General features: G+C 42.9%; 4 protein-coding genes and 3 non-coding genes across 18 annotated transcripts; 6 read left to right on the top strand and 1 right to left on the bottom strand.

The window, feature by feature from the left end:
• The first annotated feature begins 12,932 nt into the window (after positions 1-12,932).
• ADCY6 (adenylate cyclase 6) lies at positions 12,933-34,462 on the top strand. 5 transcript variants are annotated; one of them, XM_047740591.1, is made up of 22 exons: positions 12,933-13,028; positions 18,785-19,643; positions 23,411-23,560; positions 23,922-24,043; positions 24,137-24,248; positions 24,379-24,506; positions 25,019-25,177; positions 25,255-25,396; positions 25,501-25,629; positions 25,905-25,930; positions 26,184-26,331; positions 26,573-26,670; positions 26,847-26,934; positions 27,109-27,225; positions 27,493-27,651; positions 27,941-28,119; positions 28,988-29,023; positions 29,105-29,234; positions 29,550-29,813; positions 30,614-30,818; positions 31,623-31,747; positions 31,962-34,462. In XM_047740591.1, the coding sequence occupies exons 2-22, from the start codon at positions 18,786-18,788 to the stop codon at positions 32,085-32,087; spliced, it is 3,501 nt and encodes a 1,166-aa protein (XP_047596547.1). In that variant the 5' UTR covers positions 12,933-13,028; position 18,785; the 3' UTR covers positions 32,088-34,462. The 5 variants fall into 5 exon arrangements, with proteins under 5 accessions (XP_047596547.1, XP_047596544.1, XP_047596542.1 ...); XM_047740588.1 differs by lacking the exon at positions 12,933-13,028 and adding an exon at positions 13,630-13,757; XM_047740586.1 differs by lacking the exon at positions 12,933-13,028 and adding an exon at positions 14,146-14,301 and having other exon boundaries at positions 18,782-19,643.
• On the bottom strand, positions 34,459-65,142 carry TEX49 (testis expressed 49). The gene is made up of 4 exons (XM_047740600.1): positions 64,746-65,142; positions 38,135-38,257; positions 35,478-35,622; positions 34,459-35,040 (listed from the first exon to the last, which is right to left on the bottom strand). Exons 1-4 carry the CDS (start codon positions 64,822-64,824, stop codon positions 34,992-34,994), a joined length of 396 nt encoding a protein of 131 aa, XP_047596556.1. The 5' UTR covers positions 64,825-65,142; the 3' UTR covers positions 34,459-34,991.
• A 6,456-nt stretch (positions 65,143-71,598) lies between these two features.
• CCNT1 (cyclin T1) lies at positions 71,599-107,815 on the top strand. 3 transcript variants are annotated; one of them, XM_047740593.1, is made up of 9 exons: positions 71,599-72,128; positions 73,841-73,922; positions 81,079-81,207; positions 84,792-84,852; positions 86,432-86,494; positions 87,784-87,829; positions 89,542-89,705; positions 89,868-89,938; positions 103,167-107,815. In XM_047740593.1, exons 1-9 carry the CDS (start codon positions 71,968-71,970, stop codon positions 104,568-104,570), a joined length of 2,181 nt encoding a protein of 726 aa, XP_047596549.1. In that variant the 5' UTR covers positions 71,599-71,967; the 3' UTR covers positions 104,571-107,815. The 3 variants fall into 3 exon arrangements, with proteins under 3 accessions (XP_047596549.1, XP_047596550.1, XP_047596551.1); XM_047740594.1 differs by lacking the exon at positions 81,079-81,207; XM_047740595.1 differs by lacking the exon at positions 89,542-89,705 and having other exon boundaries at positions 103,167-103,263.
• Positions 107,816-113,831: 6,016 nt separating this feature from the next.
• On the top strand, positions 113,832-132,575 carry KANSL2 (KAT8 regulatory NSL complex subunit 2). 6 transcript variants are annotated; one of them, XM_047741179.1, is made up of 10 exons: positions 113,832-113,991; positions 114,542-114,800; positions 115,600-115,778; positions 116,307-116,421; positions 120,584-120,747; positions 120,971-121,137; positions 121,657-121,753; positions 125,527-125,780; positions 131,026-131,176; positions 131,818-132,575. In XM_047741179.1, the coding sequence occupies exons 2-10, from the start codon at positions 114,550-114,552 to the stop codon at positions 131,871-131,873; spliced, it is 1,434 nt and encodes a 477-aa protein (XP_047597135.1). In that variant the 5' UTR covers positions 113,832-113,991; positions 114,542-114,549; the 3' UTR covers positions 131,874-132,575. The 6 variants fall into 6 exon arrangements, with proteins under 6 accessions (XP_047597135.1, XP_047597137.1, XP_047597136.1 ...); XM_047741181.1 differs by having other exon boundaries at positions 125,527-125,678; XM_047741180.1 differs by having other exon boundaries at positions 125,527-125,678; positions 131,026-131,145.
• LOC125108122 (small nucleolar RNA SNORA2/SNORA34 family) lies at positions 121,840-121,976 on the top strand. The gene has a single exon (XR_007129803.1). It is a non-coding gene; the product is annotated as a small nucleolar RNA SNORA2/SNORA34 family (small nucleolar RNA).
• Positions 129,758-129,890, top strand: LOC125108123 (small nucleolar RNA SNORA2/SNORA34 family). Its single transcript, XR_007129804.1, has one exon. It is a non-coding gene; the product is annotated as a small nucleolar RNA SNORA2/SNORA34 family (small nucleolar RNA).
• LOC125108124 (small nucleolar RNA SNORA2/SNORA34 family) lies at positions 131,483-131,618 on the top strand. The gene has a single exon (XR_007129805.1). It is a non-coding gene; the product is annotated as a small nucleolar RNA SNORA2/SNORA34 family (small nucleolar RNA).
• Positions 132,576-141,382: the final 8,807 nt, after the last annotated feature.

Raw genomic sequence — 141,382 nt, forward strand, 5'->3', positions numbered from 1 at the left:
CACGTTCTAATTCTGTCACTTAGTAGTTGTGGGCAAGCCGCTTAGTATCTCAGAAATGGAGTTGTTTTTTACCTTTACAAAGGGAAAAGGACAATGCTTGCTTAAGGAGAGGTTCTGTGAGAATTCGACGGGAACGATTGTATTTCATAAAATGGAAATCGCTACGGAAATGTTAGTTGTTATTCTTGGGTGAGCCTGTCTTGTGCAAGGAAGCAGCAGGCGGTGGACAGAACCCGCACTGTGACCAGCTCTTAGTCTTTCCACGTCTGGGGCCAAATGACTTTCGAAAGGCCACAGTCAGTCCATGGTTGATGGAGCGTCAGACCCAGATCTTTTAGATTCTACCTCCTGGGTTCTTTCCATTACCCTGTGTGGGCTGGATCCTCGGCTCCACGCTGACCTTCCATGTGCTCAGCCCTGGAGATTTCTCCTCAAAAGTCCCCCACACCCGGATGCCACAGTGATTAGTACTTCATTCCTCTGTAATTTGTGTGGCCACACCCCTCTCTCCTTTAGGAATAATTCAGCAAGTACATCTCTTGGCTGCCCCCGCCCCCCTCCCCCTCCGCAGCCCCCCCACCCTTCTGCCCTCCCCACCTCCTCTGCCTCCCACTCCCCCCCAACACCCCCCCACCAGACAGCATGAATAATATTATGGAGTATTTGGAATGCCCTTTAAAAAATAGCCTTTTATTATTACAGAAGGAGTACTTATGTATTGTAGAAAATAAAAAGTACAGATAAAGAAACGACAAAATAAATCCAAACAGCATTCCCAGCACCCAGAAAATAACACTACTAATACTTTTTGTGTGATCCTTTCAGATTTTTTCCTTAACTTTAAAAAAAAAAATTGACAGCTAACAATTGTATAAAAAGCAAAAGTATTAAATGTATAACTCAATGATTTTTTTTTTTTTTTTTTTTTGGCATCTGTATCTCTATATCTGTGTCAAGGTTTTTGACATTCCCCAGCCCAGGGGCTTTCCTCCCGCCCTATCAGTCCCCAGCCACAAAGGCTGTTCATTCTCTTATCAGGATTTGCCTGTTCCTGAATTTCAAAGAAAAAGGATCGTACAGTGTGTACTCTTGTATCTGGAGGCTTTTCCACAACATTATATTCTTGAGATTGTTGCACTTCTCAGCAGTTCACTCTCTTTTAATGCTGTGTGGTAGTCCATTGTTAGATTATATCATTATTTATTTATCCATTCTCCTCTTGGACATTTAGGATGACTCCGATTTTGTCTGCAATGAATAAAATTGCTATGGATGTTCTTGAACATGTATTTTTTGGTTGATATATGAATTTATTGCTTTGGACATATATACTTAGAGATGGAATTGCTGGGTTGTAGGGTAAGCTGTATCTTGCAGATGTTTAACTACTGAGCCACCCCGTGCCACTAGATAATTAAAATCTTAAAAAAAAAATCCTCCACCAGTGTAGTACATTTATTAAAATTGACAGAGTCTGATTTTGATGCATTACTAGCATTCCAAGTATACATCTCCGTAGGGTTCACTCTTGGTGTTGGATGTTCTATGGGTTTTGACAAATGTGTAATGACATCTATCATCATTATGTCATACAGACTAGTTTCACTGTCCTAAAATCCCTCTGTGTTTAGCCTCCCCCAACCTTTGGTGACCACTGAGCTGTTTTATAGTTTCCATAGTTCTCCTTCTTCCAGAATGTCATAGTTAATTCATATAAGACATAACTAGATTCTGCAACACACTTTTCATGATATATAATTGTCTTATTCATTTGTCTCACTATCTGTTTCCCAGAAGGAGAATGCAAATGGCCTGAGGGAAGGACACTTGTCTGTCCTCTTGGCTTACCCTGGTTCCTGGTCCCTATAACCATGCCTGCTACCTAGTAGGCGTTAATGAATATTTGTTGAAAGGAAGAATATGTCTTAAGATTTGTCCATGCCACATTCTAATTGATTGGAATGCAGGTCTCCTTGACTTCACAGCCCCAACTGATGAGTTCATTCTACCACACTGGGATGGAGAAAGGTGGTTGTGTGGTGAGAGAGAGAAGGGAAAGGGCAGGAGGAGTGAAGGCAAGAGAGAAGGAAGGTAGGGAAAAATAAATTTTCGACAAAACACATTGGCCAAGGGGCAGCTCAGAAAGGCTCTCTTTTCCCTCAAGGGGAGCATAATCCCTTTGTCCTGGTTCTTTTCAACATAGTTGAGAGGCTTACATTTGCTTGAAGCAAACAAACTTTACCTAATATTAAGGAAGAACAAAAAGAAAATAAACAATGACAATGCATGAACTGTAGAACAGTCCAGGATAGACTCAAGTATAAACTTTCCATTCCCACTGCAGCTAGCTTCACCCCTGGGCTCCCAGATCTGGACTCTCTGCATGTCTTTCTACCCAATTCCAAAGGGCTTTCTACAATTTTTCAGTCCCCTTGAATGCCTACCTTCCTGGTTTCCCTGCCTCCCGGCTCCCAGTCTGTTTGCCTTGGTGGGTGTGTGGGCACACTAAGATGCCCTAAGCATGAAAAAGATTATGACAATCCTTGTGCAGTGAAAAACAATTCAACAAACAATTCAACTGTAAAAAAATTTAAGTCTAACAAAATTCTGGAAATTTCCATGACAAATCTCATGTTTAGAGGAAAATGACAAGTATCAAATTCTTTCTTTTTTTTTTAAGATTTTATTTATTTATTTGAGAGAGAGAGAGAGAACACGAGCAGGGAGAGGGGCAGAAGGAGAGGGAGAAGCAGAATCCTTGATGAGCACGGAGCTTGACGCAGAGGCTCCATCCCAAGACCCTGAGATCATGACCTGAGCTAAAGTCAAGAACTGACTGCTTAACCAACTGAGCCAAGCCCGTGCCCCTCAAGTTATTTCTCAATAAATATTTTTCAGTGCGCCTGCTGGGCAGATACCTAGCGTTCAATGTGTGTATTGAGTAAATATTCACTGTTGCACACCCCCTAACACCCACCTGAAATTTAGAGGAACCACGGTACATTGTCACTTTCCTCAGGAATATTTTCCTGCTGGCATTAAAACTCTGAACTGGCATCTGTCGTTTCTCCAAAATTTTATTTTATTTTATTTTATTTTTATTTTTTTTATTTATTTGTCAGAGAGAGAGAGGAGAGCGAGCGAGCACAGGCAGACAGAATGGCAGGCAGAGGCAGAGGGAGAAGCAGGCTCCCCGCCAAGCAAGGAGCCCGATGTGGGACTCGATCCCAGGACGCTGGGATCATGACCTGAGCCGAAGGCAGCTGCTTAACCAACTGAGCCACCCAGGCGTCCCAATTTTATTTTTTTTTTAAGATTTTATTTATTTATTGACAGCGAGACATCGAGAGAATGAACACAAGCAGGGGGTGTGGGAGAGGGAGAAGCAGGCTTCCTGCTGAGCAGGGAGCCCGATGTGGGGCTGGATCCCAGGACCCTGGGATCATGACTTGAGCTGAAGGCAGATGCTTAATGACTGAACCACCCAGGCGCCTCCCCCTGCCCCACCACATTGTTATCTTGAAAAATTTTTAACCGTTCTGTAGGTTTAAAGTTACAAGAGTAATCCAGTTTCGCCTAGACTCACGGGTTGTTAGCACTTCCCCATATTTGTTAGGTGTTTTTCCTGAATGGTTTGAGAGCTGATCGCAGACATCAACTTCATTCCTAAATGCTACATCATGGGCTTACCAAGAACAGACATTTCTACATAACCACAAAATGTTATCATGCTCAGGAAATTGAACATTGTTACAATGTTATCTAATATGTAGTACTTTTCAAATTTTCCCATTTGTCCCAACAATGTCCTGACGACTTAAAAAAAAAAAAAAATCTGGGATCCAGATTAGTCATGTCTCTCTAGTTTCCCTAAAACTGTAGGGGCGCCTGGGTGGCTCAGTGGCTCAGTGGGTTAAGCTTCTGCCTTCAATTCAGGTGATGATCTCAGGGTCCTGGGACAGAGCCCCGCATGAGGCTCTCTGCTTAGCAGGGGGCCTGCTTCCCGCCCACCCACCCCCCCCCCGCCCCGCCCCGCCTGCTTGTGATCTCTCTCTCTCTGTCAAATAAATAAATAAAATCTTTAAAAACAAAACAAAACAAAAAAACTGCAACAGTTTCCCAGCTGGGTTTTTCTTCTCTAATATTGATATTTTTGAATAGAACAGGCCAACTGTTTTGGAAATATACCTCAATTTGATTCCTTGTGGTCAGGTTCAGTTTAAACATTTTTGGTAAGAGTACTACATTAGGTGACATTGTGTCCTTCTCAGTGCATCCCACTGGGGGCGTATGATGTCAGTTTGTCCCAATTTTGATGGTGTTAAATTTGATCACTTGGTTAAAGTGGTGTTCATGGCATTTTTCTTAATCACGGAGGATGTCCCCTTAGAGAGGAGGAAAGAAAGGAAGGGAACTGAAAAGAGGAAGAGGAGGAGACCTGAGAAGAGACCTAAAAGGGAAAGGCCACTGTTGTCCATCATTTTCCCAGGGCTGAGGCTACATGAAGTGACTAGGGGCTCCCATTCCCTGCTGCAGAGGCTATGAGCCACGGATCCAGCCTGAGCCAAGATGAGCATCTTCCTCACCTCCCTTCCCTTCCACTGAGACCATGTCCTGAGCTAAGGGCTGAGATCCACTGGGTCAAAACCAAATCAAAAGAGGATACTTGTCCCGAGTGTCTGCCTTCCACGTCTGTGTGACGGTCCTGGTAACAAGCAGGGTGATAACTGATTTCTGCCAGCTGGTTCTACACCCTGGGTTTTCTCCAGGATCCTTTTTCTTCCTGATCTGAAGGATCCAGGCACAATGCAGAAAGGGGTGTTCCATAGGCTAAATACCACCTTTTTATTGACGACAATATCTATTGACAATATCAGTGACAACTGTCTCCACTCCACATTCTTTCATTCAGGATTGATGGAAGAATTTTAGTGAGTTTGTATCTATCTGTGAGTGTATATTCACAGCCCTAACACAGGAGCCCTCTGGGGCTTGTGAGATGAGAATGTTTGATACTGGTTCAATAGTATTCCTTTAAAAAACTGCATTATTAAATATATTCTCACCTCTTACATACGTATATAAATCTGGCTTCCTGGACCATTTCTGGCACATGCCGAAGCAACTATTTCCATGGTAACTGCTTAGTCAGTGAGATTGGGAAACAAAGGGAGAATGACCTTCTGACTCTCTCCGTACTACTCTAAAACTTTTTTTTTTAAAGATTTTATTTATTTGACAGAGAGAGAGAGATCACAAGTAGGCAGAGAGGCAGGCAGAGAGAGAGAGGGGAGGAAGCAGGCTCCCTGCGGAGCAGAGAGCCCGACGTGGAGCTCAATCTCAGGACCCCGGGATCATGACCCGAGCCGAAGGCAGAGGTGTTAACCCACTGAGCCACCTAGGCGCCCCAACTCTAAAACTTTTTAAGGAAAAGAGTGGGCATTATGATATTCTATCTCCAAATACTTCAGGAGTCTTTCTCAAAAAGAACATTTTCTTACAGCACCAAAATAACATTATCTCCCCAACACAGTTAGAAATAATTTTGTCAAATATCTAGTACACCTCTAAGTTTCTCTGTTTGTAAAGGGGGAATTCAAATTAATTTTTTAAAAGATCTTATTTATTTATTTGACAGACAGAGGTCACAAGTAGGCAGAGAGGCAGGCAGAGATAGAGGAGGAACCAGGCTCCCTGCTGAGCAGAGAGCCCAATGCGGGGCTCGATCCCAGGACCCTGGGATCATGACCTGAGCTGAAGGCAGAGGCTTAACCCACTGAGCCACCCAGGTGTCCTTGAATTAATTTTTGATGGGTTTGAAAAGCCCTCGAGAAGGAAATAGGATTTTGAACATGTCTTAAATGATAACAGCTCCCTCATTGTGGTGGGACAACTCCAAGATGGCCCCCGAATGATCCTTCTCTTCTGGTATTCATGCCCTTGGGTAATCCCCCATCTTGTGTGTGGGTTGGCCTAGTGATTTGCTTCTAGTCTGTAGAACGTAGCAAAAGTGTTGGGATGACACTTTTGTGATTAGGTTATCAGAAATTATGGCTTCCATCTTGTTAGCAGACTCTCTCCTTTGCTGGCTTTGGTGAAGCAAGCTGTCACGTTGGAGCAGCCCAGGCCCCCCATCCAACGACCTGAAGGAACTGAGTCCTATCAGCAACCACGTGAACTGGAGTTGGATTCTTTCTCATTTGAGCCTCAGATGAGACTGTGGTCCCAGCTGATGCTTTGTGTCTTTGTGAGATCCCGAAATCAAAAGCTCCCAGCTAAGACGTGTCCCTACTCCTGATCTACAGAAACTATGAGATAGTAAGTGTGTGTTGTTTTAAGATGCCAAATTTATGGTAATGTGTTATGTAGCAATAAGTTAACTAATACACACATTTAATAAAACAGCCTTGCACGTGGAAGTCATTTTATCATCTCTTTGTACTGAGGAGGAAACCAAGGCCCCGAGAACGTCCAATGTACCAGTCATCTCCTTGGTTGCAAAAATAGAAACAGACTCCAACTAATGTTTGCAGAAATGACATTTATTAGAAGGGCAGGGAATCACTTGCTCACGGAATTGATGGAAAGGCCAGAGTACTAGCCAGGCTTTAAAAGCAGGCAGGAACAGAGGGATATTAGGCAGCAGGAACTGTGGAAGGGTCTGGTTTTGGATGCTCTTGCCACTGTCATTGGAGAAACAGTTGCTGAGAGCAGAATAAATTGTAAACTGCTCTAGCTTCTTCACGTCACCAGCTCCAGACTCAAAGTCCTTAGTGGAGTGCCTGATCGCCTGATCGTCTGAGCTTGGGTCAGCTTTGCATGTGTTGGTACTTGAGATCAGCTCCCAGTCAGTGCTCAAAAATAGTTCATTCAGGGGGCTGCCTGGGTGGCTCAGTGGGTTAAGCCTCTGCCTTCAGCTCAGATCATGATCCCAGGGTCCTGGGATGGAGCGCTCTGCTCAGCAGGGAACCTGGTACCCCCCGCCCCTTACCTCTCTGCCTACTTGTGATCCCTCTCTTTCCCTCTGTCAAATAAATAAATAAAATCTTAAAAAAAAAGTTTTGGGGTGCTTGGGTGGTTCAGTGGGTTGAGCCTCTGCCTTCGGCTTGGGTCATGATCTCCGGGTCCCGGGATTGAGCCCCGTGTTGGGCTCTCTGCTCAGTGGGGATTCTGCTTCCCTCTCTCTCTCTGCCTGTCTCTCTGCCTGCTTGTGATCTCTGTCTGTCAAATAAATAAAATCTTTTAAAAAAATAGTTTTTTCAGTTTATAAACAAAAAGACAAATCTGGCCCTAGGTGGAAGACTGGTTCATGCCCCTAAGGCTCAGAAACTGATATGACCCTTTGCTTTAATGCAATGACATTAGCAGGATTTCCCAGGATTTCTGAATTTCCCATACTGCCCTCCCCCGCGCCCCGCCACCGCAAAGCAGGAAGCCAGAGAAGATCAAGCAGTGAAAAACTGGGAGTAACTATGGTTTGCAATGTCAGAAATCTGCCACCAGAGGGCACACGAGACTCAGAAATCTACTAAGGGAGCATGAGGTTTTGGGGGCTGCCGAATTGTGTGGAAAGGTGGAGAAGGCTGAGGAAGTCCGCCTTGACTAGGGCTCTCTGCAGGCTGGGCTCTGAGGACCCAGAGAAGAAGGAGCAGTGGGGTGGGTGCCAACAGGTTTCTCTTGTTCTCGTGGCCCTGGCTGCACCCTCTCCTTACAGTTGGGGCTTTGGGCTCCCCTGGTCTTTGCTCTGAGATCTTGGAAGAACCTTTGGACTCATTTTTATGGCATCAATTCTCCAACTGTAAATACTCCCCCCGCCCCACGAGCCCCAGCTCAACAATGGAGTAGAGTGCAGGGGTGGGGTTGAGGGGTGTGCCTCTGGCCCTGAAAATGGGGCAGGGTTGAGATGGGCAGTGGCTTTCCCAACCTAGAGCTTTCTATGGCAATAGGGCAGGAGGAGGTAATTTGTCTTCTCCTCTGGACTATAACTTTCATTTCCTAGCACCATGCCTGGAATATGGTAGCTGCTCAATGAATATTTGTTGGTTGTTGATAATTATTTGGTATGAATAAACTGTGCAGAGGGAATAAAGGCAGGCTCAGAGGGTACTTCAACTCCAAAACATTTCCCGAGTCCTTCTCCTCAACAGCCCACAGTTGCCATCCTTATCCAAGCCACTTCTCTTTCTCCCTGTACCACTGTGATTGCATCTTAAGGAGGTTCCTTTCCATCTCTTGATCCCTCGATTTATTCTGTACCCATCAGCCAATGATCTTTTTTTTTTTTTTTTTTTTTTGACAGAGAGAGATCACAAGCAGGCCGAGAGGCAGGCAGAGAGAGAGGAGGAAGCAGGCTCCCCGCTGAGCAGAGAGCCCGATGCAGGGCTCGATCCCAGGACTCTGAGATTATGACCTGAGCCGAAGGCAGCGGCTTAACCCACTGAGCCACCCAGGCGCCCCGCCAATGCTGAGCCACCCAGGCGCCCCGCCAATGATCTTTTAAAACTATAAATTGGATCTTGCCACTTCCCACCTTAGCATCTTCCAAAGGCTTCTCATTACACTTTGAATGAAATCCAAACTCCTTACCCTGGCCTGTGAACTTCTATACTAGCTAGGGCATGCCTCCCTCTTTGACCTCATCTTGTACTCTCTTCTTCCAACACACTGGCCTTCAGCCTCACTGACTTTCTTCCTATTTCTTGGACACAGTGAGTTTGCTATTGCCTTAGGACTTTTGCATGAGTTTTCCCCTCTGCGTGGAATGCTCTTCACCCAGATTCTTCGCATGGCTGATTCCTTGTCATTCAGGTCTCTGGGTGAACGTCACTTCCTCAGAGAGGCCACTGACCATCCAGCTGAGGCTTCTCCCTCAGTCACTTCCTACCCATCCCCATTTCTTCCTAATTGTCATCTTGGCACTTATCCCCGTCAACAGCTTTTCATCTGTTCCTTTGTTTCTTGACTTCTCCCAGTAGAAGGCAACCCCATGAGGACTGAGAGCCAGTCTGCTTACTGTATCCGTAGAGCCTACTAATAGAACGGGACCTGGCCCGTAGTAGGCACTCGGTAAATATTTGTGCAAGGAATGTTTGAATGAATGAATGGTGGGGAGCTAGGGGATGGGCAAGGGAAGTCTGTATCTATCTGGAGTCTACAGGCAATCATTTCGTTCTTTTGGGTGGTCGTGGTTGTGGGACTCATGGTGACCAAGGCCTCCTCTGACCCTGAGACCTAGAGGAACCAGAGTCTTTGGGGTGCTGGTGGAAGCAGCAGTCAGGCTAGGGGTGGTGAAGAAGGCAGGGTGAATTGGCCGAATTGAATGAATGTGGGTGTTTTTTTTTTTTAATATTTTATTTATTTATTTACTTATTTGAGAGAGAGAGTGCCAGAGAGCAAGAGAGGAAACACAAGCAAGGGGAGTGGGAGAGGGAGAAGCAGGCTTCCCGCTGAGCAGGGAGCCCAGGACCCTGGGATCATGACCTGAGCTGAAGGCAGCTGCTTAACAACTGAGCCACCCAGGCGCCCTAATGTAGGTTTTCTTTACACATCTTTCTTACTTTCGGAAAAGGCAATGGGCGGAAATCTGATCTTTAAGACAGAGAAATCCTGGAATGGTTATTTGCACTGTAAAAGGAATCCAGGCTTTGTGAAAGGGAATAGCTCAGCTCTTTCCCAAATAGCTCTGGAAAGGCTCAGGGGACTCCAGCCGAGCCCATCCATTAGTTTGGTTACAGGGTGTTTTCAACACTGGATATTTATAGAATGTTGTTCAGATACACTTATGGCTATATGAAACTTGCATTTACATGTAATACACTCTCCTTGTAGGAATTTCTTCTTCCTGAAAATGAGAGGTTGTGACGACATCATGGTGACTGTGGTCTGTATTAGAAAAACCAAGGTCGGGGCGCCTGGGTGGCTCAGTTGGTTAAGCAACTGCCTTCGGCTCAGGTCATGATCCTGGAGTCCTCGGATCGAGTCCCACATCGGGCTCCCAGCTCCATGGGGAGTCTGCTTCTCCCTCTGACTTCCCCTCTCATGCTCTCTCTCTGTCTCTCAAATAAATAAATTAAAAAAAAAAAAGAAAAAAAAAAAGAAAAACCAAGGTCACTGAGACCAAGCTAGATGGGGAGAAATAGAAATAGTCCATGCCAGGTGCCCATCACCACAGGGTGGTCCTTTCTGAATATTTTACTTATTGTCATGGTTCTTAAACTAGGCTCAGCGAGGCTGGTGTTCCACAAGTTGGATCAAGGTGTTCTGTCCTGGAAATTCAGTAATAGCCATCTTGTCCTACTTCAAAGAAAAAAAAAATTGGTGGCATTTTCTCACTGTTAAGGTTTTTCCAATTTTTTTCTCCCTCAATCGCTGTTGCCTGGGATTCTAGATTCTGTCAGATCTAGCAGAGCACAAATTGCGTAGTTATTTTAATATGTTATTATTTCATCGTGTGTTGCTAAAAGTATCATTTCTTCCAGGGGCTTGGAGTAAGTCTGAGAACCACTGTCTCAAAGTCTCCATTATTGGACCCCACTGTGCCTTCATTTTTCCCATGTCTAAGGTGAGCGTGATAATAATAGCATTGGGCAGCTTTATGAGGATTGATGAGTTATTTCATGGCAAAGGCTTTGAAGAGAACTTGGCACCTAGTAAATGCTGTGGGTGCTTGCTGTTAAAATTACGAAAAGGATAGCAGCTGAATTAGATCATTTTTATGACCCCTTCCTGCTCTGATGTCTTGTAAGTTAAAGAATTCAATAATTGAGTGTTTCCCATATGCCTAGGACTAGCTCATGTTTCCTATCTATGGACTAAGAGCCTGGAATCATTTTTAAGGACCAGACAGTCTATCGCACTATAAGAGAGCCTATGTGTAAGGTGCTGATGTTGAGGAGCAAAAAAAAAGGGGGGGCGAGGCTGATGGTGGCTCTGTCCTCCAGCAACCGACAGTGGAATTCAGGAAGCCAGATGAACACACCAGCCACACACAGGATGGCGGGGGCCTGCAGGGTTGAATGGACCCAGAGATGGACCCAGATTAGCACATTTCTCCAGCTTCCTTGGTTGGTGTCCAAGTTTGTTTGCATTCCAAAATAAAACGAAGGACAAAGCCTTCCATTCCAAAATATAAAAATTTATAATGCACATAGATGCATACAAATTTCAGAATTTCTTTTTTTTTTCTTAAGATTTTATTTATTGGGGTGCCTGGGTGGCTCAGTGGGTTAAGCCGCTGCCTTCGGCTCAGGTCATATCTCAGGGTCCTGGGATCGAGCCCCACATCAGGCTCTCTGCTTGGCGGGGAGCCTGCTTCCGCCTCTCTCTCTGCCTGCCTCTCTGCCTGCTTGTGATCTCTCCCTGTCAAATAAATAAATAAAATAAAAAAAAAAGATTTTATTTATTTATTTGAGAGAGAGACAGAGAGATTGAGAGAACGAGTGGGAGGATGTTCAGAGGGAGAGGCAGACTCCCCAAGGAGCAGGACTGGATCTCAGGACCTGGGATCATGACCTGAGCGGAAGGCAGATGCTTAAGGGATGGAGCCACCCAGGTGCCCCCCCTTCCCTTTTTTTAAAGACAAATTTCAAAATTTCATAATTTATTTTTTCTCAATTGTTTTTTTGTATTTCAGTATGTGGCCCGTGAATATATTATTCTAAGAGGTAAATGGCAGATACTGGCTTCAGGTTGGAGAGGAAAATTTTTTCTAAAGATTTTATTTATTTATTTGGGAGACCAAGAGAGAGCTAGAGAGCGCAAGTGGTAGAGGAGAAGCAGGCTGCCCACAGAGCAGGGAGCCCAACGCGATCCATCCCAGGACCCTGGGATCATGACCAAAGATGAAGGCAGCTAATAAACCGACTTAACCACACAGGAGCCCCAGGAGAGGAAATGTGGATAGGGGTGAAAACACTGGCTACTTGAAGAGAGAAGTCAGTTGAAGAGGCCCCAAAGGCCAAATAATAGGTCAGGTTGGCATAACAGAGAATCATACATGGCAGAACAATCAGACCCTTTCTCATTTCCCATTTTCGAACATTTTTCTATCTGAGCCTTAAAATCTTGTGAGAAAGACAAGGCAGATAATTTTATCCCTATTTAATTTTTAAAAATATTTTATATTAATTTTATTTTAGTAGAGTCTTTTAAAATTCCCATTTTAGGAGCACCTGGCTGGCTCAGTGGGTAGGGAGTGCCACTCTTGATCTCAGGATTGTGGGATCAAGACCCACTTTGGGTGCAGAGATTACTTAAAAATAAAATTTTAAAGGGGCACCTTGGTGGCTCAGTCGTTGAGCAGCTGACCTGATTTCGGCTCAGGTCATGATCTCAGGGTCCTGGGATAGAGCCCAGCATGGGCTCCCCACGCTGGAGTTGGCTGGAGGTTTCTCTCTCTCTCTGCAAACTGCTCCCCTCATGCACATGTGCTCTCTCTCAATTAAACGTATCTTTTTAAAAAAGTTATTGTTTTCTAGATTTTATTTATTTATTTGAGAGAGTGAGAGAGAGAGAGACAGCGCGAGCACAAGTGGGGGTGGGGGTGTTAGGGGAGGAACAGGGAGAGAGGGAAAAGCAGATTCCCTCCTGAGGTGGGGGCGCAGGTCAGCTGGATCCAGGGCCTCCAGAATCATGCCCTGAGCTGAAGGCAGACCCTTAAAGGACTGAGCCACCCAGATGCCCCTTAAAAAAAATCTTTAAAGAACCCCAAATTGCCATTTTATAGGTGAGGCTCCAAGAGAGTAATGAATTACCCAAGTATATACTTTGTAATTATATATGTCTGATAAATGATGGAAACGGATTTTCCTAATTCCTCCCCTCTCTTCCTTGCCTCAAGCTCTGTCCTAGGTTTAGGAATCCAAGTGGAGATTTGGCATGGACAAGAGTTGGACTTCGAAGGACTAAGATGTAGATGGCGCCAAGGCGTGAGCTGAAGTGGGACCTCAGCGCGGAAGAGGCTGCCAAAGGAAGGGGGAGCTACAGGTGTGATTGAGGGAACCGCTGGCCAGGCCTCCAAGGGAAACCAGGCAGGCTGCCCTCTTCGCAGCTCTGGGGCAATTTCATTCATTCCAAAGTCAGGCTCACCTACATTCTGGGAATTAACCCTCTTCCCCTTTCTGGCTGTACCCTGTTTCAAACACTTAAGGGTTAAAGTCGTTCCCACGTGATTTTCCCATCGCCCAGGTAACTTGGGTTGCTGCTTTGTGCGAGAAAACATGGGAAATAAATAAAAGCCTCGAACAATTTTTCAGTATGTGCACCTAGCCATGCACCCCCTCATTTACCCCCACCCTCCACAGGGAAGCACAGGGTAAAAGGTGCCCGGGGGAGGGGCTCTGCGCAGCGGCAGGTGCGGGGGGGAGGGCTGCCCAGAGGGGCCAGTGGGGGGGGCGCGGAATGGGGGGCAGCGCCCCTTCCTTCAGTCCCCTTCTTGGGCTCCGGGTGCAGCAGGTTCGCGTCGGGCCCGTGCCCCAGAGGGTTGGGGGAGGAGGAAACAAGTGGCGTGTGGGGAAGCAGGCCGCACACACCTGGCGCCCGGTGGAATGAAATCTTAATTAATTATTAAACTGAGTTCCCGCGGGAGGGAGCGGGGCCGTGGCGGCTGGGCGGGAATGGCAGGGTGGGGGTGGGGGGAAGGGAAGAGGGGAGGAGGAGTGAGGAGTGGGCGCAGGGCGCCGCTTCGGCCCCGGGGGACCCTGGCCGGAAGGAAGCCGACCCTCCGTGCTGCGGGCGGGGTCTAGTCGCCGAGAGACAGAGCGCGTGGTCCCGCGCGCCGGAGGACCCCTGGGTGAGGGTGGGCGGAGAACGCCGCAGGAGGCAGCAGGCGGGTGGAGGGAAGGGGCAGCGGGCGGGACGGCCCCTTCCCTCCGGGTCTTGATCCCTAAACAGAAGCCGCCTGTTTTCCCAGGACGGGGGGAGGGAGCGGCGGGAGAGGAGGGGGCGCGCGGAGGGAGGGGCGCTGCTCGGGCTCCCAGACCCCAGCTCCGCTCGTCCTAAGCGGAGTGGGCCCCTGCGCGGGGCTCGGAGGCGGAGGGGGAGGGGGCTCCCAGACAATAGGAGCTTGTGCCTTTAAGGCGGGGAGTCCGGGAGCCGGCGGGGAGGGGACTTCTGGATCCGGGGTAGAGGGCGGCTGCGCTGGCCAGCTAGGAGGGGGCGCGGGCCCGGCGGACTGCGGACGGCGGGAGGGACGGCCGGGACGCGCGGGTACAGAGCAGGACCGCGGGACGGCCGGCGGGCCGGCCGGAGCCCGCGGGGGCTGCGGGGCTGGGGCCCGGGGGAGGCGCGGAGCCCGGCCGGCAGGTGAGCCCGCGCGGAGCAGGGGGCTGGGGTGGGGGGAAGAGCGGCGGCGATGGGGTGTTGGGGTCTCGGGGTGGGGGGGGCGTGAAGACTCTCGCGCGGCGCCCGAGAGTTTTTTTGTTGGGGTACGGAAGCGCGCGATGGGGAGGCTCGATAGTGTTTGCAGGGGAGCCTGAGGCCGTTGGGGCTGGAGAGAGAAATCAGGGAGGGGATGGGGGGTTCCAGTCTCCCACCCTTCACTCCCTTCTTCCGACCGAAGCGAGTGCCCAGCTGGCTGGGACCCGGAGGAAGGCTTGGGCTGGGGGAGGGGCTGGCTGAGGTTTTTGCAGCGGGGCTCTGGGGTGAGCCTCTGAGTTTGGGGTAGAGTGTGATTGTCTTTAGGGGAGGGGGGCAGTCTGGGAAGAGAGATGCCCTATGCCTGCAGGAGTTGTCTCCACTCCCCCAACCCCAGACCTTGAAATGAAAAGGGTGGTGTCAGGGCCTGCTGCAGGGGTCCCGGGGAGAGCCGACTTGATTCTTAGCAGGGCCTGACTGAAAACCTAGACGTGGAAGCAGGGGGTGGGAACTCTCTCCCCATACCAGAACACCCCTAGGAGGTGGAAAAACCTCAGGGGGTTGTGGAAGTGGGAGCCTTCTGCAGTCTTCAGGGAGACTAAGGATTGGGGAAGGGAGAAGGCAGTCCTGGACCTCCAGATACAGGCCCTGGGGGAGGCTCCTCTACATCTGGAAAGGCCTGGAATGGAGGCCCACTTCCCAGCATGGTGGGCGGTGCTGGCACTGAAGGGCCCTGCTTGGGCAGCGCCTTCTACCATGAACTTTCTGAAGTTGTTTTAAATCCCCAGGAGCCTCCTTCTGCCAAGGAGGGCAGGGGCAGGGGCAGGGACAGACTGAGGTGGCCAGGAAGAGGGTTTGGGAAAAGCAGTGGGCAGAGCTATCCTTGGGGCTGGGCCTTGGCCTGCCTCAGACTCTGGGTCTCAGGCTGGAGAATCAGGGTTGGGAGGGACTTGAGGTCTGGGAGGCACTGGGCCTCCAACTGCCAAGCTGAATGGATATGGCTCTGGCTGTGGGAGCCAGTAGTGTCTGGAGCAGCAGATCTGTGAGAGAGAGCAAGGGAGCAGGACCCCCGGCCGCGGGGGGGGGGGGGGGGGGGTCAGAGGCATAGGCTCAGGAGCCTGTCCCTAGGGAAGAGGGAGGTGGTCTGTGGTTTATAGTGATGCGTTGTTTCTGGACAGTGAGGGTTGGGGGACCATATAGGGAAGTTCTGTGGCTTTGAACAGTGCCCTCCCCCTGTTCCTTGTCATACCAACCTAGTCTGGTGTGCCAGGAGTGCTGGGAGCTTGGTGAGTTCTTCAGGGTGGGCAATGCCCGGAGTGGAGCCTCAGGTGGGATGGTTGCAGTTAGTTGGACAATTAGATGACTCTGAAGCTATCCTCTTGGGGGGTCAGAGTGTTCTGGGGACAGTCATGCATTCTCCTGGACATTGTCTGCCCCTTCCCCTGTGGGTAAGAGCCAGATGCTAGGATGTGCTTCCAGGAGGCTGGGAACACAGCCAGAAACAGGTCCTTTGGGAACAGAGGTCTGGGCCATTGCAGGGGGTGGGAGGGTTACTGTGTGTGGTAAATACAGGGCAGGGGACTGGTGAGCACGAGGAGGCTGAATTAAGTAAAATGTCATGGTGGGAAGCCTGCTCGCTCTGGGCTCTGTCTCCAGCAGCTCTGGGGACTGACAGCTGAGGACAACAGGGACCGATAGAACTAGGTGTCCAACTGGCTGGGGAGATGTGTAGATGATTTTTCTGTCTTTCTATTTTTTGGACAGTGGTAGAATTTGGGTTCAAAGTCATGGAGAGTGGGGGAAAAGAACTCATTTACAGAGCATGTACGATGTGACAAAATACTCTTGGTTTCTTTCCTCACAGACATTACTTTTCCCATTTTACAGATGACGAAATTGATGCAGGGAGGTAGTAACATGTTCAAGGCTGTGCAGCTAGCACATAATTACTCTCAGGTTTGAAGCCTGGTCTTGCTCCAAAGATCATGCTTCCAAAGAAGTATTTTGAAGAGCCAGGCCTCCTTGGTTATCCATTCCAAACGCCAACCTGACCCAAAGTCTTGCATTTCTGATCTGTCCCTCCAGAAGGTGCTATTGGTGGTATGTGGTGGGGTTGAAGGGCATGCTGCTCTGTGGGCTGTGGGAGAAGGGATGCTGAGAGAAGTTGGCTGAGGGTGAACTAGGGTTGGGGCTTTCCAGCGTGCAGAGAGGTCCCTAGTCTGCCTTGTCTTTTGTGGGCCTCTGGGTGTCTGCTTGAAGTGCCACTTGTCTGCGCCCCCACCCTGCCCCATGTCCCCTAGTGAGTACAAATGTCAAGGATGCTAGCTCTGAAGGTTTCAGTACAGGGAGCCCTAGGGTGCCCTGTGGGCATGGAGGAAGATGACTGTGCTCTCATCCTCTTTCTCTGAAGCTGGGTTTAGCTACGAGGCGCACTGAGGGTGTTGTCCTGGAATCTTCCCCATCGTGGTTAAAGGCGCTACCCTCCAGGAGACCTGCCTGAGACCTGGGGCTGATTCGGTGGCCCAGGATCTCTGTAACTTGGGCTAGCCACACAAAGCTGTTAGGCACCTTGTTTTCCTTTCCTGTCAAATCTGTGCCCCAGGTGGCCACCGATGTAGCTTCACGGGGTTTTGGTGAAGATCAGGTGGAATTAGGCATGTGAGAGGACCTTGAAAAGTTTAAAGAACAGAGAAAAGCATCGTCCAGCCAGCCGTTCTAGGAACACTTAATACAGACTCAACCAGGTGTGGCAGCTATGGCTGAGGGCAAAACGGGCCCAAATCCCTGCCTTCATGGAGCTGACATTCCAGTGAGGAGAGACAATGAGCAAATAAGGAAAATAAATGGAATGGCAGTTGCTGATAAGAGCTATGGAGAAAAATAAAGCATAAAGCTGGGAGGAGAGATAGGGAGCTCCAGGAAAGGGGGTTGCTATTTTAATAGCACGGTCACGGAAAGACCGATAAGGGGACATTTGAGCTATGACCTGGACGAGCTCTTGTATCGGGCAGAGGACGCGGTGCGCACAGTAGTCCCAGGCCGGCCATGCGTGGTGTATTGGGGAATAGCAAGCTGATCTGGGTTCGAATCTCAGTTCTGATACCTCTGTGGCTCATAGGACTGGAGTGCAGGGAGGAAGGTGGAGAGTCACAGGGTTACAACTCTGTATTTATTTCATATTAGTTGCTCAGTGCCAGTGCCCTTGAACTTGCTTTCTTCTCTTTATTTTAGAGAGAGAGAGAGTGTGTGCTGGGGTGGGGAGGGAGAGAGAGAGAGGGGAAGAGTGAGGAAAAGGGAGAGAATCCCAAGCAGACTCCCCATTGAGGCTGGAGCTGACTTGGGGCTCGATCTCACCACCCTGTGATCATGACCCGAGCTGAAACCAAGAATCAGATGCTTAACTGACGGAGCCACCCAGATGCCCCCCCTTAAGCTTTCTTTTTGTCTTTTTGACATATTTCTTGGGGCTTTAGCAGGAGTCGGGCTCAGTACTTGGTGCTGGGGATAAAGTGTGGAACGAAATAGTAGCGATCTGGATCCTCATGAAGTTTATAGTCAGAGGGGTAGGGACACTCGTTGAACAAGGGGCAATTTCATTATAATTGTGATAAGTACTATGGAGGGAACACAGAGGGTAAACGGGGCAAAACGCAGTCTGGGTGGGGGAGCCGGAACATCTTCCCTGAGGAGGTTCCTTCTAAGCCTTGAACAGAGGAAAAAGTAGAATTTGGCCTGATACAGTGTGCGTGGTGCGAGTGTGACGGGGAACGATGTGGAAAGAGATTCCCTTTTGTATAGAGGTCACCGGTTGGCAGCTCACAGGCTGAATTCATTCCATAGACGTGATTTATTTGGCTTGCAGCGTTGAAAAATGTGAATTACTTGCCAACCTTTTCAAAATCAGGAGCTGTCATGTTTAAATGTACACTTTTTTCCAGCTTCTGTTGAAAATGAGAAGCTCGGGCTCCACCGGGATGCTGGTGGCAGCTCTCTGCTAGTGTGGGGGTGCTGTGTGCCCCTGCCATGCGGGGTGGGGGGCACCCTGTAGTTCCTCTGGCATCTCCTGAACCGGGCGTGCCTTTGCTCATTGACACAGGCGTTTGAATTTGTCACCACCCACGAATCAGTGCTTTTTAGGGAAGAGGTGATTGTTTAAGTGTAGTGCTTGGGGGTTCAGGCAGATCTGGGTTCGAATCTCAGTTCTGACACCTCTGTGGCTCCTTGTTCTTGGGCCAGTTCCCTCCCTCCATCTGTGTCCAGTTTCCTGGCCTGTTGAAGGGGGCCACCATTGTCTTCCTCCTGGATTTTATGTGAGTGATGTGGCATCTGGAGGGCTTAGCTTGGCAGTGGAAGTGCTCGGTTTGTGATAGCTGCCGGCAGTGGTAGGGCGTGATGGTGGTGTTAACGCCAACTCCGTCCTTTCTCTCAGCAGCATGTCGTGGTTTAGTGGCCTCCTGGTCCCCAAAGTGGATGAACGGAAAACAGCCTGGGGTGAGCGCAATGGGCAGAAGCGTCCGCGCCGTGGGACCCGGACAGGTGGCTTCTGCACGCCCCGCTACATGAGCTGCCTCCGGGAGGCCCAGCCCCCCAGTCCCAGCCCCGCTGCTCCCCCACGGTGCCCCTGGCAGGACGAAGCCTTCATCCGGAGGGGTGGCCCGGGCAAGAGCAATGAGCTGGGGCTGCGGGCAGTGGCCCTGGGCTTTGAGGACACAGAGGCGACGGCAGCAGTGGGGGTGGCCGATGTGGTGCCCGACGGGAGCCCCAGGCGTTGGTGGTCGTGCTGGCGGCGTCTGGCCCAGGTGTTCCAGTCGAAGCAGTTCCGCTCGGCCAAGCTGGAGCGCCTGTACCAGCGGTACTTCTTCCAGATGAACCAGAGCAGCCTGACACTGCTGATGGCCGTGCTGGTGCTACTGACAGTGGTGCTGCTGGCCTTCCACGCAGCGCCTGCCCCCCCGCAGCCTGCCTATGTGACCCTGCTGGCCTGCGCCGCCACCCTCTTTGTGGCGCTTATGGTGGTGTGCAACCGGCACAGCTTCCGCCAGGACTCCATGTGGGTGGTGAGCTACGTGGTGCTGGGCATCCTGGCAGCTGTGCAGGTGGGGGGCGCCCTGGCGGCTGACCCCCGCAGCCCCTCGGTGGGCCTCTGGTGTCCCGTGTTTTTCGTCTACATCACCTACACGCTCCTGCCCATCCGCATGCGGGCGGCTGTCTTCAGTGGCCTGGGCCTCTCCACCCTGCATCTGATCTTGGCCTGGCAACTCAACCGCGGGGACGCCTTCCTCTGGAAGCAGGTGGGTGGTCCGGGAGGTGGGCCTTGGGGCACCAGGCCTGGGAATGCCAAGGGTCTAGTGATCCAGGGTGGGTGGGGTGTGGGTCACAGGTGTCCAAGGGGAGGGGTGCACGACAGGAGGCCAAGTTTCAGGGGCCAGCTCCATCTGGGATCTGGAGCAGAGGGAGGGCTCCCCAGACAGATGCAGGCCCCAGCGTGCAGCTCTTTAGCTGGAGGCCCTTGAAATAGGGGAGCCCGAAGATGGGAGGGAACACCTGATGCGGGAAGGTGACATTTGACGCCAGGGCCTGGGCCAGGCCCAGAGGGCAGTGTTGGCTACTTCAGGCCTTGGCATCTCTGGCCCCAAGTTGATTCCTGAGACTCAGGCCCCGGTGCTGTCCCTGAAAAACAGCTCTAGGTGGTGACCTAGAGGGATCAAGCAGGGTTCTGATGGAGTTGGCAAGGGAGGAGTTGCTTCTCTTCTGGACTGAGGCCATCTCTGAGAGGACAGGGAGGGTGATGAGTGGGATCAGTTTTCTCTGGGGCTGGGCATGGTTTAAGTGAAGGTGGACTGTAGAAAAAAGGGACATCAGGTTCAGGTCTCCGCGCACCCCCCCCCCCCCATCCCTCTGAGCACCAGGGCTCTGGCAGTCCTGTCTTGAGGTTCTCTGCCCATGCCAGCTACTGTATCCGGGTTCTCAGTAGTGCGTGGGGTGGGGCCTGCCAGCACGATGTTGAGAGAGAAATCAAGGCTTGGCTGCGGGCAGACCTGCTTTGTCCAATGGACTGACTTCTTCTCTGTGAGATCTTAGACAACGAGCCTCACTTCTCCCAGCCTTTATTTCCCAGTCTGTAAAACTGGGATAAAAATAGTAGTTACCTCATGATGGCGCTGTTAGTGCCCCACCCTCTCCCAGAGCAGAGTAGAACCCGCCAGAGCAGGGTTCTTACCTGGGATAGGGAAGTGTGGGAGTGCTGTAGGGGATGGTACCCAGGGAAGGGCCTTCCCAGAAATCCCTTTCAGAGAGACAAGAGCATGCGGAGTCTGCCATCTGGGGTCCTCCCTGTGACGAGGGAGCAGAGGCCAGGACGTGGTGCCTAGCTGATCCTTCAGGGCACAGCCCCAACCAACATACCTCATGACCCCTGATTTTGAGGGTGCTGTCCTCAGTCTTGCACAGGTTTTGAGGGAGTCCCACCTCTGCCTTGCCTAGGGCTTGTGGCCTATAGCCCACCCTAGCCCCACCCACAAAGAGGAAGTTGCCTTGGGACTCCCAGGGTGAGAAGCTGGGTGCTCTGGCATGAAGCCCTTCTCCGCCCAGCTTGTGCTCCAGAACAGAATGTACCTTTTTAAAAGTAACTTTATAGCCCATTTGTTTGTGGAGCATGCACCCACAGGGCAGTCTGACCTCTTAAAGGGCCAGGGTCTTTCTGCCTCTGCTAGCCCCCCGTTTGTTACCAGGGTAATTAGCACCTGGGCTTTGGAGTTGGACTACCCTGCTGGGGAAGGAGGAACTTGGAGGTGGTGCCTCCCTTCCCTCCCCACCTTCTCTCTGGCTGGCAGGGGGTGGGTGAGTGTCTCTTCTCTGCTCTTAGGTGGCACGGTGCCCAGGCCCAGGCACAAGGCCTGATCGGGTAGGCGTAGCCCCATGGGGACCAGGACTCTGTCAGCCTCCTGCCTCCCCAGGGGCTCCCAGTTGCAGCCTGACCCAGTAGGTCTTAGCAGGCACGTTCTTAGGGTGAGCAGGGAGAGTCAGCCTGCCCCTGTGCCTGTTCTTGGAGCCAGGGTAGCCCGTACACCTTCTCTGAACTGAGAAGGATTGATTCCCTGTGTCCAGCTGGCCTATGCATGTCTGGATGGCGTGGGGCCGTGGCCTCCTTTCTAGGCTCCTTGTGCAGCCCCTTTCCAGATCTAGCCCTGCTTACGCTCATGGGAAGGAACCTTCGTTCTCCTCTGACCCCTCGTTCAGACACATTGAGCAGTTTCACCCAGTGACCCTGGCCCCGCCTGGAGTCTCCCAGGGTGCCCTGGCATCGCTTTTTTCTCACAGTTGGATAGGGGTCTGCGTACAGATCTATTTCGGTTTCTGGTCCCCCTTCCCCTTCCCTTCCCTGTGACTCACTTTTTCCTCTTGGGCTCCTGGGGCCAGGAAGGGAAGTTGCCTGGTTAACCCCCCCTCCTTCTCCCCTACTGGGGGCTATTCTTAGAAACCCCTAAGGGAGATAGTGTGCCCCCCTCTTCACCCCTGCTGCTGGGAGGGGGACCTTGGGAGCTGGACTGCGAAGGAAAGCTAGGAGGCCAGTCCTAGAGGGTCAGAGCAAGAAATAGCTTAGAGGTTTGCTGAACTTACCCCTCCATTTTACCTAAGAAAAATGAAAGGTCCCAGAGATTAAGTGACCTGCCCAAGTTTGCAGGACTAGTTCTGGTTCTAGGCAAAGCCCAGAATTCCTGGCTTCCAGTTGGTGCTCTTTCCCTCCCTTCTCCCCAAACCAGAGCCCTGCCCCAGCCAACTCTGGGGTGGAGCCACAAGTGCTGGGTTAACCCATGAATTTCCAGAAACACTGAAGCCAGTTTTCCTTAGACTTGCTCTTTGGTGAGAGCTACTAATGCTGAGGAGGGCTGACCATCATGAGATTGGGCTCCTAAGGCATCAAGAATTGGGGGTGCCGGGGCACGGTGGCAACCCTTCCCAGATGGAAGGGAAGGTCCCATGTTAGTAGAACTGATGATTCCCAAGCCTGGGCTCTGAGGCTGGGCGGCAAGAGTTTGAGTGAGTGGAGTGAGTAGGAGTCTTGGAAATCTAGAATGTACCGTGCAGTAAGGTTTGGACACAGGCTTTGGAGTCTAACTGTCTTGGATTCAAGTCCCACACCAACTACTATTAGCTGTGTGATCTTGGACAAGTTACTTAGCTTCTCTGTGCTGGAATGCCTTACCTTCCAAAATGAGGTACTGTTGTATGTTTCATAGAGTTAGGAGAAATCCATTAGGTACTATATACGAGGCAGCTATGGAAGTCAGGATGACGGGTACCTGGGTGGCTCAGTCATTAAGTGTCTGCCTTCGCCTCAGGTCATGATCCCAACGTCCTGGGATCAAGCCCCGAATTGGGCTCGCTTCTCAGCAGGAAGCTTGCTTCTCCCTTTCCCACTCCTCCTGCTTGTGTTCCCTTTCTCACTGTGTCTCTTTCTGTCAAATAAATAAATAAAACCTAAAAAAAAAAGTAAAGAATATTAGACAGCCAACAGATTAGCTCCAATAATAGTAATAATAATAATAATTATATCAAGTTATGTCAGAGCATGGAGGGATCTTAGACATCTTCTTATTGTCCCATCTCCAGGTTCTAGATGAGGATACAGAGGCCCAGAGAGATGAGATGACTTGTCCTGGGCATTCATAGGGGGGTCAAGTCTCCTGGGTGTTGTCCTGTGAGGAGAACCACATGCAGAAGGAGCTGCGTTTGTTCTTTGTCGGGGCTGATTGTGGGGCAGGAAATTGTAGTGTGCTAGACACCGGCCCTGTGACCCCCCCTTTGCCCTGGCTGGTGCTTCTGCTGCCAGGAGTTATGCAAAGGTCCCATTTCTAGCTGTACAGTGATCCAGGAAGGGGGCCGGAATCCTGTGGGAGAAGGGGGAAATGTGTCACAGGGGTTGGGACGGGGCCAGACAGGGCATAGGATCCTGGTTTCCTCCCTGAGGGGACGCATCCCCAGAGAGCCTGGTAGGTTGCACCTGTGCATTGTGGGGGTGGGGAGGTCACCATGTGCCCCCGCCGCCCTCTTGCAGCTGGGCGCCAACATGCTGCTGTTCCTCTGTACCAACGTCATTGGCATCTGCACACACTACCCGGCGGAGGTGTCCCAGCGCCAGGCCTTTCAGGAGACCCGCGGTTATATCCAGGCCCGGCTGCACCTGCAGCACGAGAACCGGCAGCAGGTGGGGCTGCTCTCCCTGTCTGAGGCCTTTCTGTGCCCCACCCCCCACCCACGGAACCACAGACTGGGTCCACCGCCCCGCTCCGTGCCGTGGAACGAGTGTGGATGCTTCCCCTGATGGTGTGTCACACAGGCCCTGTGATGCTCCTGTCCTGCCTGAACGAGGGGTGTGGGGGCGGGTAGGTGGGGGCACCCGTGAGGGATGAGACATGTGTCTGCTGTAGGTTCTCCTGGTGGGGGGTGATCCAGAAGGGGATCTCAGGTCTCCAGAGGGCCTTTGGGAGGGTGGTGGAGGCATCAGGAGGGATCACACAGCATGAGGCCGGGAAGGTAGTGGTACCCTGTTGAAACCACTGGTCTAGGAACGGCTGCTGCTGTCCGTGTTGCCCCAGCATGTTGCCATGGAGATGAAAGAAGACATCAACACAAAGAAAGAAGACATGATGTTCCACAAGATCTACATCCAGAAGCATGACAATGTCAGGTAGGGTGGGGGTGGGAGGAGACTGAGAGGGATGGGGGTCCTGGGAGTCTTTGAGGGCCAGGTGGTCCTTCTATCTTCTCCCATTGTCCACAGCATCCTGTTTGCGGACATTGAAGGCTTCACCAGCCTGGCGTCCCAGTGCACCGCACAGGAGCTGGTCATGACCCTGAACGAGCTCTTTGCCCGGTTTGACAAGCTGGCTGCGGTGAGGGGGTGTGGGGTGTGGGGAGCCGAGCCTTACTGGGGCAGCCTGGTGCGGAGGGGACAGATGGTGACTCAGTGAGGGTGTTGGGTGGGCAAGAGAGTGAGCGACTCTCCCCAACTCTCCCCTTTAGGAAAATCACTGCCTGAGGATCAAGATCTTAGGGGACTGTTACTACTGTGTGTCGGGGCTGCCGGAGGCCCGGGCAGACCATGCCCACTGCTGTGTGGAGATGGGGGTGGACATGATCGAGGCCATCTCGTAAGCAGTGTTCCTCCCAGGCTTCCTGAGGCATCAAGGGTGCCTCAGCCAGCTCCTGCCGTCTGATGTGTCCTCAGGACTTTTTCTCAGTTGTGGCTATTTCTCTGGCTTGGAGCTCTATCCCCAGGGAGGGGACTGGATCCTCCTTCAGCCTGTGCAGCTTAGATCCCAGCCAGCCGGGCAGGCTCGGGAGCCAGCGTGAGGGGATCTGGGCTGTTGTGAATGCTGGCTGAGCAGGTCTGAGGGGAGAATGGTGACTCCTCCCTTCCTAGCTCAGTTCCATGGGATGCTGCAGGGCCACAGCTGGTGAACACAGTTCTCATTTGTCCCTGAGACCCAGGCAGCCTTGTGCCCACATTCAGCCAAAGGCTGTAGTCCTGTACCCTGTGTCTGTGTCTGTCCCTGTCTGGCTTTGAGGGGAGTAAAGGGCCTGAGCTCTGGAGCTGGGTGGTGGGGGAGTGGGGGGACACGACGGCTGTGCCAGGAGCTGAAGCGGAGCCGCCTCCTCCCAGGCTGGTGCGCGAGGTGACAGGTGTGAACGTGAACATGCGCGTGGGCATCCACAGCGGGCGTGTGCACTGTGGTGTCCTCGGCCTGCGGAAATGGCAGTTCGACGTGTGGTCCAACGACGTGACACTGGCCAACCACATGGAAGCGGGGGGCCGGGCCGGGTGAGTGTGGGAGCCCGGTGGTGAGTGGCGGGAGCAAGGTGGCCATGCCCCGGTCTCACCCCCCTGTCCCCTCCCAGCCGCATCCACATCACCCGGGCCACGCTGCAGTACCTGAATGGGGACTACGAGGTGGAGCCAGGCCGAGGCGGTGAGCGGAACGCCTACCTCAAGGAGCAGCACATCGAGACCTTCCTCATCCTGGGAGCCAGCCAGAAACGGGTCAGGCCTGGGGGTGGGCAGGCAGGGAGGAGGGCAGACGCTCGGAGCAGACAGACCTCTGCTCTGGGCCCCTTTTCCGATCACGCGCCCGGCTGCCTTCACAGAAAGAGGAGAAGGCCATGCTGGCCAAGCTGCAGCGGACGCGGGCCAACTCCATGGAAGGGCTGGGGCCACGCTGGGCACCCGACCGCGCCTTCTCCCGGACCAAGGACTCCAAGGCTTTCCGTCAGATGGTGAGCGGCTGCAGCACTAGGACTTGAGGCCTCATTTTCCTGACGCTCTGTGCCCCCCCCCTTCTGTTTTCCTTGTTGTGGTTCATACATCTCCACGTATGACATCTGGTATTGACGGTAGGAGGGATGACTTCATACCCGGATCCCAAGGCCCCTAAAGTACGGGGCGGGGGGGAGGGGATTCCCAGAGCACACTGCTGAGGATGGGGAAGGGATGATGAGGGCAAAGGTAGTCTGCTCTTCACCTCACTTGCACACTTTGTCCCTTTCTCCAGGGCATTGATGATTCCAGCAAGGACAAGTAAGTCAGGGTTATTGAGGAAGGAGGGAGGAAGCGAAGGGGAGAAGGCCCTTATACCCTGGGACGGGGCTGTGGGGAGCCGAGACCCCCTCTTACCTGGACCTTAGCTGTGTCGTGTGGGAGCAGGGGCCACACACCCGCTCACTCTATTCTTGGGTGCTGCCCATGCCCGTCCCTTCTCGCTGCCCCTCATGGGGCAATGCTCATGGGGCAATGCTCATGCGCCTGGTGAAGCTCTGTGGTCTGCCCTCAGCCGGGGTGCCCAAGATGCCCTGAATCCCGAGGATGAAGTAGATGAGTTCCTGGGCCGTGCCATCGACGCCCGCAGCATCGACCAGCTACGGAAGGACCATGTGCGCCGCTTCCTGCTCACCTTCCAGAGAGAGGATCTTGAAAAGAAGGTTTGGGGGATTTGAGGACAGAGGGACGAGGGCTGGGTGAGGAGGGGACGTCCAGGCAGGGAAGGCCGAGCACAACCGAGGGAAAGGAGAGTTGTTTTGGGAATGGGGCGGGGGACGCCACAGGGCACAGGAGGGATTCCTCTCAACTGGGCCCCACTGCTCCCTCTCCCTGAGGCCCCTGGTAGTGCCCTGCCGCCCCCGGGGCAGAGCCCAGCACCCAGCTCAGCCTCCTCTCCCTCAGTACTCGCGGAAGGTGGACCCCCGCTTCGGAGCCTACGTGGCCTGTGCCCTGTTGGTCTTCTGCTTCATCTGCTTCATCCAGCTTCTCGTCTTCCCACAGTGAGAGCCCTGCCCCTCCTCACTCGGCTTCTCCTCCCTCCACCACTTCCCAGAACTTTCCTAAACACCCATGCAAGCTCGCGGTCCCTGGAGCCCGCACCCTGCCCATCTGGGGAGTGGGACAGGACGCCCAGGTATTCCGCAGTAACGTTGCTCCTGGCCTCCTTCTGCCGCAGCTCCACCGTGATGCTTGGTATCTATGCCGGTACCTTCCTGCTGTTGCTGATCACTGTGCTGACCTGTGCCGTGTCCTCGTGTGGCTCTGTACATCAGGGGTTCTTCCAGGGCCGGTCGGGGAGGGCTGGCTGGGCTGGGGTGGTGAGGAGTCCCGCGGGAAGTGGGAGGAGGAGGCCAGGCCTGCCCCTGGGCCCCATCCCTGGTTGGCCTTACTCCTTGGCTGACACGGTCTCTAATTCTCCGCCCTTTGCCCATCTGCAGCTCTTCCCCAAGGCCCTGCGCCATCTTTCCCGCAGCATTGTCCGCTCTCGGGCACACAGCACTGTGGTTGGCATCTTTTCAGTCTTGCTTGTGTTCACCTCTGCCATCGCCAACATGGTAAAGGTCCAGTGGGTACTCTCCTACCCTGCGTCTGTGCCGAGCACTGCTCTGGGCCCTGGGGGTAGGCAGAGGGAGAAGACACACGTCCTGCCCTCTGAGAGCTAGTTATCCCAGAGGAGGGGATGAGGTTAACTCCAGTCCCTCTCTCCTTGTTTTCTGTACCTCCTATCACCCCTCCACGAGAACTTTGACCTCCAGGGTATAAAGCACTGGGACATGGCCCCTGTAACCGCTCCCCTCCGTGCTTCCCCCCAACTTTTGCAGTTCACCTGCAACCACACCCCCATACGGAACTGCGCAGCCCGGATGCTGAATGTGACACCCACCGACATCACCGCCTGTCACCTGCAGCAGCTCAATTACTCTCTGGGTCTGGACGCTCCCCTTTGTGAGGGCACCGCACCCACTTGCAGCTTCCCTGAGGTGTCCAAGCCGTGCTCGGGCGGGATGGGGCGGGGGGCGGGCCTCATCAGTGCTAGTGATTGACTCCTCTGCATCAGGCCTGGCAATGGGCACTGGGGGCCCAGATCTCACCAGAGTCTCTGCTGAGGTAGCAGCCAGGGACCCCAGTGCGGTGTGGGGTGGGGTGCGGAGGCCGAAGGAGCTCTGGGTGTGAGATTGTGGAGGGGAGCGCAGGGCTCTTTCTGCATGGGGTCGGGGTGCCGTGGCTTCTTACTTCATCCAACACCGCCTCTGCCATCGCCCCCGCCAGTACTTCGTTGGGAACATGCTGCTGAGTCTCTTGGCCAGCTCTGTCTTCCTGCACATCAGCAGCATCGGAAAGCTGGCCATGGTCTTTATCCTGGGGCTCATCTATTTGGTGCTGCTTCTGCTGGGCCCCCCAGCCACCATCTTTGACAACTACGACCTGCTGCTTAGTGTCCATGGCTTGTGAGTTTATTCTCAGCCCCTTCAGTCCCCTAGGAGCTTCCTGACCCTGCTGGTCGCTCTGGTGCCCAGGCCTCTTTGCCCTTGGAAGGCTGCCACTCACCCCCTCACCTATGGGGGAAAAGGAGGCCGTGGACGAGCTCCCAATGTATGACTCCACAGTCACCCCAAGGAAACTCCAGTCCTGGGAAGTCCCTGTATCTTTAGGCCAGACATTTGAAAAAAATTCCATCTCATTTGCATGGTTCCTTTGTACGCATTTTCTTAACCACCTGTAGGTCACACAGCTGCTTGATGGCAGAGCCCTGGCTGGAACCAGAACTTCTCTTACTTAGGGACACCACACAGGCTTTTTCTCTGCAAACCCCATCCCTTGTGATGTGGGGCCATAGCTTGGTGTGCTGGGAAAAGCCTCTGGAGTCACTTGGGTTTGAATCCCACTCTGCCGCTCATTAGCTGTGTGACCTTGGACGGGTGAGTTAACGTCTCTGAGCCTCAGTTTCCTCATCTATAAAATGGCAGTGGTGCCCGCATCATAGGTGATTGTAAAAGTGATGGCAGCTCACATTTGTTGAAGCCTTACTGCACGCCAGTGCCACACTGGGCCTTTTGTGCATGTTATTTAGATCTCGTCCCTCTTTTACTGATGAGAAAACAGGCCTAGACTTAAGCCAGTTGTTCGGGTCACAGGGCAGGGAAGTAGAGGAGCTAGGAGTGGAACCTTCTCTTAACCTCTGCTCTTAACGAGTTCCTGTAGGCCAAAGCCCTGACCCTGTGCCTGATTTCCTGCTCTGAGTCTCCCCTCCCCTCTGCCCTCCACCCAGCAGCCCAAGAGGAACCCATGACTTTGTTTCTTATATCTTCCCGCCAGGGCTTCTTCCAACGAGACTTTCGATGGGCCGGACTGGTGAGTGAGGGCTCTGGGGCGGGGAAGGGTAGGGCTGCCGGGCCTCTTTCACACACCGAGCTCGCCTCTGCTCCCCCTCAGCCCAGCTGCCGGGAGGGTGGCGCTCAAGTACATGACCCCCGTGATTCTGCTGGTGTTTGCACTGGCGCTGTATCTGCATGCCCAGCAGGTGGAATCGACTGCCCGGCTGGACTTCCTCTGGAAACTGCAGGTGGCCGAGGGGGCTTCTGGGGGACGGGGAGGGTCCTGAGGACAGAATCCGGGCTGAGCCAGAAATGCAGCTCGTTAGCTGGCTGAGGCTCCGGCTGCCCAAGCCTGCTCTGGCTCCAAGCCCTCCCCGCGCCCATCCCCTGACCCCAGCCTCATCCCGTCCCTGCCTCTTTCGCCCCTTCGCCTGTTCTTTAGGTCTCACCCGTCCATGCCTTCTTCTCCCCCCGATTCCCTCTGATGGCCGTCTCCAAGCCTTGGCCTCCATACCCACCCCTCATGAATGTTGGGCAGTAGGTGATGGGTGTGGTGTCCACAGGCAACAGGGGAGAAGGAGGAGATGGAGGAACTGCAGGCATACAACCGGAGGCTGCTGCATAACATTCTGCCCAAGGACGTGGCTGCCCACTTCCTGGCCCGGGAGCGTCGGAACGATGAGCTCTACTACCAGTCGTGTGAATGTGTGGCCGTCATGTTTGCCTCCATTGCCAACTTTTCTGAGTTCTATGTGGAGCTGGAGGCAAACAATGAGGGTGTCGAGTGCCTGCGGCTGCTCAATGAGATCATTGCTGACTTTGATGAGGTACTTGTCTAGTTGGCTGCTGCTTGTGGAGCAGCTGGGGGGACTAGGGGAGTGGGGAGAACTTTGGACGGGAAGGCCAGGATTGGAGGGGTGGCTGAGGGGGAAGGGAGTTTTGACAGGACCCAGAGATGTTGGGGTCAGAGTAAGGGTAGGTACAGTGGAGACAAGGCTGAAGACCCAGCAGGTGTCTGAGGCGGCAAGAAGGTCGGCCTCACTGGGGCAGGGTTGTCACTGCTGGGGAGCAAAGACCTGAGGATCTGTGGAGAGAACAGGCTAGGTACCAGGTGGATGTTACTGAAGGAGGAGGCATTAATCTATGGGCAGAACCCCATGAGCCCGAGGAAGCAAGATGGGCCCCCGAATAGAGAAAATGGAAGCAAGCCCGAGGGGGTGTCCTGAATATCCAGGTCAGGAAGGGGCCATTCCTGACTGTTCTGGGGCCAAGGCACTTCTTCACTCTAGCGCTCAGTTCCCCATAAAGTGACAGTCAGAGTGCCTGATGGCTAATAGCCCTTCTGGAGTTCTGGATTCTGTGAGGGAGCTTGTGCAGCTGAGCCAAGCTCTGAGCACCAGTCCTGGCCAGGGGTTCTACGGACTGCCTGGTGAAGAGGCCTACGCTCCTGGTGCCTCTGTCCTGCCTGAGAACAGCAGCTGGAAGGCGGGGGCTCCCTCCCTCAAAGGAGGGAAGCTGCTGAAACAGGGCAGGGAGAGGAGGCTAAGTCCGGGCAGGAGTGAGCGTGGGGCAGGGTGCGTGTGCTTGGCCGCTCTGCCACACAGTGTGGCCTCCCTGTGCCATGCAGATCATCAGCGAGGAGCGCTTCCGGCAGCTGGAGAAGATCAAGACGATCGGGAGCACCTACATGGCGGCCTCAGGACTGAACGCCAGCACCTACGATCAGGCCGGCCGCTCCCACATCACTGCCTTGGCAGACTATGCCATGCGGCTCATGGAGCAGATGAAACACATCAACGAGCACTCCTTCAACAATTTCCAGATGAAGATTGGTGAGATGGCCTGGTTGCCTGGCAGCTCGTCCCAGGGCTGTGTCTGGGGGAGGCCGAGGAAGCGGGCCAGGGACGCATGGCATCCTGGATGCCCCGTCAGGAATCCTCTGGGATGTCCTTTTCTCCCACCTCCTGTATCGTCTCATGTTTAGAATGGAGATCATTTGTTAAGGGCCTACTGTGTGCTAGGTACTGTCCTAGACATTTTAATCTTCATGTTATCATCCCCTTTGACAGACAGAGACTGACACTCAGATTAAATAACTTGGCCAAGGTCAAACAGCTGGGAGGGGACTACCCTGAGATTCAAAACCAGGTTTATTTAAGCTCCAGTACCTGTGCCCTTCCCTATGGCCAGTCTGATAAGAGGCACTTCCTCTCGCCTGAGCTGGGAGCTGGTGGGCGGGAGGAGCGGCTACCAGCATCACTCTGGTTTGAATTCTGGCTGTTCCACTTGCTGGCTTATTTAGCACATTGCGTCCTAAGGCTGGCTGTAAAATGGGGAGGATACGTACCATTTAGGGCTGTTGAGGGGATGAAATACTGGCATGCAAAATGCTTCCCAGAGGGGTTGGCGCAGAGCGAGCATTCAGTGGATTTTGCTACTGTTAACGGCAATAACTGTCTCAACTCGGGGGAGCTCTTGGGACATGCCCAGCTCTGCCATTCTTTATAACCGGGACACTTGTCGCTTTGTCACTTTTTTCTCTCAGTCCTTCTAAAAGTTCCAGGAGGTGGGAGGATTCCCCCGGCTGACCCTGGAATGTCCATTACTCTCTTTTTTTGCTGCTGTTCCCATCGCAGGGCTGAACATGGGCCCAGTTGTGGCAGGCGTCATTGGGGCTCGGAAGCCACAGTATGACATCTGGGGGAACACAGTGAATGTCTCTAGCCGTATGGACAGCACGGGTGTCCCTGACCGAATCCAGGTGAGGGGGATGTGAGCAGAGGCTAGGAAGGGTATGGGTCCAGAGGGCTTCTACAGGTCCCTCTCTAAGGTCATCGAGGACAGGGGTAGGGTGGTAGTGTTCTGTGGTTGGGGGTGGGGCTTGGGGGCGACTAGCATGATTAGAGAACCCCTGGACCCCTGCAAATGTAGCAGGAAGGATCCCAGGCTAAATGGGTTCCCTTCCCATTCCCCAGGTGACCACGGACTTGTACCAGGTTCTAGCTGCCAAAGGCTACCAGCTGGAGTGTCGAGGGGTGGTCAAGGTGAAGGGCAAGGGGGAGATGACCACCTACTTCCTCAATGGGGGCCCTCCCAGTTAGCAGGGTCCAGCTACTGATTCAGCTGTCAGGACCAAGGTGGGCATCTGAGTGGACTCTGTGCTCGCTGGGAGGAGCTGTGGCAGGGGGCACCGGGCCTCCAGACCCTGCTGACCACGAAAGGGAACACCCCAGCAGGCTGTGCTTGGACCACGCTCGCTTGTCTGCCCTCAGGCTGGTGAACAAGGGATACCAAGAGGATTATGCAAGTGACTTTACTTTTCTAATTGGGATAGGACTGTTGCCTCTTTCTTCCTTTCTTGGGAGCAGGGGAGGCAGCAGCTACAGAGGCAGCAGGAGCCCTCCTGCCTGAGGGATTAAAATGGCAGCTTGCCATGCCTGTCCTTCCCCTGTCTGTCTGGGCAACAGACTCAGGGCTGGGCCCTTCTTTTCCCTCTTTTTCCTGGGAATATTTTGTACAAAGACTGGGGCAGGCATGAGGAGTGCCTATTCCATGCTTGCCTCTGCTATGCCTGCATCCCCAGCACTGGCCTTGGGTACCCCACCCCAGTAAGGTCTCCCTCCTAGACACAGGGCGGAGGAGGGAGATGCTCTGGGGACCCAGCTCTGTCTGTATTTCAGGGGAATGTCTCCATTTGCCAAATCTTAGTCCCATGATCTGTCCCCAAAGGGGAACAAAGGGACTTTTGACAGCTCAGATTTATTCCCGGTTCCTGCACAGCTCCAGGGACAGGGGCATCTGGCCTCATTGGTACTGTGAAAATGCCCAGCCAGAGAGCAAGCATATGTGTGGGGATTCAGAAGATCAGGAGTTGAAAGTTCACCTGCAGGTGCCAAAGAGAGCAGGCCAGCCAGGGAGTGGGGTGGTACCAGACTCTTGATCTCAGGGCCCCCCTGGGGTCATGATCAGGTACCTCTGCCCCCGTGCTCTCTTGCAGTCTGCTGGCAAGGGGGCACAGAGCATCTCTACCCATTCTGTTGCCAAATAGAAAAGGGTCAGGGCATGGAGGAGGATGACCCTGATCGCAAACCTGTCCTCCCAAGTCTCTGGCCCTGGGGAGGACCTGTGTGTCTGTGTAATGTGTGTGCATGTCGGCCTTTGTGTGTGTATCTGTTTCCCAGGTCTGTGTGTGTCCTTGCGCTCCTCCTCAGCTCTCCACCTGGGGTTGCCTCTCTCCTGTGGGCCTCTGTCTTCTGGGAATAAGGCAGGGTTTCTGATTTCAAGGGATGAAGAGAGATGCCTAGGTTGCACAGGAGTGGCATGGGGTGTGGTAGCAAGAGGAAGGTGCCCCTGGGGAGAGCAGTCCTTTTTGTGCCAAATCCCTAAGTGCCATTTGGGGGCCGCATGTGCAGCACGACTGTCTCCCTGCCTCAGTCAGGGACCCAAGTGCCTGCTTGAGCCTCAATGCTCCATGCACTTGAACTGCCTGGGGTTTGGTGGGCAGAGGCTCAGGAATTTCCTGGGTTCCCCAGCTGATGGCATACTTTGGGACTGAGGTAGCATGGGGTCTCTCTGAGGACCCAGATACTGGTACTAGGGGGTGGGGCAAGGGAACCTGAAACTTGGCGTTCCACAGCCTTCCATCTCAGTCTAGCATGTTCCTGGCTTCCCAGTCCCCATGAAGCCTGTAAGGGCTAGGAGGAGGATTGGAAGGTCGGACTCTAGATTCCCTTCCTATATCTGCCTTCCTTTTACTCCTTTCCCTGCAACCTCCTTGCCTCAGGCCTGAATTAGTTGGTGCCTTGGTTTCTCTGTCTGTACCAATTTAAGCCAGAGCCATTAGCCTGCATTTGAAGATCATTTTGTCTGGGAGGTGGTGAGAGAGACAGAGGAGAGAGGGTCCCAGAGTTACTGGGTTTGGGGAATGGAAGGGGTAGGGAGTACTTTTGCCCTTCCTCGTGCCCTTTCAGACTTCTGCTCCTTGCAGAGACCTGGTTTCGGGTTATACTGCCTCCCTGCGGGATCTTCATGCATCTACCAAATGGGCCATCAGGCACTTCATTAGCCATGGCAGGAGGAGGGTGCAAGACTAGTTGGTCTGGACAGAAAATCAACTTCCTTTCCCTAGCCATATCCCTGGATAGGAAGGGAATGCTTGGAGCCCTGGGGTGGGGTGAGGATGTAAGGAGACCAGAGTGGGAAGACCTCAGTCTTTGGTGACTTGTCTTTGCTTCTTGCCAAGTGGGAGGGGCCTGTCCACACCCTGACTCCCCATACCACAGTGCCAGCCATGCCCTTCTCCTGGGCTACCATCGCCCCCTTTCTCACCAGATGTTGGGGAAGTCAGTGGATGGGAGGCCCATGGACTTTGGTTTTATAATGTAACCACTGTGGGGGGGGGGAGGGTGGTGTATCATGTATTTCCGTGAAATATTTAATATATTTAAATATCAATAAAATCAAATTCTTTGTAAAATTCTTAGCTCTCTGAAGATGTTCTGGGCCCTGGGTTGGGTCAGAAGTGGCAGAGCTGGGTACAGGAGGCAGCCTCCTGCCGGAGGGCTCTGTGGGCCTTTTCCCTCGGTGGATAGAGGGCTTCTTCTGGTTTTCTCGCTGCCAAGGTGAAGTTGCAGTCTTCAGAGAGCATGACTACTCTAGGCCCTTCAGCATCATGACCACCAGTGTGTGTCTTCCCAGGCTTGTTATTCTGACACCTGCCATTCATGAGGTCAAGACCCCCTTTGTGGTCTTTTCTGTATCCTGGCTCCTCCCAAACACCAGCTTTGGGCCCGCATACATCTGATCTCACAGGAATTTGGGCATGAGAATGACTTCCCTCTGCCTCACTCCCAGTGCACACAAGTGACTTCTAGTCCAGTTTGTTTACTCTGCTTTTGCGATCCCCTCCTCCCGTTAGTCAGTCAGTGGAACCAGGACATCTCCCACTTTCTCTTTCTTTGCTCTGCTTCCACAGTTCATCTTGCCCTTCTGTAAACACATCCTGCTCAATATAGACTGAAGTTTCTGTCACTAAGAACAGAGTGATCCATGAACCTGGAAAAGAGAGAAAGGGTCTCAGATCCGGCCAGGTCAGGCTGGTCTGTGTGGTGGTGTCCTTAAACATCTGCCCAAGACTGCCTCAGGGCAGAAAGGGTGGGGCAGTGATAAGGAAGTATGGCTACTGTCAATGACTGGTGGTTGGAGGGTGGGAGGCAGCCATGAAGGGAGCAGAGGCATCCCCGGACTTCCCTAGGAAAGCTATAGACACTTATCTTGTGCTTGCCCCAAAAGGCACATCCACAAGGTGAAACACAAAGATACAAACAGATCTTTAACTCCTTTGAACGCTGGATTCTGGGGCCAGCTATCCCTGGTAAGACCCAAACTTTGTCTTCTATTCCCTGAGAAGAGCTGAGACAGTCTCTAAGGATTTCAGTGAAGGGAGGGAGGACTTCCCTTAGTCTCCTCACCCTCGCCCATCCCAGCCTAACCTGGTCATTGGGCTTTTGATGAGGCAGTGGCGGGGGCTTCGGATCCATGGCATGGTTTCCTCTGGGCACACGCCTGCATCATGGGACCGCCAGAAGCTGAAATTCTGAGCATCAGTCAAGGGGACTCTGAAGACCTGATTGGGGACTAAATGGTTGGGGAAGGACAGGTTATCCAGTATCTTCAAGTTCTTTCTCCCTTTAGTGCCTCACGGCAGCACAAGCCCAACCAAGCAACTGGACTTGATCAGGTGCTGAGAAGTCCTGGGACTCTGGCCACCACACCCAGCTTCACTTCCGGATTCCAGCATCTCACACCCTTTGTGGTCAGTTGAATCAATCTTGGTTCTTCCTGCTTCTACTAAGCCTATCTGCAAGAGAGCTTCCCCAAGTGCTAGTAAGATGGTAGAAAAGCGGGTGGTCAGCTTGCTTGGGAAATGTGCAAGATGGGTCTACTCTACTGGCTTCCCCTACTCCCTACCCCCAGGCTTAATCATCCTCTTTCCCTTCCCCCTTCTCTGAAAAAATACCTTCCTTTGCTCATTCTGGTAATTCTCTGAAACCAAGCAATGATACCACCTCATCTGTAGATACTGCTAGTAGATTCATTTATCCAGTGCCTATCATGTTCTAAATGTATTTGGTGTTCTTAAGATTTTAAAATAGTATCAGACTTACGTAGATTTTTGGTGTTTTTATTCTTGATGTGGATAAATCTAATTATACCATTGTATAAAATATGTATATTCTTTTTTTTTTTTAAAGATTTTTATTATTTATTTATTTGAGAGAGAGAGATCACAAGTAGGCAGAGAGGCAGGCAGAGAGAGAGGAAGGGAAGCAGGCTCCCTGCTGAGCAGAGAGCCCGATGTGGGACTTGATCCCAGGACCCTGAGATCATGACCTGAGCTAAAGGCAGTGGCTTAACCCACTGAGCCACCCAGGCACCCTAAAATATGTATATTCTTTAAACTTAGAATTATAGCCTAATATCCTGGCTATATAGTCTTTATAATCATCATTTTAAAAAAATCTGTAATATACCATTGAGTAGGTAGCACATTTCTGACTTAGTTGTTTCCCTGTTGATTGATAAGCTCTTAAAAACAATTTGCTATTAGGAGTAACTCTTAGATACTCCACCCATATGTATTTTTAAATTTCTGAAAATATCTTAGTTTTTAAATTAAACCTTAATTTTGAGATAATTATGGATTCACACATAGTTGTGAGAAATGATACACATATCCGGTGTACGCCTTACCCAATTTCCCCCAACAAAGAAAGGGAGTTGGTCCCCGCATTTAAAGATTTTATTTATTTATTTGACAGAGCACAGGTAGGGAGAGCAGCAGGCAGAGGGAGAGGGAGGAGCAGGCTTCCCGTTGAGTGGGGAGCCCGATGCGGGGCTTGATCCCAGGACCCCGGGATAGGGACCTGAGTGGAAGGCAGACACTTAACCAACTGAGCCACCCAGGTGCCCCAGGAGTTGCCCTTTTATAGCCATGTCCTCCTAGCCCCTGTTTGGTATTCTTCATTTCTATAATTATGTCATTTTAAGAATGTTATATAAATTCTGGGGACGCCTGGGTGGCTCAGTCATTGAGCATCTGCCTTTGGCTCAGGTCATGATCTCAGGATCCTGGGACCGAGCCTCACATCGGGCTCCCTGCTCAGCAGGAAGCCTGCTTCTCCCTCTCCCATTCCCCCTGCTTGTGTTCCCTCTCTCGCTGTGTCTCTCTGTCAAATAAATAAATAAATAAATAATCTAAAAAAACCCCAACAATGTTATATAAATTCATATATTTATATTCTCTGCATAGCATAACTTCCTGAAGATTCCTAGAAGTTGTTGCATACATCAGTAGTCCTAGATGCTTTTTTAAATGTACATTTTCTCTAACTTTCACAACAATGCTGGAGTGTGATTCCCATTTTCAGGTGGTTCAGAGAAGTTAAGTGGTTAAAGGGACTTGCCCAAGGTCACACTATTTGGAGTTTAAACTCAGTTCAAATTCCAAAGCCAGTGCTTGGTCTACCACTCCTCACAGGCATAGCACATAATGTAAAAAGTACTGTCCTAAACTATCTCATTTTGTTGGGATCCTCACAACAATTCTTTAAGATTGGTAGAGGGGGCATTTTTTCTTTTTCTTAATGAATGAGAAAGCAGATTAACAGAAGGTATGTGGCTACCCAAAGTAAGACACTTAAAAGAGGCAGAACTAGGGACTCCAATACGGAGCTTCTGCTTCCAAATCTGATTCAATTTTTCTTTTATCTTCCTCACTCCACCATTGAAGTCTACTTTCACCCTCCTTTTCTCAGTCTCCCTTCTGGGCTGTTTTTCCCCCTCCCCTATAACCATGCCCCATCACTGCCCAGTTGTTCTTTACAAACCCAGGCATATCTATTCTGCCCCTAGCATGGTGCCCACTCTAAGATATTTTCATGTCTTTAATTTTTTAAGAGTTTATTTATTTGAGAGTGTGCGCGTGCATGCGTGAGAGAGAGAGAGAGAGAGAGAGAGAGAGAGAGAGAGAGAAGTGGGGGAGGGGCAGAGGCAGAACCAGGCTTTCCACCAAGCAGGGATCCCCAGATCATGACCTGAGCCAAAGGGAGAAGTTTAACTGATGGAGCTGCCCAGGCTCAATACTTACATGTCTTTAACAACACCTTCTTTACAGCTTCGTGGTACCTTGTGTGGCTATTCTGGTGCACAGAATAATTCCCATCTTCTGGGATAATAGGGGGAAGCCTAGTTGGCGCCAGTTCCTTCTGGTCTGAAACAAGAGCAGACTTGTTATAAGTAGTTAGCAAATGGGGCTATTTGATTTTCTGAGTCTCTAGTCTCCTTGCCAACCAGGCACAAGGCAGGGATCTCTCCTAGCCACTCAAATCTGATCTTAGGATCTCAGATGTAAAATTACAATGCCTGTGTCAGGAAGGAGTGGGGGAGGGAGAACCCAGTGATCATGAGACCTCCCTCACCATTCCCTTGCTCCTCTCCGACTCCTGGGTTTTGAGTGGCCTCCTACCGGAATCAGGATATTAACAGATACTTAGGGTTAGTGCCGGTAAAAAAGGTAATTTATCTGGATGGACACTCATTCCCTGGAATTGGCATATTTGCAGAACTTTAATTGGTCTAATAGGGGAAGTTATGTTTTAGCTAAGTCTTGGAGGATAAGGAGGAGTCCATGGGACATAGTGGTATCAGGAAGAGCATTTCAGGCAGCAGGATAGCAAGTGTGTAGAAGATAGAAGCTGTAGAGAGGTTTCAGCTTGCTATTGAGTTGGAGCCTGACTAGTGGGAGGCAAAGTGGAGAGGGGGCTTGAAAAGTTTAGTACAGAGTAGGGTAAGTTAAGCAAAGGTAGAGCAGGGCAGTGTAGACCTAGCATTCTTTTTTTTTTTTTTTTTTTTAAGATTTTATTTATTTGAGAGAGAGAATGAATGGGGGGAGGGGCAGAGGGAAAGGAAGCAGCAGACTCCCCACTGTGCAGGGAGCCCAATGCAGGACTTGGTTCCAGGACCCGGAGATCATGACCCGAGCCAGAGGCAGACACTTAACTGACTGAGCCATCCAGGTGCCCCTAGACCTACCATTCTTATGGGGATTTGGGTATCCCCGCCGAAGCAGAACTGGAATCTCACTATGGAGGCTGAAAAGACCAAGCTTCCTTACCCAGATTGGAATGTTTGTATTCTCCCTAAATTTGTATATTGAAAACCCAGTTCCCAAGGTGACAGTATTTGGAAGTAGGGCTTTTAGGGAGTGATTAGGTCACAGGGTAGAGCCCTTATGAATGAAATTAGTGTCCTTATAAAAGAGGTCTCAGAGAGCTCGGTCACTCTTCCCACCACATGAGGGCACAATGAGAAGTCTGCTACATGAAAGAGGGCGCTCACTGGACCACGCTGGCTCACCGATCTCAGACTCCCTGCCTCCAGAGCTGTGAGAAATAAACCTTTGTTGTTTACAAGCTACCCAGTCTATGACATTCTGTGACAACAGCCCAGATGGACTAAGACGCCAGGCTCCCTTGCAGCTCCCTTGGCATGGCCAAAGACTTTTGGCTAAGCCAAACCCGCCTGCTTCAGATTCTGAATCAAAGTGGAAGGTTGCAAAGAAGCAGGGGCTATATAGAGTCTTTTTCTACTAATGGGAAGTTGTAGCAGTGAGGCTGCATTTTATTTCTAGCAGCACATTCAGAGCCTGGGGTCCTTGGCAGCAACAGTGCCTGCCACGGTACTGAACACAGCAGTGTCTACGCCCAACCAGGTCTGCAGCAGGATTCTGGTTACTGTCCACCAAACTTGCTTCTCTGTTCCTCTTACAGCTTTTATGTACTTCCCAATATTCTTAAAAAAAAAAAAAAACAAACTAATTTATTGTAAGATTGACATACAAGTAGTTGTATTTAATACGTATAGCTTAATGAATTTGGAGGTAAGTATATACCTGTGAAACCATCACCACAATTTAGGTCATAAACATCTGTCCCCTCCAAAAATTTCCTCCCACCATCTTTATTATTATTAATTTTGTGATAAGGACATTTAACAGAAGATCTGTGCTCTTAGGAATTTTTAAGTATATAATGCAGTATTAACTATAGGTTCTCTAATATACAGCAGATCTCTAGGATTTATTCATCTTATGTAACTGAGACTTTGTACCCTTTGACTACTGCCCCTCCATGTTTTCCTCCCCATGAACATCTGGCAGCCACCATTCTATTCTCTGCTTCTACAAGTGTGATTACTTTAGATTCTTCATATAAAAGGTGACATAGTATTTGTCTGTCTTTGTCTTCCTTATTTCACCTAGCATGTCTTCCAGGTTCACCATGTTGATGCAAATAGCAGGACTTCTTTCTTAATTTTAAGGATGAATAATGTTCCATGGTGTGTGTGTGTGTGTGTGTGTGTGTGTGTGTGTATACCCCATTTCTTTATCCATGTGTGCACGGATGGACATTATGTTGCTTCCATGTCTTGGCTACTGTGAATAATGCTGCAATGAACATGGAAGTGCAGAGATCTCTTTGAGATCGTAATTTCAACTCCTTTGGATACATATCCAGAAATAGGATTTACTTTTACTTTTTTGAGGAACCTCCATACTGTTTTCCATAGTGGCTGCACCAGTGTACGTTCCCATCAATAGAGTACAAAGGTTCCCCATTTTCTCTACATCCTCACCAACATGTTATCTTTTTTTTTTTTTAAACAATAGCCACTTTTACAGGTGTGAGGTGGTATCTCACTGTGGTTCTAATTTCCCTGAAGGTTAGTGATGTTGAGTATCTTTTAATATGTCTGTTGGCAATACATGTGTCTTCTGTGAAGAAACGTCTACTCAGATCTTATGCCAATTTTTAACCAGTTTTTTGAGTTAGAGGAGTTTCTCATGTATTTTGGATATTAGTCCTTTATCAAATATGGTTTGCAACTCTTTTCTCCCATTTGGTAGGCTGCCTTTTCATTTTGTTTCCTTTGCCTCACAGAGTCGTTTACTTTGATGTTATCCCACCAATATTCTTTCAATAAATTCATGTTCTGCTTCAGCAGGCTAGATTTGACTTGCATCTCAGAATCCTGAGCTTGTCAGGAATTGGGCCAAGTTTGCTGTTCTCTGGAAATTGTTTCGATCACAGACTCACCTCTGGTGAACAGGGATGCCTCTCTTCTAGAGTATTTCCCCAGCTCCTGCTTTTCCCTTCATTCTGGCTTGACCCCACCTATTCTTTTCTGTCCCTCCTTCCCCACTTTTGCACCCCATTCTTTGAGAATGATCCTGCCAGAGTGGAGCACTGTTTGAAACCCCTCCTTTGACAGCTGAAGATTTGGACAGGTGCCAGAATATAGAGTTCTGGAAGCCTGAACTGAATCTGGGGGCTGATCTGTACTTCATCACAGGTTACAGCAATGAGGGGCCAGTTCCCAGAAGCAGTGTCATTTGACTTTGGGCAAGGTGGGGGGTGCCAGAATGAGTGTGGCCAAGTAGATATGTTCTGAGGAGAAAGAGTAAGAGCATATTCCTTGTGGGCAATGGGACCTTGACTGCGAGTAATTACTGGTCTGGGTGCAGATAATTGTACGAGCTCTTTATCTGGTCCTGAGGCCTCAGACTGTGAGGGTACAGCTGAGTGATGTTCTCTATTATCTCAGTTTCTAAGTGGTAGGCTCCCAGCTTTCCATATAAATGGTTACTATGTACTTGGAGGTGTGCTGGGCAGTATCACCCATTTGGATGCCTTCCTCCTGAATCAAGCACCAGTTGGGACACTTTGGGTTGATTTTTGGCAAGCTAGAAGATATTTTTGGTAACCCATAGTTTCTCCCAGCTGCCAAGTTTTGGAAGCCACTTGGGGTGAAGGGTGGTGAGCTGTAGGGAAGAATCATGCTACAGCTACTGTGAGTGAGCATGTTCTGGGTAGGGGGAGGCAATGAGTTCTTGATAAGCAAACTACACTGTGGCAAGGTAGATGAACTCATCATTTTGTGGGTAGTGTAAGAGAGATTCTCCATCCACCCAGCCAGTACCATGCTCCACGTAGTTTTCAGTGATAAGTAGATACTAAGGGCCCTGACAGTTTCTTCTAGAACTGGGCCATAAATTGGGAGTTGCCATAAGACCACATCTACTACTTTGGATGTACTATGAAGGACATTGGGGTGGTGCAGAAGTACTTGGGTGGATCTTCCACTCAAATTAACATCACAGATTTGTCAATACTACAGGCTTCCTAGGACCACTGGGGCAGTTGCAAAATCATCCTTATCCACTAATGGGCCTGTTCTCTGGTTAGTTGTAAGTGGGACTAACAGGCCTTGATGTTTTCAGGTTGAATTTTTGGAATGGGTCTACCTCAATGGCTCCCAGAATTCTGACTTCAATGTTAGAATACTTGCCTGGCTGTTTCAAATGCCTAGTACATAATGGTGATAATATCTAACACACATTACTTGCAAGGTGGTGTGGCTGCAAGCAGATTATTACCACCCTAACTAGAAATTCACACAAGATCAGTTTGAGAGAAAATGCAGTATTGTACATAAAAAATGACTCCTATCTAGGATTTCCTATTAGATGCTGGGCATCAATCCCTTGAAGTTGGCTGGAGCAATAATAGAGTGAAATTTGCTGAAATGTGTTTGGAAGCCTATCTTGCATTTATTGTCTTTCCAGACACAAGGAAATTGTCAGTGCATTGGGAGGAAGTGGACATGAGCATGAGCCCAGGGAACCAGGGCACATTTTATATATGGGGGCAGTTCCTTTACCTCCACGTCCAAAAATACCTTCCTCAAAGTGGTGTACTTGTTCGGGATTCTGAACACAGGAAGTAGATGGGGCATGGGATAACAGAGAATTTAGTGTTGGCTGCAGACTGTTGATGTACAAGGGGCTACCTGGATCTTCTAGAGATGGTAATGATAAACCAAGCTAACACTTAGTGAATGCATTCAGCACAGCTATAAAAGGTAGGTACTAGGGGCACCTGGGTGGCTCAGTGGGTTAAAGCCTCTGCCTTCTGCTCAGGTCATGATCCCAGGGTCCTGGGGTCGAGCTCCGCATTAGGGCACCAGGTGCCTCTGCTCCATGGGGAGCCTGCTTCCTCCTCTCTCTCTGCCTCCCTCTCTGGCTACTTGTGATCTCTGTCAAATAAATAAAATCTTTTTTTAAAAAAAGATAGGTTCTATTATTATCTTATTTTACAAATAGGGAAACAGAGTCCCAGAGTTTAGTGATTTGCCCAAGTTCACTAAACTAGCATATGACAGAGACATGAATTTAACTCAAGCAGTTTGGCTCCAGAACCCATGGTCTTAAACACCACCCTAACCTGTTCTTGAAATCATCTAATCAGGGCTTCCAGGCAAGACAAAGGACTATGGGAAAACATAAACTGATAGAACTTAGCCTCTTGCTAGAATCCCTTGTGTGCAACTCCTTGGAGGTCCTGTCAAAGGGGCCTGCTCACCCTAGAAGCAGCCTCGAATTGGATGGGGCACATGATACCCATTACCTTGTTCCAGAAGCAGATCCCTGCCTCCTCAAACTCCACTGAAATGTGGAGTGTCATTTCCAATGTCCAGCACTGGTGCAACAGAGAGGACTGAACCCGGTGGGCCACTCTGCAGTAGACTGGACCGCTCCCAGTAGGGAAAACCAGTGAGGAAAGTCTGAGCCTCCATGAAAAAGTGGCCTATTTGCTGCTATATAGACGTAGTCACCCATCTTAGAGGTGCCTACACCTTAGACTTTGGCAGATTGAAGCTATGAGTATCTTGAGTGTCTTCTCTAGTTTCAGGCAGATAGGGATGATGGGTCTGTAGCAGCTACAAGACATATGGGTTGTTCCCAAGATACAATTCCTTCTTTTTTTTTTTTTAAGATTTTATTTATTTATTTGACAGAGACAGAGAGCAAATACACACACAAGCAGGGGGAGTGGGTGTGGGAGAAGCAGACTCCCTGTCGAGCAAGGAACCGGGCACAGGAATTGCTCCCAGGACCCTGGGATCATGACCTGAACAAAAGGCAACTGTTTAAGTGACTGAGCCACCCAGGCGCTCCAGGGTCCATGTCTATAACTTCAGTAGGTTTACCCCCGTTTGGAAAATCAGAGGGGCTTAGGGGCTTTGGCCAGTTCATTCTGGGCTGAATTGTGCCTTTCCTGCTCATGTTTGAAAAGCCAGAACTACAGTGCCCTCTGCTGGAGCCTAAGAATGGCATCCTCAGCTGTTTCCTAACAGGTGGTCACCAAACAGGTCGTTGGGCGAGATCAGAAAACCTAGAAGACTGAGCAAAGAACATTCCAGTCATAGTGGGGAAAACCATCTATTATATCTTCTGAGAGGATCCAGAAAATGAGAACGCAAGTGAGACATGCTCAACTTTTACCACATTACCATATACTTGAGACTTAGTCTTTCTTTGAAGAGATTCATTTAGAACTTCAAGAGCAACTCCATGAGTTCCCGGGAAGAGGAATGACAAAAGCAGCAGTGGAGGAAGATGTGTGGAGCTTGGACATCATTGTGTCTGTGGCTAGAGGGCTTTTGCTAGAGTCTGGTAGGGAAATGTCATTTGTTTCAAGACAAAAACAAGCATAATCTTTTCCTATCACCACCACCAACTTGCCTCTGAGACACTTATCAGTGGGAAATGTCCCAAGTGTGTAGATTTGTGTTATGACGAGGTTTACCCTCACCTAGGGTTTTCATGTAACAGGGGAAGGGAATTGTCTCAGCAAAGGGCCAAATAAGAGTTAATTTGTCTGAAATCAAGACCACAAAAATGTGGACCAAGAGGACTGTCTAGGTATGAAGCTTAGACTGGAAAGCAGAGTTCAAAGCAGGTGGCGAGATAGAGTCTGCAAAGGAAAGGACAGATATAGGGCCAAGTTCCTCAGGGCAGGACAGAGAAGAGAACCTTAGACATTCAAGAGACCAAGGCATAAGGTGAACAAACTCTGGAAGCTGGACTGAACCTGTGGGGCTCATCAGTATTAACAATCAGGAAAGATAAGTCTGGGAGGGGAGGAATCTATGATTGGTGGACATGTGAGTTCTGGTCACTGGTCAGGGGTGCTCTTCTGTGGATAGCTATAACTGGATAAAAAATCCTTTGAAGTCAGCCAGTATTTGTTGCTTCTCAAGGAAATTTGTTAAAAATATTGCTCTCCAGGTATCCTATCCTGGCCAGTATGTCTTGAGAAGGGGACAAGACTATTTCTGTCATAGGAAAGGTATATATTCCACATGTATATAGTAACTTATACATTATGTTCTATAACTTTTCATGCAATTATCTATTGTACAGTTTTATGTGCTAAGTCTTAGGTGCATTACATACATGATTTCATTTAATCTCCACAACAAATCTATAAGGCATTATTATCCCCATTTACAGGCAAGGAAACTGAGGCAGTCTGAATTTGCTTAGTGTGGGTTAGCCCCCTGAATCTGAACAACTTTGGGTACCTGATAAACCTGAGTTTATGAAGTCAAGGATAGACCAAAGTATGCTCTCCACACTCTGTTTCCCTCTTTTTTTTTTTTTTCCTATTTTGGTTCTTTATCATAGAAGGGGGAAAAAAAAAAGGAAGGAGGCAGAGACTTGTAGAATATTTGGTTACATGTGTTGACTCACCTCCATGAGTTTTCATTATGATGATAATAAGAAAAGCTTGAGTGGGCCCCGTTGAGTAGAAAGTTAATATACTCACGCCTACTAGGAGGAAAAAAAAAACCCCTATCTTCCTTCAAAGAAAAATTGTGCATGATTTAAAATATCGTTATCGTGTTAAGAATGAAAAAGTGTTAATATTAATAAGTTCATTTTTATGGTTGCTGTTAAAGCCCTAGCTTGAAGGGTAAGGTTAAGATTGTGGCTAATCTGAGCATGGAGAACAGGCTCAAGTGCCTTGAAGCCAGTTGAGTGAATGTGTTGACAAGGTGAAATCAGCCAGAGAATCATTCTGAAGACAAGTGTGGATTACAAATCAGAGTCCTGCAAGGTCGTTTGGATTGTGGAACTAAGGGTGAGCAGAATTAGGAACTGTGAGTTCCTTGAATTAATGGATTTAGCCATTGGGATTAGGAAGACTGGGTCAAGCAAGGCGTATATGCTAGGAGCCGAACAGAATGCTGTATTTTACTGGTACTCTTCCTGCCCCCTCCTGGTTAATTTCACAAACCAGTTCTGAAACAGAAATGTATGAGGCAAGCTCCCCATAATAGTGGCCCACAGGCCCAAACCTCTCCTAGCTAACCATATACTGCAAGCAACCTCAGCAGTAGCAGGAGTCAGAACAATCTGAAATCTGTTGTACCTTTGTGTTGATCTGCTGAACAAGATGAGAGCTAAGAGCTTAGCAACCTGGTAAGTGAGTATGAGCACTGGTGACCAGATAGTAGTAGTTTCAGTGGAGTGACTGGGGCAACAGCCTGACAGGCATGAGTTCAAGAGACTGGGAGGAGACGAAATGGAGACAACAACTTTGTCTTTTGAGGGATTTTTCTGTATAGGGGGCAGGGAAATAGGAAATGTAGGGCTTTGTTTAAGATGAAAGAAATTGTAGCACGCATGTATGCAGATAAGAATGGTCAGAGATGGAAAAATTGATTGAAGAGTGTACAAATAATATTGGAGTAGTAGTGTCCTTGATTCGGCAAAAAGATGGGATCTGATGCAGAGGTGGAGCTGTTGGCTTCAATAGGTGTGTGGACTGTTCATTCATTTAATTAGACATGTGGGCACAGATACAGATAGATGGGTAGATATGGTTTGTAAGAGGATATAGAAATAATCTTCTAATTTCTTCTGTTTTCACAATGAAAACTATGAAGTAGAAAGCAAGTTGGGGCACCTTGGTGGCTCAGTTGGTGAAGTGTCCGCTTTGGGCTCAGGTCATGATTCAGGAGTCCTAGGATGGAGCCCCAGGTAGCCTTGTGCTCCCTGCTCAGTGAAGAGTAAGCTTCTCCCACTTCCTCTGCCCCTCCTGGTGGTGCTCTCTCTCTGGCTCAGTCTCTCAAACAAACAAACAAAATCTTTAAAAAAAAAAAAAAAAAAAGAGCATGTCATTACCTGGAAGTGAGGATTGAGGACACTGGAGGTCTGAGGAAAGAGAAGGTATGAGGAGACCTCCTGGAAAGTGAAAGAATGCATGGAACTAGGAAATGTCTGACTTCTGGGCAGCCATAAAGGCCCACCTGAGTTTAGTGATCATTAGTGAGGCTTGTCAGCATGGTTATTTTTCTCTACTTGATGAGTGCAAACTCCAACTTTCTAGAAGTTGTGGTATAATAAGGGTGGGAAGGGGGAGAGAATAGAGAAAGAAATGGGAAGAATAGTTTAAATGTCAAGGGGGGGGGGTCCTCCCTTTCTTCTTTTTTCTTCCCAGATAGAAAATGTTACAGCACATTTGTATACTGATGGAAATGATTTAGGAGGAGGAAAAACTGAGGGAGAAGGGCATAATTTCAGAAGCAAAATCCTTGAGTAGGTGAGAAGGGATCAGATCCAGTGCACAAATGGAGTCATTTTATTCACTGCGCCAGAGGAAAGTTATAGATGCAGTGGAATGTTAGATGGGATGATGGAAAGTCTCTTCTGATTGCTTCTATTTTCTCAGTGAAATAAGAAGCAAGGAAGTTATTAGCTCAGAGTGAGGACAGGAGAGGGGTTTTAGAGACTCAGGGAGATATGTGAAATAATTGCCTTGAGTAGAAGAGTGACCAGAGAACTATAATAGGATCGTCAGGCAGTCCTGAGTGCCCACCTGAGACTTGTGGTTATGGTACTAATTATTCTAAGATGACTAAATGTCTTAGGTAGAGAGCCAAATACATGAATCTTTGTCTTGACAGGTTTCCCTGGAGCTCAACACTCCAATTTCCTGAAGTTTCATAGCCTTATTCTGAGCTCCTAGAGTCAGTCTTTGTGCCCCAGATCTTGGCCGTGTGGGCCTAGACTCCAGCTCTGGGGCAGCACAAAAGTCTTCAAGGAAATAGAATATAATTACTATTGAATGGAATTTTAGGTAGAAATCTGAATGACATGTTGGAAGCCAAACTTGGCAGAGGGCAACCACATTGCCTGAATGTCTTTGTGGAAAGGGTAGTAGTACCAGAAATACTGTTCCAAGTTTCCTTTCGTTATGAGGTCAAGAACAATGGGCAGAATGCACAGATACTTCAGGATGTCCATGATTAAAATGGCTTTTCAGAAGTGGGAGATGGGTTTCAGGCTTCTGACTGGGATGCAGTGAAAGCAGTCTCTGATCAAAGTGGGGGTTGCAGGTGCTTTGCCACAGTTTTGGCATTGAGTTGCATCTAGATTTTAAAATTTGCTATGAAGATAAAGCTCTAGCCTCAGCTCTATGCATGGCTGGGTCATTCTCATTCTCCAGGGTGTAGCTCAAACATTACCTCCAGGATTACTCTGTTTTAAGTGGGGCTTACCTAGTTACTCTCCATTTTGGGATCTGCAAATTCACTTGCCTGTAAGAGCCAGGCAGATGATGTTTATGAGTAAAGCAAACTCAGTAAGAAACACCGTCTAAAGGGGAAGCTGCTATTTCGCTGTTTGTGGTTATGTAAGAATTTAGGGCCAGTGTGACCAGTTCTAATCTTTCTAAGGAGTCACACATGTGGGTTTTATATAAAATCTCCTAATATTTATTCATTCATGCATTTATTTATTTATTTATTTATTATTGATTTATTTGAGAGAGAGAGAGAGCACAAGAGGGGAGGGGTTAGAGGGAGAAGCAGACTCCCTGTTGAGCAGGGAGCCTGATGCCGGACTTAATCCAGGGATTCCAGGATCATGACCTGAGCCGAAGGCAGTTGCTTAACCAACTGAGCCATGCAGGTGCCCCCAAATCTCCTAATTTTTGAACACTGCAGGTTGAGTATGGCCCTTTGTTCAACATATAACTTCTGATCTATTGCATTGCCCTCCCCATATTTCCTTCCCAGTACTTGTTATAATCTGTGAATCCTGTTTGTTTACTGATTTACCGTCTGTTAGTCACTGTTGTATTTCCAGTGCTTAACACAGCACTTGACATAGTCAGTTCCTAATAAATAAATGTCCGATGTTGGATGAGAAGGGGAATCTGGATTGGTACCTTACTTCGGAGGTTTTTATATATTCTGAGTAGTATTATGTATATGAATTATATACATGAGGATATGTATATATATATATGTATTCATATATACACACACCCTTATATGGTTAATATTTTCTTTCAGTATCTTTTTTGCCTTTTAACTTTGTAATGTCTTTTGTTATACAATTTACAATTTTTTATTTAGTACAAATTGTCAATCTTTTTAGGCTTCCTGGTTTTATGTCCTATGAAGAAAGTTTTCCAAAACCACCCTAAGATTGTAAAAATATTGTTTTCCTCTAATATTTCTATAGTTTTGTTTTATATATTTACCCCTTTAATCCATCTGCAATTTATTTTTATGTATGATGTGAAGTGGGAGGTCCTTATGATTTTATTCTTAATTTACAAAGTTTTTTTTTTTTAAGATTTTATTTATTTATTTGTCAGAGGGAGAGAGAGAGCACAAGCAGGAGGAGTGCCAGGCAGAGGGAGAAGCAGGCTTTGCTGCTGAGCAAGGAGCCTGATATGGGACTGATCCCAGGATCTTGAGATCATGACCTGAGCTGAAGACAGACGCTCAACTGACTGAGCCACCCAGGTGTCCCTACAAAGTGTTTTTTTTTTTTTTTTCGTTTTTTTGTTTTGTTTTGTTTTGTTTTTAAATAGCATGTGCAAGGGAGCCTGGATGGCTCAGTCTGTTGAGTGTCTTGACTCTTGATTTTGGCTCAGGTCCCTCGTGCCCCCTCCACCCCACAGCTTGTGTGCTCTCTCTTAAAAAACCCAAAACACCCAAATGCCTTTCTAGTTTCTAGTGAGTTAATGTGACATAGATATTATGTATTATATTAATCTCTTCCAATATTAAGTCATCATATTCCTGGAATAAGTCCTACTTGATGGTAGATGATTATCTTTAATATATTCTTGAATTTGATCTGATAGTGGGATTTGTCCATTTATACTTACATTAGTTTATGGGTTCCTCTTTTGTAATATATTCTATAGTATGTTTTATGTTACTTTATCAGTTTTGTGTTAGTATGACAGAATTATTTTCATTGTTTTTTGTGCTTTTAAAAATGGAATAATGTTGGGGTGACTGGATGGCTCAGTCCTTAAGCATCTGCCTTGGGCTCAGGTCATGATCCCAGGGTCCTGGGATTGAACCCCGCATAGGGCTTCCTGCTCAGCGGGAAGCCTGCTTCTCTCTCTTCCACTCCCTCTGCTTGTGTTTCCTCTCTAGCTGTGTTTCTCTCTGTCAAATAAATAAAATATTAAAAAAAAAAAAAAGGAATGATGTATTAACATATGTCTCAAAATTTTGAAAAAATTCCCTATGAATATTGCACACAAAGCCTTTTCCCCAAGCATCTGTTTAGTAAATTTTTCTCTTGTGATAATTGATTTAACATGGGTTTACACTTTATTTTTTTAAAAGATCTATTTATTTTAGAGAGTAGGGGAGGAGAGAGAGAATCTCAAACAGATTCCCTGCTGAGTGCAGAGCCCAGCACGGGGCTTGAGGTGGGGGGCTTGATCTCATGACCCTTAGTTCATGACCTGAGACAAAATCAAGAGTCAGGAGCTTAAGTGACTGAGCCAACTAGGCGTCCCATACTTAATTATTTTAAATGTCTTATAATCCAAACATTTACCCCCCCCAAAAAAAAAGACCCCACAAACTTTTCATTTTGTTCATAGTGTTCTTTGAAGCACAAAGTCTGTAATTTTTATGAAATTCAATTTATCTATCTTTCTGTCACTTAGGCTTTTGGTGTCATATCTTACAAACCACTTCCTAATGTAAGGTCATGAAGATTTTCCTTGTAACAGTTTTAAACAGCTTTAGCTCTTACATTTATGTCTATGATCCATTTTAAGTTAACTTTTGTACATGGTGTGATGTGGGGTCAAATTTCATTCTTTTGCATGTCAATTTCCAGTTTTTGTAGCACCATTTGTTGAAAAAACAATTCTTTTCCTATTAGATTGTCTTGGCATTCTTTTTTAAAAATTTATTTATTTGTTGGACAGAGAGCACAAGCAGGGGGAGTGGCAGGCAGAGGCAGAGGGAGAAGCAGGCTCTCTGTCAAGCAAGGAGCCCTATGCAAGACTTGATCCCAGAATCCTGGGATTATGACCTGAGCCGAAGGCAGACACTTAACTGACTGAGCCCCCAAGGCATTCCTGTTTAAAGTCTATTGACCATAAGTGTAAGGGTTTATTTCTAGACTCTCAATTCTATTCCAATGACCTGTTTATATATGTCAATTTTTTTAAAAAGATTTTATTTATTTATGTGACAGAGAGAGACACAGCGAGAGATGGAACACAAGCAGGGGGAGAGGGAGGAGGGAGAAGTAGGCTTCCCACCGAGCAGGAAGCCTGATGCCGGGCTCGATCCCAGAACTCTGGGATCATGACCTGAGCCGAAGGCAGACGCTTAACCACTGAGCCACCCAGGCGCCCCTATATATGTCAATTCTTATGCTAGTACCACACTGTCTTGATTACTGTAGCTTTGTAGTAAATTTGAAATTGGGAAGTGTATCTTCCAACACTGTTATTTTTCAAGATTTTTTTTTTTTAACAGAATACAATTCTGAAAAAAAAAAGATTGGCTTTTTTTTTTTTTTTTTGAAGATTTTATTTACTTATTTGACAGCGAGAGAGAGCACAAGTAGGCAGAGGGAGAGGGAGAAGCAGGCTCTCTGCTAAGCAGGGAGCCAGATGCGGAGCTCCATCCCAGGACCCTGCCATCATGACCTGAGGTGAAGGCAGCTGCTTAACTGACTGAGCCACCCAGGCACTCCTTTTGTTTTGTTTTGTTTTGTTTTTAAAAGACTTTATTTATTTATTTTTTATTCTGGGTCCTGTGCATTTCCTGAAATTCAGGAAATCTTGTCAATTTTTGCCAGGAACCATTACATTTGGATGATAGGTCAGCACAAAGAATTCTAAGAATCTAAATTGCATCTGGAAAGGGTTCTCAAATTTATCCCTCTCCAAATCCTAACTCACACACTGAATTTGAAAACATTCAGGAATCTCCAACTTGGTCCAGGACAAGGTTATCTAAGTTTCTCTTAGTAATTAATTCTTTAAGATGCTTTAATTAAAAATAAATGCTTTAATTTCTTGACGGATTTTAGAACATTAAATGTGAACAGCTCAATATTATAAATAGTAGAAGCCCCACTGAATAAGCTTGCTAGGTTAATTAATGTTCATTTCCTCTGAAAAACATTAAAAGATTCCTGCAACATTTCAGCTGCAGCTGAGAGCTACTCTTCAGCATATCTGCATACTTCTGCTCTGACAAATTAAACTGCATGGTTACCAAGAGTCAGCAGAGTTCCCCCCCCCCCAAATTTATACTGGGTTACTCTGTAATTACAATTTTGCAATTTAAAGAAATATTAAACTAATAGATTAGTGTTAAAAAAGAGCAGTGAGGGGCGCCTGGGTGGCTCAGTCATTAAGCATCTGTCTTCCACTCAGGTCATGATCCCAGGGTCCCCGGATGGAGCCCACATTGGGCTGTCTGTTCAGCAGGGAGCCTGCTTCTCTTTCTGCCACTCCCCCTGCTTGTGTTCCCTCTCTTGCTGTGTCTCTCTCTGGCAAATCAATAAATAAATTGTTAAAAAAAAAAAAGAGCAGTGATTTGTATAAAAACTAAGTTGAATGTTTTAGAAAAACTCAAAATGTAACAAATTACTGTAAACCTTGAGTTAAAATAGATTTGAGTTAGAAAATTAGCATTTTGCAGCTGTCGAAGAAATAATATCACTCAGAACCATCAATAGATACTAAAACTAGTGGGTAAAAATATGATGAAAAATAGGGTATTTGCATTTTTTCAAGTATCTTCCTGGAAATGATTACAAATTACAAAACAAAAATAGTAACTTGACAAATTGCAACACAAAAATAACAACTTGACAGTGGAGAAAACTGGCAAACACCACCTTAATCCAAAGCCCCATGTTAATATCACCAGTAATGGACAAGTTGATATTATGAGCCTCCTGATGGGACCTACTGAAGACATAATGCTGCTTATTCCTGCCAAAAATATTTATACCAATCTGATTATGAACATCAGACAAACCCATATTACAGAAAATTCTATAAAATGTCTTGTATGTACTATTTTAAAATGTCAATGTCATGAAACACAAAGGAACACAGGAATTTTTCCAGATTAAAGCAGACTAAAGAGACATGCCAACTAAATGCAATGCAATACTGATCCTTAATCAGATCCTGAAAGGAAAAGTTTTGCTCTAAAGGACGTTAATGGGACACTGGCAAAATTGTAATGTAGACTATAGATAATTAGATAATAGTGTTGAATCACTATTAAAATTTGCTGAGTTTAATACCTATATTGTGGGTTGTTATCTAAGAAAATGTTCTTAAAAAATTTTTTTTTATTAACATATAATGTATTATTAGCCCCAGGGGTATAGGTCTGTGAATCGCCAGGTTTATACACTTCATAGCACATACCTTCCCCAATGTCCATAACCCCACCACCCTCTCCCTACCCCCTTCCCCCTGGCAACCCTCAGTTTGTTTTGTGAGATTAAGAGTCTCTTACAGTTTGTGTCCCTCCTGATCCCATCTTGTTTCATTTATTCTTTTCCTACCCCCCAAGCCCCCCACGTTGCCTCTCAACTTCCTCATATCAGGGAGATCATATGATAATTGTCTTTCTCCGATTGACTTATTTCGCTAAGCATAATACCCTCTAGTTCCATCCACGTTGTTACAAATGGCAAGATTTCATTTCTTTTGATGGCTGCATAGTATTCCATTGTATATATATACCACATCTTCATTATCCACTCATCTGTTGATGGACATCTAGGTTCTTTCCATAGTTTGGCTATTGTGGACATTGCTGCTATAAACATTCAGGTGCACGTGCCCCTTCGGATCACTACATTGGTATCTTTATGGTAAATACCCAGTAGTGCAATTACTGGGTCTTAGGGTAGCTCTATTTTCAACTTTTTGAGGAACCTCCATACTATTTTCCAGAGTGGTTGCACCAGCTTGCATTCCCACCAACAGTGTAGGAGGGTTCCCCTTTCTCCGCATCCTCGCCAGCATCTGTCATTTCCTGACTTGTTAATTTTAGCCATTCTGACTGGTGTGAGGTGGTATCTCATTGTGGTTTTGATTTGTATTTCCCTGATGCCAACTGATGTGGAGCACTTTTTCATGTATCTGTTGGCCATCTGGATGTCTTCTTTGCAGAAATGTTTGTTCATGTCCTCTGCCCATTTCTTGATTGGATTATTTGTTCTTTGGATGTTGATTTTGATAAGTTCTTTATAGATTTTGGATACTAGCACTTTATCTGATATGTCGTTTGCAAATATCTTTTCCCATTCTGTCAGTTGTCTTTTGGTTTTGTTAACTGTTTCCTTTGCTGTGCAGAAGCTTTCGATCTTGATGAAGTCCCAATAGTTCATTTTTGCCCTTGCTTCCCTTGCCTTTGGCGATGTTCCTAGAAATAAGTTACTGTGGCTGAGGTCGAAGAGGTTGCTTCCCGTGTTCTCCTCAAGGATTTTGATGGATTCCTTTCTCACATTGAGGTCCTTCATCCATTTTGAGTCTATTTTCATGTGTGGTATAAGGAAATGGCCCATAAGAAAATGTTCTTATTCTAAAGAAATACAAACTGAAATATTTGGGAGTAAAGGGATATAATATGAACAATTTATTCTCAACTAGATGAGAAATATATCTGTTGAAATATATCTGTTGATATGTTTTTATTATAATATATATATAAATTATATATTTGGAGAGAGAGAATGAGAGAGTGAGGGAAAGTAAATGTGGCTAAATACAATTGGCTAATTTAGATATACAGTGTAGGGAATTTCTTTGTACTAATCTTACATCTTTTCTATAATTTTGAAATTATATCACCAAATAAAGGTTTTAAAAAATGACAGACCATGGAAGTTTCCTTCTTCTCCCAAATTTGCTAAAATGACACCAAAATAACAACAATGGCATTAACCTTCAAGGGCAAAGAGAGGGAGAGCAAGGATACAAGAGCAGATGATGCATTTCAGGAGAAATATATTTTGGAAAACAGAAAGTGGACAGAGGGGTAGTAATTAACCTTTCAGAATAGAAAAAGTTCTAATTTAAGTTTCTGCAGTGGAGGATAGAACTAGAATTGGGCTAATTCATCTGAGAGGTCCAAACCTTATAAAGTAACAGGTACCAGAGAAGGCATGAGTAAAGAATAGGTCTGAGAACAGGAAGGTGAATATTGAAACTCTGTCTACAGAACATGTAGCACAAGTAGACAATTGCTGTCCAGCAATCCCATTTCTGGTTATATATCCAAAGGAAATGAAAACAAGATCTTGGAGCATTATCTTCACTCTCATTTTCATTCCAGCATTATTCATAATAGCCAAGATGTAGAAACTTAAGTGTCTGTTAGTGGATTAATGAATAAAGGAGACATGGTATATATACACAGTGAAACATTACTTAGCCAAAGAAAGAAGGAAATCCTGCCATTTGCAACAACAGGGATGGATCCTGAAGGCATTATGCTAAGTCAGGTAAGTTGGACAAAGACAGACAAATACTGTTTGATCTCATATGTGGAATCTAACAAAGCTGTGAACTCACAGAAACAGAGTAGAATGGTGGTTACTAAGGATTGTGGGATGGGGGAAATGAAGAAATGTTGGTCAAAAGGTACCAATTTCCAGTTTAAGATGAGTAAGTTCTGGGGATCTAATATACAGCACAATGATTATATATTTGAATATATATATATATATATATTTAATATATTTGATATATTTATATATTTTATATATTTGAAAGGTGCTAAAAGAGATCTTAAATGTTCTTAGCACAAAAAAGAAAAGGTTAAAAAAAAAGAGAAGCGTAATTATGTGATGAGATGGAGGTGTTAGCTAATACTATGGTGTTAATCATTTTGTAACATATAAGTATATGAAATCAACATGTTATACACCTTAAATTTACACGATGTTATCTGTCAATTACATCTCAATAAAACTGAAAAAAAGTATTTCTTTGGAGGCACTGAATCAAACAGGCACTGCACTCCTAGTTAGGATTCACTGTGAGGGATGGCATGTGGTGCAAGACTACAAATCTGATGATTAAGTGAAAACTGGGATCCTTAAAAGTGTGACTCTCAATACTACCTTCTCCTGTCCTGGTCATAGTATGCTAGCAGACAAGCATCTAACCAATCCCCAGAGAAACAATTATAGGATCCTTCCCCGGAAAAATTGTAGATATCCAGAGGAAAACTCCCAGTGATGCCCACAATGGACTCCCACACACACAGCTTTTAGTTCCTCACTCTTAAATTATAATGGAGAGCCGAGGATCACCAGTTGTTTGACAATAGTCATCATGAGGAGGAAACCAAAATAAATTCATAGGAAAAAGAGCACAAAGGAGACAGAGCTAATGCAGGGAACGGAACTTCAAATAAAGTACAATATTCATGAAGAAAAGAGAAAAGGTGTGGACAAGAAAAGAGAAAAGGTACGGACAAGAAAAGCCAGAGGACCAAAAATGGCCCTTGGAACTTAAAGTAACCAAAATAAAATGTTCTGATACAAAGGTGTGGTGTTTTTCACATATATCTACAACTTCTTAGATATTTCTTGAAGAAGGAGAGCTTATTTCCCCTTCGAGTGTGGGCTGCATTTAGTGACTCTCTTTAAACAAACAGAATAAGGTGGAAGTGATAGTCACTTCTGAGACTAGGTCATAAAAAGGCATTGTGGCTTCCTTCTCTCTTGGATCATCTGCTCTGAAGTTAGTTAACATGTGAGAACACTGAAGCAGCTTATGGAGAGGCCCATGTGGTATGAAACAGGTGTCTTGTCAACAGTCAGAGAGGAACGGAGGCCTCCAGCCATCAGATGACTGAAACTCCTGCTAACATCCTGTTTTCAACCACATAAGAAACCCTGAGCCAGAACTACCTAGCTAAGCTGTTCCTTGGATTCTTGATTCACAGAAACTGTGAGGTAATAAATGTTTTTTAAGCCTTTGTTTTAGGATACTTTGTTACATAGCAATAGATAATTAACCCAGAAAGTCTGAAGATACAGTTGGGCAATCTCCCAAAGAATTCCTTTTTTTTTTAACCCAAAGAAAATAAAGAGAAATATTAGTTAAGTTAGAGGATCATCTCAGGCTTTGTAGCTGACAAAACAAAAGTTTTTTTTTTTTTTTTTAAGATTTTATTATTTGCCAGAGAGAGAAAGAGACAGCAACAGAAAGAGCACAAGCAGAGGGGGCAGCAGGCAGAGGGAGAAGCAGGCTCCCTGCTGAGGAAGGAGACTGAGGTGGGACTTGATCCCAGGACCCTGACATCATGACCTGAGCAGAAGGCAGACGCTTAACCGACTGAGCCACACAGGTGTCCCTAGAAATTCCAAAAAGACAAGAGAGAGAAAATAGAGAATAAATAAATAAACATTAGAGGAAATTTCTCAGAAATGAAGAGCACAAATTTCCAGATTGAAAAACTTCATGTAGTACCTATTGCAATGTATGAAAAAAGACCTACAGCAAATTCCATCATTAAGAAATTTCAGAACATCAAGGAACAACAAAAAACTAGAAGCTTCCAGAGAGAAATAAGTCACATACAAAAGAACTCAACTGGAAGCTGGAGGACAATAAAGACATACCTTCAAAATTCTCAGAAAATGAGAATTTTCAACCTAGAATTTCACATCTGGAAAAACTGACAATCAAGTGTGAGGGTAGAATAAAACCATTTTGGCTTCAAAAATATACCTCCTATACATTCTTAGAAAGTTATTCAAGGATATATTCCAGGAAAGGGGGGGAGTAAACCAAGAAAGAAAACATGGTTCCAGGAAATAGGAAATAAAACCTTGGAGAGAGGCAAGCTCTATGGACAAGAGCTATTCCCCAGGCTTAGAGAGTGAACAGTCTAGATGGAGTAGGTGAGTGGCAGTTAGGAATAAAAATAGAATGAATTTATTGTTTTGAGGGATTGAAAAAAATATATTGGGCATTTGACAGAGCTGTTGAAATATTTGGGAAAAAAGTAATAATAAATATATCAAGGGGTAATTGGGTGGCTCATTTGGTTGAGCGACTGCCTTCTGCCTGGGGTTATGGTCCCGGAGTCCCAAGATCAAGACCCACATTAGGCTCCCAGCTCCCTCTGACCTTCTCCCCTCTCATGCCCTCTCTCACACATGCTTTCTCTCTCTCTCTCTCTCAAATAGTAAATATATCAAGAACCAAGCAAATGAAAAATGGTGGCAATTCCTAACTCTAGGGGTAAGCAAAAGGTTGAACAAAAGTTATCATAGTGACATTATTTGGCCTAACAGTGAAACATTTTTTAAAAAGATTTTATCTGGGGCGCCTGGGTGGCTCAGTGGGTTAAGCCGCTGCCTTCGGCTCAGGTCATGATCTCAGAGTCCTGGGATCGAGCCCTGCATCGGGCTCTCTGCTCGGCAGGGAGCCTGCTTCCTCCTCTCTCTCTGCCTGCCTCTCTGCCTACTTGTGATCTCTCTGTCAAATAAATAAATAAAATCTTTAAAAAAAAAGATTTTATCTATTTATTTTAGAGAGAGAGGCAGAGAATCTCAAGCAGAGTCCACATTGAATGTGGAGCCCGACACTGGGCTTGATTTCATGACCCTGAGATCATGACCTGAGCTAAAACCAAGAGTCAGAAACTTAACTGACTGAGCTACCCAGGTGCCCCATCAGTGAACAGTTTTTAGCACTACAAGACTTGATTTTAACTTTTATTCATGTTTTATTGATGCATCACAGACTTAGTGGCTTGAAACATTATTACCTCACAGTTTCGTTAAGTCAGAATTCTGGGCAGGTTTGATTGGGTCCTCTGCTCAGTCTCCTAATGCTGAAATTAAGGTGTTGGTTTGGGTTGGGGTCTTATGTGGAGGGTCTAAAGAAGAATCTATTTTCAGGCTTATTCAGGTTGTTGGCAGAATTCTGTTTCTTCCAGTTATAGGGCTGAGCCCTTGTTGGCTGTCAGCCAGGCCACTCTCAGCTCCTAAATGCCACCCACATTCTTTGGCATGTGGCCCCCTCCATCTTCAAAGCCAGCAATGATGTGTTAAATTTCACTCATGCTTCCAATCTCTGAATCCTTCTTTTGGGCTAGCTGGAGAAAATGCTGCTTTTAAAGGGCTTATGTGTTTAGATTAGGCCCACTCAGATAATCTCCCTTTCTCCATATAAAGTAACAATCAAGGAGCATGGTATCCATAATATTCAGAGGTTCCACATACATCCAAAGAGGAGGGGATCATATAGAGGCAAAGTTCACTGTGGGTCATTCTTAGAATTTTGCCTACCACAAACCTAAAACTGTGATATGACTATATCAGGGTACTATGATATGATATGACGAAAATCAGGGTGGGAGAGGAGAAGCACAGGGTATGGCATAAGAAAACTAAATTCTTTAGGGCACCTGGGTGGCTCAGTTGGTTAAGTGTCTGCCTTCGGCTCAGGTCATAATGGGATTGAGCTCAGGAAGGCAATATATAATGGTCAAAAATGGATAAATCAATACATATCATATGAGCATTTTGCTTAGAAGTAGGAAGGTTAAGTACCAAAGAAACAACTATAAAGTTGAAAATTTGTCTCTGTAGAGTGGAGGTGAAAGGACTGGGGTAGAAGACTCATTTTCATTATAAGCTCTTAAGCATTATTGCATTTAATATTGCTTTGAAAAGGAATTACAAAGATTACTCTTTTTTAAAGATTTATTTATTTTAGCGAGAGAGAAAAAGCGTGTATACATGTCCAGGAAAAGAGGCAGAGGGGGAGGGAAAGGGACAAGCGGATTCTGTTCTGAGCACAGAGCCTAATATGGGGCTTGATCCCATGACCCTGAGATCACCACCTGAGCCAAAACCAAGAGTCAGATGCTTAGCCAACTGAGCCACCCAGGTGCCCCAAGAATTACATAGAAAACTTTAAATGTTTTTGATTAGACATGAGGAAGATAACTAAAAGTTTTTAAAAATACAAAAATCATAAAATAAGTTTGCTTTGCAAATGCTTGACTCCACTTTAAACAGACCCAAATGGAAATTATACATGATGCACTATGGGGGCAAACAAGGCCATGGCACTCATCAACAGACACATTTTCAAAGATGTGGAATTGGCACCATATCAAAAAAATTGGTGAATCTACAGTCACATGCATTAAGTGAAACTAAAATGTATAAGGTATGTATCTTTTCTTGATTTCCCAATTTACAATGTAATCTTTGACCAGTTATTTGTCTAAGAGTCTACAGTCCAACTGACCCTTGAACAACATAGTTTTGAACTGCATGGGACACAGAAAATTTGAAGATACAGTTGGGCAATCTCCCAAAGAATGCCTTTTTGTTTTTAAAATAAAACCAAAATTTTAAAATAAAACAATACTTTTTTTTTTTTTTTTTTTTGTCAGAGAGAGAGAAAGGGAGAAGCAGGCTCCCCACTGAGCAAGGAGTCCGATGTGGGACTCGATCCCATGACCCTGGGATCCTGACCTGAGCAAAGGCAAACACTTAAATGACAGAGCCACTGAGGTGTCCCTACATGGATGTTTTTAATACACTAAACAAAAGGAAATTAAATATTATAAATGTAATTTCTCTTAGGATTTTCAAATTTTTTTGGAAAGATTTTATTTCAGAGAGGGAGGGAGAGAGAGCACAAATGTGGGGGAGAGGCAGAGGGAGAGGGAGAAGCAGAATTGCTGTTGAGTGGGGAGCCTGACACAGGGCTCAATCCCAGGATTTCCTGACTGAGCCACCTAGGTGCCTGCTCTAAAGATTTCCTTAATAACATTCTTTTCTCTACCTTTACTGTAAGAACACAATATATAATAAATATACAAAATAGGTATTAATTGGACAACCTATGTTCTCGGTAAAACTTCTGGTCAACAGGTTATTAGTAGTTAAGTTTTGGGAAGTCAAAAGTTATATGCAGATTTTTGACTTTGTTGGGGGGTGTCAGCGCCCCTAATCCCTATATTGTTCAAGGGTCAACTGTGATTATATTCAACTTACATTATATAGCACTTATTAATTGATCTGAACTTGCTAGCTTGTTATCTATTAGCAGGTTTATACCAGGGATCTGTAATTGGTAGTCTCAAGTTCATGGGTGTTGATTAGGTTATCCACACTCCAGGGTCAGATGGACCATATTTAGTTCAAGACGCCTCCTGGAAAAATGGAATCAGTGTACTAGTTGCCTTGTCAAACGGTGGTTTCACTAAATTCTTTTTTTTTTTTAAAGATTTTATTTATTTATTTGACAGAGAGAGATCACAAGTAGACAGAGAGGCAGGCAGAGAGAGAGAGGGAAGCAGGCTTCTTGCTGAGCAGAGAGCCCGATGCGGAACTCGATCCCAGGACCCTGAGATCATGACCTGAGCCGAAGGCAGCAGCTTAACCCACTGAGCCACCCAGGCGCCCCTCACTAAATTCTTGTCCCAGAAGTGAAACTTCCTAGTTTTCTATGGAGCAATAAGATGTGGATAAACTTCTACCCCTGGTTTCACCAACAACTCCAGCAAAGTTTGAGTTTTAAACAGAGAAAACACCAAACAATTGTTTTGATATCTGCATGCAATAGACCATGTAATAATGACTCTGTGATGTGTGTGCATATGTGTGTATGAGAGAGACTAAAAGAGAGGAGGAGGAACCCACCCAGTTCTTTCCCCCATGCTCGCAGAATACCACTCTAAGGCTAGAGAATTTTAACTTTCTACGGAAGTTGTCCAGGGGTATGAGAGAAGGTTACAAAGCACTGACTCCATGGAAGAGTTCCCAAGTCAACAACTCTGCTCATTAGCTGAGCAAAAAGTTACCACTCATTCAGCTCCAGTGAATGGTGGGCTCCTGGGAATCTTGAGACCACCTATTAGGGAATAGTGAACAACTTTACATAAAGCCCACCTGACATTCAAATTCAGGGTTTAGGAGTTAACAGATTTTCCAAGAAAGGCTGATCATCAATCACTTGTATAGTGGCCCATTCACAGCAAAAGATCTGTGTCATTTGTTCCCATTACTGTTTAAAAATGAGCGCAAGCAATATGTGTTTGAAAATTTAGAGTAAAATTCTGGCTCTATCACTGACCTTGTGTAAATAAGTTAACCTGTTTGAGCCTCAGTTTCCTTATTGGTAAAAAGGGACTAGTAATACCTACCTCACAGACATGTTGAGAGAATTAAATGGAATCATGCATGTGGAATGTTCAGCACAATGCCTGGCATGCAGTACATACTAAATAGATAGCTTCAGTGCTCGTTTCGGCAGCACGTATACTAAATAGATAGCTTCATATTACTAAGTTTTTTGAACCAACAAAATTTTGGATTTTTAAATAGAAGTTAGCAAGTGGACCTCCTCTGTCTAAATCTTATGGTAAGCAGAGAGTATAAAATTGACAGGGGAGGGGGAAAAATGTAGGGGTGACAAATTTGATGTCTAGTCTTCCTTTTAACCTTACATCTTAGGCCAACTGTTTGGCCAAACCTCCAGTCTCTGATAGTCTGCCAGTGGCATGAAAAAAATTGGGCAAGCAGATGATAACAGGATACTTTCCTATTACCCCCATAGTTTTATTTTTAAAAAATATGTGCATGCAAGTGAGTATACGGGGGGAGGGGCAGAGAATCTCAAGAAGACTCTTTGCTGAGCACAGAGCCCAATATAGGGCTTGATCTCAAGACCCTGAGATCATGACCTGAGCTGAAATCAGGAGTTGGGTGCTCAACCTACTAAGACACCCAGGTGTCCCTATTACCCCATAGTTTTGTAAAGCGAAGTCTTTCTCTCTGCCTAGCCTATGGCAAAATTAATTAGAAATGAAACTCAGACCTCTTTGGATTGGTATACGGTTTTGTTTACTAGTTTAGGTAGCAAACTGGGTAGGAAAAACCCATGCTTGGTGCTTAGTTCTCTCATAGTGAGAAGTCCCATCTAGTAGGGGCAGGCAGAGTTGGAGCAGCCAGGAGAGGCCTAATCTTAGAATAAGGAAGATTTATGGAATAGGCCAGATTTCTCTGAGAGAAGGTGAAGAGCTCCTTATTTGGAGACAATAGCAGCCCATGGCATAATGCTGGGATGGGTGGCGGCCAGCGGGGGAGGGCAGGTGTGGGGCTATTAAGGGATTTCTAGGGTCCACCAGTGGGACCCTTTGTACAAACCTTACCTGAAAGCTGCATATGTAAAACAGCTGCTTTGTTGTCATTAGAAAAAGGATATATTGTACCTAATAGAGTTCTATACTAGTCTCTCTCAATCTTTGTGTTTTATACTTACCAGTCACCCCGTACCTTCACCCCAATAAAACTTTGCTTTAGTACCTGCCAACACTTAATTTCCTTCACTTATGTTCTCCATTCTGTCCAAAATACCTTTCTCCTCCATTTCTGTGCTTTCAAACAATTTATCTTTTGTTTTACTTTATTTACTTGTCAGAGAGAGAGCACAAGCAGGGGGAGCGGCAGGCAGAGCAGGCAGAGGGAGAAGCAGGCTCCCCGCTGAGCAGGGAGCCCGATGTGGGACTCCATCCCTGGACCCCAGGATTATGACCTGAGCCGAAGGCAGACACTTAACCGACTGAGCCACCCAGGCGTCCCTCAGACAATTTATCTTTTAAGACCTTAACCAATCGTCACATCTCCAAAGCCTCCTCTAACTTCCTGTTTTAGTCATTCAAATATCATTTATTAATTTACTTACCTACAAGTATTTATTAAATCTCTATGTATTGGAACATTAGAGCATTATGTATTAGGTATTGCTAGGCATTGTGGGATAATATAATCAGATATTTACCATTGCCCATTAAAAATCCTTCAGTGGTTCCCTATAAAATTAAAATGCTTAGCATGGATAACAGCATCCTCAATTTCCTGGCCCCTGCCAAGTTTATAAGGCTTACTTCCCGGCACCTGTCTTACACTTTATCTGTACCCAAGGACTTAAAGAGTTCAGTGAATATGGCTCTCTCAACTCTCTGTTCCTTTGTCTGTGCAATATTCTCTTTTGGTCTACTTGGCAAATTCCCATCATCCTGGCAGCATTCTGTGCGAAGTCTTTCCTAAAGGATTCTCCTGTGCTCATTCAAATCCAATAGCATCAGGTATTTCCTCTTTTGTGGTCCCACAGTATTCCATATTTAATTTATTCATACATTATACTGCAAATTTTTTGTTTGCATATTTATCTTTAGGGCCACTTTATGGCAGAGACCTTATCCTATCTGTCCCCAGTCACCAACAGAAATCCGGCACAAAACTGTTTTTAGTAAATGTTAACTAAATGAGCAAATGGATAATAATGAACATTTATTCAGTTGAACAGGTTGAATGTCTTAATAAGGATATTAAATGACAGAAGAGGGAAACTCAATGGATAATCTCTGTACTCTGTAATTTTAGCTGGTGACTGGTGTAATTGTTAATTATGGGTGATAAAGCTCTAACACAAGGTAGAAAAAGAAACGGCCAAGAAGCAGCTCTTTTAAGCCTCTACCCAAATTCCCCTTACTTGTTTCTTCAGTTGTGTCCCTTTTCTTGTCCCGAAAGGAATTTTGATATCCCAATAGATATAAGTTGAAGAAGGCCATCTCAGCTCCTCCCTGTCGTCTTCTGGAATGTTTAGGCTGGAGCACTGGAGTCTGTTTGGTAACTATGGTAATGCCCTATGAATTACTATGACTAACACTCCCTTTACCTAAGGAGACACAGGATTTATGGGTTCACAGTAGAGCTGGAGTGGGACTGGGCTAAATAACTTCAGAAAAATGGAGGAATCAAGAGCCAGTTACCCTTTTTTTCTTGCACCAGTCTTTTTTATACTGTAAGTTTCAGAAGGCAGTGAATAGAAAGAGCACTGACTTGGGCTCACATATTACTTTTGCCATACTCTCAGTATCTGAGTTTGAATAGGTTAAGCCTCTGTTTATTTTAAAAAATGGCAATGGTATCTATCTCAGAGTTATGAGAATTAAATGATAATGTACGCAAATTTCTTAGCATAGTGTTCAGCATATAATGGAAACAAACAGTATTTAAATGTGAATATGGTATTTCCGATGAGTCTTTAAGTTATTTCAAGCAGTGGTGTGCTGAACCAGTTCATACTGATTTTTGAGCTGCCTCTTAAATTTTCGGGAGTTTTACAAGATGGTTGTTTAAAATTATCAAAACTTACAATTAAATAAATCATATGAAAAGTAAAGGTAGTAAATACTAAAAACTCATCTCTTCCTAATTATTTTACTATTATTTATGCTCATGAAGTTTTATCTATTGTATGTGTATATTCTGTTATTTTTATTCTTTTTTCTGTTTGCTTTTCAGTTTGGGAAGTTTCTGTTGACAAATCTTCAAACTCACTGTTTCTTTCCTTGGTTGTGTCCAGTGTATTGATAAGCCCATCAAAGGCATTCATTTCCTTTACAGTTTTTTTTTTTTTTTTTTTTAAAGTAAGCTCTAGGCCCAACATGGGGCTTGAACTCGTGAGATCAAGATCAAGAGTCACACATTCTAGTGACTGAGCCAGCCAGGCACCCCTGTAATAGGTTTTTTTTAATTCCCAACATTTCCTTTTGACTCTTAGTTTTCATTTCCATGCTTCATTACTCACCTATTCTTGCATGTTGTCCACTTTTTCCATTAGAGTCCTTAGCATATTAATCAGTTAAATTCCCATTTTGACAATTCAAAAATTTCCGCCATATATGACTCTGGTTCTGATACTTGCTTTGTCTTGAGACTGCATTTTTTGCCTTTTAGCATTCCATATATATATTTTTTTTTTTTTTTAAATTTAAAATTTTTTTTTTTTTTTTGTAGAAAGATACACATGATACATTAAGTAAAAGGAATGGATGTTTTACATTTATCTGTTTGGGAGTTCAGGTGCTATTTCCTGTTTATTATGGCTATAGGTATCACAGGCTAAAATTTCCTCTGATGTCTTTGTCTCCCCTGTTGTCTTTGGGTTTCCTTTCAGACTCCTATTTAAATAGGGTCTGAGGGCACCTGGGTGGCTCAGTGGGTTAAAGCCTCTGCCTTCGGCTCAGGTCATGATCTCAGGGTCCTGGGATTGAGCCCTGCATCGGGCTCTCTGCTCAGCAGGGAGCCTGCTTCCTCCTTCCTCTCTCTCTGCCTGCCTCTCTGACTACTTGTGATGTGAATAAATAAAATCTTTAAAAAAAAAATAGGGTCTGAGTCTGTAGTTCTTTTGTTATAATCACCTGTTATTATATAGGAGACCTACCGATGTGTTGGTAAGGGAGGGTGGGTGGAGAAAGTGCTTTATAATCCTATCAGGTCTCAGTTTTTTAGTGAGCTTGTGTCCCCTCCGGACTGCGACCTTCACAAATGCTAGAGTTGGTTATTTTGCTTTTCCTATATTGGCTAGGCTCTGTTAAATAGCTTCCATTGAGGACAGTCCTTTGTTAAGGACAACTGAATGCTCTGGGTCTATTCCCAAGTAGCTCTTTTTTCCCTTTCCCTTCCAGAAGGACAGGGGATTTTTCTCCAATCTTCACAGTAAGAACTATGGGGCTCCTGGAAGTAAAACTCATGAAAGTGCAGGGGCCCTCAAGAGGTTTTGTTTTGTTTTTAAAGATTTTATTTATTTATTTGACAGAGAGACAGAGTACAAGCAGGGGAAGCAGCAGGGAGAGGGAGAAGCAGGCTCCCCACAGAGCCCAATGTGGGTCTTAATCCCAGGACCCTGGGATCATGACCGGAAGGCAGATGCTTAACTGACTGAGTCCCCCAGGTGCACCTCTGCTGGTTGTTGTTTTTGTTGTTGTTGTTTTTTCCAAGTCTCTCAACCTAGGCCAAGTTTAGTCTCCACCAATTAGTCAACTGCCTTTCATGTATTCCTACCAGTTGCTGGTTTCAATAGTAGTTTTTGGTCTCAATAAGCCATGGGTCTCTGTTCTGCCTTTTCTGATTCTGCCTGTTTCTCCAGTTTTTGTGGTGGAGGTCTACCCTGTCCCCTTAATGCTCTGCTTAATCTAACAAGGGTTGTTGATTTTCAGTTTATGCAGGTTTTGTTGTTGTTGTTGCTGTTATAAAAATAGGAGCAATGACTTCCAAGCTCTTTACATATTGGACTGGAAACCAGAAGTCCCTGTCTATTGTATCTATATGGTGGAAATACTATGTGATGGTTCGTTCATCTCATCCCACGTCCATGCTCTGTGATGTCATGTTGGTAGCTTGAAATTGGCCATAATGGGAGAATTTAGACTACAGAAATGGTAAATGCTGCAAACAAAAGCTTGATTTATTTTGACTAGACTTAAGCGATAGTATGTAAATAATGTAGATTAAGTTTAAAAATATATCATGTCTATGCCCATTACATCGTCAAGAGCACAAAGAATTGAAAGGTTCTTCCAGTTTCAAAAACGATTATCCAATTCAGCAAAGATGTTGCTCAAGTCACTGACAAATAAGTGAAGTTCCAACATAAGTCTCATTGTCTCATTTTTTGGGGGGGAGCAGAGGGAGAGGGAGAGAGAATCTTGAGCAGGTTCCACGCTTGGCCCCTTATTTCACTTTTATCTTACTGATTAATGCAAATTAAAATGTCAAAAAAGAGTCAAAACTATTCTCATTTGCTGGGGTGCCTGGGTTGCTCAGTCAGTTAGGCTTCTGACTCTTAATTTTGGCCCTGGTCATGGCATCATCTCAGGGTCTTGAGATTGAGCTCTGCATGGGGCTCTATGCTCAGTAGGGAATCTACTTGGGATTCTCTCCCTCTCTCTCTCTCCCCCTTCTCCTCCCTCATTTGTATGTGTGCTTGCTCTCCCTCTCTGAAATAAATAAATCTTTGGAAAAAAACCCTATTCTCATTTGTCAGATGTAATCACAGGTTGGTTCTTGAATCAAGAAGTTGGCAAAACTGAGTGAAAGCATTCTGTGAGAATCAACTGGCTATAGGAAATTTATAATAAAGATCATATACTGTATTTTTTATGTGTGCTACACATTTATGTTCATGTTTGAACTTATGTATGTATACATACACATACAATTATTTTCTGGATAGCTGGTTATTCATAATTTACCTGTATACCCATACCATGGTCGATTTCAAGCTATCATAGGACACCAAATGAATGTGGATTTGGGAATCGTTACAAATGGCAAACCATCTTCTCGTGTTTTAATCTGGAGACTATATAAATGTTGGAAAGAAATTATTTTGACAATAAATATGTACTGAACACCTATTGTGCCTGATGGTGTCCCGTCAAGATCCAGAGATGACATTTAAGATCACACAGCTAAGGGACCCTGGGTGGCTCAGTCAGTTAAGTGTCTGCCTTCAGCTCGGGCTGTGATCTTGGGGTCCTAAAATCAAGACCCATGTCTGGCTTCCTGCTCAGTAGATAAAGTGTCTCTGCTATGCCACTCCCCCCCTCCCTCTCTAATGATTAAATAAAATCTATTAAAAAAATCACAAGGTAGTTAAAAGAATACCTGGGAATTTTAAGGATATTATATTAAGTGAAATAAGCCAGTCACAGAGACAAACACTGTATGATTCTACTTATGTAAGAGATCTAAAGCAGTCAAACTCACAGAAACACAAAGGTTGTCAGGGCTGGGACCAGGGGGAAATGAAGCATATAGAAATAAAGTTTCAGGGGCGCCTGGGTGGCTCAGTGGGTTAAAGCCTCTGCTTTTGGCTCGGGTCGTGATCCCAGGGTCCTGGGATCGAGCCCCGCATCGGGCTCTCTGCTCGGCGGGGAGCCTGCTTCCTCCTCTCTCTCTCTGCCTGCCTCTCTGCCTACCTGTGATCTCTGTCTGTCAAATGAAATGAATAAAATCTTAAAAAAAAAAAAAAAAAAGAAATAAAGTTTCAGGTTTGCAAAATGAAAAAGTTGTGGAGATCTGTTACATAACAATTTGAATATACCTGATACTATGAAACTGTACACATAGAAATAGTCAAGGGTTTAAAAAAAAAAAAAAAGAATAGCTGGGATTTGAATCCAGGCCTGATTCAAAACTCTTGTTTAGCAATTGTTATACTGCCTCCTACTTTCAAATATTTATCCTCTCAAACAATATTTCCTTTCTCTGAGTTACACAGGTCCTGGTCTTCTGTATGGCAGGATAGCCACTGATTACCACCCGCATTGCCTAGAGCTTAACAGATACCAGAACTTGTTCTTGGAAAATTGGTATACGCATCCAGGACAGCAAATTCAAAATGGAGCTGTCAATCCAAGAGTTTAAATGAAGGACCAGGGGTACCTGGGTGGCTCAGATGGTTAGGCGTCTGTCTTTGGCGCAGGTCATGATGCCAGGTTCCTAGGATTGAGCCCCTGGGTCAGGCTCTCTGCTCAGCAGGGAGTCTGCTTCTCCCTCTCCCTGTCCCCCTGCTCGAATGCTCTCTCCCAGAAAAATAAAATGTTTAAAATAAAAATGGAGAACCAAACAAAGGTCAGGGAAAGAGGCAAGAGGGTTCTGGGAGAAATAATTTTGGTTGTTTAAAAGACAATATAGGGACGCCTGGGTGGCTCAGTTGGTTAAGCAGCTGACTTCGGCTCAGGTCATGATCCCAGAGTCCTGGGATCGAGTCCCACATCGGGCTCCTTGCTCGGCAGGGAGCCTGCTTCTCCCTCTGCCTCTGCCTGCCACTCTGTATGCCTGTGCTCGCTCTCTCTTCCTCTCTCTCTCTGATAAATAAATAAAATCTTAAAAAAAAAAAAAGACAATATAATTGGGACTTGGGTAGCTCAGTTAGATGTCTGCCTTTGGCACAGGTCATCATCCCAGAGTCCCTGGTTTGAGCCTGCATCTGGCTCTCTGCTCAGCAGGGAGTCTGCTTCTCCATCTCCCTCTGCTCCTCCCCCCAGCTCATTTTTTCTCTCAAAGAAGTAAATCAATCTTTTTTTTTTAATATTTTATTTATTTATTTGACAGAGATCACAAATAGGCAGAGAGGCAGGCAGAGAGAGGAAGGGAAGCAGGCTCCCGGCTGAGCAGAGAGCCTGAGCCCAAGGCAGAGGCTTTAACCCACTAAGCCACCCAGGCGCCCCAAGTAAATCAAATCTTTAAGAGATTATAATGACTACATAATTTTAAAAAAATGCTTATTCTATTAAAAGGAACACACCTGTGACATTAGTTAGATGTTTGAAATCATTATTTTTTAACATGTTGTAACCTGAAATAAGTCATTTAAATCTTCCTGAACCTCAATTTTTCTGGAGTAAAATGTAGCTAATGCTAATTATAGGTAGTATAGGGCAAAGGAGGGCCTGAAATGGAAGGAAATATGTCTGAGAATGAATCAGAATCAAACTGAGTGGGAGCAGCCATGTCTAAAATGGAAAAAACTCAAAATATTATGAAAGACAAAGGATTCTAATACTATCCCAATTTAATCAAGGTAAATTGTTTCAGAAAAGCAAGAATACAGTTTGCTAGAATGGAAAGAACAATGGAATTAGACCTGATTTAAAAATCAACACTTACAAGCAGTGCAGCATAGGGCAAACTACTTAATTTCCCCAAGCCCTGGTTTCTTCCTTGCAGGGTGCTGTAACCATTTATTTGACAAATATTTATTGACTACTAGGGCCAGGACTGTATTAGGTAGGTGCCATGGATACATCTCAATTTTAATATAATAAAGACTCTGATAATATTTACTGAATGTTTTCGATGTTCCTAGGTGCCAGGTACTATTACAAAGGATTTTAATTAATTATAGCTTCATTTAGTCCTTCCCACAACTTAAAATGTAGGTACTAGCGTTATCATTTACATTTATATATAAGAGGCACAAAGAGGTTAGGTATCTTGCCCAGGATCAAACAGGCATCAGGCGTTCCGCTGGGAAATTTCTTGATGGAGGACGGGAACTTTCAAGTTCTTAGGTGTGCAAGGTGGAGGTAGAAGCTTTCCACAAAGGAGCAGCTTTAGTTCGCTCTCTACAGAACGGGGGTTGAAACGTTACTACCTCTTGGGGTTGTGTCTTTTAAATGAAATAGTGTATCAATAGTGTGCCTGGAACATGGTAATCACTAAACATTGTGAATTAAATTTCATTTCCTCACGTTGAATCACTGTGGCGAAGCACAGGACTTTTTTCAAGGCTTTAGGTAAACGTTGTAAAAAGCTTTGCAAATGGGCGGTTAACAACAACAACAACGTTAAGAGCTTTCTACTTGCTTTATATTGCGATATACGTTAGGGCCACTCTCTGATCACTTTTTTCTGTTTTTGACAGTCTCACCTGTTCTCTGTCAAGTTCGTGATCTCCCTCATTTTCTACCGTCACCTCCGCTACAGACGAAGTTCTCCAAGAAACCGCCGAGGGGCGCGTGGGCGGGCGCTTTATCCCGCCACAACAGTCGACTCGCCACCTCGTCCACCACGCGAAAGCTAAACCCCGCTCTCGCGCGAGGAAACGTGGTTTCGAGCGAGAACTTCTACCCCCACCCCGCCTCCCAAGGGTCACATGACTGGCGCCTGCGTCCTAGACTCAAGGTCTTTCCTGGTCGCCTACTGGCTGTTAACTCGGCTACAGGTTGTCGCGAGGTCCATTCCGGATATAGACTCTTCAACTAGCCCTCCTTTGCGGAAGCCTGTCACAACCTAGCCGTCCACATTTTAGCGGAAGTTCGTCACGTCGCGGTTGCCCCCGCACAGCGGATGTGTGTCGCCGCTTAGGTGACGCTGGGAAGTGCTTGCAGCCTCCGCCGCTGCCTTCTGGTTGAAGCACTATGGAGGGAGAGAGGAAGAACAACAACAAACGGTGGTATTTTACTCGAGAACAACTGGAAAATAGCCCATCCCGTCGTTTTGGCCTGGACCCAGATAAAGAACTTTCTAATCGCCAGCAGGCGGCCAATCTGCTCCAGGACATGGGACAACGTCTTAACGTGTATCCTTGCGGCCTAGGCCTCCGGCCTTGGAGTCAGACCCGCCTTGCTAGGGCTTCAAGGCTTCAGGCTCTGTCAGGGACGGAAGAGAGAGGAGGTGGGCAGGGGCTGAATGTCTAGGTGAGAGAGCCTCCGATGGGGCGGGCTGAAGTTCAGTGTTGCGCCACGGAAGCGAGGCGGAGTTAATTTCCCGCTCGCTCACCAGTGCCACCAGCGTTGCTGGGAATTCGTATCCTTCGCAGCTTTGTGTTTTAACCAGCCGTTCCTGGTCCCATTTCGTTGTGTTCTGGTCTCCTGGTTTGGTGACTTAGAGATAGTACTTTTCTGCTATTCCCCAGGGGTTTGGTGGAGGTTTCACTGTTGATGGCTGCTTTTTGAACTTAGTGTGTAAAGACAGTTTTGAGAAATTCAGGACCTGTAGGTCTTAAGAGAGGGTGGCCTAGAATTAATGCTCCAGCTATGGTTCAAAATCGTTCCTTCCACTTACTAGCTGTTTAAGAAACCTGTCAAATTCTTGGTTTTCTTGTCTGTAAAATGGAGTGATAACTCTTGCATGTAAATTCTGTACCTAAGAAAATGCCTGGCACTCATGTTCAGATGGTAGCTACTGTAAAACTTACAGAATTTCAGAGGAAGGAAGGATGTCAGTTTCTGTTTGTAAGGATATAGACCCAGGGATCTAATGTTTTAAAAAACCGTTTACAGAATGTTGAGTTTTTAACTTACTCAGTTCTGATGTGTACTTGTTTTCTTTATATTTCAAAGATCAGATAATTTAGTGATCCCCCCCCCTTCAAGTATTTTTTGTCAGAAAATATGCTCACTTTGTAGCAGAGAAAGCTTATGTAGTTAATAAAGTTCTTTCCACTCTGGAAATGAAAAATTATTTTTGGGTGAAGCTCCTATTATAGTGTGTGGCTGGCTGTAATGGCTTAAAGTTGTGCTCACCTCAAAAGAGGTGTCCTATTTATTGAGGATATTTGATTTGTTTCCCAAGCATTAGGTCAGTACTAAGTTAAATTTCCTGTTTGAAATTCTGTTTTAGTACAACTAGCCCTTTTTTATGTGTGTGTTGTTATTAAGGTTGTTGACATCTTCGGACCACAACCTCTTCCCTGAATAACCCACATTGTCTCTGAGGTCTTTAGAAGTAAGGCATTTAAAATTTTGTCAGTGAATGAGTATCAAATCATTCCACAGTGTTTCTTCTCCCAGGGATCACCATATGAGAAGGCTTAGTTGCCACGCACAAGGGGGACTGAAAAGTTAATTTTTGGAGCTTAGAAAGTGAGTAGATAGTAGAGACATACCTAGGGGCCAGATCAGGGAGGGTGTTATAAGTCACGTGAAGAGATATCCTGAGCTAATGGATCATCACAGCAGGATTTTCAGGAGGCAAGTGACAGGTTTAGGTCTACATAAATTTTTTATATTCCTTGATCCACACATGCTAAGAAGCTTGGTTGTTATCAGTTCAGCAGATTTACATACTGAATACCGGTTGTGGGTAAGGCATTATGTTAAGCGTCAGTTGGTGGTTAATAATTTGGTGAAAGGAAACAGATTTGCTCTTTAATTTGGAAAAGTAAGTATGATTTTCATTTAGAACCATGTACTGTGCTTAACTGCATGGTCCTTTTGGGAGGATATATAGGCTGTATTTTTGGGAGTTGTTCTGCCTGCCTGTTTTGGGGCCTTAACTTTAACATTATAGCTCACAATTGACTATCAACACTGCTATAGTATACATGCATCGATTCTACATGATTCAGTCCTTTACACAGTTCCATCGAAATGTAAGTATTATTACTATTTTGTATAGTGTAATCATTTTGTGATCGATTCCAGCAGCTTCCTGTGTGTGGGGGGTGAGGAGGTTGATCTATGTTGCTGAACTGGGATTTGAAATTTAGAAAATAGGATTGATCACTTTCATTGTGTGTCACCCTGAATCCAGTCTTCCAGTTTTTCAGTAACCTGTCTGGTTAGTTATTTGGTAGGTTTAGTGCATCTTTAGGATAGATGGATTCTCTAATAAAGAAATCGATAATTGAACACCACCATTTTTGGGTTGGGAGAGGAGCATTAAAAGGGAGATGATGCTTAATTTAAGTGTAACTTTTGAAGTGGTAAATAGTAATGTAGCCACAGGAAAACAAGTGAATGTAAGTGATTTCGATTTTCTAAAAATCTTTGATAGAATTGCAATCAGTGACTGGTTAGAGAGGGAAAACACATTATGTGATGATGGGGGGCGACTTTTAAGACAGGAAGAAGAAAATAATAGTAATAAAGGGATTTTTTTTTCCTGGACAGAATTGTAAATAGTGCTATTTTCGGTTTTGATACCTGAAATGGTCCTATTTAACATTATTATAAATGACTTTGAAGTGAGTACATAGTGATATCCCGGTTGCAGGTAAGACTATATTTGTTTAATTAAATCACAAGGTAATAGGGCTAAACTTGATGAATACTTAAGATGGGTTTGTGAGTCAAATATTTCTTCCCCCTTTTTTTTTTAAAGAAAGGTTGTGTTTTGAAGAAAAGTGTTTAAGACTTACCCTTAGGATGATAGGCTTTGAGCTCTTTAAAAAAAAAAAATTATTTATTTATTTGACAGAGAAAGATCACAAGCAGGCAGAGAGGCAGGCAGAGAGAGGGGGGAAGCAGGCTCCCTGCTGAGCAGAGTCCGATGTGGGGCTCGATCCCAGGACCCTGAGATCATGACCTGAGCTGAAGGCAGAGGCTTAACCCACTGAGCCACCCAGGCGCCCCTGAGCTCTTTTTTTTTTTAATGCCATGGAAAGAGAATCTGTGAAGCTAGATAGTGCTCTTGTAATATAAGTTGGCATACTCAGTATTGGGAGTAACTGTACTGGAAACCCTTTGGATCTGTGGATTAAGTATTCCCAATTTTTATCCAGTCAGCTTGGCTTTCTCCTACCAGTAGACCTCTTACCTCCAGCCATGCCCTACCACTGATTGCAAGAAGCAAGTTTATTAAGACAGAGAAAAGCATTTAATGAGGATATCTGTCTGATAGCTCTATAATAGAAGGTAGTGGATAAAGAATGAAATTTGAGGAGGAAGTCCATAGCTGTCTTGCCAATTCTGAATGTTCTTCATGTCTTCCCTTTCATAATGGTAAAGATTTGAAATCTAGGATGAAATACATCTCAAATCCGTTTGTCCACTTTGTGCACATGTATATTATATACTTCTCCTGCTTATATCTTTTAAGTTATATTTTTCCTTGTTTCCTGTGTATTAAGCTTAGCAAGGACAGAGACTCACTTTTCTGTGTATCCTCTGAAGTACCTTCAGTAAACTTGAATGAATGAATGAATGAACTGGTAATTATCCAATAAATATAGAGAGATTCCAGTGGATGACATGACCTTTTCCAAAATACAGTGACTTTTAAAATTTGGGATTGTCGATCCTCTCTAGAGAATTGATTTTAGGCACATTCTGGAACAGATCAAAAATACCACCCTTTAATATCTTAGTTTTAAGAAGTGATAAATCCAAGTTCAAATTTGAGAGGACTTAATACATTGTTGTAGCATTGATATTTGTCCTATCAAGCTCCTGTGCATTTTTCATGTTATTTTTTTCTCATCATAAAGGTAATAAATGCTTATTGTAAAAATTAATATGGAAATGTATAATGTAGAAAGTGAAAGATCCTCTGTAATCCCACCCTCCAGGGTTAACCATTGATAAATGTTTTGTCATATAGTGTCTTGGGCATTTTTGTGTGTAAATACCTAGTATTTATGTATTTCTGTTAAAAAATAATTTCTGATTATACTACTATTATGTGAATTGCCTTTATTAGTTAACAGTATATATTGGATATCTTTTCATAGTGGTTTTTCATTACAGTTGACCTTTGAACGAGGTAGGGGTTGGGGTACCTACCTCTACACAGTTGAAAATCCACATGTAATTCTTGACTCCCCAGAAAGTTAACTAGCAAGAAGCCTTACCAATAACACAGTTAACACATATTTGTATGTTATATGTATCATATACTGTATCCTTACCAAAAAATAGGCTGGAGAAAAGAAAATATTAAGAAAATCATGAGGAAGACAAAATACAGTTATAGTACTGTATTGTATTTATAGAGGAAAAATCTGCATATAAGTAGACTGACACAGTTCAAACCAGTGTTGTTCAAGTGTTAGCTGTATTTTAAATGGCCACATAGTATTTCTTTGTATTGTTACCATTTATTTCACCTCCATACTGGCGGATATTTGGGTTGTTTGTAGTTTAGTAATTATAGGTAATGTTATATAATATTGGTACATATATTATGTGACTTACATGATTATTTTGATATAAATTCTTATAGGTAAAATTACTGTGTCCACAGGGCTGCATTTAAAAAATTTTTGTCCTGTCAATTTGCCTTACTGAAAGATTGTATCCGTATACATTGTTTTGTTGTGTCAGTTTGCCCTACTGAAAGATTTTATCAGTATACATTGTTTTGTTCTGTCAGTTTGCCTTATTGAAAGATTATATCCGTATACATTGTTTCCAGTAGTGTGAGAGAGGGTCCTTGTCTCTGCATCCTCACAAATAACGTATTTATTACATCAGGAAATAGTAAGTTTTAACTACTTGTGCACTTGGGATACAGCGGTGAACAAGATAGAGGGCATTCTAAATTATTTTCTTAATTTGCCTTTTTTTTCAATTAGTGAAGTCAAGCTTCTTAAACCTATTTAGGTCATTGTTCTTATGAAATTGAAAAATCAACTTAAAAATTGACTTGATTCTCTTTGCTCCTCTTTTATTCTGATTTTCTTATTTATACGAGCTCCCATATGTTAGGGCTGTAGGTCATGTGTTGTGAATACTTTCCTCATTTTGTTCTATTACTTTGTTCATAGACTTTTGAAGCCTAGAACTCTTGCCTTTAAAAACTTTTAAAAAATTTTTGTTGAGGTATAATGGTAAAGCACAAAAATCTGAAATGTGCAACTTGATAACTTTTTGCATTATTATTATTATTATTATTGTATGTATATGTAGCCACCACTCAGATGAAGATAAAGTATATTTCCAGCACCCTGGAGGATAGAGAGCTTGTCTTCCAGTGGAAATAAATTTTATTTCTTTAGTGGACATGATTAAATGATTAATTTTCATTTATTTTTTGGCATTGTATTTTTTTTAGAAGAAATTTAACCTCATGAATTGAATTTCTAAATGTACTGTCTTAAATGTTTTCAAAAGAGGGAGTGTAAAATTAATGGTGAGCAACTTGGTGTGTTTATGTAATATTTCATATATTATGAAATTGGATGCTGTATTTTAATACCTAACAGATTTAATTGGGTGTATTTTATTCTGGTTAGCTTATCCTTAAGGGGTCAAGCTTAGTGGTTAAGAGAATGGGCTCTGGAGTCAGACATGTCTGTCTAGGTTTGGATTTTGTGAACTGTTTACTAGTTATATGGCTTTGGGTAAGTTACCATAGGCCTCAGTTTTCTCATCTCTTCGGAGTCAGTAATAGTGCCTGTCTCCTAGAGTACTTAATAAGATTTATTTGTTTATTAGAGAGAGTGGTAGTGGGGGAGGGGCAGAAGGAGAGGGAGAGAGAATCTCATGTAGACTCTTCATTGAGTGCAAAGCCCAGGAGTCCCAACTTGGGGCTTGATCCCATGATCCTGAGATCATGACCTGAGCTGAAATCAACAGTTGGACACTTAACCAACTGAGCCACCCAGACACCCCCATAGTTCTTATATATACATATACATACACACACGCATATATATATATATATATATATATGCGTGTGTGTATGTATATGTATATATAAGATTTTATTTATTTACTTGACAGAGATCACAAGTAGGCAGAGAGGCAGGCAGAGAAAGAGAGGGGGAAGCAAGCTCCCTGCCTGATGCGGGGCTCAATCCCAGGACCCTGGGACCATGACCTGAGCTGAAGGCAGAGGCTTTAACCCACTGAGCCACCTAGGCGCCCCAATATTTAAATGAATTAATTTACAAAGTGCCTGTACATAACGAATAAATACTAGGTGGCATTTTTATTCTTTTAAAATGGAGAAGATCTTAGATTCTAACCTGGTATAAGAATTCCTCTTAGAAATTGCCTTTGATAGGAACGTGCTTGAGTAAACTGGCTTGGTAAGTGATTCCATGAGGAGCAATGAGTATTTACATGGTTGTGCAAAAATTAGACTGAAATTTACCTCTTGCAGTCTTCCACTTAATGAGTTGTTACCTTGCCTTCTTAGCCATTGTTTGTACACCATATTTTAATTTGTGCCTTTTGAATATATTGTTAGTTCCTTGAAGACAAAGTTGTAGGCTAAAAATCTTAGTGTTGTCTTTAAGTAGTTCTTTTCCTTTCTGCTTTTTCCTATCAGTTAAAAAGTCCTGTTAATTTTTAGAGTGTTAACTGTTTTTTCTTTATATAGTCATCATAAAATTGAAAGAAGAGAGAGAGGGGCACCTGGGGGTGGCCTCAGGCGGTTAAGTGTGTGCCTTTGGCTCAGCCCATGATCCCAGGGTCCTGGGACAGAGCCCTGAGTTAGGCTCCCTGCTAGTGGGTGCCTGCTTCTCACTCTCCCTCTTCCTGCTGCTCCCCCTGCTTGTGCTTGCTCTCTCTCTGGCAAATAAATAAATAAAATCTTTTTTTTTTTTTTTTAAAGATTTTTTATTTGTTTATTTGACTGAGAGAGATCACAAGCAGGCAGAGAGGCAGGCAGAGAGAGAGGAGGAAGCAGGTTCTCCGCTGAGCAGAGAGCCCGATGCGGGGCTCGATCCCAGGACCCTGAGATCATGACCTGAGTCGAAGGCAGCGGCCCAACCCGCTGAGCCACCCAGGCGCCCCAAATCTTTTTTTTTTTTAAACAGAGAATAAAAGAGGAAATGATGATATTCCTGTAGCTAACTGCTCAGAGAAAATCCTGTTGACATTTTAGAATTTTTTTTCTTGGCACACAAATACATACACAAAAATTTAGTGAAGCCCCGTTAATTTTCTAAAATCATGCCTGCGGTTCCCCCCGTTTTTCTACTGCTAATGCCTACTCTAAACTTTATTTCTTAATGCCTGGATTACTAATTTCTTTTTTCTTTTTTAAAATTAACTTTTTTTTTTTTAAAGATTTTATTTATTTATTTGACAGAGAGAAATCACAAGTAGTCAGAGAGGCAGACAGAGAGAGAGGAGGAAGCAGGCTCCCTGCTGAGCAGAAAGCCCGATGCGGGGCTCGAACCCAGGACCTGGGATCATGACCTGAGCTGAAGGCAGCGGCTTAACCCACTGAGCCACCCAGGCGCCCCTAAAATTAACTTTTAATGAGTTTCATTCTTTCCTCTTTTTAGTCCTCCCTAGGACTGGATATGTCTGTCCGTCTGACCTTCCTTCCTTTATTAAATATTTTATTTGAGAGTGTGTGTTTTTAAGATTTTATTTATTTATTTAACAGAGACACAGTGAGAGAGGGAACACAGGCAGGGGGAGTGGGAGAGGGAGAAGCACTCTCTGCCCAGCAGGGAGCCCGATGTGGGGCTTGATCTCAGGACCCTGGGATCATGATCTGAGTCGAAAGCAGATGACTGAGCCACCCAGGCGCCCCTCAATTTAGTATGCTCTGATTACTCACATCTTGTTCATGCCTATCTTCCTCTGGTTCTGCTTTGTTTATCCTGAGGTCTAGCAGTATATATGGAGTTTGCTGCTTAAAACTGCAACAAACATGAAGGAAGAGAATTATTGCTGTGAATTGGATTTGTGGATAAAAATCTCTTCCAGCGAAATAGCAGATAGCAGCAAGGATATAAAGAAGTATTAGAATGCCTATCAGTTCTACTCCGTAAAGTGAAATAGATACTTAAATTATATAAAATTATTTATCATATTTCTTTGACTCCTGGTTCTTGCCATTGCCATCTTTGATTCATTGAAATATTCTTAAGATTCAGTAGAACTTCTTCTGAGATTTCTCAGATCCCCACCAGGCTACATTTATGTTATATTGCTCTAATCTGTTAACATTGTTTTGTGACTGAATTTGTTGTTTACTTATGTATTGGCTTGAGATTTTTTTTTCCCTGTGTGCCTTTATATAACATCTTGAATATAACACTATTTTATGATTCCCTTTTATAAGATTTGTGTTCCCTCCATATATAAGTATACTCGAGAAGATTCACATACAATAAAATATATCCTTTTAAAGTCTGCAGTACGCTGAGTTTTTGTTGTTGTTTTAAAAGATTTTGTTTCTTTTAGAGAGACTGCGCATGAGCAGGGGGAGAAGCAGAGGGGGAGGGAGAGGCGGGGGGAAAGAAAATCAAGTCACCTCCTTGCTGAGAAGGAGGTGGGCATAGGGCTTGATCCCATGACCCTGAGATCATGACCTGAGCCAAAACCAAGAATTGGACACTTAACCAACTGAGCCATCCAGGTATCCCAAGTCTCTGGTGGTTAATATATTCACCAAGTTATGCAGCCATCACCATGGTCTAATTCCACAAAATTTACATTGCCCCAGAAAGAAACTTCTTATGCATTCATGGTCACTCCCATTTTCCTATTCTAGCCCCTGGCAATCACTAATCTACTTTCAATTTGCCCCTTGAAAAAAAGTATATAGAGGGTTATGATATAAACTTAAAGAACTTCATTTTAAATAGAAAACCAACTATTTACGTCTAGTCGTTTCTCACATAGATTGCTTTCAACGAGAGTTTGTTGAACAGTTGATTTTTGGGAGTGGATGGATATAGATTAACAGATATGAGAGGGGATGGCATTTTAAGGAGAAAAGGCATCACTGAGAAGTGATGAAGTTGGGGCAAGCAGGGAATTTGGTTTGAGACTTAGGTCTTTTTTAGATCTACCTTGATCTAGGAATAAATAATTAATGTAATTTATTTTCTTTCCATCCAGTCTGTGGCTCCAGCGGCCTTATTTCTAGCAGCTAAAGTAGAGGAGCAACCAAAAAAATTGGAACACGTCATCAAGGTAGCACATGCTTGTCTCCATCCGCAGGAATCACTTCCTGATACTAGGAGTGAGGTAGGGGATTCATTACACATATCTGTTTTTCTTTATTTATTTTGATGGTAGCTTAGTTTTGTAACTTTGATTTACTTAAGTCTGAGTGGGGCCTGTTGAATTTTTAGTTTTTATTTTTCCTTTACAAAAAACATCAGAAACTATGGCAAAAGTTAGTTGTATTCATATAGTAAAATTGAAAAATACAGAAAAACAAAGAAGAAAATGTATCACCTAGGTATAATTTGGACCATGGATATGTAAGTGATCATTATTATTTCTCAGTTCTTTTCTATGAATAGCTACACACATATGTATTTTTATGTCTTTTCCACTTATTATAATGTAAATATTTTCCCATTTTAGTCTCCCTTCTCTGTCTCTCTCTTTTTTTTTTTTTTAAAGATTTTTAAAATTTCTTTGACAGAGGTCACAAGTAGGCAGAGAGGCAGGCAGAGAGAGAGAGGAGGAAAGCAGGCTCCCCGCTGAGGAGAGAGCCCTATGTGGGGCTCGATCCCAGGACCCTGGGATCATGATCTGAGCCGAAGGCAGAGGCTTTAACCCACTGAGCCACCCAAGTGCCCCTCCTTTTTTTTTTTTTTTTTTTTTTTTTTTTTTTTTAAGATTGTAATTATTTGAAAGAGCCCATGAGCTGGGTGGGGCAGAGGGACAAGCAGACCCCCTACTCAATGGGAAGCTAGATGTGGGGGCTCTATCCCAGGATCCTGAGATCATGACATGAGCCAAAGTCAGACCCTTAACCGACTGAGCCACCCAAGCGTCCCATGAATAATATTCTTACCAATAAATTTTTGTTATGGACTCTTCAGAAAAATGAGTCCTGTCATTTTTTAATTTTTTTTTTTTTTTTTACTTTTAAAGAAATTGCAGAAGTTACATATGCTTGTTAAAGACAACCCAAATATTCAAGAATCATTTGTAGTAAAAGTTAAAGCTCATCTCCCTTCCTCCTGGCAGGATGCTGCTGATTATAATTTCAGTATATGTTCTGTCAACCTCTATCCTGTGCATGTACACACAGCTTTTTTTCCTTCCATCCTTCCTTGACTTTTTTTTTTTTTTTAAAGATTTTATTTATTTGAGAGAGAATGAGTGAGAGAGAACATGAGAGAGGAGAAGGCCAGAGGGAGAAGCAGACTCCCCAAGGAGCTGGGAGCCTGATGCGGGACTCGATCCTGGAAGTCCGGGATCATGACCTGAGCCGAAGGCAGTCGCTCAACCAACTGAGCCACCCAGGCGCCCCTTTCCTTGACTTTCTTAAAGAAGGGAAACTCTGTCCTGGCTTTTAAGTCTGTTGTTGGGGAGTGATGAGTTGTGAGAAATTTTGATGTCTGACATTTGTGTTTAAACTGTGGATTTCTGTTACTAGATTATTTAAGTCTCTTATGATGGATGCATGAGTCATCTTTTATCAAATAGATAAATTTACCTGTTCTCATTATATTGGAGAAAGTGGTTCTTTGGGGGGGGGTTATTTGGTTGCTTGTTTTTTATAGATTTATTTATTTGAGAAAAGAGTGCAGGGAGGGGCAGGAGAGAATCTCAAGCAGACTCCGTGCAGAGTGTGGATTCCCACAACCCTGAGATCATAAGCTGACCTGAAATCACAAGTCAGACACTTACCCAGCTGAGCCACCCAGTTGCCCCTTTATTTTGATAATAGCCCCTAATTATGTGAATTGTTTCCCATAGCAGGATTTTGATTGCCCTTTGTTTTCTCTTGGGTATAGCAGTAGCTCTTGTTGAGAGTTACTGCCCTGGGTTTTTATTTTGGTTTTAGACTAGTAAATGCCCTTGGTCCATAGGACTGACCAAATGAAACAAAATTTTGTTTTAAGAGTAAAACAAAAAAATAATTTACTTTTTTTCCTCTAAGGTATATTTATGTAATTTCTCATCTGAGTTTCTCTTCCTTGTGAGATGGGGTATCTTAGAGGAGGATATTTTCTTTACTATATGGAAAGCAGTACTAGCATAATTTAAGTCCTTATTGGACTTGATTCAAGATCATAAAGCTAGGTGGAAAGTTCACTACACTATAGATCTAACTCCTGCCCCAAGTCTCATTCTCTGACCTAGAGTTCTAGACCATTGCTGTCCAATAGAAACACAGAGGGAGTCATGTAGAGTCATGTATAATTAAAAATTTTTAACTTTTCATTGAACTTCATTTAAAATCTTCATTAGAAATAAAATCTTCATATAAAAGAAGGTGAAATTGGGGCACCTGGGTGGCTTAGTCTGCTAAGTGTCTGCCTTCAGCTCAGGTCGTGATTCCAGAGTCCGGGTATCAAGCTCCGCATCAGACTCCCCACTCAGTGGGGAGCCTGCTTCTCCCTCTCTCTTTGCCCCTCCAACCCCGCTCGTGCTCACTCTCTCGTGCTCTCTGTCTTTCTCAAATAAATAAAATCTTTAAAAAAACAAAAAAATGAAAGGTGAAATTAATTATGATATATTAATATATTTTATTTAATCCCATTTCAGCATAAAATCAGTATTAAAACATTAATGAGGTCATTTACAATATTTTTTAATTAAGTCTTCAAAACTCGGTGTGTGTGTGTATATATATATATATATATATATATATATTTTTTTTTTTTTTTTTAATTTTATTTACTTATTGGAGAGCACATGAGTGGAGGAGGGACAGAGTGAGAGGGAGAAGCAGACTTCACACTGAGTAGGGAGTCAGATGCAGGGCTTGATCCCAGGACTCTGGAATCACAACCTGAGCCAAAGGCAGACACTTAACTGACTGAACCACACAGGCATCCCAGTTTGGCATATATTCTATTGGACATCTCAATTTAGACTAGCTACATTTAGGTGCTCAGTAGCCGTATGTTGACAATGGCTGCAGTATTGACTGGTACAAATCTGAGAGAAATTTTTTTTGTTGTATATTCCCTTTTCCTTTGAACTCTTCTGATTCTTAGAAATCTAGCATTAGCTGGGAGGTTTTGTCAGGAGTCAGATGTTTGAAATTGCCTACAGTACCTTAGGAAGGGTCTACAGTGTATTTTGATGATGTTGAAAAAAGATGTATGTATCTTTAATTATTTTGTGTCTGCATCACATGACTTTAAAAAAACCTAAAATGTTAGTCTTTTTTTTTTTTTTAAGATTTTATTTATTTAGTTGACAGAGAGAGATCACAAGCAGGCAGAGAGGCAGGCAGAGAGAGAGGAAGAAGCAGGCTCCCCGCTGAGCAGAGAGCCCGATGCGGGGCTCGATCCCAGGACCCTGAGATCATGACCTGAGCTGAAGGCAGAGGCTTAACCCACTGAGCCACCCAGGCGCCCCAAATGTTAGTCTTGAAATGAACCAACTATCTGGTGCCTTTTCTGTAGCTAATTATGAATGAAGTGTTATTTTTCAGTATACCACTTTTTTTCCTTCTTCAAAGAGGAAGAGGTGTGCTAAATATAGAGATAAGGATTGTATTTCAGTTCCTAGGCTACCTCCTCACTTCATGCCTGCCTTTTGTTGCTTTGGTTTTCCTGGAAGGAGTTGTTAGAATTGTTTACACTTTATTTATTGTGCCTTTTTGGGAAATAATTTATTTGTCTTCTTACCTACAGGCTTACCTGCAACAAGTTCAAGATCTGGTGATACTAGAAAGCATAATTCTGCAGACTTTAGGTAAATTTATTTTTCTTTAAAATAGTAAATATAAGTAATGTAAAATTTTTAAATTTACAGAATAGGAAACAGGAAGAAAATCTCTACTGAAGGTTTTTGCAAATTATAGAGGTTGTGGAATGTGGTTTAACCCTGACCTATACCAAAGACAGAAGTCAGGCATAGCCGTCCTTTGGAATAGCAGCTAGTAGGGTTTTTTTTAATTCTGTGTTCATAATTTGCTTTGGAAGGTTTGTCAGTTTTTAACTTTATGATAAATAATGGCAAAAACTAATGAACTTTTTTCCTTTTATGGATTTTTATGATCTGTTTGTCATTATATTTAAAGGACAGTGTTTATTTTTAAAATTGGTAAAAGCTTATTTTTTTTAAAGAGGTCATATAGTTTATTTTTTTTTTTTTAGATTTATTTTTTTATTTATTTAAAAGATTTTATTTGAGGAAGAGAGAGAGAGAGGGATAGCATGACCAGGGTGAGAAGCAGAAGGAAAAGCAGACTCCCTGCTGAGCAGGGAGCTTGATGTGGGACTCCAGGATCCATGACCTGGGCTGAAGGCAGATAGATACCTAACCGATTGAGCCACCCAGGTGTCCCTAGATTTATTTATCTGAGAGAGAGAACAAGCACACATGTGTGTGCAGCTGCATGGAGGGAAGGGCAGAGGGAGAGAATCTTCAAACATACTCCCTACCTTGGGGCTCCATGTGGGGCGACATGGGGCTCGATCTCACAACCCATGAGGTCATGACCTGAGCTGAAACCAAGAGCTGGATGCTCCGTGGACTGAGCACCTAGGCACACCTCTAATCAGTGTTTAGAACAGCAGAGTAGGGGTGGAGAAATTTCAGCTCTAGTGGTTGATGGGCAACCTTGATGATTATCTGTTACCATTTTTATCAGAGATACTACCTTTAAAAGTTTTTAGCAAATTTGGAAAATAAGGATTTTTTTTTCAAGGGTTCTTTTTTTTTTTTTTGCGGGGGTGAAATTTTTCTCTTCTCTGGGTAAGGGAGGAGTTCATGAGTTGTGTTGAAAAGTTACTGGTACACCTGTATGTTATTGCATGTCTGTACACACAGTTCTTTAAGGCTTACCTCTCTCTTTCTCTCTTTTTTTTAAAGCATATGTGCTGCCAAAGTGAGCACTCAAAGCTTATTTCTGAAGTTAATTTCTATTAACTCGCTTTTTACTTTAAATTATTTTCAAAGTAACTATGTTTTAGGGGACAATGATCTTCTGGTGGGGTAAATTTTTATTAATATTTTAATGTGGAAGCCAGTAGGATCTTACTTGCATGAATCATTTGTCCATTGAAAATAATTTTCTGTTTAGAGATTATTGGTTCCTCAGGGGTCTTGAGACTGCATTAGCTTTATTATTTAGTTCAAAATATGGTTGTCTTTGAAGATAATGTGTCTTAGAAAAGAGTGTGCTATATGTGTTGTGTGACCCTCTTAGACTCTGAACAGTAATTCTGGGAGAGGAAGATGGAGGAGGCTTTTAATGATGACTCAGATAAAAGAAGTATAAAATGTCTCCAGTATCTTTAGCTTTTTAACCATAGTACTTTTTTTTTAGGCTTTGAACTAACAATTGATCACCCACATACACATGTGGTAAAGTGCACTCAGCTGGTTCGAGGTAAGGAATCCCAGCTTGAAATGGCTATCTTCAATTGTTTTACCATTTAATGGCTATGATTTATTTATGGTGGACAAATGTATAACTCAGCTGCTTTGGCTAGAAGTTAAATTGAAAGGGTTACCTTGCTTAAATCAAAATGAGTGTGTCTAATTTGGGGTTTTTCTCCTGGGTTCTTAAAGAGAATTAGCCTCTTGAGGGTGTTTGTCAGAACCTGGAACAGATTTCATAAAGTCAAATGACAAGTATCTAATAGCAGTTTAAGGATACGTTGGGAGTGGTGATCTTAATGTGATTCTAGGATTGATGGCCCTAGACAGCCTTTTACAAACCACCCAGAGGATCTAGAATTTATTTGACTTATTTCAATGATTGACAAAGCCTTGGAAAGACTTTTTTATTCTGATTTAAACCTTAGTAGCTGTAATTGCATGAAACCTTGTTCCTCTTAGTTTGAATAGTAGTATCAACATATAGACACTTCTGCATTGGAATGCCTTATACTTTTGCAGATGAAACTGATAATTGGCCTTATTTTATATTTTGCTAGTATGTGCTTCATCTGTAAATTTCCAGTTTTCCTAAGTTCTTTGTATTTAGAACACATTAGAGGGTTTACATTAAGCAAGGATAAACAAAGGTAGATATATGCTGATATTGAAAAAACTAAGTTTTAAGGAAAATTAAAATTTACTTTATTACCCAGAGCAGTGTTTTGGGGAAGGGGACATGTGTTTTTTTTCTCCTCCCCTTTATTATGGTATATCAAGTAATTTATGTTATTTGATGATTTGGGGTCTGAATCACAGGCTACTCAATTAAAAAAAATTTTTTGAGCGCAGATCACTTTTCCCAAATACACAGAGGTCTTCTGGATTCTGATCTTGCCTCCAAACTAGTTTATCGTCTAGTTCAGTAAACTCTTGCATCAGAATTTCTAGGTTACCTGTTAAAAATGCATGTTTTCTTCTCTAAACATACTGAGTCACACTCTAGGAAGGATGTCCAGGAATTGGAGTTGAAACAAGTACTCCAGATACTTGGTGTGCAGTGTAAAGCTTGAGTTCCTAGGTCTGGAAACAGTATAGTTATTATAATTAAAAGTTGCTGATTTGACCTTTTTTGTAGAATGTTAGACATCAGGTGGTTAGGGACCATGTCTGCTTTATTCGTTATTATGTTCTCTACTTGGAAATATTAAATGCTCACTAAATAATTGAGACTGAATGGAACTAATAACTTTTTCCCTGTCCCCCCCCCCTCCTTTTTTTTTTTTTTTTTTTTTTTAGCAAGCAAGGACTTAGCACAGACTTCTTACTTCATGGCAACCAACAGGTTTATATTTTAATATTTTTCCCTTCTATTTTTGGGATAGGGCTTGTCACTTTTTGAGGAATATATGGAAAGATATCAGGTCTAGCACTTAGTAAACTAGAACCCAAAGACCCAGGATAGATCTTTGCTACAGTGTATTACAGACAATTCTCTGGTAAATATTTATTTTTCTGTACAGTTTCCATATTTTACCTTACCTTTCCATGGTGCTTTTTAATTTGCTAAGGTGATGCAATTATGTGGTACTTATTGTTTGAAATCCTACCTGATTCTGCATGTCTTCCTTTACTTTAAAATATCCAAGAGCAGGGGCGCGTGGCTGCTCAGTTGGGAGAGCATGTGACTCTTGATCTCAGGGTCACGAGTTTGAGCCCCACGTTGGGTGTGGAGAGTACTTAAAAATAAAATCTAAAACAAAAAAATAAAAAAATCCAAGAGCATAGTCCTTGTTAGTTAGTTCTTGTTAGTTAGTCAGTCTTGTTAGTCTTGTTAGTTCTTGTTAGGTAAACTTGGGTTTGATCGTAACTGAGAATCTAATTTGGAGGATTCTGCAATACTTACAGTATTTATTTATTTATTTATTTATTTATTTATTTAAAAGATTTTATTTATTAGAGAGAATGTGCACGCATGTGTGACTGAGCGCGCACAAGCAGGGGGAGGTGTGGAGGGTGAGGGAGAGAGACAGAGAGCCTCCCTGTTGAGTGGGGAGCTGGACACCTGGTTCTATCCTAGGACTGTTAAGATCATGACCTGAGCCAAAGTCAGATGCTTAACCAACTGAGCCACCCAGGTTTCCCAATAATTAAGGTGTTTAAAAAACTTCCTTTTTCTTCCTCATTGCCAGATAAATGTGCATGAATATGTGTAAAGAGCTTTTTCTTTCTTCTTTTTTTTTAAAGTTTTTTCTTTATTCTTTCCTTTTTAAGACAAAAATTAATACATAACTTGTATTACCAAATTACTTGATAAGTCTCGTCTCCAATTGATCGTGGAAATCAAAGATACTTCTGTTGACATTATTTTTTATAGCCTGATAGGAGAAATTTTTGAAGTAAATCATCAGTTAAGCATATTCACAGTTGAGTGATAGTCTGTTCATTATTTTAGTTTATTATATTTTTATTTTTTAATTTAGTTAACATATGCTATAATATTAATTTCAGCAGTAGAATTTAGTGCTTCATCAGTTGCATATAACACCCAGTGGTCATCATATCATGTGCCCTCCTAAATGTCCATCTCTAATTACCCCTCTGTTATTTTCAATTGACCAGACCTGTGGTTGGCAAGAGATGAGATAATTTTAAGGGGGTTTTAAATATTTGATTTAGGGATTACACATAACTAAAAATCTTAAAATTTTCCTTAAGATCTAAGTTTCTTCTCAGGATAATAGATCCTTATTTAAAAAAAAAACTGAGTTCCCTGTCTCTTTGGTTTTGGCCCTGGTCTTTTGTCAGTATGTGGGATTGATAATGTACAGCCAAAAAATTCAGAAACGTTACCTGAGCAGGTGGGTTAATGAAAAATCATGTTGGGTGCTGGATCAGAGCACTGGATATTTCTTACCCTTCTTACTCTCCAGTGTTTTTTAATTTTTTTTTTTCTTTTTAAATAATGGAGAGTTTTAACTGGGTTCAAAATTGAGAGCTCATAAAAAAAAATTGAGAGCTCATGACACTCTCTTGTTTCCTTCCCTCTGATGTCAGCCTGCATTTGACCACATTTAGCCTGCAGTACACACCTCCTGTGGTGGCCTGTGTCTGCATTCATCTGGCTTGCAAGTGGTCCAACTGGGAGATCCCAGTCTCAACTGATGGGAAGCACTGGTGGGAGTATGTTGACGGCACTGTGACCTTGGAACTTTTAGATGGTAAGTTTTAGCGTAAGGGACCTTGGAAAGCACTTGCTCTTGATCTGTCACATATCTGGCCCAAAGTGACTTCATTCAGATGAAAATAGTTAGTTGAGGTTATTCTTGTTTTTTTACTTCTGCTTGTCTGAGTTTTTCTTAAATGTTCTATTTCATTTGTAGAACTGACACATGAATTTCTACAGATTCTGGAGAAAACCCCTAGCAGGCTCAAACGAATTCGGAATTGGAGGGTAAGAATTATTGCTGTCAGCTTGTAGTACAAAACTAGTTTTTTCTTTTGACTGCACAGTGAATATACCAGGATTGGATATGTACCCCACGTTTGGAATTTCCTTTTTCTTAGTTATATAATAATCATGACTTCAACTTCATAGCTTGGATACTGCTCAGAAGTCAGTGGTGATAGGTGATAGCAGGATTTGTTTTGTGTTATGCAACTATTGTGATATGGTCAGTTGGCAACATTGTTGAGTATTTTCTGTGTGGAGACTGTTAGGGAAAAAATGTGGCTTCTCTGAGTCATAAAGTGTTGGGTTCTGGTAGAGGAAAGATAGAGTTACAAGGTTAGAGCTGGTATCATTGTACTTTGACATTATTTACTTTTTAAATGAATTTTAGAATTTTATTTTTATATCGATTGTAGGGTAAAGTTGTATTTCAAATATTTTTCAAAGTCTTATAAAATGGAATCATTCTTTTTTCCCTTGGCATCAGATAGAAAGTTCATTTAAAAATGTTCCCTGCAGGGGCACCTGGGTGGCTTAGTCAGTTAAGCTTCTGTCTTTGGCTGAGGTCATGATCCCAGGGTCCTGGGATCGAGCCCTGCATGGGGCTCCCTGCTCAGTGGGGAGCTTGCTTTTCCCTCTCCCTCTGCCTGCAGCTCCCCCTGCTTGTGTACTTTCCCTCTCTCTCTCTTTCTGTCAAATAAATAAATAAAAATCTTAAAAAAAATTTTTTTTTATTAAAAAAAAAATGTTCCCAGGGCGCCTGGGTGGCTCAGTGGGTTAAAGCCTTTGCCTTCAGCTCAGGTCATGATCTCAGGGTCCTGGGATCAAGCCCCTCATCGGGCTCTCTGCTCAGCAGGAAGCCTGCTTCCTCCCGCTCTCTCTGCCTGCCTCTCTGCCTTCTTGTGATCTCTCTCTCTCTGTCAAATAAATAAATAAATAAAATATTAAAAAAAAAAGTTCCCTGCAGGGGAGCCTGGCTGGCTCAGTTAAGTGTCTGCCTTTGGCTCTAGGTCATGATTCTGTGGTCCTGGGATCAGGCTCCCTGCTGAGCAGGGAGCCTGCTTCTTCCTCTTCCTTATGCTCTCTCTTGCTCACTCTCTCTTTCTCCCAAATAAGTAAATAAAATCTTAAAAAAATATATTCCTTACATTCTCAGAAATCCAGATTGATAAACTTAATTTCATTCTCCTGAGTTTAGAGAATTGTAGAAAATGAGTTAGCCTATGATTCAAAGGAGGCTTGAGAGCACATAGTTCATCACTGTGATCGTAGGACACCTCACCAAAAATTTCCAGAATTTGTTTTTGGACCAACTGCTGTCATAAGCAGTCATAAGGTATAGATGTTCATGAATGAATTTTAGATAAATGCACAAATTAAGTTTTTAAGTGGCTTGTAGCATTGGTATAGATTGCTGTAACTTTTGGGGGGTATGGTAGAAAACTTAAGATTACCCTTTTAGCAATTTTTTGAGTATACAGTCAATATGTTGTGCAGTAGGTTTCTAGGACTTACCTTGTATAACTGACTTTGTACCATTTGACTACAAGGTTCTTATTTTCCCCCTCCCCTCAGGCTACTATTTTACTCTGTCTGTATGAGTTTAAATCTTAGATTGCTCACTTAAGTGAGATCATATTTTGTCTTTCTGTGTCTGGCTTATTTCACAGCAAAAGGCCTTCCAGGTTCATTCATGTTGTGACAAATGACAGGATTTCCATCTTTTCTTTTTTTTTTAATTGTGGTAAAATACATGTAGCATGAAAGTTACCATCTTAATCATTTTTAAATGTACAGTTCAGTGGTGTTAAGTATATTCATATTGTTGTGCAACCATCATTACCATTCATCTCCTTAATTCATTTCATTTTGTAAAAGTGAAACTTTACACCCATTAAATAACTCTGCATTTCCCCTCCCCACCCAGCCCCTGGCAACCACAATTACACTTTCTGTCTATGTGATTTGGCTTCTCTTAAATACTTGATATAAGTGGAATAATACAGTATTTGTCTTTCTGTGGTTTATTTCATTTAGCATAATGTTCTCAAGGTTCATCCATGTTGTGTCATATTGTAGAATTTTGAGTCCTTTAAAGGCTTAGTAATATTCCATTGTATGTATCCACCATATTTTGGTTATTCATTCATCTGTCGATGGACACTTGGGTTGCTTCCATATTTTAGCTGCTGTGAATAATGCTGCTGTGAACATGGGTGTACAAGTATGTCTTCAAGACCTTGCTTTTATTCCTTTGGCTATATACCCAGAATTGGAATTGCTGGATTATATGGTAGTTATGTGGCTTTTTTGTTTGTTTGTTTGTTTGTTTGTTTTGGTAGTTCTGTTTTTAATTTTAATTTTTTTGAAGTTTTAAAATTTTTTAGAAAAGATTTCATTTATTTAACAGAGAGATCACCAGTAGGCAGAGAGGAGGGAAGCAGGCTCCCTGCTGAGCAGAGAGCCCAGTGTGGGGCTCCATCCCAGGACCCTGCGATCATGACCTGAGCTGAGGGAAGAGGCTTAATTTTCCACTGAGCCACCCAGGTGCCCCTGTTTTTAAATTTTTTAACTAGAAAAATTAAAATTATTTGAAGTCCAGATTGTTCCTTTTTTTTTTTTAAAGTTACCTGTGCCATTGATGTCATATCCAGGAAATTGCCAATCCACTGTTGTGAAGCTTCTGTCCTGTTTTCTTCCAAGAGTTTTATTGCTTTAAGTCCCTTATTCAGTTTTGAGCTAATTTTGTATATGGTGTTAGGTAAGGTCCCAACTTCATTCTTTTGTATGTGGATATCCAGTTTTCCCAGCACCATTTATTAAAAAAGACTATCCTTTTCCCGTTGAATGGTCTTAGCCTTTTGGCAAAAATCATTTGATCACATATGCAAGGGTTTATTTCTGTGCTTTCTCTTCTGTTTCATTCATCTGTATGTCTCTTTATGCCAGTATCACACTGTATTACTGCACAGTGCTTACTGTAGCTTTGTAGTTAGTTTTGAAATCAGGAAGTGTGAATTCTCCAGTTTTGTTCTTCATTTTCAGATTGTTTTAGCTATTTGGGGTCCCTTGAGATCCATAGGAGTTTTAGGGTGGCTTTTTCTCTTTCTGCAAAAAACATTGGGATTCTGATAGGGATTGCATTGAATTTGTAGGTTGCTTCGGGTTATAATGTTCACATTTTAACAACATGAAGTCTTTGAATCCAGAACATGGAATGAGTTTTCCATTTAGGTCTTAATTTCTTTTAGCAGTGTTTTCCAGTTTTAATTGTACAAGTTTTTCATCTCCCTGCTAAGTTAATTCATAAGGATTTTTTTTGATACTGTTATAAATAGAATTGTTTTCATAATTTCCTTTGCAGATTGTTCATGTACAGAAATGCAACTGAAATTTGTGTGTTGACTTTGTATCCTGTTACTTTGTTGAATTTATTAATTCTGACTTTTTATGTGTGTGGAGTTTTCTATATAAGATTATATCATCTGCAGGGGCACCTGGGTGGCTTCATCAGTTAAACGTCTGCCTTCTGCTCAGGTCATCATCCCAGGGTCCTGGGATCAAGTCCTGCATCAGTCTCCCTGCTCAAGGGGAGTCTGCTTCTCCCTCTTTCTCTTCCCCTGCTCCTTTCCCTGCTTGTGTGCTCTCTCTCTGTCAAATCAATGAAGTCTTTTTTTTTCCTTTTAAGATTTTATTTATTTATTTGACATAGAGAGAGAGAGAGAGATCACAGGTAGAGGCAGGCAGAGAGAGAGGGGGAAGCAGGCTCCCCACTGAGCAGAGAGCCTGATGAGGAGCTCGATCCCAGGACTCTGAGATTATGAACTGAGCCAAAGGCAGAGGCCCAACCCACTGAGCCACCCAGGTGCCCCTCAATGAAGTCTTAAAAAAAAAAAATTATATCCTCTGCAAGCAGATAATTCTACTTCTTTGCCAGTTTGAATGCTCTTTCTTTCTTTCTTTTTTTTTTTTTTTTTTTTTTTGGAGAGAAGAGAATGTGAGTTGGGAGGGGTAGAGGGAGAGAGAGAATCTTAAGCAGACTCCGTGCTCAGCATTGACATGGGGCTCCATCTCACAACCCTGAGATCATGACCTGAGCCAAAATCAAGAGTCAGATGCTTAACTGACTAAGCCATCCAGATGCCCTTGAGTGCTTTCTTTTGCCTACTTGTTCTGATGAGAACTTGTAGTACTTTGTTGAATAGAAGTGAAAAGGGCATCCTTGCCTTGTTCTAGATCTTAGCAGATGAGTTTTCAGTTTTCCCACTGTTGAATGTGATATTTGCTTTGAGTGTTTCATATATGACTTATATTATATTGCGGTAATTTCCTTCTGTTCCTAGTTTGTGGGGTGTTTTTATCATGAAAGTTTGTTGAATTTTATGAAATGTTTTTTCTGTATCTGGAAGATCATACGGGGTTTTTTTTTCCTTTATTGTATTTATGTGGCATATTACATGGATGATTTTTGTATGTTGAACCATCCCTGCATTCTAGGAATAAGTCCTACTTGGTCATAGTGTATAATCTTTTAGTATGCTGCTAAATTCAGTTTGTTAGTATTTCTTTTTTTAGATTTTGTTTATTTGTCAGAAAGAGAGAGAGAGAGAGAGCACAAGCAGGGGATGAGGCAGGCAGAGGGAGAAACAGAGTCCCTGCAGAGCAGGGAGCCTAATGTGGAACTCTATCCCAGGACCCTGGGATTATGACCTGAGCCTAGGGCAGACAGGTTCTTAACCGACTGAGCCACCCACGCGTCCCAGTTTGTTAGTATTTTGTTGAGAATTTTTTACATCAGTGGTCATTAGGGATATTGGTCTGTAGTTCCTTATAGTGTCTTTGTTTGGCTTTGATATCAGGGTAATTTTTTTTTTTTTTAAAGATTTTATTTATTTATTTGAGAGAGAGACAGTGAGAGAGAACGTGAGTGAGGAGAAGGTCAGAGGGAGAAGCAGACTCCCCATGGAGCTGGGAGCCCGATGTGGGACTCGATCCTGGGACTCCGGGATCATGACCTGAGCCGAAGGCAGTCGTCCAACCAACTGAGCCACCCACGCGTCCCAGTTTGTTAGTATTTTGTTGAGAATTTTTTACATCAGTGGTCATTAGGGATATTGGTCTGTAGTTCCTTATAGTGTCTTTGTTTGGCTTTGATATCAGGGTAATGATAGCCTCATAGAATGAGTTGAGAGGTGTTGCTGCCTCTTCATATTTTTGGGAGAGAGGCTGTTCTTTCTTGGGAAATTATTTTATTACTGATTCAGTCTCCTTACTAGTTACAGATGTGTTCAGATTTTCTATTTCTTTATGGTTTATTCTTGTTAGGTTTGTGTTCCTAGGAATTAGTCCTTTTCATCTAGATTATCTAATTTATTGGCATACAGTCGTTCAGAGTAGTCTGTTTTTTTTAATTCTTTTTAAGTCAGGTTAATTGGGGTACAATTTACGTAGAGTAAAATTCACTCTTTTCCCCCCTCCTTACTCCATCACCCAGTTCTCCCATGCCTCCAATCCTCTCCCCTCCAGCAACCCTGAGTCTGTTTCCTATGATTAAGAGTCTGTTACTGCTTGTCTCCTTCTCTGATTTTGTCTTATTTTATTTTTCCCTCTCTTCCCCATGATCCTCTGTTTTATTTCTTAAATTCTGCATATGAGTGAGATCATATGATAATTAGTTATCTTTGTCTAATTGACTTACTTCACTTAGCATAATACCCTCTAGTTCTTTCCATGTCATTGCAAATGGCAAGATTTCGGGATTTTTGGTGGCTGAGCAATATTCCATTGTGTCTTTGTGTGTATATATGTATTTATATATCACATATTCTTTATCCACTTACCTGTCAGTGGACATCTTGGGCTCTTTCCATCATAGGGCTATTGTGGACATTGCTGCTATAAACATGGGGTGCAGGAGCCCCTCGGATCACTACATTTGTATCTTTGGGGTAAACACCAAGTAGTGTAATTGCTGGGTCATAGAGTAGCTCTCTTTTCAACTTCTTGAGGAACCTCCAGCTCTTTCCAGAGGGTTCCCCTTTCTCCACATCCTCACCAACATCTGCTGTTTCCTGACTCGTTGATTTTAGCCATTCTGACTGATGTGAGATGGTATCTCATTGTGGTTTTGATTTATAGTTCCCTGATGCTGAGTGACGTGGAGGTTTTTTTCATGTGTCTGTTGGCCATTTGCATGTCTTTGGAGAAATGTCTGTTCATGTCTTCTGCCCATTTCTTGATTGGATTATTTGTTCTTTGGGTGTTGAGTTTGGTATGTTCTTTATAGATTTTGGATACTAGTGCTCGCTTCGGCAGCACATATACTAAGATTTTGGATACTAGCCCTTTATATGATATGTCATCTGCAAATAACTTTTCCCATTCTGTTTGTTGTCTTTTGGTTTTGTCTACTATTTCTTTTGCTGTGCAAAAGCTTTCTATCTTGTTGAAGCCCCAGTAGTTAATTTCTGCCTTTGTTTCCCTTGCCCTTGAAGACATGACTTGCTGTGGCCGAGGTCATACAGGTTGCTGCCTATGTTCTGTAGGATTCTGAAGGATTCCTGTCTCACAGTTAGGTCTTTCATCTATTTTGAGTCCATGTTTGTCTGTGGTGTAAGGAAATGGTCCAGTTTCATTCTGCATGTGGCTGTTCAATTTTCCCAACACCACTGTTGAAGAGACTGTCTTTTCCGTTGGATATTCTTCCCTGCTTTGCTGAAAAGTAGTTGACCATACCGTTAAGGGTCTATTTCTGGGTTCTCTAATCTGCTGTGTATCTTTTTTTTTTGGCCAGTACTATATACTATCTTGATGATTATAGCTTTGTAATGCTTGAAGTCCGGTGATACCATTGGACTTCAGTCTGGTGATGGCACCAGCTCTTTGGTTTTCTTATTCTTTTTCTTTTTTTTTTTTTTAAGATTTTATTCATTCAACACAGAGAGTGAGAGACCAGGTAGGCAAAGCAGCAGGCAGAGAGAGAGGGGGAAGCAGGCTCCCTGCTGAACAGAGAACCCAATGCAGGGCTCGATCCCAGGACCCTGAGATCATGACCCGAGCCGAGGCAGAGGCCCGATCCATTGAGCTACCCAGGCGCCCCTGGTTTTCTTTTTCAACCTTCCTTTGGCTATTGAGGGTCTTTTTGGTTCCATACAATTTTTAGGATTGTTTGTTCCAGCTCTGTGAAAAAAAAGTTGATGCTCTTTGATAGGGATTGCATTGAATCTGTAGATTGCTATAGGTAGCATAGACATTTTAACAATATTTATTCTAATCCATGAGTATTGAACGTTTTTCCATTTCTTTGTGTCTTCCTCAGTTTCTTTTCTGAGTATTATATAGTTTTCTGAGTACAGATCGTTTGCCTCTTGGTTAGGTTTATTCCTAGGTATCTTACGGTTTTGGGGTGCAATTGTAAAAGGGATTGACTCCTTAATTTCTCTTTCTTCTGTTTCGTTGTTAGTGTATAGAAACATAACTGACTTCTGTGCATTGATTTTTTTTTTTAAAGATTTTATTTATTTATTTGACAGAGATCACAAGTAGGCAGAGAAGCAGGCAGAGAGAGGAGGAAGCAGGCTCCCTGCTGAGCAGAGAGCCCGATGTGCGGCTCGATCCCAGGACCCTGGGATCATGACCTGAGCCGAAGGCAGAGGCTTTAACCCACTGAGCCACTTAGGCGCCCCTGTGCATTGATTTTTATATCCTCCCACTTTGCTGAATTCCTGTTTGAGTTCTCACAAGTTTGGGGTGGTCTTTTGGGTTTTCCACATAGAGAACCATGTTATCTACAGAGGGTGAGAGTTTGACTTCTTTGGTGATTTGGATGCCTTTTATTTCTTTTTGTTGTCTGATTGTTGAGGCTAGGACTTGTAGCACTGTGTTGAACAACAGTGGTGATAGTAGACATTCCTGCCATGTTCCTAATCTTAGGGGGAAAGCTCTCAGTTTTTCCCCATTGAGAATGATATTTCTGTGTACTTTTCGTATGTGGATTTTATGATACCGAAGTATGTTCCCTCTATCCCTATACTCTGAAGAGTTTTAATCAAGAAAGGATGCTGTACTTTGTCAAATGCTTTTTCTGCATGTATTGAAAGGGTCACATGGTTCTTTTCCTTCTTTTTATTAATGTAGTGTATCAATTTGATTTTTGGATGTTGAACCACCCTCGCAGCCCAGGAATAAATCCCACTTGGCTGTGGTGAATAATTCTTTTAATATACTGTTGGATCCTATAGGCTAATATCTTGGTGAGAATTTTGACATCCATATTCATCAGGGATATTGGTCTGTAATTCTCCTTTTTAGTGGGGCATTTGGTTTTAGGATCAAAGTAATACTGGCCTCATAGAAAGAGTTTGGGAATTATCCTTCCATTTCTAGTTTTTGAAACAGCTTCGGAAGAATAGGTATTAATTCTTTAAATGTTTGGTAGAATTCCCCTGGGAAGCCATCTGGCCCTGGACTCTTGTTTGTTGGGAGGTTTTTGCTTACTGCTTCAATTTCCTTGCTGGTTATGGATCTGTTCAGGTTTTCTGTTTCTTCTTGTTCAGTTTTGGTAGTTTATTTGTGTCTAGGAATGCATCCATTTCTTCCAGATTGTCTAAGTTCAGAGTACCCTTACAATCCTTTTTATTTTTGTAGAATTGATAGCAATGTCTCCAGTTTCATTTCTGATTTTGGTGGTTTGAATCTTCTGTTTTTTTTCCTAGACTGTCTAGCTAAAGGTTTAATTTTGTTGATCTTCTCAAAGAACCAAGTGCTAGTTTTATTAATTTTTCTGTGTTCTGTTTTCTATTTTTTTTTTAATCTCTGCTGTAATCTTTGTTATTTCCTTCCTTCTGTTTGCTTTGGCTTTAGTTTGTTGTTCTCCTAGTTCCTCACATTATAAAGTTAGCTTGTTGAGATCTTTATTTTTAATGTCAGTGTTCATAGTTTTAAATTTCTCCCTTAGTGCTGCTTTTGCTGCATCCCATAAGTTTTGATATGTTGTGTTTTTGTTTTCATTCATCCCTAAGTATTTTCCAGTTTTCCTTTTAATTTCTCCTTTGACCTATTGGTTGTTTTAAAGTGTTCTTTAGTTTCCACAATTTTGTAAATTTTCCAGTTTTCCTTTTGTTACTCATTTCTAACTTTATCTTGTAGTCAGAAAAGCAAATTTGTATGTTATCTATCTTTTAAAAATCTATTGAGACTATTTGTTGCTTCACATGTGGTCTATCCTGGTAAATGTCCCATGTGTACTTGCAAAGAGTGTTTATACTGTTGTTGGGTAGAGTGTTCTGTATATGTCTGTTAGATCCTGTTGGTTTATTTTTTGAAGTTTTCTGTTTCCTTATCTTTTGTCCAGTTGTTCTGTCAATTGTTGTGGGTGGATATTGAAGTCTTTAAGTGAAATCTTCTGTCAGTTTTGATTGTGTTTTATTAGGTGTGCAAATGTTTATAATTGTAACAATTGCTAACTTGAGCCTTTTATTAATGTATAATGTCCTTTTGTGTCTCTTGAAACCTTTTTTGTTTTAAAATATATGTTGTCTCATATTAGTATAGCCACCCTTGCTCTTTCTTGGTTACTGTTTGCATGGTATGTTTTTCCCTCTTCCCATTTTCAACCTGTTTGGGTCTTAGGATCTCAGTTGCTTGTAGACAGCATATAGCTGGATCATATATTTTTATGGATTTTTGGATAATCTCTGTCTTTATTGGAGAGTTTAATCTGTTTACATTTAAAGTAATTATAGAGGGGCACCTGGGTGGCTCAGTGGGTTAAGCCTCTGCCTTTGGATTAGGTCATGATCTCAGGGTCCTAGGATTAAGCCCCGAATTGGACTCTCTGCTCAGTAGAGAGCCTGCTCCCCCCCCCCACACCCCCTCCCACCTGCTGCTCTGCCTACTTGTGATCTCTCTCTCTCTGTCAAATAAATAAATGTTTAAAAAAAAAAAAAGGAGGGGCACTTGGGTGGCTCAGTGGGTTAATCCTCTGCCTTCGGCTTGGGTCATGGTCCCAGGGTCCTGGGATCAAGCCCCACATCAGGCTCTCTGCTCAGCGGGGAGCCTGTTTCCCCCCTCTCTCTCTGCCTGCCTCTCTGCCTACTTGAGATCTCTGTCAAATAAATAAATAAAATCTTAAAAAATAAGTAATTGTAGATAATGTCATTATGCTTATGCTGTTTGTTTTCTACATGCCTCATAGGTTTTTGTCCCTCATTTCCTGCATTACTGTCTTTTAGTTGATTTTTCCATGGTGAAAATGTCAAATTCCTTTCTCTTTTCTTTTGTGTATATTCTACGTCTGTTTTCTTTGTGGTTACCATGATGGTTATGTTTAACATCATAAAGTTATAATAATTTGAATTTATACTGATTTAACTTCAGTAACATACAAAATTTCTTTTCTTTGTAGCTGTGTCCCTATATCTTTTAGTTGTTGATGTCACAAAGTTGTCTGTACATTGCATGCCCCAGAACATAAACTAATAGTTCTTTTTTCTTTTTTGTCAGAGAGAGAGAAAGAATGTGTTATTACAAGCAGGGAGGAGCAACAGGCACAGGGAGAAGCAGGCTCCCCACAGAGCAAGGAGCCAGATATGGGACTCAATCCCAGAACCCTGGGATCTTGATCCGAGCCAAAGGCAGACACTCCACTGACTGAGCTACCCAGGCTTCTCTAATAATCCTTTTAAATGGATTAGGGTTCTAAATTAAATAGGAAATAAGGCTTGATTTACAAACCAAAGTTACAGTAATATTAGCTTTTGCATTAATAATTGTGTTTTTTTTCCTTAAAATGTGTTAGTCGGTTAAATCATATAGAAAACAAGAAGCCCATTTATAGACCATTGTTAAAACAGTAGTAGCTTTGGGAGCACCTATCTGGCTCAGTTGGTAGAGCATGGGACTCTTGTTCTCAGGGTTGTAGCCCCATGTTGGGGGTAGAGATTACTTAAAAAAAAAAAAAAAGTAGGTTTTATAGTTGCCCGTGTATTTACTGCAGATCTTTATTTCTCCCTATGGCTTCGACTTACTATATAGTCTCCTTTCATTTCATGTTGCAGGATCTTTGAGTACTTCTTGGATGTAGTCATGAACTTCCTCAGCTTTTATCTATTTGGAAATGTCTTAATTTCTTGCTAACTTCTGAAGGGCATTTTTGCTAGATATAGGATTCTTGGTTTACTAGTTTTTTTCTTTTAGCACTTGGAATCTTTTGGTTCACTGTCTTCTGGTCTCCAAAGCTTCTGATGAGATACCTGTTCGTGATCTTACTGAGGATCTCTTGGACCTGTTGACTCACTTCTCTTGTTACTTTCAAGATTCTCTGTCTTTGGCTTTTGAAGTTTGATATTCTCATGTGAGTCTCATTGAGTTCATCTTGGAATTTATTGAGCTTTTGTTTCTATTCATGTCTGTATCAAAGTTGGAAACTTTGCAGCCATTATTTTTTCATATTCTCTCTGCCCCTTTCTTTTTTCCTTCTGGAATTTTCACAGTGCATGTGTTGGTCCAGTTGATGGTGTCCAGCAGGCTTTAATCTTTTTTCATTATGTTCCTTAGACCCAGTGATTTTCATTGTCCTGTCTTAAAGTTTAATGATTCTTTCTTCTACCGTTCAAATCTATGTTTGAATCCCTTTGGTGGATTTTTCATTGTAGTTACCATACTTCTTAGCTCCAGTTTCTTTTTGGTTTCCTTTTAGATTTTTTATCTCTTTTTTGATATTTCCATTTTGTTCATATATTGTTTTTTTAACTTTCTCCATACTTCCTTTAAGTAATTTGAGTATCTTTAAGGGAGGGTTTTTTTTTTTTTTTTAAGATTTTATTATTTATTTGACAGAGATCACAATAGGCAGAGAGGCAGACGGGGGGTGGGGAAGCAGTCTCCCTGCTGAGCAGAGAGCCTGATGTGGGGCTCGATCCCAGGACCTGGGATCATGACCTGAGCTGAAGACAGAGGCTCTAACCCACTGAGCCCTATCCAGGCGCCCCTTTAAGGGAGTTATTTTAAAGTCTTTGTGTGGTAGTTCTGCCATCAGGTCCTTTTCAGGGACAGTTTCTGTTGATTTATTTTTTTCCTTTGAATGGGTCATACTTTTGTATTTCTTAAAATGCTTTGTAATTTTTTTGTTGAAATCTGGACATTCTAATATAATAATGTGGTAACTGGAAGTCAGATTCCCAGGCTTTTCTGTTTTTTGTTATTATTTTTGGATGGAGGTTGGATTTGATTTGGGGTGGTGTCTCTGCTGAGGATAAGCCTGAGATGTAAACTGAAGGTATTCTCACTTCTTTTCTAAGTCTTTCCCTGGGAGCGTGTGGTCAAAATTTTCTAATTTTCTCTGTACATGCTTTTTTTTTTTTTTTTTTTTTTTTAAATATCCTGCTCTTAATGTCTGGCTCCCAAAAGAGGAAAAAAGCAAAAAATGAAGGGGAGAAGAAAAGGTGCTGGTCCTTTAAGTCCCTTGAGAGTCACTTTAGCCAGAGGGCAAGGAGCTTGCAGCAGTAGAGGGAGGAGCCTTAACAGTGGCTGCCTGTCTCTTAGTCTGTACTCTTTTGTCAGAAGCTGCAATCAGGGATCAGAGCACAGAGACTGCTGTTTGCAGGAGAGTCATTTTTGCTGGTACTGGCTCTCCCAGAGTGCAAGCTGCCTCCATTGTGGCTGGGGTAGGAGATGGGTAGTTGCTAATGTGCTGAGAGGTGAAATTGATGTAAATTACTCCAGTTTACTGTGCAAGGCTTACCCCAAAAGTTGCAAGCCTTTAACAGACTGGAGTCCCAAAATAGTTACATCAGACAAATTCTGTCAGTGCATTTGTTGTCTGAGGGGAGAGATTCCTGGTGCTTCCTACTCTGACATTTTCCTAGAATCCTCCTCCTTCTCTGCTAAGGCTAGGTGTGATTTGTTGTGCTTCTATACCACATTTTGCTTATCCATTATCCATTAATGGACATTTGAGTTCCTTCCATATCTTGGCAATTGTTAATAATGATGCAGTGAACATGGGAGTTCAGAGATCTCCTTGAGGTCTTGTTTGTATGACTCTTGACTGAAGGTTTTCAAAATCTTACTTCTAATGGTTATAATTAGTGATTTTAGAGTAGCCTCCTGCCTTTGGGCTACCCAGAACTTCCACTGTTGCAGCAAGCACAGTCTCTTCATTCCAGTTTTTTTTTCCCCCCCCATTTTATGAATTACCTGAGGTGAAGAGATGTCATTTGCTTCATTCTAGGCATGCCAGGCTGCCAGGAAGACAAAAGCAGATGATCGAGGAACAGATGAAAACACTTCGGAGCAGACAATTCTCAATATGATTTCCCAGAGCTCTTCAGACACAACTATTGCAGGTTTAATGAGCATGTCAACTTCTTCTGCAAGTGCAGTGCCTTCCCTTCCAGCCACTGAAGAGTCATCCAGCAACTTAAGCAATGTGGAGATGTTGCAGGGCGAGCGTTGGCTGTCCTCCCAACCTCCTTTTAAACTGGAACCTGCTCAGGGTCATCGGACTAGTGAGAATTTAGCACTTATGGGAGTTGATCATTCTTTGCAACAGGATGGTTCGAATACATTTATTTCCCAGAAGCAGAATAGTAAGAGTGTGCCATCAGCTAAAGTGTCACTGAAGGAATACCGTGCAAAACATGCAGAAGAGTTGGCTGCCCAGAAGAGGCAGTTGGAGAACATGGAGGCCAATGTGAAGTCACAGTATGCATATGCTGCCCAGAATCTCCTGTCACACCATGATAGCCATTCTTCGGTCATTCTAAAAATGCCCATAGAGGGCTCGGAAAACCCTGAGCGGCCTTTTCTGGAAAAGGCTGACAAAGCAGCTCTCAAAATGAGAATCCCAGTGGCAAGTGGAGATAAAGCTGCCTCTTCAAAACCAGAGGAGATAAAAATGCGCATTAAAGTCCATTCTGCAGCTGACAAGCACAATTCTGTAGAGGACAGTGTCACAAAGAGCCGAGAGCACAAAGAAAAGCACAAGACTCACCCATCTAATCATCATCATCATCATAATCACCACTCACACAAGCACTCTCACTCACAGCTTCCAGCTGGTACTGGGAACAAACGTCCAGGTGATCCAAAACATAGTAGCCAGACAAGCACCTTAGCACACAAAACCTATAGCTTGTCTAGTTCTTTCTCCTCTTCCAGTTCTACTCGCAAAAGGGGCCCCCCTGAAGAGACTGGAGGGGTAGTGTTTGATCATCCAACCAAGATTGCCAAGAGTACTAAATCCTCTTCCATAAATTTCTCCTTCCCTCCTCTTCCTACAATGGCCCAGTTGCCTGGGCATAGCTCAGACACAAGTGGCCTTCCCTTTTCACAGCCCAGCTGTAAAACTCGAGTTCCTCATATGAAACTGGATAAAGGGCCCACTGGGGCCAATGGTCACAATGCAACCCAAACAATAGACTATCAAGATACTGTGAATATGCTTCACTCTCTTCTCAGTGCCCAGGGTGTTCAGCCCACTCAGCCCCCTGCATTTGATTTTGTTCATTCTTACGGTGAATATCTGAATCCACGGGCTGGTGGAATGTCCTCCAGATCTGGCAATACAGACAAACCCCGGCTACCACCTCTTCCATCAGAGCCTCCTCCACCACTTCCTCCCCTTCCTAAGTAAAAAAGAAAAAGAAGAGGAGAAAAAAACTTCCTTAAAAACAACTTTTTTTTTTTTTTTAACTACTGATTCTGGACTAAGGAAATTACTTCCCTTATGAAATATGTCACCCTTCTTGGACTAGGGAATAAGTAATATTGACATGCAGGTGGGAGGGAGGTAGAGGGGCTTGGTTATATCTACTGCCTCAGAAATTGAACTATTTTATTATAGTTTTTACTGGTATTATAGAGGTGAGAATGTGTTGAAGCTGTGAAGGATTAAGAATACTTTCTCTGTTCTTGGCCTCTCCACCTCCTAATTAGGTTGATTAGAGTTGATGTCTTCCCTCTTCTGGCCAGGACTGAAATATGGAGGGTTTGTTTTATCAAACAGTTGTGGATCCTTTTGGTGTTTAATATATCAGAAGAGTGGAAGTATTTAAACGTCAAAATCTTTTAAGAGACTTTTAAAAAATAATTTAAAGAAAGTAAGTTATCTGTTTAGTTTTTTTTATATCATCCGGGGCAGGAGGGAATAGGGATTTTGCTGTGTGTATAAGATACATAGCAATGACTCTTGGGGGGTGGGATTGGAGGGTGGGGGGGCTGTATAGGGGGGATGGGAGGGTAGGCTTTTGGCCTTGAGTTCTGTCTGATAGGCTCCGGCCACTTGAAGTGTTGAGACCTTTAAGTGTGTATGTAAGTGTGGGTATGTGTGGTTTTAAGCGTGTGTGTTTAAAAATCATGTTTTATCTTTCCATCCCTGTCCCTCACCGTTTTCACTTCCCAACAGTCTACTAGAGAGAACACGGTGTGGCCTTTAGAGCATAAAGGAAGGAAGAGGCATGTGTTAGCATGGTATTTTCCCGTTTCTTTATGTTGTAATTGAGTGGTAACCTTCTAAATTCTAGTTTGGGCAAGTGCAGCCAGTGGCCTGATTCTGGACTCCATTACAAAAACTTCCCTTTTACCCTCCTCCCTTTTTTTTTTGATGAAGAAGGATTGGAGAGCAAGGCTGGCGTCTGCCCTACAGAATTGGGTGTGTCTTTTTTTCAAGTTGGGCTTTGGGAAAGTGTTCAAGTGAGAGCAGTCTCAGGGTCTCTGAAGGGAAGGGGGATGTGCTCTATATTCTGCCTCTGAAAGCCCAGACCATAGATAAGAATAGTTCTGGGAGAAGCCATGGACCTAGGGGATACTGAAAACAATGAAATTGTGATTGGGTATTTTTAGGATATTGTATTTTAAATTGCATTATGAATGTAAGACTTGCTTTTTATTTGTATATCTGAAGGGAAACAGCTGCATCCTTAATTTTTGCAACCTTAATTTTGCAACCTGACTTCAGAGATTGGAACTTGTGAATTTAACAGTACTGGTGTCATGAGGGTGAGCAAGCCTAGCCCACAGATGCAGGTTGTCCATCTTTGGTGGCTTTAGTTTCTAGGCAGGGGTTTTTCAGGAGATTTCTAAGAGTCGTTAAAAAAAAAAAAAAAGAATCAGGAGTCATGGGTGCTTGATTATCCCAGATTTCTGGATAATTGGTCTTCAGGATGCCAACACTCAAAGCTCAACACTTGTTGAGGAAAGAAATCTCAAGGGACTAGAAAGAATTCTAAGCCAGGTTGTCTAACTGAAAATGCCACTAAGCCACAGATCATTTGATGTGGTGTTCTTTGGTCTTCACGGTATTTTTTGCTATGGAAAAGATGATGCAATTTGAATTTGTCTTGCTGTTTTTAGTGCAGCTTCCTTTACACCAAATATTCTGTATAGAAAAATGGAATATTTTTCATTGGAAGTTATAGGGAGATAGGAGTTGTACATGTGCTGCTGCTTGCCAGGAACAGGTTGGGGAGAAAACTGAGGCAGTTGGAGTTGTTGATGCACTGGCCTAATACAGGAAGGAATTTGTACAGTAAATCTTAAGGTGAATTAATGTCCTGCATCTCTGCATATTGGTACTGAACTGTCTAGAGTGCCTGCCATTGCTGTGTAAAATGAGCTCTCTGCTGACCTATAAACCAGTAATACTTAGAATGTTACTTCATTTTCACTGATGGCATTTTCCTCTATCTCCCTGGTATTTTCTGTGTTGTGCTAGGTGGTTGGGAGAAGTGTGATGTGTTTACTAAATCTAGGCTTTCTATTTGTTTAGATTTTGTTTGGTGAAGTCTCCTTTCCTTCCTGACCTTCCCAAACGTTTATTTAGTTTGGATCTATATCTTTGTGGAATTGATCACTGATTTGATTATGAAAATGTCTTTTCCAGTGTTCAGGTTTTCTCATCAAATGTCATGTATATTCTATTCTAATTGTGCGCACTCCTTCACCACAGAAGCAGACATATCCACTTGGCCTCAAAGCAGTTCTCCATGGCATCTGTGGTTAGTTCCTTAGACCTTTTGTCAGGAGTGAACTAGAAAAAGTGCTTACTAGAGCCAAGAGCTGCTTTATGCTGTGCAGTCTGGCCTTTGCACTAGGAGTTCATTGCTGATGCAGGTCAATTTAAAGACTTCTGTATTAATGCCTCCTGATACTGTTTTAAGATATCTACAGTGTCTGCTTTTAGATCTGTGTATATGTCCTGAATGTCCTGTGTGCTCTGCATGAAGTTGCTGCATTTGGGTTAGCAGATATGGTTGTCAACTAGCATGCATATTTTTCAAATTACATAAACTTAGGCTTCAAAGAGTTGTGTGGTTTCTAAACTTTGTTTTCTCTATGCTCACACCTTTGAAGGGTGAGAAATGGGATTTATACATCCAAAGTTAGTCTAGTTAAACATGGCTTTTTTTCTCCTTTTAACCTAGACTATCAAGGATAAATGGTGGTAAGCAGGCCTGGAGCCTCAAGTTCTATAAATCTCATTACTAAAACCTTGTCTGACTCTCATGTTGTCAAATACAAACACCTGTGGAATGTCCTTAGGGCTTTTAATCAGATACCTGTGTTGCTGTTGGCTGAACTCTAGTGAAGCATTAATTTAAAGCTAAATTGTTCTTCTGCAACATCAGTTACGCTTTTTCGGTTTAGAAAATACGTAGGAATTAGTCTAAGCTGCTCACTCATGAATCAGTGTGTTTCCATATCTGAGACTCTCAGCTTTCTCTTTTTTTTTTTTTTTAATGATTCTGTGTTTTGATTCAGTGTATCATTTTTCATAGTTCTGTATTATTGGCTTCACCAGTGTTGATAGAAAAAAAATTTTAATCTCCAGTTGGAAACAGCAATGGATTAGGATATAGAAATAAAATCATGGTAACATCAGTGCTGGATTTCCTTAAGCTTCTGCTACCTAATTCCCCATGTTGAAAATGCATACCCCTCATACTTTGCTTCTGGACAAAGGCAATTAGAGGAGTCTTAGCCCAATATGGTAGGATTTTAAAGATCTTTGCCTCCCCTCCCCCCAATAAATGTGGGAACTTGGGAACAGATTAATTTTTTAAAAGGATTATTCTTTTGCCAATGAGTTATTTTGATACTAATGCTAGGAAAAGGGATATTCTAGAACATCTTGAAGTTGGAATACAAATATTATCTTGGGTTTTGGAGAATTTAAGCAGTCTATGCAACCCATTACATGCTGAGAAATAAGCCCTTTGCAGTCCCAACTAAGCTTTCAGCGACTTTAATACCTCCCCAAATCTGTGTTGCTGCTTGTTAACACCCAGCTTTTAACTGAGTGTTTGCTTCTGATGGTTTAAGAAATGTTCATGGTGTATCACACTATCAAGTTTTATTTTGTCTTTTATCCCTCTGTGGGTGTAAGTTTGAAACAAGCATGGTACTGTAATCCTACCTGATAGAGTGGTCTGGAATGAGAATTTTCTAAGTGGGAGACCCTTCCATTTTAATGTTTCTAAAGTTTTTAATATGAGCTTGGCATTGGAAAAGGGAGGGAAAGAAAATGTTTACTAAAAAGCAGTGTCCGCCCTTCCCCTTTATGAGTGCATATTTATGGTTGAATGAAAAGACGAGAAAGACTCTTGGGTTTTCTGTTTCCATGTTAAGCATGGAGAGGGATGCTTGACAGCATGCTAATTGAAGCCAGAGCAAGTATGTCTCCATCAGGTTATCAGGCACTCTTCAGTTGAATGCTGAGGACCTAACTAGTTAGTGGTAGATCACATTGGAATTGGTTGCAAGATGGAAGTGCTATCTGGGTTAAGCACCCAAAGGAAAGAATGCAGCAGCCTAACATAGTGTTAACCTAGGTTTCTGGATTTGAAACTGACCTTTCCCTTACCCTACTCTGCACACCCCGAAACTGTCCGTTTTCTTATCAGACCAAAGAGCAAAGAAGAAAAAAAAAAGAGTAAAATACTTTACCAATCTATGTCACTCAGGTACAATTTTGTGGTAATATTTTTGTCTGTTTTCTTTGTATTGCTCTAAAGAGTCCTTTCTCAGCATACTACTCTGTGTTGCCTCTGTCCTCCTTGGGGCACCTCAGTTCTGGATGCTACCCCTGGGATCTCTACTGCTGTTATGTGATTGATAGGATGTAAGTGACCATTACAGTAAGGGCTCTTTGTAAAAAATTCAAACACATTTTTAAAAAATTTTAAAAAGGATGTTGTATACATTTTATAGTCTGGCTATCAGTTTGATATCTTGCTGTCAAGTATGTTTCTCAATCTGTATTTATCCATCCCATCAATAAATGTTAATGATAAAACACTCACCTGATTGTTGTTTATGTGTCCTAAGTCTTCGAATTAGTCTTTAACTGTCATTTTACTGTTAGGATTACAGTTTTCAGTTTGGGTAGTAGTGTGTGCTTTCTGACCGCAAGATCATGTGGGAATTAAGTCCATTGGAAAGACCTAAGATTTGGTTGTCACAGTGAACCTGGTAGTATAAAGTATGATGTAGTCAGAGGGGGGAAAAAAAACCCTCACTCAGTACAGCATTCTTGGTGATGCCTGGGAAAATTGATAGTAAATACTCTTCCTAGAAGATAAAAAATCACACACACAAGGTAAATCTTGTGAATTACACATTTAAAGGAAAAGAATTCTTTTTTTTTTTTTTTTTTAAGATTTTATTTGTCAGAGAGAGAGAAAGCACAAGCAGGCAGAGGCAGAGAAAGAAGCAGGCTCCCCGCTGAGCAAGGAGCCCCACACGGGACTTGATCCCAGGATCCTGGGATCATGACCTGAGCTGAAGGCAGCAGCTTAACCAACTGAGCCACCCAGGCATCCCAGGAAAAGAATTCTTATGTTAAAATACTCCACAAACTTATAACACAAAGTAGCAGAAGCTATAGTTTAAAGGGAAAAAAATAAATTTGATAGAATAAATGATGCACACTTCTGAAAAAAATAATTACTTGAGTTCTGGTCATCCTTCCATTTTCTAAAATAAGACAACTTAAGATTTTTTCATTGCTGTGCCTCTCCTGAAACTTTTGCGGAAATTGCTAACATTTTAGGAATTCTGTTCTGGTTTGAATGGAAGAAAAGAGAAGTAAATGAAGACTGTAGGAATGGGTGATATTACAAAATCCTGTTTAGTGATTTGCCTTTGTTTACTATCAACTGTCATCCTTGACAGTAGATAAGATAGAAATCAGTGTGGTGCGCAACTGGATCTCTCTTAATAGGGCTTGTTAAACTATTTGATACAGAGTTAGGCTTCATCTTATAGTCAGTGTTTACCATGATTCTCGTCTCTGTGGCACTTGGTAGTGGAATAAGATAGACTTGATCTCTATCATTCAGTGATCTGAAGAAAGTTTGAAGCCCTTTCTATGTCTTCTGTGGATTGTGGTTACAGTATAAGAGGCATGTATTCACTGCAATCTGTAGCTCTGGGGCCTATTTCTGAACTGATTTGGTTTATGTCACGTGTCCTACTTGTGCTGCCTTTTTTTGCACTGTGGTATATCAGCCCCTTCATTTCACATAACAAACAGGTAACCAAAAAACCACAGCGATAAAAACAAGTTAAAATTGAATATAGACCTTTTCTGAAGAGTGGTTTCAGGTACTTTACTGCCTTAAATTTATTCATTCATTAGAAAATAGTACCTATCAACTGTTATGTACTGTTTACTGATGGGAATGTGGCAGTAAACTTATCAAACATCCTGCCCTCATAGAATTTACACATTGTAGTTGTAGGGGAGACAAATAAGTAAAACTTAGTGTGTTCAATACTAAGTGCTTTGGAGAACGTAAAGCAGAGAAAGGGCGATAGAGATGTTTTGTGTGTCTGTGTGTAGCTAAGTAGGGCTCTTGAAATTGGAAATAAGATGGCTAGGAAGGAAGGACTCATGAAATTACAGTTTAGCAAAGATCTGAAAGAGCTGAGAGAGAAAGCCATGAGAATAGCTGGGTTACCCCATGTTCTTATGAACATTATGGGCTCATTCCAGGAAACAAGTCCAAGGTTCTGAGGTGAGAACATGCTGGTATGTGTGAGAAATTGCAAGGAGGCCAGTATAGCTAATACAGATACAAGTGAGGAAAGAATAGTAGAATATGTGGTTAGAGAGGCAGTGGAAGGCTGGTTACTGTATGGCCTCGTAAGCCACTATGGAGATAGTGAAATGCACCACTGAAAAACTTTGAGCAGAAAAGTGACATGATCTGGCTTAGGTTTTAAAGTGTTCATTTGGCCTGCTGTGTTTAATTTTTTTTAAAAAGATTTTATTTATTTGAGAGAGAGCAAGTGAGAGAACACAAGCAGGGGTGGGGTGGGGGAGAGGGAGAAGCAGGCTCCCCATTAAGCAGGGAGCCCAGTGTGGAGGTGGATCCCACGAGTCCAGGATCATGAGTGGAAGAAAGATGCTTAACCAACTGAGCCACCCAGGCACCCCTGGCCTGTTGTATTTAAGATGGTTTTCACAATAATTAAGGTAAGAGATGAAAGCGGATTAGACCAGGTAATGAGAAGTTCTATATCTTGCAGTAGGAGCCAGTAGGATCTGCTATAGGGTTGGAAGAGTAGTCACAGATGATTACCAGTGTTTGGTCTAACCAACTGCAAAGATGGACTTGTCATACTGAGATGAGGATGACTTACAGAAAGGAGGAGTTTGGCCTTCATTCATACTCTGTCATGCGTGCACACACACAAACCTCTTTCTCTACGATTGGCTCCCCAAACCCCAAATTCTCAAAAACTCTATTTCCTTCAAGTATTCATCTTTGCCAAATTCTATTTACAAACAGCCTCAGGTCCACTTTAACCTATTCAATAGCTAACAAAGTGTTCAGTGGTTTAAAAACAGCCATCTACTTTGTTAAACAGCACAAAGAATTTGCCAACGTCTTTAATAATATCCTTCCTTTTCCCCGCTTAGAAGGAAGTGGTTCTAAATAGCATTTTTTTGACTATCTTGAGCTTATCAGGAGGATTTTTTTTCTTTTTCAGCTAAGACCTATAGTAGACACTCTAATTAAACAAAGTCTGTTCATCCCTATATAGTTCCTCTTGCCTCTTCATTGTTCTCTGTAGTAGAGTTTTAATATTCCTTTTTAATATCACATTTGGTTGCAGATTCCTTTTTCTTTTCTTTTTTTAAGATTTTATTTTTAAGTAGTCTCTACGCTCAACATGGTACTCAAACTTAGGATGCCAAGATCAAGAGTTGCATGCTCTAGCAACTGAGCCAGCCAGGCAGCCCTGGTTGCAGATTCTGATTCCCCTATTTTCTGTAATGTGATTGCCTCCCGCTAGTTTTGAGTTGTAGAGAGTTTATAACAAATGTCTTCTTTGTACCCATTCTGAGGGTTGGAGTGTTTGCTTTTGTGTATAAATCGCAGTTGCTGTTAATACCGTTTGTATTGCATCCACAACCCCAAACTGCTCTAGAATGATTACTCTGAAAGAGCAGGTTTATCTTTCTACTCTCTGTATCCCCAGGTGCCTGGCACTTAGGTGCTCAAAAATATTTATCGAATGAATGAATTTCAGGAAAGGGCCTTCTAGGGATGCCCTAATCTGAAAATGACATCTGTTCCAACTGCCCTCCCCCCATTTTTTTTTAAATTTTATTTGACAGAGATTACAAGTAGGCAGGCAGAGAAAGAGTGGGGGGAAGCGGCTCCCTGCTGAGCAGAGAGCCTGATGCGGGGCTCGATCCCAGGACCCTGGAATCATGACCTGAGCGGAAGGCAGAGGCTTTAACCCACTGAGCCACCCAGGCGCCCCTGCCCTCCCCCAATTTTAATTTTAATCACTTTTGTGTCCAAACTGCTGTTGTTGAGCATTGTAGATTGTCTGTGCTCACCTGCAGTGTGAATCATACCTGCTCATTGGTGCTGGAGAAACCTCTTAAACTGACAATAGATAAAGAAGCATTGGAAGGATGGGATGCAGAAAAGATCCAGAAAGGTGAGAGGGGGAAATTGTTGGTTCCTTCCAATAAGAGGTTCGGTGGAGATGAAAAAAGATGATTTAACTAAAAATCGTTAAAATATAAAATTGGGATTGTGTCTGCCATTTCTTTTTCTTTTTTTTTTTTAAAGATTTTATTTTATTTATTTGGCAGAGAGATCACAAGTAGGCAGAAAGGCAGGCAGAGAGAGAGGGGGAAGCAGGCTCCCCGCTGAGGGGCTTGATCCCTGGACCCTGAGATCATGACCTGAGCTGACGGCAGAGGCTTAACCCATTGAGCCACCCAGGCACCCATGTTTGCCATTTCTATATACCTGCCTTATTTAGCATGAAATTGTAGAGGATTTTAGAGAAACTGGGCCTAAACCGGAACTCGTATTTCCTTATTCTCGGTCATGGTCTATACTATATGAGAGGAGGGATAAAGAATGAGGGCTGGGTTCACAACATTCACCTCCTTCTCCCATAACTAGATATAGGTCCATTCTGTTCCTCGGTTATCTTATCTGTAAAACTGGAGATAGTTTTATAGCCCCCTTATTTCAGGGTTGCTCTGAAAAATCGAGTGTTTATAAATTCCCCAGGCTCCGTAAATACTCAATGTTTCAATAAATGAACTGCTCATAAAAGAAAACTACAGCCTTTTCCTGTATAAACAGTAAGAGTCAACTGTACAGCGATTTTTGGCCTCTGCATGTCTGATTTTTTACTCGCTGTGTCAGGGTGGTGAGGTAATAGCAGCCTAGGTCTACACAGTGGTCAAAAGCAGCCTGAAAACCAGCCATGCCGCGAACTGGAAGCACAGCCCTGCCGCGTGAGCGGCTCCCGCAGCCAGCGTACGGTCAACCTCATCCTCCCCGGGGCGGAGTTGCTGACTGATGGACAGATTGTCTTAGCCACCCCAGCCGCGCTTTTTCTCAGCGCCCCGCCCCCCCGGCCGTGATAGGTAGCCGGCCTCGGCCAATGGTGACACACAGCCGTGGGCACAGTAGCCAATCAGGGGTTGGGAGCTTGGAAAGGAGCGGGGTCGAGTTAGACGCGGGTGGCGCGCCCAGAGAGCTAGCGGCGCGGTGCGGTGCGGCGCGGCGGCAGAGGTAAGATGGCGGCGCTGCTTAATCTCGCTACCGCAGTTAGGCTGCTGCTTCTCCCCTCCTTCCGTCTTCGAGCTGCTACTTCGTCCCAGTCAGCGTCGAGGTTGCTTTCCTTCTGTAGGCTTCCAGAAGCCAGATTCTCTGGTGCCCGGAGCCGGAGGACAAAATGGCGCTTGCACGGGCGGCCGAGGACGGGCAGGGCCCAGCCGTGAGCTCTGAGGCGGGCCGGGACAAAGAAGGCGTGCAGGGAGGCGGAGGCCCGGCGCGGCGCTGCGGCGTTGCTGCCGCCGCGTGGGGCGGGCACTCCCGGCTGGTGCGGCGGCCGTGCGAGCCCGAGATACTTAGGACGTGCTGGTGGTTCGGGTGGCGGCGGGCATGGGGGAGAAAATGAAGTGAGACAAATGGACTGGTGGCCTGGGGAGACGTGGGAGGAGGGCAGTTACGGAGTGTGACTTCTGCCAGTCTTTTGGAAACTACCCGGGGTCGGCCCGGATGTCGTGGAGCAGGAATTTTCGGGAAGGGTAAGGACTTTTTGATCTGTGTGACCCTACAGGTTTTGGTATGAACAGGATTCGGATCCACGTCTTGCCGACCAATCGGGGGAGGATCACCCCAGTGCCCAGGTCCCAGGAACCCCTGTCTTGTTCATTCACTCATCGCCCATGCTCGCAACCTCGCTTGGAGGGGCAGGAGTTTTGCATTAAGCATATCCTTGAAGACAAGAATGCACCCTTCAAGCAGTGTAGTTATATATCAACGAAGAATGGAAAAAGATGTCCCAGTGCTGCACCAAAGCCTGAGAAGAAAGATGGGTATATATGTATAGATAATCTATATCGTTTTTAAGTTTTAAAACGAGAGGGGGAGGTGGATATTGTGGCCTTGTGAATAGCTGGAGTTTTTGTAAAATTGGGGTTATGGATATATCTTTGAGGAGAAGAAAACAAAAACAAAAACACCCAAACCGTTGAAGACTGCAAAGAGGCCACTTCCAGTTGGGGCATTCACTTAATTTCTTTAGATCTTTTCCCTTGTCTATAAAATAAGGGGATATTCTAGATTATTCTTAACCCTGGGGTCCCTGGCCCTTTGGGTCATCCCTGAACCTTGTTAAGTTGTGTATATGTGCATTCTTCTGGGAATGGTTTCATAGCTTTCATCATTGAAGCAAAAGTATTCATGCAGAAACATAACTTGGCTAGTTAATTCTGCATGTATATTTTGGATTTAAAATTGTGCCTCATATCTTACTACCTTCAGTGGATAGATACTGAAGTAAAATGTAGAGTTATCAGAAACAATTTTTGAGAGATGCAAGTGGATCTCTTTGATTTGTTCTAAGGTGATGTCAGCATTTTTATAGTTGGGATGTTTAGTTTGATGAATGAAGCGCCAGATTATTATGCTACCTGCATGTCCCCTTAGTAAGACCAAATGAGTTGACATTGGGCCGGTTAAATTACTCTGCCTTCCTGGCCTTTTTAACTTATAAATGAAGGTAGTAGTTATTTTAATTTCCTAAAAATGATGTAAAGACTAGTGACTGTGAAAATGGTTGAACTCTTTCAAGAAAGGAACTGAGTATAAAATGTTAATATTTTGTCTCCTTAGCGTGTCTTTCTGCGCTGAACATGCCCGTAGGAATGCCCTGGCACTTCATGCTCAAATGAAGAAGACCAATCCAGGGCCTGTGGGTGAAACACTCTTGTGCCAGCTAAGCTCTTATGCTAAGACAGAGCTGGGGTCTCAAACTCCAGAAAGTAGCCGCAGTGAAGCTAGTCGAATTCTGGGTAAGAATCTTTTCTCCTAGAATGAAAAAGGAAAAAGTAAGTTAAAGAACTTATTTTGGTTTAGCACAGTGCCTTAAGATACACATGATAATAGAATAAAATTGTAATTCATTGACGATTTGGTGAGAATTCCAGGATTGCTGTGTTCACCAGTTCTTTTCGATTTGAGGTAGTGTGTGCTTGGATTTACTGTCTTGAGTTTATTATGACTGTTTCCTTCATTGCCATTTTTATGCTTGTCTTTGTTAGGCAAGGTAATTTCAGGAAGCAAGAATAATTTTGAGTTGACCTCTCTGTCCTTTTGAGGGTACGGTTACCTTATTTATGTTTTAAGTAACCTTACTTGGGTTATATTTTTACAAGCCAGTTTTATTTGCCGGTGCCTTTGTATTAAGTTGTTGGGGGTTTTTGTTTGTTTGTTTCTCTTAAATGTTAATGTTTGGGTTGGTGGGTTAAGTAATCTAGTTCTGTGTGGTGGAGTTACAGAGGTGGGAAGTCTTAATAGCTGCTCTCCCTTCCTTGCCTCAGATGAAGACAGCTGGAGTGATGGGGAGCAGGAACCCATTACTGTGGATCAGACATGGAGAGGTGACCCTGACAGTGAAGCTGATAGCATAGACAGTGATCAAGAAGATCCCCTAAAGTAAGTTGTAACTCCACATAAGACTTCAAAATTTTTTTGTAGTTAGAATGTGGACTACAATAATGCATGCTTTTAATAGATAAAGAACCTAGGAGGGGTGAAGAGAGTTTAGCTATTTGTGAACAGTAATAGCTTCTGTATTTTAAAGTGTCCTGGTTCATCACTGTCTTGCTGCAGAGCAAGATTTTATTCTTTTTTGGAAGTCGGGAATTTGGAAAAATTTTGGATATCAAATTCTACACATGAAAATGTATAGGGGAGAAAATAGGAAATTTCTTGGACATAACAGGAGGTCGGTTGAGAAATGCTTCGATCAGTTAGAGAAGAGAAAATTGATTTAAATGGATTCCTGGCTTAAACCTCAGGAACAGTAATGTTACTGTATTTGAATAACTACTTTTTTTTTTTTTTTTTTTTTTTTGCAAATTTACATTTTATGAGTTTTTTTTTCCCCTGGTAGAAAAATAAGAAGATGTTCAGGAGTTTCCTTTCGTTTCATGCCTAAGAAAGAGAAACTGATTTAGGATCCCAGAAGTGAGTAATCAGGCTAATTATATCTTAACTAAGGTTCTACTCTTTACTTAGCCCATGATCACCTAAGGAGTTGTAGGAAAAAAACATTGCCACTCACAATCTCATATTTCTGTCTCATGGTTTGGGTTTAGTTTAATTTTTTCTTTTTTTGTTTCTTTATTCTTTCTGTGTACTGTCTCAACACTTCCGTTGACAGTTTGCATAGAAGTAAATAGTACAAGGGATAATGAATTTCTAGTCTTGTCATAAAAAGTCAATTAGGTTTACATTTTCAAAGTAGAATTAATTTCATCTATTTTTCTTGAGTAATGTCAATTTAGTCAGCTCTTTAGGAAGTACTTGTTTGGAAAGTCTCATCTAAGTAGTTTGAAAAGAAAGGAGTGTTCATTACTTGGCAGGATTCTCTCACAGCAGTAACTTTATACCAAACACCCCCGCACCCACCCACCCAGTTTTGCTTCTGGAAATTCCAGACTTGCTGCTTTGAAGAGGTTTATGCTCTCTATAGTCACAAAATGACTGTCCTTTGGTGTGGTAAATAACTCAGCTTCAAAGGTCCAAAAACTTGATTTTGTCAGTAGTAATTTAGAGTGGATCAGTCTCTAGGGGACATATTTATGCTGGTGTAACTTAAAAATACCACTTAATTTTATGAGATGTATAAGTGTTAAAAGGACTAGGTACTTGATGTCGATTTCTCCTAAAAGGAATATTCAAAGGGGAAAATGAAGTAGGCAACTAAATATAAGGTTTCTCTTAATTCCGCTATGAGATGATCCAAAAAGAACTTCGGCCTCCTAAAATACTTGCATTTTTAGGGATGTCAGTAGAGTTGTTAAATGTCTTCTAATACTAAATTTGTTAATAAGGTTACGTACTGATGTCTTAAATTTAATATAAGTCTTTATTTAATGAAATTCTTTTAATTTCCTCTCTGGTGACACTGTTTTGTTGTTACTAGGACCATTTTTTGAATCATTAACAACAGCATATATCTTTAAAAAAAAAAAATTATTTATTTGACAGAGAGATCACAAGTAGGCAGACAGGCAGGCAGAGAGAGAGGGGGAAGCAGGCTCCCTGCTGAGCAGAGAGCCTGATGCAGGACCCTGAGATCATGACCTGAGCCCGAGGCAGAGGCTTAACCCACTGAGCCACTCACGTGCCCAGCATACATCCTCTTCACTTGGTTTTTCAGAAGGCTGCTTTTCTATTGTTTATGATGTCATTAGAGATTTTATCCTGACTAGAATTAATATTGGTATAGTTTCTTCCTCACCTTTAGGTATGTCTATGTGATTTTCCTCAAAGTAACCATTTACTTAATTGCTTTGTAAAAAGGAACCTGAGGACTTCATTTACAACAACATCCTGCACTGGTGAAGTTTTAGCTTAAGACTAATTGTTAAATCTTTCCTTTTTTAAAAGATTTATTTATTTGTTTGTTTGTTTGTTTGACAGAGGTGACAAGTAGGCAGAGAGGCAGGCAGAGAGGAGGAAGCAGGCTCCCTGCTGAGCAGAGAGCACAATTTGGGGCTTGATCCCAGGACCCTGGGATCATGACCTGAGCTGAAGGCAGAGGCTTTAACCCACTGAGCCACCCAGGCGCCCCGCCAAGAGACATTATTTAATAGAATATAAGATGGCTCCCTCTTTTTTGAAGATGAATTCAAGTAATAAAACCCTGACTTAAATTTGTGAATATCAGAGTAAAGGAAGTTGGTACATAATTTTAGTAACTAGCTGTGAATGTCTGAAACATCCATCTTTTTTTTTTTTTTTTTTAAGATTTTATTTATTTATTTGACAGATAGAGATCACAGGTAGGCAGAGAGGCAGGCAGAGAGAGGAAGGGAAGCAGGCTCTCTGCTGAGCAGAGAGCCTGATGCGGGGCTCGATCCTAGGACTCTGGGATCATGACCTGAGCCGAAGGCAGAGGCTTTAACCCACTGAGCCACCCAGGTGCCCCTGAAACATCCATCTTTAAATAAATGACCCACTCCCCCCAGTGATTTGTAGTAAATTCTAATTATAGTGACTTTCCATTTATAAATTCTAGTCCCTAGACTGTTGGTTAAATTCTCTTCTGGCAGGGTACAATGAAGTTAATTTCATTTTAACAAAATTAACATTAGGTTAAGTCCTCAGTAGTTTAGGTTTGCAAACATACTAATGCAACAAACCTGTTTTCCTGAAGATGCAAATTAGTTATCTTATTTAGACTTCAGATATTTTTAAAACCTTTTCACAACTTTCTGGTAGTCTTAGATTTTGTCATTTGTATAATTGGCTAGTTTTTATTCATCATGTTTTGGTTCTTAATTTGGTATTTTTACTTCAGACTACTTTGTAATTATACTTAATGCACAGGTAGTATTGGCTTCCATTTATATTTGAGAAAGGTTTTGGGGAGAGATTACTTGCTTTCGGTCCTGAAGTTAATAATTCTGTTTATTCTGTGTGTTTTAATGGCTTAACAGCTAATTTTAAAAAAAGGTGTAATATTTGTATTTCAAATTAGTTTGAGTACATAATTTGTATGTATGGTTTTAAATAAAAGATATAATTTTTACTCAGTTAAAATATGAAAATAGGAGGTCAAGTATATATCTAATGTCCTCTTCCCGGTTATTTAATGATCATACAAGGCTAATGGAACCAAAAATCTTTTAAATTTGCAGTTAATCTTTTCATTTAGACTTAAGTCAGAATCAGGAAAGTCTCTAGTTAAATTGCTTCTTTAACTTAGTTGCTTATGTGACCTAATCATAATCACTGGAATAACTTCTTATGTTTATAATTGGTGGCCAAGCTTAGTAAAGTTGATGTGGATCTAGATCTTTGGCAATTAGGGGCCACCCCAGGGTGCTATATTTTTGAGAAATTTGTCAAGAAAATGAGCTGGGGACAGTGAATAGCCACTGTGGACCAGTGTTTTGAGGGCTCATGTAAATTCCAATATAGGAATATATTTTAAATTAGAAATTGGAATTACTATTTTTTGTATTTCAATTAAACTGTATTAAGATAGTAATATTATTAAATTGAATACTTTTAAGCTATCCTGACTGCTAAGTGGCTAAATTACGAATTATGAAATTGAATAAGATTGTAGATCAATAAAAAATTTTAATGTTCGAAATCTTCATTTCTTAACTGCAGATAACTGGGAAAAATAACGAAACCACTCCCCTTCCTCATATTGTGAGATCATACATTAGTATCCAATGCTCAGGAATTTTCTTTATTATTATTATTATTATTTTTAAAGATTTATTTACTTGACAGAGATCACAAGTAGGCAGAGAGGCAGGCAGAGAGAGAAGGGGAAGCAGGCTTCTGGCTGAGCAGAGAGCCCAATGCGGGGCTCAATCCGAGGACCTGGGATCATGACCTGAGCTGAAGGCAGAGGCTTTAACCCACTGAGCCACCCAGGCGCCCCTATTATTTGTTTTTTTAATAACTTGAATGCTGTGTATGAAAACATTTGTATTTAATAAGGTGATGGTCTCAGTGGTGGCTTACTGTTAAATAATAAACTTAAGTTTCCTCTCTATCCTTTTCTCCTTTTAAGCTTGGGTTTAATATTGTGTTTTCTTATTCTTTGCTGAATTCTGTTTTATTCCAGACATGCTGGTGTCTACACAGCAGAAGAAGTTGCTCTGATAATGCGTGAGAAGCTAATTCGTTTGCAGTCTTTGTACATCGATCAGTTTAAACGACTTCAACATCTGCTCAAAGAGAAGAAGAGACGTTATTTACATAATCGCAAAGTGGAACATGAAGCTCTAGGCAAGTTTTTTATGCTGGTCCCAACCAGCTATTTGTGGGTTCACAATGTGAATTTGGTAATAGTTAGATTTATCTGTCTTGGTACCTGGAGTGAAGGAGAATTTGCTTTTGAAAATAGCTATCTTATGGCCAGAATTTACCCTGTTTATTTCTTGTTAATTTGGAGCAGCCATCCTTTATTGGTTGCTCAGCACATAACATCTTGACTATTGTGGCTCATCAGGTAGTAGTCTCCTGACTGGCCCAGAGGGACTTTTGGCCAAAGAACGAGAGAACTTAAAACGTCTGAAGTGTCTTCGGAGGTATCGCCAGCGTTACGGAGTGGAAGCCTTATTACACAGGCAGCTGAAGGAACGCAGAATGCTGGCCACAGATGGTGCTGCCCAACAGGTAATTTGTGTTTATACCTCTAAGGGGTATATATTTGCTTTGTTTACTAAGAGTAATAGTCAAAATACTGTACAGTCTTGGCTCTTAAATCTGACTTAATTGGATGTGGGGTAAATTGAAAAGAGCACTGAGTCCAGAGACTGCTGATCTTGAGGTTGTCATGTGTTGAGTTTTTTAGCTTTTAAGGATTTACCTTTCTTATATGTTACAAGTATCTATTCTCATAGATAATTCATTGTATTTTCCCTCCGTCCTTCCTTCCTTCCTTCCTTCCTTTCTGTAAGATTTATAGAGACAGAGTGCATGTGAGTGGGGTGGGGGCAGAGGGAGAGAATCTTTAAGCAGACTCCCCTTTGAGCAGGAAGCCTGGCATGCATGGGCTCAATCTCTCAACTCATGAAATCGTGACCAGAGCCGAAACAAAGAGCTGGATGCAAACTGAGCCACCCAGATGCTCCAGTTGGCTGTATTTTCTATTGATGGTTGGTTTGTTTGATTTATCTGTTTTCTCCGTTGTAGGCTCACACGACTCGTTCCAGTCAGAGGTGCTTGGCTTTTGTGGATGATGTTCGTTGTTCCAATCAGTCTCTTCCAATGACCAGACATTGCCTTACCCGTATCTTTTTTATTCAGTTCAATTTGCTAGCTAATGGCTGGTGGGAATCTCTGATAGTTTGCTTAATTGAAGGTCTTTGTTTTCCTTTGGCCCTGAATCAAGGCCAGCAGTTTGCTGAAGCTGTTGGTTTCAAACAGGAGCCTAAAGAAATGTCTTTCTATGGTCTGTTGGCCATTTCAAAACTTTGGAAATGTAATGGTCAATTCATTAGAAAGAAATATCTGAGTCATTGGAGATAGCAGTGGGCTAATATTTATTTATAGTAGATTAGTATTGGGATTCCAAAATAGAGAGATCCGTGCTACAACTTTTTCACTGGAAATAGAATAGTGTTAAATCCAATTATCTCACACACTCTCTCTCTCTCACACACACACACACACACACACACACACAATTAATACAGGTTTTCCACCAGAAAACAGTCGGTTCTGAACTGTGACCTTTATTTAAGAAGTATCCTTTTGTATGGTCAGGGCCCTAATTTGTATATTTTAGACTTCATTCAAATTGAAAACTTACTATTTCCAAAAATAGAATGATTCCACTCCCCACCCTCCCAGTTAGTTTGCCTTTGAACCATCATAGCATCTCTTGATTCTGCTATGAGACCACATTTACTGTCAGTTTGTAAGACTTTCTGAGTTTATTGGATTGTGAAAGTGCATCCTTATTATGGATATCAAGAAAGTTAATTTCACAGTAAAAGCACTTGTTAAGTATGACGATCTTTATTATCTAAAAGGCTTAAATCTTGCTGGATTTCATTTGCCTGGCAAGAGATATAAAATATTTGGAAATGAAGTTTATCTTTTTCAATAGGAAAAGAAAAAGAATCTTCTCTTGGTCATCTGAGAGGAAAAAATTGTTTTCTGTTCTGTTTATTTGAATATTTTACCAGTTTATTAATTATTGTAATATCTGATAAAGGATTATTGTCCTTAATACACAAATTACTTGGCGCAAGATAATTAGAAACTAAAGATAAATGCTCAAAACAATTGGGCAAAAGATGGCTCAATGTTGGAAAGTTTATTGTCACTGTACATAAGTGAAACAGGAAATAAGAAAATTTTTAATCTGAATTTGATACTTGTATATATATATTTAGTGAATGAGTGAATTTCAAGTTGAAGTTGAGGTGAGGTTGTGGTGAATGAGTCCTTCTAAATACTGCCACTGGGAAGATTAAGTGGTACAAGCTTTTTAGAGAGGAGCTTGGCAGTATTCATATTTTTTTTTTTAAGATTTTATTTATTTGACAGAGATCACAAGTAGGCAGAGAGGCAGGCAGAGAGAGAGGAGGAAGCAGGCTCCCCCCTGAGCAGAGAGCCCGATGTGGGGCTTGATCCCAGGACCCTGGAATCATGACCTGAGCCAAAGGCAGAGGCTTTAACCCACTGAGCCACCCAGGCGCTCCTGGTATTCATATTGTTTGATATAATGTTACCTTGGAATTTATCTTAAGGATATAATGTAGACCGATATTTTTACATAAAATTCCTTCAACTGGAGACAGCCTTTAAATTTTCAGAAATGGGGTATAGAGAAGAAAATTACAATGTAACATTATATGGAATATGTTTAGGCAAAAAGCATTAGATTTAACAAAATTTATGAATGACCTAGGAAAATGATTGTGACAAAAATAGGATATGAAATTACATATAATCAAATACTGGGAGGGGAATTAACAGAAATTGACTGTTTTTTGTTGGTGGGGTTACGAATGCCTTTTATTCCTCTGCCTTTTACTTTCCAGGTTTTCTTTAGTGAGCATGAATTACTTTATAAATCAGAAAAACTCAGTTTACAGATATTGAGGAATATTTTAGACTTAAAATATTAAACTCAAATGGTTTATTAGGTTATTAATATTTTAAAAAGCAAAGTTGAAAATGAAATGTGTTTGAAAGGAGAAGGGAAGTATGATTTCTTTTGTTTTATGCTTTTTTCCTTTCTACTCCATAGTTGCTTAAGTCACTTACCCTTCCTTAAGTCCTTATCCCAGAGAAAGATGCGACTGCCATTGGTGACCTGTTAACTCTTTACACTGGTCTAATGGAGACAGCACTGGACTGAAAGTGAAGGACCCAGACTCTAGTTGTAGGTCAACCATTCCCTTCTCTTTGTCTCTCTTGTCCCCATTGGAAAGGAAAGGGGGTGGAGGAGGATGGGGGAGGGTTTTTCCAGGATATTGTATTAAATAAGAGACTTGTGAAAGTTCTTTAATTCCATGAAAAAAGTTCTGATTAAAACATTTAATATAATGGATTGATTTTAAGTGTTAATCATTTAATACGATTGGACTTTTTAAGCACATTGGAGACTAGGTTTTCTTAAGCACATAGAGAATGCAAATCTGGTTGTTCCTGTTAGATTCGTGTATTTGTTCATTTGATTGTTCATTTTCATTTGATAAGTATTGTTTACTTTGTACTGTTTACTATTCCTTTAGAGAAGTGGTTCTCAACTGGGGACCATTTTATCCCCATTTGGTGATGTGTGGAGACAGTTTTGCTTTTTACAATTTAAGGATGAGAGTGCTACTGACATCTAGTGGGTAGAGGCCAGGAATGCTGCTAAGCATCCTACAATGCACAGGCCAGCCATTGATGTCAGTAGAATTACGGTTGTGAAACCCTATCTTAAGAGTTTAGCAGTTTCTAAGAATTGATTGAAACAAATGGCTTTATTCAAGAAGTTTTATTTGGTTTAAAAATAAAATACATGCTAGACTTCTTAATTTTTAGATATTACCTTAAAATTTGGGAGGAAAGTTTACCCATAATTCTATAATCCTGGGTACAATTAGTTCATAGAAAATTGTGGCTTCTTGTTTAAAAATAAGCCCACATTTGAAATAACAGTTGTCTGTAAATCTAGGGGGAAACCATGTAGTTAAGATTTCAAGAAATAGTTATCACTTGAATAAAACATTTCACAGAGAGTAACTTGAACTAAATTTTATTGTTTATCTAATCAGTTTAATTTTGATTCATCCTACAGAGCTGCTTTGCCAACTCGGAAACTTGCCCTTTTCTGTAGAAGTTGTTAGTCCTCCTGGAGTGTTCCTGGGGTACTTGCTTTCCATGGGTCCTCATAAGCAAAATTACCTTCTTTCCTTTCTCTTTGGAACCATGGCAGAACTCTCCCCTGCACTAGCATCCCTATCCCCCCAAAAAGCAAGGGGGCATGGAAACTTACTTTTATTTTTTGTCTATTACTAGGGCTTCTATTTTCCCCAGTTCCCTGCTGTTTTAAACTTATGTAAACATTTGGAAACAAGATTCAAGAAGTTTTTGCAATTTTTTTTTATTGTGTGTGCTTAACAGAGCAGAAACACCATACCTCTTGATTCTTGGGAGGCCTTGGTAGCGTTTCTGCATGCTATTTGCCTTTGCCATAGAATGTTTCGTAGGAATAGATAGAGATTCCTAGGATTGTTACTGAGGTTTGCTTAGCAGTGTTGTCAAATGTTTTGTGTTTGACTCTCCCAAGTGAGGACAAGATTAGTGTCTCTAGTTTAAATGACTGGGATCCAGAAGTGTAATTTGGGGACTAGATTTAAATTACCAGTAGAGCTGGAATTGGATGCTGGTGAATGACACTTTGAGAAGAACTTTGAAAAAATTGCTAACTGTCTTTGATTCTGTTTCACATGTAACCAGTTGTCTTCTGTAGTGCAGACCTTGAATTTTACATGGCAGACAACACTTGTATTTTGTGCCTCTAGTAGATCCATTTTATTTCCCTTGACCATTTTTCTACAGATATTTGTCAGGACACGAATCAGGTTCTCTTCAAATGCTGCCAGGGGTCTGAAGAGGTACCCTGCAACAAACCAGTTCCTGTAAGCCTCTCTGAGGATCCCTGCTGCCCACTGCATTTCCAGTTGCCTCCTCAGATGTATAAGCCCGAGCAGGTACTGTCTGTGCCAGACGATCTGGAAGCCGGCCCCATGGATCTGTACTTGAGTGCTGCCGAGCTTCAGCCCACTGAGAGTTTACCTCTGGAGTTCAGTGATGTAAGTTAGAGAAGCTCTGCTCGCGTTGGCCCTTGAGGCAAGGCCTTATTTATTAATGGTGAGATTAGGTTCGTCTTTTGTGGCCAGGAGACTTGATAAAGTTTTTGAAATGCTACATGTATGCTTGTGTTTGTATGTTAGCATATTAATTTAGGGACCGTTAAGTTGGCAGGAGTTTTTCTTTATCTGAGGGAATGATAAGGAATTAAATTGTCAACTATGGGAAGCTGGAAAGTCAAGATTGTTTTGGATTTAGTATAGCCAGGAAACTTGGTACCCATCCACAAGGTGAGTGATTCATTAGAATCTTAATAGTACATATGAATTCTCATATCTACTCTTGATGGTTTTAAGCTGTGTGTTTGCTCTGTAGTAGTAAAGTTTCATTTTCAGGTTAATACGCCCCCGAGGAAATGACTCTAAACCTAGCTCTGGCTGCTGGCTTTTATTTTTGATGTGTTATTGTAGATTCTGTTGTGAATGGACTAGAACAACAGTGATCTCTTTTTAAGTATTTACAGCCTTCTAAGTGTGTACACTACTTTTTTTAAGCTTGTTCCTCAATTGGTCCCAACCCATTAACCCATCACTGATTTTATTTGTTCCCATAGTTAGCACTATCCTACTGCCAGACTCAGGGATCAGTTGATACAGCATCTTTGCCTTAGCACTTTAGTTAATATGTAGTGTTCTGGATAAAGGTCTTCATTATTTGTTCTGAAGATAAGTCTGAATTTCATAATAAAGTTTTGTATATAACCATGACGTGTTTAATGTAACAAATATAAATGGAAAGTTTAATATAGTTTGCAAGATTATTTACTAATGGTAGAAGCAAAGTTTGGGTGGCTTCAAGGGTATTTCTTATTTAAAAGGATATAAAAGGACAGGGTACTATCTGAAAAAGAAAGGTGATACTAAGAAGAAACTGGGTCTAATTTTTTTTTCATGATTCCCTTTCTCCCTTTTGGTTACATATGATCTATAGGCTTATTAACTTTTTTTTCATTATTTCATTTATAATAAAGTTATCATTTTTATTATAATCCTGATTATAATTGCTTTTTTAAAAAATTTCTTTAACACAGATTTCATAGAATACGAAAACTAGTAAGGGACCTTTATATACTTCAGTACTTCCCAAGTTTTTCCAGTGAGATTATGTTGAAGAGCATAAATGAACAAATAGCCCTTTGTTGATAAGTTTTGTCCACTTCCCTTCATTTTAAATGTGAAGAAAGTGCAGAGGCACTATCTTTTTTTTTTTTTTTTAAACTTAGTAACATGAGCAAATTTATAAGGTCTGAAAATTAACCTAATAAGCACTATATCACTACATTCCTTTCAGATAATAATGTAAATATATAGAAACTAGCACATGTATTTCATGTAGATATATTAGGATAGTAGCTTTTATTTCATCTGATAATTTTTTTTTAAGATTTTATTTCTTATCAAGAGATCACAAGCAGGCAGAGAGGCAGGCAGAGAGAGAGAAAGGGAAGCAGGCTCCCCGCTGAGCAGAGAGCCCCATGCGGGCTCGATCCCAGGACCCTGAGATCATGACCTGAGCAGAAGGCAGAGGCTTTAACCCACTGAGCCACCCAGGCACCCCTCATCTGATTATTTTTTAGAGCCATTTCTGTTTTGACCTTTTTGCTTTTCCCTTTCACCTGTTCTTGCCATATTAGTATTGCTCTTTGGAGAATTTTTACACAAAATCTTAGAGATTATAAGATTTGTGATTATATGTATATGAAACTGACATTTAAGGGATCTTAATTTTAAAAATATTTAGGGGCGCCTAGTGGTTCAGTCAGTTAAGGGTCTGACTCTTGGTTTCGGCTCAGGTTATGATCTCTGTCCTGGGATCCAGCCTCACTTCAGGGTTCTGCGCTCAATCGGGGGTCTCTTTGGCTTTCCTTCTCTCTCTGCTCCTCCTCCTGCTTGTGTGTGTGTGTGCATATGCATGCTCTCTCCCTCTCTCTCTCAGATAAATAACATCTTTAAAAATATTTAAAAACATCATCAAATCTGTTGATTCATGTTTGGATTTTTTTTTTTCCCAAAAGAATGTAAGAAGTAACCTTACTTTTCAGATTCCAGTGGGTTTTTAAGATGGACCTTTGATGTTAGAGGTTTAAAATGATAATCATTTGGGGCGCCTGGGTGGCTTAGTGGGTTAAGCTTCTGCCTTCCTGATCTCTTCCTTCCTTGTGATCTCTCTCTCTCTGTCAAATAAATAAATAAAATCTTTTAAAAAATGATAATCATTTGTACTTTATCATCTACTATGTTCATATTAATACACTTTTGATAAATCATATTGGTCATTATAAGTATAGTTTTATTCTTAATCTTTGGAGGTAAAAATTCTCCGGAAAATGTTGAAACAAAATCCAGTTTTAGAAATTTTGTCCTCCTGTACTGGATATATTTATTAATATACAATTTTCCTGAGGGAAAAAATGATTTCTTAATTGTATGAATTTAACCAAGCAATCTTAGTTTGTAAACTACATTCTGCCTTAGATGTCATTTCTAGAACTTGCTAATAACTTCTGATAATTTTACTTATGGGAGGACCAGGTATTAGATAATAATACAGGTTAAAATTCAGTCTTTCCTTCTGGATATTATACTTGCCTGTTTACTGTGCTTTGATCCAAGGATGTTTGGCAACAACCTAATACCATAATCCTCTTACTTTTTGTGTGTGATTTTTGAGATCAGAACAAAATGTGGATTCTGTTTTTATGGCCTGATGGACTTCTGTTTCTAAATATTCCTGTTGTGATAGGCATTTCTGCTTATCCACTCTTCTTGTTTGAGGTTCCTTTCCCCAATTTTAATTTTTTTCTTTTTTAAGATTTTTTCCTGTTTATTTATTAGACAGATCACAAGTAGGCAGAGAGGCAGGCAGAGAGAGAGGAGGAAGCAGGCTCGCCGCTAAGAAGAGAGCCCAATATGGGGCTTGATCCCAGGACCCTGAGATCATGACCTGAGTCGAAGGCAGAGGCTTCAACCCACTGAGTCACCCAGGCGCCCCTCCCCAATTTTAATTCTTGTAACAGACAAAATGAACATGTGAGAAAAGCCTTTTGAATATCTATTTTCTTTACAAAACATTTCCATACCATTGTCATCTTGAAACTTGGGAAACTTCATGCCTTGTGGGTTCTTTTTATTTTCATTTATTCATTTATTTTTTCATTTGCCAGAGAGAGAGTGCAAGAGCACAGGCAGGGGGAGCAACAGGCACCCTGCTGAGCAAGGAGGCCAACTGGGGGCTCCATCCCAGGCCACCCAGGTGTCCCTAAATTGGTTCTTTCAAATGCCAAGTTAATTATATGTATAATAATTGTGCAAGTAAAAGAATCGAAGAGAACATTTTACAGGCTTAACCACATGAGAATACTGATTTCTGTGGATAGTACAGAAGTTTCTAGGGGCACCTGGCTGGCTCTGTCAGTTTAGTGTGGGACTCTTGGTTTTGGCTCAGGTCATGATCTCATGGGTTGTGAGAGTCTGCTTGAAGAGTCTCTCCGTCTGCCCCACCCCCCTACTCAGCACTCTCATAAATGGATGCCTGAATCGAAAAATAAATAAATAGTTTCTAACACATCTGAAATAGATCTTAGGTAGCTGACCATACCCTTTTCTGAATTTCTGCTTAAATTGAGCAGGCTTAAGTGTCGTACATTTTAAAATTAATATTCTTTACCTTAATTGTAGTGAAGTATGATACTTAATTTGGTAATTAGCACACTAAAGAAAGGGTTTCACTTGCTTAGACTTAATTTAAAAGCATAGATCTAAGTCTGTTGTAAAGCTAGATTACTGGAAACAGCCTCTATAAAGTGGATTGGGCATAGGGGAGTAGAAGCCCTTTGTAAATCACTTTTGGGAAGGGAGTTTCGCAGTAGACTCTTGGTAGCATGAAAGTTAGTTTGACACATTGTGGCTTTGTGATGCTTTTGGCCCTGAATCAAGACCAGTGGTTTGCTGTAGCTGTTGGTTTCAAACAGGAGCCAAGAGTACTGTGTTTCTGTGGTCTGGTAGCCATTCAGCATCCCAGTGGGAATGGCTCCTTCAATTGGAAGGACATAGATTATGGAATATGATTTTCTTTTTTAATTTTTCCTCTTTTTTAAAAAAGCTTTTATTTATTTGAGAGAGGCAGAGGAGAGAGAGGGGAGAGCAGGAATATGGTGGGGAGGGGCAGACAGAGAAGCAGACTCCCCATGGAGCAGGGAGCCTGACATGGGGCTCCTTCCCAGGACATCAGGATCTCAAGATCGTGACCTGTGCAGAGGGCAAATGCTTAACCAACTGAGCCACCCAGGTGCCTCCCCCCTCCCCCCTCTTAAAAGAGCAATTGAAGTATGTTTTGTTTAAGAATTAGGGATTTCTGGGAGGGGATAGGGACTTCATCCAAATAGTACTTAGCTCACTGTGACTGTTAGGGCATTAATCAAGCAATGTCATATTGTCCAGCCTTTTTTTTTTTTTTTTTTGTAAGCTCTGTGCTCATCATGTTGCTTGAACTTAGAACCCTGAGATCAGGAGTTGCATGCTCTACCAACAGAGTCAGTAGCCAGCCACCTTGCATATTGTCCAATCTTTGAAAGCAGTATTTTATTCTAGTTTGTGATTATGCTGATTGTCCATATTAGGTTCACCACTGGTGAACTTAGATGGTGACTACAGTTAGTCTTAAAAGGAATACACTTTTTTAAAATAAAATTTTTTGGTAAAATGTTTATAACATGAAATTTACTGTTAACCATTTTTACGTGTACAATTCGTGGTGTTATGTACGTTCACAGTATCGAGCAGCTGTCACCATTGTGCATCTCTAGAATTTTTCTATCAGCTTCAAGACTCTGTGCCCATTGAACTATAACTCCTGCTTCCTCTCTCCCTCCAGCCCTTGGTGGCTACTATTCTACATTTTTGTGTCTGAATTTTTCTATTTGAAAATACCTTTTTTTTTCTTTTTTTTTTGTTAAAGCTAGTACAGTGGTCTGTGCTTTATACTCAGCAGCAAGCAAAAGTTTTTAGCGCTTTCGGATCTTATCCCATTTGTTGGACATTCTGGGAAAAATCTTTTTTTGGTTAAAGGTAGGCAAGGGGGTGAGAGAAATACAGGAAAATTGCTTTGAGGTTTATTGAAAAATATGCCAGCTTTAGCTTACTGGTTCCCTTGGTTTTACTGATAGGCTTTTTCTCTTTCTTTTCCTAGGACTTGGATGTTGTGGGTGATGGTATGCAGTGCCCTCCTTCACCCTTACTTTTTGATCCTTCACTAACCCTTGAAGATCATTCAGTCAAAGAAATTGCCGAAGGCCCGGTGGATATTCTGGCAAGTGAAGGACAACCCCATCCAGGCACAGGTCTCCCTGCTGGCTATGGCTAGCATGTACTCCCAGTGTGGGGTTGTCATCACAAGTAGACTGTATAGGGGCCCCAGATGGCAGTTCTATAAATGGGCCCTTAAAGAGAACACCACTAGTCCCAGAATTTCAGAGAGCAGAATGCGTGTTTCTTTAGTTAACTAGAAGAGGTTAAGACAAGGAATCTACATAAATCATAAGTGGTTCTTTTTAAAGGGAGAGTTCAGCACTGGAATTATTTTCATCGTAGCATAAGGACAAGTCATGTGATTCAGCTTCTTTCTTTGAGCCTTGGGTGGGGTACCGGTGGCCCTGACTGAAGACTAGCAGTTGTACTATAGCTGTTTGTTTCAAGCAGAGGCCCAAAGGACTGTCTTCCTGTGATCTCCTGGCTGTTCTGGAACCTCAGCAGAGAATGGCTGTTTCATTGGAAGAAACAACCCATAGCTCTCCCTCCCATTGGGAGGGCCTCAGGAATGCTACCTGTCATGGCCGCTGACTCCAAGGATCAGAGATAGTACAGTATGGGGAAGAGCAACCTCTCAGTCACTGTATTTCTGCTGTCATGATGTTGATAAGTCACATTCATGTTTCAGACCATAATGAATGGATTTGTAACCAAAGTGACTTCCTTTTAACAGGGCCAGATGCAGATGGCTGGAGATGGGTGCAGATCACAGGGGTCTCGAAATTCTGAGAAAGCCTCTGCACCACTGCCTCAGAGCGGAGTGGCTACTACAAATGGGAAGCCAGAACCCTCTTCTATCAGTTGATGATTTGTTTGGGAAACCATTTATCTGACTTTGGTGGATTTGAATTTTCCATTCTTTTAAACAAGTATTTATGACTGTCTCTCACTGAAGGACACCTCCGACTATGGCGTTTTTCCTCTGGGTTATTGAGTGCTGTAGTCAAACATAAACCGGATTTGTTGTGGGGGGACCAAGAGTGTCTTCCCACTCTGTGCAGGGAAGAGAGAGATAGGTTATTCCTGTCAGAGCTGCTGGGACTGAGAGTATTTGGGATTGTGCCTAAGGGAGAGACATCTTTGTAATGGGAATTCCCAGGTCCAGGCACAAATAGGCATAGGTGTTTAGGTAGGAGATGTGTGTACCTTTGGGTTATTAATGGAACCCAGTGTCTGATTATCTCTATCTAATGGCCTGTGTTTTAGCCTTTCTTCACCTCTTACCTGATTGGTAATCTGAACCCCTCCTTCCTCCACTGAACTCTGACCTATCATCTCTGAGAATAGCCCACAGGACTGGGCCCTCTTTAATCATCCATCTTGCTTCTAACCTATGTAAATTTCTGTAGTGGCTATCTTATGTAAAATACAATAAAAATTATTGTATATAGTTTCTATTAAATGTTAAAATGCTATGAAAATGTAAAACAATTGAATGCATGTTTTCTTTGTATTTGAATGTGTATATATATTTTTTGGGTCCTTAGGGAGTTGTATCTGATGGGAAAGGGAAAAATAGGACAGGTTAACTTCCATCCCAAGAAGTAAAATACATTTTCAGGAACTTGGTTTGGTTTGGAAGGTAAGCTAAAAACCTGTAAGAAGTAAATGGAAACGGGTGGAACTTCCTTATTAAAGCCTACCAGTTTTAGAAATCTTCCTCTTTTCATTCTGCTCTTTGTGCCACCTACTCCCATTTGCATTTCCTTTCTCCCAATTAATGTCTGATTATCATCCCCAAATTCTCTAGAGCTAGGAATGTATGTAAAAAACTTGTATTGAAGTTAAGCCTGATGCTGGAGCAGAGATAGGTGCAAACTGTCAAGATCATTTTGATGATGAATCTAAAGATAGGATTAAAATAAAAGTTCACTTAGGACTGAGTTACCTATGCTAGAAGTTGTCTGTTACAGGCATGCCTTGGAGATACGTAGGTTAGGTTCCAGACCACTGTAGTAAAAACAGATACCTCGATAAAGCACGTCAGGTGAATTTTCTGGTTTTCTAGCACATGTAAAAGTTACACTGTACTGTAATCTACTAAGTGTGTAATAGCGTTATGTCTTTAAAAAGTCATAACTTAGTTAAAAAATACAGCTGAACAGTGCTAACCATCTGAGCTTTCAGCAAGTGGTAATCACTTATCATAGATCATAACATATAATAATGAAATCGTGCAAGATTTACAAATGTGACACAGACACAAAGTGAGCAAATGCTTTTGGGAAAATGGTGCCAGTACATTTGGTCGTTGCGGGGTTTCCACAAACCTTCAGTTTGTAAAAGAATGCGGCATCTGCGAAGTGCAATAAAGCGAAGCACAGTAAAGCGTGTGCCTGTAATTGTCCCTGGACCTTTGTTAAAGTGCTGCCCCGCTGACTTCTACTATTTAGTAGCCCTGTGATCTTCGTGGCTGTTACCATGCTCCATCCTGGCCTGCAGAAGGCTCGTTGAACTTGGTGACATTGGAGCCCTTCTACCTGATGGCTTTGGTGAATGGGAATGTCCTCTGGGTCTCACATAACGGACCCATTCTGGCATATTCTCTTTGCACCTTTTGATTCCTTTGCTAGGGCAACGGCAGCATTTTCACATTGCTGAGTGTTCGCCATCATTTTTTTCCAGGTTTCTGAAGGGCACCCCTGCAGCTAGTTTACCCCCGTTCCCTGGGCTCCTGGCCAAGGTGTTAAATTATGAGTACCGAAAATATGCTTCCAAGCCAGTGACTTCTTACAATTTTATGTTCTGGTCCTCTTGATTAGGCACTTTCAAAATCCAAGTCCAGAGGTATTCCCCTGCCTTCTACCAATACCTGCTAGCTAGTTCTTATAGTTCTTTGAGGTACAATTTCTTTACTCCCTTATCAGGCCCAGTGCATTACCAGCTGGATCCTGCTGGGATTTAACCCTGCTTTTTGGCCTGGCAGAAAAGAAATGAGGTGGAGGCAGCTTTGTGGGAAGAAGAGGACATGTTTTATGAGAATGCCCCCCCCCCTTTTTAAAAGATTTTATTTATTTGACAGAGATTGCAAGTAGGCAGAGACAGGAAGGCAAGCAGGCTCCCTGCGGAGTAGAGAGCTGATGTGGGGCTCAATCCCAGGACCCTGGGATCATGACCCAAGCCAAAGGCAGAGGCTTTAACCACTGAGCCACCCAGGTGCCCCAAGAATGGCCCTCTTTAAGAGAGTCTTCTGCATTGGGGAGGTGCTCGATCTTGATAGGGAGTGATAGGCCACTTCTGTGAACATGATTTGGTTCGTGGAAGTCTGCAGAGCCAGTATTCTTGGGAGCTTCCATCCAGATGTCTTAATACCATACATTAGGGTTCCAGGTTTTTCCAGTCAGGCTCCTGAGCTTAGTGTAACAGTACCACTTGGAGTGTTTAGGCTTTTCTGGAATTCAACTCATTAAGTCCTCAGCCTGCCACTCAACTGTGAGTGCTTCTGTGCTGCAGGTGAAAGAGGACTCCTTTTAAGAAACCTCTTTGGCTCTCCCACTTACCGATTTAGCTTTTTAACTTTTTTTTCCCAGCCTGTAATTCTCCAGAATGTATTCATCATGTAACTGCAAGTTTTCACCCTTGACCACCATCACCCATTTCCACCGCCCCCACTCCTGTCTGTAGCAATCACCAATCTGCTCTGTTTCTATGAATTTGTTTTTTTTTAGATTCCATGGGTAGGTGGGATTATACAGTATTTGTCTGGCTTATTTTACTTACCATATGCCTTCAAGGTACATCCATATTGTCCTAAATGGCAGAATTTATCCAGGAAGTCTTGTGACCAGTATGTGTTTGGGATAAAGATAGGTTAATGCTTTCAGATTCCAGCAACCAGGGATGGTGTGTAATGGGTGAGGTCATAGTCTCAATCTTTGAAATCTAGCTTCCTCTAAGTGGAGAGAGTATTTCCTGGATTCCCTGTTACTCTATTTTCCTAACACTTTGAGGTCTGCAACAGGCTCAGCTGCCCCAATCTCACAGCTTGCAATGATTGGCCACGTTGGTTGTAACCCTAGGTCACCAGCACTGTCCCCATCCTGGCATCATCAGATAATACCACTCAGCCTCACTGTTAGCTCACCATGTATGGTTCTATTTGAGGGGTATATCTACCCAACTTTCCTCAGTCTGCTTACTTCCAGATGTGACTTTGATTTTGCCTGTTTCATCACTTGCCCAGGTATCACTGGTGCAGCTGAGCTGAAGAGGTAGCAATGGGAGTGGTGGTGGGGGGAAGAACTGAGGCATGTAAGATGGCTTCTGTTTTCCCAGTCTTATATTCCTTCTGCTGATTAGCTATCTGAATGTCCCTTAAACCTCATCTACCTGTGTGTCATGGCTTAGTGAATGACAAACCATCCACCCAGTGACCAGACTGGAGATCTGGAAGTCATCCATTTTTATCCCTCTCTTCTGCCCTCACCTGATTGATAACTATCACAATTCTTCCTTCATAATAGCCTTTGAGTTTGTTTTCTTTCTTCTTCTCTATTGACTTTACCTTATTTTGAGCCACAAGTTGCAAACTGATGACTTTTGTACCAGATTTGGCCCATATTTGGTTGTGTGTGTGTGGAAGATCTAGCAATCCTGGGCAATATTCTTGCATGAAAACAATTGATGGGAGCTGAATTGTGGGATTTTATAGTGACATGTGCTTTTCATTTTCTACAGTTCTCACCTCTCCTGTTGTCTTAGAACTGGCCCATTTCACTCATGTCTGGCTCCTACAGGTCTGGAACTCGCAACCCCTTGTTCTCTCTCTTGAAAACTCATCTCCCAGCTTTAAGTTTTACCCTTTCTAAATTTATACTGCAGCCAGAATGATTCTTTGAAAGAAGCTTTATTTGGTCATTCCACTGCTTATGCCAACCTTTCACCTTCAGTGTCACCTCACTGTTTTCAGGAAAACACACAAACAACCTCTTTAGCATGGCATTTAAGACCCTTCATGATCTGACCTTCATTATCTAATGACCGTTGTCTCAAAGAATGTTCTTTCTCTCATGTGCTACTTTCCAGCCATATTCAACTTCTTGGGCTTATTTGAAAAGAAAGCATTAAAATGTGGCCAAATGAATGGGGTTTGAATTCAGAAGGACCTGGATTTTAGAAGTTTGGGGCACCTGGCTGGCTCAGATGGTAGAGTGTGCAGCTCTCCATCTGGGAGTTGTAAGTTCCATCCCCGTGTTGGTAGAGATTACTTAATAATTAAAGAAAAAATAAAAATAAAAATAAAAAGTTTGCTGAGCGGTTCTTTTGTAGCTAGTGCCAGATTAATTGATTTCCTTTCTATTTCTGGTTTGCTAAGTGAAAACAAATCACATTGATACTGAGTTTTATTAGAAAAATTCTCCATCTATTGAGATGACTATGATTTGCTTCTTTTAATATGTTGAAACACATAGATTTATTTCTAATTTTAAACACATTTTTCCTTGTATAAGCCCAACTGGTCATAATTTATTACTCTTACATATTTCTAGATTTCTAGATTTAATTTTCATACGTATTGGGATTTTTGCATCTGGGTTTATAAGTGATAGTGGCAGTAATTTTCCTTCCTTGTTTACTGTCATGGTTTTATTGCTCTCATAAAATGAGTTGGATTTCTGTCAACTCTTTCTGTTCTTCAGAATTTGTTTAAGCTTACAATTATTTCTTCCTTGAATATTTAGCAGATCTTGCCTATGGAGACATGGTGCTGCAGGGTTTTTTCCATTGTTGTTACCGTTGCTTTTTGTGGATGATACTTATTTGATTCAATTTATTTAATGGTAAATGATTGTTAAATCTACTGTTTTTTCTTGTGTCAGTTTCGGTAAGTTATACTTTTTCTAAGAATTTACCCATTTCATAAAATCTTCATATTTATTGCAAAGTTGTTTGCAATAAAATCTTACCTATTTGAAGACTGAATCATATTTAGTGATTCTCTTTTTTCTCTTCCTATTATTTATCAGTGCATTCTTCATTTTTGTCTTCGTCTCCCCTGATGTTTGATTTCCTTTGTCTTTCCTAAGAACCAACTTTGGGTTAAGTTGTTCTTTTCTTTTGGATATTTTGTTGATTGTGATTTTATCTTGATTATTTCCTTCTACTTTCTTTCTGCCTCAAATCTATTATTTTTATATCTAATAATGCTTTGCCTTAAAGTATATTTTGTCTGATATTAATATATATATAGTGTCTTCTTTCAGTTATTGTTTAGATGTGTCTTTTTTATCATTTTGTTTTTAAATGCAGTATAATCAACATACAATATCCTATTAATTTCAGATGTATAGCATAGTGATTTGATATTTTCATATATTATGAAGTGATCCCCATGATAAGCCTAGGATCCCTACCATCATTTTAGATTAAACTTCTCTGTATTTTCATTTTCAATGTTAGTCTTATAAACAGCATATAGTTGGGTTTTATTTTTTTTAACTACTCAATTATCTTTTTTTTAAATAGTTGTCTTTTAACTGAAACATTTAGACCATTTCCATTTTGGGGTGAATTTTTCTTTTGATTTCATTCTTGTAGGAAATTTTGCTGACTATAGGATTCTAGGCTTGGTAATTGTTTGGTTTCAGGACTATCTTCTGGCTTGTATTGCTGTTACTCCTTCAGAGGTTATCAGTTCATCTCCACTATCCCCATGGAGTGGGGGGGGGGTTTCCTCATAAGGTTTAAGATCCCTATCTGTCCTCTGTGAGAATCTCTGGGCTGTGTGTGTGTGTGTTTGTGTTCATAGGGTGATTATTTAAAATCCATATAAAGTGTATGTGTTATAATTAGTTGATATGTCTTATGAACCTCGTTTACTCCATAGGTTATTCCTTTTTTCTTCTCCTGATTTTGTTGTTATTGTGCAAGAAAACAGGTGGTTTGTCTTATAGAGAGTTCAGTCTGGATTTGTGTCTCCACAGTGCAGTTTAACATGTTATTCTGTCATCTGTATGTTTGCAAATCGGCAGTTGAGTCCAGAGCCTTAATCAGATTTCAGTTCATGATTTTGGGAAGTCTGCTTCAGAGATTGTGTTGTGTTCTTCCATCAGGGGGGCACATGATGTCTGGGTGTCTCTCTTTTTTGTGATGATAGCAGCGTTTTGAAGCTCAATGCCTAGATCTGTTGATTCATTAGGAGTTAAAAAGTGGTGATATTTTACCTTCATTTCTTCTTCATTCATTATCTGGGAAACTTCTACAAAGAGAAATTTCTTCTTATCTACTATCTGTTTACCCAGTGGTACGGTTTACATAGGAAAGGCAGGATAAATGTTCACTTCTTTTTCTCCACTTACTATTTTTAAAAATAATGAGTTGGTTCATTAGTAGCCTCTAAGAGAAATCAAGTAGGGTTTTAAAAATTATCATTACAAACTTAAGGATTTAAGCATTTTCAATGTGTTTTATTTCATTATGGTTAAAATCCTTATTAATAATACTAAAAGGGTCTTTGCCCAGAAGGATGTTCTTTAAATTGACTTCTGAGTCTTTGAAAGTTTCTTTGCTGTTCATATGCTAAGATGTTTTAGGCTTATCTTATTTATTTCCAGCTCCAGACCTAGAATAACCAGTTTCTACGGGGGCTGTGGTTCTTTTTTAATGGGACATGGTGTTTTGCAATGAGTGCCAAGGATACCCATCACTACTAGACTGGTCATTGTTTCTAGACAGAATTAGGAAATAATTCTTTTTCTCTGTTTTCAAAAGGAGATAATGCCTCATGGTTTCATAATGACACTTCTAATTCAAATTTAGGATTAAACAGTTTTAACTTAACCTCTTCTATCTTACGTTTGTACATTCCCCCCCCCCTCATGTTGGCTGTCTCAGTTCTCAATGACACCAAGGATGATAGAGTTGGAATATGACCTAACTGCACATTTGCTTTTTTATCCTTTGGAAACATAAAGATTTGAGAAAAATAATATCAACACCATCACCAGAATATGATCAGTGAAAATAGTGAAGACATTTTTGCAGATCTTTTGCCCTTAGGGTAGATCCCACCAGGGATATTCAGTAAAATTACAATATTTTAAAGTCACTTTGGAATAGTTCCTTCTTGGGTGATTATTTTGCCAGATGGATAAATGTGTCTTTATATTTTTAGGGCTTGTTTAAAAATTAGTTATTTTATAATTATATAAAATGTTATATGATTCCACAGTCAAAATTATAAAACAAAGCTTATGTTTATTTTTTTTTAAGAAAGATTTTATTTATTTATTTGACTGAGAGAGTTGAGAGAGCACAAGCAGGGAGAGTGGCAGGCAAAGGGAGAAGTAGGCTCCCCGCTGAGCAGGGAGCCCGAGGGGCTCGATCCCAGGACCCTGAGATCATGACCTGAGCCGAAGGCAGAAGCTCAACCAACTGAGCCACCCAGGCGTCCCCAAAGCATATTTTTAAAAAAGCATATACCTTGCCTTTCTTGTCTGTCTCCTCTTCACTCATACATAATCACATATAAATTTTATAGTTTATTATTCCATTTTAAAAATGTAAGTATATATATTTGCATTATCTCTTAAAGATTGGACCTAATGGCAACCTGTATTTCTTTGTTTTAGAACACTCACCCCCTCATCTTTCCCTCATTCATGCCTCAGCCTTACGGTATTCTTTTGATTTGATGATGATGGGCCTGGAGGGAATTTTTACGTGCCAAAATGTGGAGCAGAAGATTTTCAGATGCCCAGAGATTACAAGAAATAGGGAAGAACTTCGCCAAGAGACTCTGAATGAGGTGTGAAGCTTGCAGTGTCAGGCTTTGTCCCATGGATGTCATGGTGACAGGACAGGGTTGAAATAATATAATGGGAATGGAACTTTATGCAACTAATATGTGTTAAAAATGGGCACTTTGGACCATGTATTATTTTCCATGGTGTCCAGCAGCAATATAATACCCTAATATTTTGCATGTGAGATGATCTCTTATCTGCCTTATCCTTAGACTCCAAAAGGTCATGCTAAGGTTGTCAAAAACAAACACAAAGTGTTAATATTGTCAATAAATGTTTGTCAACCCTGGCCTGGGACATTTTGTATATATATATTTTAAGATTTTATTTATTTAGACAGAGATCACAGTAGGCAGAGAGGCAGGCAGAGGGTGGGGCGGAGGAGGCTCCCTGCTGAGCAGAGAACCGGATGCAGGCTCCATCCCCTGGGATCATGACCTGAGCTGAAGGCAGAGGCTTTAACCCACTGAGCTGTCCAGGCACCCCAGGGCCCTTATATATTTTTAAAGTAACTTTACGTGTGTCTTCTGTGGTCCATTATGGATCTTTTTTTTTTTGGTTAAATTCTTCAATGTCACTCACCCCCACGTATAGGTCTTGGTGGGCGTACCTCATTTTGTTTCCAGTACTACCTAAAGCTTATATATTCCTATTCATGACTTTATTTTCTTCCCCTCACACTTTTACTCTACCACTTGCTTCTCACTTCCTTTTGTATCTAAGCATTAATTGGTAAGTAAATGAACCTAGAACCTACGACCTTTACTGAGCACCTACTAATGTTCTGGGTATTGTACTAGGCTCTTGGGACACTCAGATAGCTAGATAGCTCCTGTTCTTTTTGTGCTTATCATGTAATTTGAGAGGGAATTGGTTCCCATCTCTTCTCACACCCTCACTCCAGAACAGTGAGTCTTTTTTTCTCCTCTCAAGATTTTATTTATTTATTTCAGAGAAAGAGTGAAAGAGAGGAGGAGTGTGGGGTGAGGGGGTTTAGACGGAGAAGCAGACTACCCACTGAGCAGGGAGTCTAATGTGGGGCTCAATCCTGGGACCCTAGGATTATGACCTGAGCTGAAGGTAGATTCTTTTTTTTTTTTTTTTAAGATTTTATTTATTTATTTGAAAGACAGAGATCATAAGTAGGCAGAGAGGCAGGCAGAGAGAGGGGGAAGCAGGCTCCCTGCTGAGCAGAGGGCCCGATTCGGGGCTCAATCCCAGCACCCTGAGATCATGACCTGAGCGGAAGGCAGAGGCTTAACCCACTGAGCCACCCAGGTGCGCCTGAAGGTAGATTCTTAACCGACTGAGCCCCCCAGGGGCCCCAGAGCATTGAGTCTTAAAACTCCCAAGTAATCCTTTTCTCCATGGGTTCCACTTGATGACAGCTTCACCTTCTCACCTGAGATCTGCTGCTTGGTGTCAGGGATCCTGTTGAAGGCAGGTGCTAACCTGAGCAGCACAAACTCTGTAGTTCAGTGCTCTTAGCTACTC

The sequence above is a fragment of the Lutra lutra genome, chromosome 8 (assembly GCF_902655055.1).
Source record: "Lutra lutra chromosome 8, mLutLut1.2, whole genome shotgun sequence".
Taxonomy (NCBI): domain Eukaryota; kingdom Metazoa; phylum Chordata; class Mammalia; order Carnivora; family Mustelidae; genus Lutra; species Lutra lutra.

Coding starts and splice junctions, on each gene's coding strand:
- ADCY6 (XM_047740591.1), top strand. CDS start 18,786: ATGTCGTGGTTTAGTGGCCTCCTGGTCCCCAAAGTGGATGAACGGAAA. Junction 23,561..23,921: donor AGCACGAGAACCGGCAGCAG/GTGGGGCTGCTC, acceptor CCACTGGTCTAG/GAACGGCTGCTGCTGTCCGT. Junction 25,931..26,183: donor GATGATTCCAGCAAGGACAA/GTAAGTCAGGGT, acceptor GTCTGCCCTCAG/CCGGGGTGCCCAAGATGCCC.
- TEX49 (XM_047740600.1), bottom strand. CDS start 64,824: ATGGCCTTCTTCAACTTATATCTATTGGGATATCAAAATTCCTTTCGG. Junction 35,623..38,134: donor GAAGGTGTTGTTAAAGACAT/GTAAGTATTGAG, acceptor CCAACCATTTAG/TCCCCAATCAGGTCTTCAGA. Junction 35,041..35,477: donor ATCAAAAGCCCAATGACCAG/GTTAGGCTGGGA, acceptor TCTCTTTTCCAG/GTTCATGGATCACTCTGTTC.
- CCNT1 (XM_047740593.1), top strand. CDS start 71,968: ATGGAGGGAGAGAGGAAGAACAACAACAAACGGTGGTATTTTACTCGA. Junction 81,208..84,791: donor TTCCTGATACTAGGAGTGAG/GTAGGGGATTCA, acceptor TCTTACCTACAG/GCTTACCTGCAACAAGTTCA. Junction 89,939..103,166: donor AACGAATTCGGAATTGGAGG/GTAAGAATTATT, acceptor GCTTCATTCTAG/GCATGCCAGGCTGCCAGGAA.
- KANSL2 (XM_047741175.1), top strand. CDS start 114,550: ATGAACAGGATTCGGATCCACGTCTTGCCGACCAATCGGGGGAGGATC. Junction 114,801..115,599: donor AAGCCTGAGAAGAAAGATGG/GTATATATGTAT, acceptor TTGTCTCCTTAG/CGTGTCTTTCTGCGCTGAAC. Junction 116,422..120,583: donor GATCAAGAAGATCCCCTAAA/GTAAGTTGTAAC, acceptor GTTTTATTCCAG/ACATGCTGGTGTCTACACAG.